Genomic DNA, 144,179 nt, shown 5'->3' with positions numbered 1-144,179 from the left:
AAAGCTCCGTAGGTTACGTTGCAACATAGATGTAGCAGAAGGGACGTATAACCTCCCGAGAAGAACACCACGATAAGCTTACTAATATTGAACCAATATTCTGGTCAATACATGGAAGAAGATTCCGTTATACCTACATCATCCCCACAAGAACCCCTTTGAGGGTTGGAATTATCACCTCAAAAAATAACTAAAGAAACAGTGGAGAATAGCCTTGAAAAAGTCGGGGGTTACATTCCCCAAAACGACGAAACACGTGTCGGCTGTGACGTCTCCTGAAATAAACAACAACCACCCTGAATAAAAGGAATGAGAATTTATTTTGTGTGCGAACTGTATGGTGGAAACACATGTATATATTTGTAACATGGTATACTAAACGTGTGCTAAGGAGTCTCAAGCATGGCTCAGTGAGTGCAGCCAGGTAAGAGATGGTGCAACCATTTGCATATCTCTTAAATTCTGTCTAGCTAAGTGGGACCTACGAGCGTCCGATACATCAGTGCATGGCTGTTACTCATGATAAGGGTGTAATATATATATATTTTTTCCCTAGTTTGTAGATCAGTAACGACTGAAGCACAGCTCAGAGATCTGCATTTTTTCTGGACAAAATGTGTTGAAATCACTTTCTAGAAAGGCTTACAATAATAGAGGCATAATCACCTATGGCTAAGAAGTCTTACCTTTGGTAACAATATATCTGTAAGAAACAGTAGTTAGTATTAGATTCCTTACCTTAAAATATCCCCAGGCGTCAGTCTGGATCCGGAAATTTTTGCGTAGCAGTACCCCAGCGCGTCGGTAGGTGTCGTCTGCGGCTCCGCGTCCGTCGTCAGCATGACGTCGTCGGAGTACTTAGACGCTGCCCTCGCGTGCTGTCAGTTCTTATACACAGCTTTTCCGCGCCAGAAACGCAGAGCCATGATAAAAATCAACACTGGTGCCATGAAACTAGGGCCCTGAAAAGGGATGACCTTAACCCTAGGTATCGGTTCGCAGACCAGGGAGGATGAGTGGGGCGGTAAGGAATCTAATACTAACTATTTTTTCTTACAGATATATCGTTACCGAAGGTAAGTATCTTGTGAAAACTGAAAGAAACAAGTTAGCATTAGATTCCTTACCTTAGAATAGATACCTCAGCAATACCAACCCCGGTGGTGAGTCTGCGAACCAATAATCACATCAGGAAGTCCTGGAGAACGGAACGGCCGAAAAAGCCATCTCTCCGGACTTGGCTGTCCAGGCAGTAGTGTCTTGCGAACGTGTGCAGCGAGGCCCACGTAGCTGCCTGACAGATGTCCTGCAAGGGGACTCCCCGACCCAGGGCAGTAGTAGCCGCCGTGGCCCAAGTGGAATGAGCACGCAGCACCACAGGAGGCTCCTTTTTAGAAAGAGAATAACAAGCCTTCATGCACAAGACGACCCATCGAGAAATGGTTTGTGCACCGCCCGACCTTTCTTAGCGCCCACGTAACTAACAAAGAGTTAGTCATCCATCCGGAACTGGCGTGTGCGATTCAGATACTATGAGAGCACCAGTGTCTGGGGAGGCATCCAGGCCACTGGCTTCCCCTAGTTCCTGTGTCCAGTCCTGAAATACTGGCACTCACGTGCCAGAGGGTCCTCAGACCCCTCCCAGTCTGCCTTGTCATCCATCTCCTGGAATTCAGGGGTAAAGGATGCACCCAGATCATCGAAGAATTCCTCTTCGGTCGGCGCCGAATGCGGCGTCGATCGAGTGGTGGACCAGGGACGGCGTCGTGCGGGGACGGCGTCAGGGGCGACAACCTAGGGGCCGGCGAGGTCCTAAGGTCGACCAGCGACGACCCGGAACCGGATCCAGCGGGGCCCTGCGGTGCCGGGACCGAAGTCGCAGACGGCGCCGAGGCCGAAGCACCCGGCCCACTTGGGCTTCCAGTCGGGGCCGCGGGCCCGAAAGCGTCACAGAACCCGACGGAGGAGTGAGCGACCTCATGGCCGTTGTGTTCTGCCCAGGGACCGGTGGGTAAGGAGCAGGCCGCGACGCCTGTGGCGGAGCTGCGTGGGTGGGGTCACCCGAACCCCCAGCCGCATCGCTCGCTGGGGGAGGGGGGGGGGGTCGGGTGAGTCAGAAGAGCGATGTCGCCTCTTCGGCTACTTGTGCCTCTATGCAAAGTTCAGCGAAATGGTATAAAAACTCTGAGAACACGCAGAAAGTCCGGGTACACGCAGAATTGCTTGTTCGCGATGCTTTTTTCCTGTTCGCGATCGCTGTTTGCGTGCTTGGGGAGAAACATCTCGCAAACACGCATTTTGCGAACGAGCAAACAATTCCGCGAAGCCGCAGAATGCAGAATTTTTGGCAATTTCGCTTTCTGTGCGGAACGCGAAATAACGCAAATGGAACGGAATTTACCACCCAGACCTAATTTGGAATAAAATTAGAGCGACAGGTAGTAGTACAGTATTGTGGGGTGGGGATTTTAATGTTATCCTGGATGATGACATGGACAGGAAAGGTGCTGCTCGATCATTACCCCCAGCTGCCAGCGCCGCCTTAAATGCCATAGTCTCAGATGGGGATTTCCTAGACATATGGCGTAGTAGACACCCCTTAGTGAAACAAGGCACATGTATTTCCGACCATCACAGTGCTTGGTCTCGTCTTGACGAACAAGTTACTTACCTTCGGTAACGATATATCTGTAAGAAACAGTAGTTAGTATTAGATTCCTTACTTTAGAATATCCCCAGGCGTCAGTCTGGATCCGGAAACTTTTGCGTAGCAGTACCCCTGCGCGTCGGTAGGCGTCGTCTGCAGGCGTCCCCTGCGGCTCCGCGTCCGTCGTTGGCGCCGTGCGCCGTGATGACGTCGCTGGAGTATATAGACGTCGCCTCCGCGCGCTGACGTCAGTTCTTTGCACACAGCCTTTCCGCGCCAGAACACGCAGAGCAATGTGAGAACCAATACTGGTGCCATTTGAAACTAGGGCCCTGAAAGGGATGTCCTTAACCCTAGGTATCAGTTCGCAGAACGGGGAGGATGGGTGGGGCGGTAAGGAATCTCATACTAACTACTGTTTCTTACAGATATATCGTTACCGAAGGTAAGTAACTTGTTCATCTGAAAAAAACAGGTTAGTATTAGATTCCTTACCTTAGAATAGATACCCCAGCAATACCAACCCCGGTGGTGGGTCTGCGAACCAATACAAACATACACCAGAAAGTCCTGGAGGACAGAACGGCCAAAGAAGCCATCCCTCCGGACTTGACTGTCCAGGCAGTAGTGCCTCGCAAAAGTGTGCAGCGAGGCCCACGTAGCCGCCTGGCAAATGTCCTGCAAGGGGACTCCCCGGCCCAGGGCAGTAGTAGCCGCCGTGGCCAGAGTGGAATGGGCCCTCAGCCCAACAGGATGCTCCTTCCGAGCCAAAGAGTAACACGCTTTGATGCATAGAACGACCCACCGAGAGATGGTCTGTTTATGCACCGCCCGTCCCTTCTTCGCACCCACGTAGCCAACAAACAGTTGGTCATCCACCCGGAACTGGCGTGCGCGATCCATATAAAATGAAAGCGCACGTTTTGGGTCCAGACGATGGAGCCGCTCTTCATCCTTTGAGGGATGCGGAGGCGGGAAGAAGGAGGGTAAGGTGATGGACTGCCCGATGTGAAAAGCAGAGACTACTTTGGGCAGGAAAGAAGGTCTAGTTCTCAGAACCACCTTGTCTGGATGAATGGACATGAAAGGAGGTTTGACAGAAAGAGCCTGGAGCTCACTCACTCTCCTGGCAGAGGTGATGGCAACCAGGAAGGCCGTCTTTAAAGTCAAGAGACGGAGAGGACAGGAATGAAGGGGCTCAAAAGGAGCACACATCAAGAAGGTTAGAACCAGGCTCAAGTCCCACTGAGGCATCACAAACGGAACAGGCGGATACATGCGTGTGATGCCCTTCAAGAATCTTGTTACAATAGGGGACTTGAACAAAGAAGGTTGATCAGGCAGCCACAGAAAAGCCGAAAGGGCAGAAAGGTAGCCCTTGATAGTGCCCAGAGCAGAGCCCTGCTGGGCAAGAGAGAGAAGAAAGAGGAGAACCTCGGAAAGAGGGACAGAAAGGGGATCCACAGCCTTTGCTGTGCACCATGCCACAAATTTGTTCCACTGGCAGGCGTATACCGACTTTGTGGAGGAACGCCTGGCTGCCAGAATCACATCACAGACTTCAGGAGGCAAGTCAAATGGCCTCAACTGTCGCCGCTCAATCTCCACGTATGGAGGTGGAGGCTGGACAGGTTTGGGTGGAGGACCGTCCCCTGCTGCTGCGACAGAAGGTCCTCCTGAAGAGGCAGGCGGATCGGGGGACCGACTGACATGCTGAGTAGCTCGGGATACCAGTACCTTCGAGCCCAGTCCGGAGGATGACTCGGGCCCGGTCGCGCCTGATCTTCAGCACTCTGGGCAGAAGTGGTATAGGCGGAAAGGCGTATAACAGACCGCAACTCCACTCGCGCCGAAAGGCGTCGCCGTGCGAGTGCCGTCTTGGAAACTCCAACGCGCAGAACTGATGACATTGCGCGTTCTCTTCTGTGGCGAATAGATCTAACCAAGGCTCTCCCCATCGCAGAAAGAGGCCTTGCGCCACGTCCGAGTTCAGACGCCATTCGTGATCCATCGAGCACCGACGGCTGAGTTTGTCCGCCCTGGCGTTCAGAGAACCTGCCAGGTGTTGAACCGCCAGAGTTACGCCCTGACGTTCCAGCCACTGCCAGAGGAGCAGAGCCTCCTGGCAAATGGTCCACGACCCCACCCCGCCCTGCTTGTTGCAGTACCACATGGCGGTGGTGTTGTCCGTGAACACCTGCACCACACTCCCGCTGACAAAGGGGAGGAATGCCTTCAGTGCCAAACGAATCGCCCGGAGCTCCAACAGGTTTATATGGAGCCGGGACTCCGCCGGAGACCAGATGCCTCTGATCTCTGCCTCTCCCAAGTGGCCTCCCCAGCCCTGGAGGGACGCGTCCATCACAACAACGTGCTCCGGTTGGGGAAGGGAGAGGGATCTGCCTCTGACCCAATCGCGGTCCATAAGCCACCACTGTAGTTGTCTCGCAGTGCCCTCCGAGATCAAGACATGGTCGGACAAGTTGCCCTGATGCTGGGCCTACTGAAACTTCAGGTCTCACTGCAGAGCCCGCAGCCGCCACCGGGCGTGATGCACCAGAAGAATGCAGGAAGCCATCAGCCCCAGCAGCCGCAGCGTCAACCTGACCGAAACCCGGGATAATGGCTGAAAGATGGGAATCAAAGCCTGTATATCCTGGACTCGCCGTTCCGGAGGATAGACCCGAAACTGCGCCGAGTCGAGAACCGCTCCAATGAAAAGGAGCTTTTGAGAGGGGCACAGGTGTGATTTCGGCACATTGATGGAGAACCCCAGCTCGTGCAGGAGGTCTGCCGTCATCTGAAGGTGGCGGACGACTGTCTGGGGCGAGCCCGCCTTCAACAACCAGTCGTCTAGATAGGGGAAGACTGAAACCCCTAATCTGCGCAGATGGGCTGCGACTACCGCCATCAACTTTGTGAACACCCGTGGGGCGCTGGTAAGGCCGAAGGGGAGCACGATAAACTGAAAGTGCTTGTGGCCTACCGTGAACCGCAGGTAACGCCGGTGGGCCGGCAGGACGGGGATGTGAAAATACGCACCCTGCAAGTCCAACGCTACCATCCAGTCTTGCGGGTCTAGAGCAGCCAAGACCTGAGCCAATGTCAACATCTTGAACTTCTCCTTCCGGAGGAAGCCGTTGACGTTCCTTAGGTCCAAGATCGGAGGTAGGCCCCCTTTGTCCTTCTTGGGTACCAGAAAGTAGTGGGAATAGCAACCACGTCCTACTTCTGGCCCAGGAACGCGCTCGATGGCCCCCTTGGCCAAGAGGGCAGTAAATTCCTCCCTCAGAAGTGCCAAGTGGTCCCCCGACACACGGTGGTTCTGCGGTGGCATGGCTGGAGGAGTGGTCTCGAAGGGGAGGGAGTAGCCCCTTCGGACGAGCTGCAGCACCCACCTGTCCGATGTTATTGTGCGCCAGTGGAAGAGGTGATGGTGAACCCTGCCCCCCACCGGCGTCACATGGGCCTGAAAGCACGGACTAGGAGGATTTAGTGGCAGATGCTGCGGGGGGAGGTGTGGCCTGACCTCGCCGCTGTCCCCGACCGCCACCACAGCGGTTTCCACGGCCGCCACCGCGTTGATAAGTCTGTTGCGGCGCGTGGCTGGCAGCACGTGTGGGACCGCCCCTTCCTTTGCCACGAAAGGAGCGAAACGAACCCGTTTACTGGCGCTGGGTCGAGAGACCCAAGGACTTGGCCGTGACCCTGGAGTCCTTGAAGGGCTCCAGCGCGTGGTCCGCTTTGTCGACAAACAGGCGACTGCCATCAAACGGCATGTCCATTAATGCATTCTGGACATCTGCGGAGAAGTTGGCGGATCTCAGCCAGGCGTGGCGACGAATCGCCACCATCGTGGACATCGCTCTGCCCAGCGAGTCGGTCGTATCAAGACCACACCTGATGGAGTATCTTGCTGCGTCTCGGCCTTCAATCATAGCCTTGCCGAGCTTAGCCCGTACCTCCGGCGGGCATTCAGGCAGCAGGTCCGCGACCGTATCCCACAGAGAGTGGGTGTAGCGGCCCAAGAGGCACGCGGTGTTGCAAGACCGCAGTCCCAGACTCAGGGACAAGAAGACCTTTTTGCCATACTGGTCGTACGTCTTTGATTCCCTGTCGGGCGGGGCCGACGGGAATGCGGTTTGGGAAGTGGAGGCCTGGATCACCAGACTCTCAGGGGTGGGATGGGTGGACAGAAACTTGGGGTCGTCCGAACACTGACGGTGGCGTCTGGCCACGTTCTTATCAACAGGCGAACCTGAAGCGGGCCTGGACCACGTGCCCAAAAGAACGTCAGTTAAGGCCTCGTTGAACGGCAGTAGTGGCTCGTGTGGGCATGACTGCGGTTTGAGGACCTCAGTGAGGATGTTAGTCCTCACGGCCGCGACGGGGAGCACAAGGTTTAGAGCCTTGGCAGCCCTCATCAACACCACTGAATACGCTGCCCCCTCCTCCGAAGCCACGGTAGGAGGCGAGACAAAGCCAGGGTCGGGGGAGTCATCCAGACCACTGGCGTCACCCAAGTCACCCGTCCGGTCCACGTCGTACTGACACTCGCGGGTCAGAGGGTCCTCAGACCCCTCCCACTCCTCTCCGTAATCTACATCTTCACCATATTCGGAATCAACAATGTAGACCGGCTCCTCGGGGTTCACAGGCCCCATCGGCGTCAGACTCGGCGTCGGACGACGCCGGTTCGACTCCGCGTCCGGAGTCGGAGAGGGAATTGGGCGGCGCCGCCCGGAGCCGGCGCCGGAGAACCGGCGCCAGGGGTTGCCCCGATGGAATCGGCGCCGGAGAGGCCGGTTGACCAGCCGGCGTCGACCCTGAGGGCCCCTGCGGCGCCGGAGCCATCGGCGGCGCCGGGGCCGGAGCACCCAACGGCGTCGGGGCAGGAGCACCCGAACCGCTAGGGCCCCCGGACGGGACCACAGGGCCCGAAGGCACCGTAGAACCCGTCGAGGAGACAGAGCCCTCATGGCCATGAGGAACGCCTCTATCTCCTCGGGCGACGCGCCTTGCCCAGGGACCGCAGGGTATGGAGCAGGCCGCGCCGGCGACTCACGCGGAGCCGCGGGGTTGGGGCCACCCGAACCCCCGGCCGCATCGCGGGGGAGTCGGGGGTACGATGACGACGCCCCGAGTTCTTGTGCTTCCAACCTGAGGAACCAGAGGAATGGTGACGACTCCCGGACCGCTCGTGACGGCTCCGCGACCGCTCCCTCGTTCGCTCCCTTGACCTCCGGCCGGACCGGGACCGCTCTCGACGCGGGGCCGACACCCGGAGCTCGAGCAGCTTGCGGGACCGCTCCCGTCTAGCTTTATTTGTCAAGGCCCGGCAATCGACGCAGGCGTCCACGTCGTGGTCGGGGCCCAGGCACCGGAGGCAGAGTCGGTGATGGTCCGTGACCGACATCGTACGGTCACAGTCGTCACAGTTCTTAAAACCGGGCGTCCTACCGGCACCGTAAGAAGAGTCAAAAAGATCAAAGATCAAAAAACTTGGTCAAAAGACCGGAGTACTGCACTTCTCGGATCTGCGCTAACTGGCGCGGAAAAAAGAAGAACTGACGTCAGCGCGCGGAGGCGGCGACTATATACTTCAGCGACGCCATCACGGCGCACGACGCCAACGACGGACGCGGAGCCGCAGGGGACGGCTGCAGATGACGCCTACAGACGCGCAGGGGTACTGCTACGCAAAAGTTTCCGGATCCAGACTGACGCCTGGGGATATTCTAAGGTAAGGAATCTAATACTAACCTGTTTCTTTCAGATTTCTGGTTAGTCTCCCTTGATATTGCTGCTTGGACCACCAACATTTTACATTTGCACTCTTATCAGATCACGCCCCCTGTTTATTAAAGCTGTCACTCCCGTGTTCGTTTCCCCGTGCTTTTTCCGCCGCATGCCCTACTTGAGGAAGCCTTTCAGAAGGAAATACGAACGGACATTACAGATAATTTTCCCCCCCAATACGGGCTCAGTAGCTACTGAAGCTTCACTTTGGGAGGCATTTAAAGTAGTTACTCTGGGTCAATGTATTGCCAGGCAGGCGGGAGTGTTAAAGGCTATCGGGGCACGATTGCATCTCTGAAAACCCATATAAGGGGCCTTGAGGAGCAATTTTATTCCAAAAATGAGCCCCGCACCGCGGCTCTCCAGAAATTTTAATTTTTGGACGTTACCGAAGAGGCTCAACGCAAAGTTACATTTTTGGAGAAACATGTTGAGGCACGGAGGTATGGGGAAGGCGATAGACTGGGCCGCACATTGGCTGGTATGATCCGACCCTCTCGGTCGACTGCATTCATTCACGAAATACAGACTCCACAGGGTGCCACTGTCAGAGGCCTAGTGGGTATTTTAGAGGAGTTCTCTAATTTTTATTCTCACTTACACAACACCACCCAGGAGACATGCCCTGAAGGGATGCAAGATTTTCTTGATTCATTAGCATTGGTCTGGTTTAACAACACTCATAGAGAGTATATGGACCTCCCGTTCACAGAGCAAGATGTGGCCCAGGTTATAAAAAGTTTACCGTTGGATAAGGCCCCTGGGCCCGATGGCCTGACTAAGTAATTTTATAAAACATATGCGGAGGAATTAGCACCTCAGCTGTTAGCAGTATATGAAGAAGTGTTGGAGATTGGAGTGTTACCTCAGTCAATGAGGGAAGCGATAATCATCACGCTCTTAAAATCGGGGAAGCCAGAAGCGGAACTAGATTCTTATCGGCCTCTATCAATGATAAATGTGGATAAGATCCTGTCCAAGCTAATTGCTAATAGGCTGCAGCCCCTGCTTCCCATCATCGCGCTTCCTGACCAGTCGGGGTTAATTCCCGGGAGGTCGACCTATCATAACTTGAGAACAATCTTCTCGGTATTGCATTATTTACATCCAGATGTGCAAGCCGCAGTTGTGTTTTTTGACGCAACCAAGGCTTTCGATTAGCTGGAATGGCCATATCTGTTTACAATTTTAGGGGGCATGGGGTTTAGTCCGCTCTTCATTAACCAAATTAGGCTGTTGTATACTCTACCCAGTGCTTGTGTTCGGGTGAATTGGTTACTTTGCGACTTCTTTCTTATTTTGCGAGGTGCGAGGCAAGGATGTCCCCTCTCTCCTTTACTCTTCGCGATTGCGATGGAGCCCTTGGCGGCCCGCATCCGACAACATCACACAGCCCACGGTATAGTGTTCAGCTCCCGGAGCCTTCTTATTTCCTTGTACGCAGATGATGTGACTTTATATATTATAAACCTAGAGGAGAACGTAGATCCCATCCTGATGGAGTTTATCCGTTTCGGTGGTCTAACTGGTATCTTCATCAACTGTGCCAAGTCGTTGATATTTCCACTGATGGATGGTACACCCCCGGAGTTGTCTGAGTTCTCCCTGAGATGAAAAGCGAAGGTGGTTAAATATTTGGGGGTTTGGATTAGTCGGGATACACAGGAGGTATGGAACTTAAATTACGGAAGGGCCATTACGTGGTTAGAGGAGAAGATTAAGTTATGGTCTGGGCTACCATTATCCCTTGCTGGCAGGTTAGCTCTGGCTAAAATGGTTATTTTACCGAAATTTTTGTATTTATTTGTTAATATAGAAATTCCTCTTACTGAGGAAATATAAATTTTATGGTCAAGTTGTGTTCCCTAGCTCGTACCCCACCGTCTCCATGTACCAGCTTAAAGTGCATGTAACTTCCCTCCTGTGTCAGCTATGAAGACGCAAATACATTTGCGTCCAACGTTAACATGTCCTCTTTCAGATCCACCCTGAATGGATTAAATAGTCCGTTCCTAAGTATGCTATGCCAACGTCTTTTTGTAGTGTACCTTACATGTTTTTCAGCTCTGGCAAGGTAGGCCCTGAATTTCTGCCATCGAGCCTCTTTTCTGGCTTCTGACTCTGAAAGCCTCAGCCCAGGCTGCCTCTGTACCCGTGAACTCTGACTTACTTCCAGCGCGGCCCACCGCGCTCAGCTCAGCCTGCTGCCTGCCAAGACTGACTATAACCTTCGAGTTATCTGTTCCGCTCCTCGAAAATGCATTCCTGCCTACTAGTTTCAGTAAACATTCCCCTCAGCTACAGGGCCAAAGGGCCGACCTGTCTCCGTGCAAGTAATTCACAGCCTCTGTTACCGTGCTCCCATGGAAGGCCCCATGCCCCCACGCTTCTCATGCAGACACTTAGGCGCTTATACACGCACTCACAGTCAGTATAGAATAGCTTCTGCCCCAGAGACCTTTCTGTCCAGATAATATGGTTCCCAAACATCAGATATCAGATATGATAGAAGTACAAGTTGATCTGACATGCCAGACTTCTGTCTCTTTCCGTCAGTGTAAATGTCAAGTCCCCTGCACCCTCCAGTTTCACGTCAATCACACGCCATGCAGCTGCGCGCGCATCCAAGCTTCCGATTTCTGCTGACATTGCAACATTTCTGTTTAGTGCCACCCCCTAGTGACACCTACCTGTGACGTTTCTAGCACACACCTCTAGTTCACGCCTAGTCCACGCCTTCTGATTACGTACTAGTAACACGTGGATACTGTTATCTTGTCTTCTCTCAGCTGTTACGCCTACTATACTGTTTTCTATGACATGAATTAAGTATATAAGCTATGTACTGTCAATAAAATGTAGCGCTCTATCCCTTCTTCCACCCCTGCGGTGGGAAGAACATGATATTCTGGTCTTGACCATTCCTTTTTGAGGAATAAAACCCCTAAGAACTCTAACACCACGGACTCTGGTTTTTTTCTTTCCGATTTGAGTTATTATTGATTAAGTACTTACCTGCATAGAAATTAAGACGGTAAATTATATATTTACATCATTTTGGCGCCCGAATAGGGACCCCTCCCCCACCTCACGCGCCGGTTGGTGCGTTGCAAGCTCTGTCCCCTGCCATCAGTTAGACGGAAACTACGCGTACCGGCAGGATTTCCTGCATCTCCCTCTGGCCCACGGAGGTGACGAAGACTGCGATCAGTACCCAGACGAGGCGGTGAGGAGTGCGGAGGATCCCGACCAGAGCCTAGCCGAAAGAAGCAAGGTCCGAGGTGTCAAGAGGCCCACCAGTTTTTCCGAAGTTTTCCGAAGTTTTCCGAAGTCGAGCCGAGTCGAGTCCAGTCCAGTCGAGTTTTCCGAGGCCTTCTGTTTCCGTGCTTCCCGGTGAGTACCATTGCTGGGACGTATCTAGACGGGTTTGGGTACACAAGTCCGGTCTGCACTGTTTTTAGACAGTGTATCTGTACTGTTTAGCAGTATATCTAGTATTCTGAAGTTCTGCACTGTTTTCCAGTGTATCTGTACTGTTTAGCAGTACATCTAGTATAGGGGGTAGTCATATATGTTTCAAAAATGTCTTTTCATGTGATTAATGTCGTGGTATGAATGTGACCGTTTTTAAATGTGCCTTATTGTGTTCTTGTATAGCTAGCTGTATTCAGTATTAAGTAGTAAGGAGTGAGCATTCAGTATTAAGTAAACAAGATGCCGTTTTTCGACAAATTAAAGCAGATAGGAACTAGGAAAGGGATACTAGAGGAAGCAATTCCTATCCCCCCTAGGGACACTCCAGGAAACTTCATGTACCACAAGCATGGCATAGATGCCATATTATATCTAGAGTTATGGGCCGACTATACTAAGCATCTAGACGAAAGACACAGATGGCCTGTTACCGGAACATGGGATGCCGAGTGCATCATGAAGGTAGAGGAAGTATTATGGAAAAAGAAAGCCAGACAATCTCAGAAAGACGCCATAGAGTTTTGGCGTAAGGAATCGCATAAGCGTGCTGAAAAAGCACTACGTAGAGAAGACAGACTTAAAGAATCAGAAAAGGCCCAAGAAAACGAGTTAGTTACCGAGGGGATCCGAGTAAAAACAGAGCAAGTAGACCGCGCACGAAATAACCTCGTGAACGGTATGTATCTCGCGGCTGAGGGTTCGCCTGAGGCCATTTCTGAAATACCGAAAAATCTACCGCCACCATTAGTTCCAACTAAAGTAATGCATAAGACTACTAAAGACATATTCCTGAATTCCTATCTAGAGGATGTAGCACCCGCTTACACCAATCTGCCTGTCCGCGCCCTGCCTAACGACAGGGACGGGGGTGGTAACCCGCCCCAAGATCAAATTCCGCCAGTACCACAACAGAAAGCTCCTGTTCCACCACCTCCACCACTTCCCGCACTTAAAGTTGATCTACCGAAACCACTTCTACCTGATCCTACTAAAAGACAAGTTCAAGTTCAGATACAGACTCCGTCGAGAGATGATGCCCAAGCTTCCGCCTCAGGGGGTGCGACCGGGGGTCTACACACCCCGCCATTGACACGCAGGTTACAGCTCAGGGACTTGCGGAGTCCTTTTACGTTCAAATCTCCCAGCCTTGATGTATTCAAGGAAAACCTTTCAGTTTGCAGATATGATCCGGTACCCGGTAAAGACAATGTAATGATGATGGCATCACTACGGTTAAGATCTGCTACTGATTTCCTGCTATGCTATGCAGGAATGAGGGAGCGCCTAGATAGAATATATGAGTTTGTTCAGACAGGGAAAGACCCTGACAGTATTCAGGAGGCCATGGAGAAACAGAAAGTTGACGTTCAAGCACAGATACTACGTTTTTTCATAAATTGCCTAATAAGAGAACGAGACAGGCCTGGGACAGATCAGAGTGAATTAGATGCACTAAACAAGTGGGGTCAAAATATATCTGAAGGAAAACACGATAGGGGAACTTGCATAGCCAGTATGTACAAGAAAATTAGAAAGGCAGTAATAGATATACACCAAAAAGAGAAAGAAAAGGCTTCCTCCGAGGAGGAAGAAGAGCTTGAAGAACCAGAAAAGACTACAGATACTATAGCGTATGTAGGTAAGGGAACTTACCTTAGGAAAGGTATCCGTCCGGAAAGCAAGAGACTTTTCCTCTCTGCCTTAACAAACCCGAATTCTTCTGAACATCAGTTCCAGGAGACTGATAAAAGACTCCGAGACCGAGTGGGGTACCACATACTCAATTCAATGGATGAACAAGAACTAGCCCGGTCAGCCATATTATGGGCTGAAAATCCGGATATGTATAATGATGATACATTAGCGCAGACATTTCTGAACCTCTCCCCAGACGAGCAGAAACTAGCAGGTGTATACATGATTCAGCACCTCCTCACGAAATACAGAAACCAACATTCTGATCCAGGTCCCTTACACGAAACATTAGAAGCACTACTCATGGATAGATGGAGAGGTCTCAGTACCAAATTAATACAAATAATTCTAGAACAACGACATAGATATAACACTTTCATAAGCTCTGAATATGTTCCCGCCCCGCCCCCAGAAAGGAAAACGTATCACATGCAATGCCTGAGTGGCATTGAAAGTCAGAACCCCTTACGAGAAGTGCACCCAGTTATGGGTGAGGACAATCTCTTGAAACGTGTATATGTACACACGCCACTGACCAAGTTAGAACTGTTAGAAATGAAGAAACTAGTCCCGAGCCATGATAAAGACCCTGCAGGTTTCCACAGAGAGCTTAAAGACATGTTACTGATGGGGGATTACACATATGATGATATCATGAAAATGTTAAAGGTGCTGCTGCCCACGGGCATCTACGAGAAACTAAAGGAAAAGGAATGGGAGGTGGGAGAGAAAAAGATTGTATGGGCAGAAATAGAAGACGAAGAGAATAAACGTGTCCCAGGGGTAGGCCTTGGGGACAAAACTAAAGCATTACCAGGTTTAATAGTACAGGTTCTGCCAAGATTATTGGCAACTAGAAAAGAAGACTGGGATGCAATCTCAGCATGTAAACAGAAACCCGACGGAGATACTAGTGACTTTTATTCAAGATTCGAGAAATGTTTTATTATTAATAGTGGTCTTAAACCAAGTAGCGAATCGTACCCGCATCTTTTTGTATCAAAGTTAGTTGAGAATTCCCTGTTAGCAGTCAAGAATCGTGTATACAAGGTTGAGAGTACATGGCAAGCAAATACGCCATCTCAGATGTTACAAATGTTACAATACCATCAGAATAGAATTAGAGAAGAACAGGATCAAGAACAGAAACGTATGAAAGACACGAAAATGAAAATGTTAGTAGCCCAGTCGGTCCATACCGACGGAAACAGAAAGGGTACGAACCAGACAGGTCACGTCGCAGGTCCCGTTAAAGGGACGTGCAATTATTGCAAGCAGCCAGGTCACTACGTACATGAATGTCCAGTTCTGAAACATAACATAGCAACAGGTAAAACTAAAGAGAGACCGCATCCACCTAGACAAGATCAGGTTCAGCAACAGACTTCACAGACTGTACAGCCCATGCAGAACACACAGCCTATGCATGCCTCATCTCATACAGCACAGACAGTAGCGGTACCACAGCCCACTGCCACTACTCAACAAGTTTCTCAACAGATGTACCAGTATGCCCAATCTGCTTACCCTGAGTATCAACGATACACATGAAACAGCCTAGAGAGGGAATTTGGCTTGCCTCTTATTGAAATTCCTGTAGATCAAGAAGGTCCTTATGTACACAGTCAAGTATTGGGAAAAGACAGAAAGTTTTTAATTGACACAGGGGCAAGCCGCACCACAATCAGTCATAATGAAGTCCCAGGGGCACCCCTCTCAGGCTCACAGAATGTTTCCCTTGGTTTTTCAGGACAGCCCATTGTAAATGAAGTATCGGAACCAGTACCCTTGGCTGTGGGGCCATTATCACGAGTTACAGACTTATTACTTACGAAATCATGTCCAGAAAATCTGTTAGGAATTAAAGCATTGAAGGCTCTAGGAGCTATAATCTGCTGTTCCCCGGAGGGAGTTAGACTCTTTCTACGGGATTTCAAGGGTCATTATGTGTTGCGAGAATTCGATGTCATATTGAAAAATTTACCAGATCACCTGTGGGCAAAAGGCCCAACTGATGTAGGTTGTATGCATATCACACCATACCGTGTTACACTCAAGACAGGAGTTGTACTACCACGAATCAGACAATACAAATTACCACCCGATGCTGTAGTGGCTTTACTGGAAATCATTGAAGAGCTCATAGCACAAGGAGTGGTCGTAGAGACCGACTCCAATATCTGTAATTCACCTATCATTCCAATTCTTAAACGTACTGACCCCAATGCACCGCCAGTATATCGGCTGGTGATTGATCTTCGAGAACTGAATAAATGTATTGTACCACAGTACCCTGTGGTCCCCGATATCTCTTCCCTATTGACTGCTATTGATTCAGAAGCAACGTTCTTTACTGTAATTGATCTCAAGAACGCTTTCTTCAGTGTACCTATTGATCCAGAGAACCAATATCTCTTCGGATTCAGTTTAAATGGACGAAGCTTCAAATTTTCCCGCGCACCTCAAGGATTCACAGAAAGCCCCAGCATCTATAGTCAAGCACTGAAAAGACAACTAGATTGTATTCAAATGCCAGTTAACACCGCTTTACTGCAATACGTCGATGATCTACTGATCACCGCACGAAGTGAGCCCGAATGTGAACAAGCATCACTGACAGTTCTACATTTTCTGGCAGACAAGGGACACAAGGTGTCTCCTTCGAAGCTACAATTCTGTGTTCAGCAAGTTGTGTACTTGGGTCACTTGCTGTCCAAAGTGGGGAGACAGCTCACTCCCGATCGCATTCAGTTAATTGTAAATATGCCACGACCCCAGACACAAAAGGAAGTGCGGGCCTTTATAGGCCTCACCTCGTACTGCAGACAATGGATTCCTCAATATGCATTTCTGGCTAAACCACTCATCCAGTTAATGACGCAGGAGGCAGCAACTTCGACTGCCCTCCCTTGGACTCAGGAACATACACAAGCCTTTGAGGAATTAAAGAAAGCATTATGTCAAGCACCAGTTTTAGCGACACCATGTTACAGCAAACCGTTTACACTTTTTGTTACAGAACGAGATGGTACAGCATTGTCTGTCCTCACTCAAGACCAAGCAGGTTCACATAAGCCGTGCGCTTATTTTTCAAGTACATTGGACTCAGTAGCCCAGGCACTCCCTGCGTGCTTAAAGTCAGTAGCAGCAACAGCGTTAGCAATAAGGCAGAGCGATCCAATTGTTTTAGGACATCAGTTGACAGTACAAGTTCCACACTCTGTAGAGGTTCTGTTAAACAGAACCCAGACTCAACACTTGACCATAGCACGACTGACAGGTTATGAATTAACGCTATTCCAGCCACACATAGAGATCAGACGCTGCAGCATTCTGAACCCCGCAACACTGTTACCTACAATTATGACAGATCCAGCCCCGCATGATTGTATAGAAATCATTAATGCAGTAACAAAGCCCCGACGAGACTTAACAGATGTTCCATTGACAAATCCAGACCTGACACTTTATGTGGATGGTTCATGTATGCGAACAAGTACAGGAGAATTAGTGGCCGCATATGCAGTGACCACTGAAACCGAAGTTAAAGAAACACATCGTATTGACACACTGTCCGCTCAAGCGGCAGAGCTTATTGCTCTGACCCGAGCCTGTATACTAGCCAAGAACAGAAATGTCAACATATACACTGATTCCCGTTATGCGTTCGGAGTTGTACACGACTTCGGCATGTTATGGCAAGAACGAGGTTTTCTGACCTCTCATGGTGCCAAGATCCAACACGGTCCCCTCATTCAAGCACTGTTAGAAGCAATACATCTGCCTTCAGGAATATCCGTCATGAAGTGTAAAGCACATACTAAAGTCACAGATTCTGTTTCCCAGGGTAACGACCTGGCAGACCAGACAGCAAAACATACAGCATTGACTCACACTCAGACAACTGACATGACCAAGACAATAGGACCGGCACATTGTATGACAGTCAGGGATCCCACACTAGATGTCATCGATATTCAGACACATGCTACCCCAGAAGAAATAAAGAAATGGATTGAACAAGGAGGGATCCAGACAGATCAAGGTTGGGTGACGAAGGGAAAATCTACATGGTTTCTCCCTGACTCTATGGTTCAAGTCATGATTAATACAGCACATAGTCCAGCACATCTAGGAGAAAAAGCGATGCTAGACAGTTTACAAAATCTTTGGAACAATAAACACTTACGAGCAGCAGCGAAACAGAAAGTGCGTACTTGCATGATCTGTTGTCAGTTCAATCCAGGTAAAAGCGTCCCTGTAGAGCAAGGTGGATTTCATCCTCCCGATCACCCTTTTGAAGTCCTCCAGATGGATTATATCCAGATGGACCGTTGTCGAGGTTTTACATATGTTCTCGTAATTGTTTGTGCTCTGTCCCGTTGGACCGAAGCATACCCAGTCCCAGATTACACTGCTCCGACCACTGCCAGGCAGTTGGTTCGTGAATTCTTCCCACGGTACGGCTTGCCTCGTGTCGTGTACTCAGATAACGGTCAGCCATTCTCATCCGAATTAATGAAAGAAGTTTCTTTATTGCTAGGATACCAGTGGAAATTCCATTGTGTCCGACATCCCGAAGCCGCAGGCCTTGTAGAGAGGCATAATCAGACATTAAAGACACGACTTGCTAAAATATGTAAAGAGAAAGGGGTCGACTGGATAGTCGCCCTGCCCGTGGCACTGTTCTATATGAGGATGGTTGCCCATTCGAGATCAGGACTATCCCCGTACGAAGTGGTCTTTGGTAGACCACCGAATATGTGGGGGAAGCCCATTCCGAAGAAAATTACTGATGTTGATTGTAATATGTTGACAGATTACCTTGCCTCCTTGATGTCTGCACTCCAATCATGTCGTTCACAGGTTGCCGCAGCCTTCCCTGACAACACTGATGTAAAGCCGCATGATGTCCGTCCAGGTGATCTGATCCTCATAAGGAACTTCGACCGGAAAAGTCCGTTGGAGCCCCGCTGGAAATCGCCGAAGACCGTTCTACTTACTACGAGGACAGCAGTGAAGGTTGAGGGCAGGAAGGGGTGGGTCCACATGAGCCATGTTAAGCTGTGTAATGAACTGAAATCCGACCCAGGCTCATCCACCCCTTCCAAAGACTGTATCGAGCCCAGTGACTTTAAAACTTCCGAACGAGAGAAAACTCCCCAAGAGGAGTACAGACTCAAGCTCCGATCTAGCAAGTCAGACAGTTTAATTGTTTAAGTCCTCCCCTAGGTGAATCGGTTAAATAGTTTTTGACATGTATCCCCTAGATCGAGATAGAGAGAGAGGGAGAGAATTCAAGAAACGTACATACTGCAAATCACTGCGTAGTCACTGTATAGTGACATTGTTAATAATGTTTTTTCTAAGTCTTCTGATAATAGTTGCAAGTATACTTCTCCCTATCTACTACCCTATTTTCAAGCGTGAACAATCTGCTTACAATGTCTCTGCTGAACACACTTTTAGCGAGTTACCTCCACATGAACTCTCCTACAGACTTGCGCTGCGCAACAACACATTCATTAGTATGCTGCATCATTCCCATCAGACTAACAATGCTACAGACTGCTGGATATGTGGCCGACTCCCTCCCTACCAGAATTACAAGGGAGCTCTGCCCCTCTTTCCGTACCCGTTCACTCACAATGGCTCCTGTGGTGCATGGTTTAAAATAATTAATTCCTTAGATCCTGATATTGCTGTTTTCGACGGGGGCTGGGTGTGGGGAAACTTGAACTTGGTCCTGCTCGACGTCTGTTACCCTGATAAGGAGGGACTCCCCACTAGAATAGGAACTGATCTAGAAAATGAAGTATATGGATTAGGTAATTACACAATTAGCCTTATGATTCTTACTGTTGAATCCGAAGCTGCACCAGTTCTACCCGTTATGTCAGTATTACCAGTCACTGGTGAATTATGTATCAGAAAGAAAGGTTCAGTACACTTAGGTCATAGTAAATGCACTACTGTGATCGAATTCAGTGATCATGGTAAATCGTCCTTTAAAGCTATCCGTCATTCCTATTTTGTTTGTGGTCATACCGCATACATACGCTTACCTCCAGATTGGGATGGTACCTGTTACATTGCATTTCTTCTGCCACCTGTTTTCCTAGCTCCTCCTGATTACCACAGAAATACAAACCTAGTAAAGAATAGACCCAGAAGAGATATCCCACTTGTCGACTACACAGAAACGGCATGGGAACAGTACACCGATTTTAACAAAGGATTCTTTTTCTTTTTAGGACCTGTTCAAAATAGTAAACTAATACGCAGATTAACTAGAACACTTGAAGCAGTAGTGAATGAAACTGCCTCCGCCCTAGGTAACTTAACCGAAGAGCAGTCCGCCATGCGGGTTGTTGTCCTTCAGAATCGTCTTGTTATTGACGTCATCTTGGCAGATAGAGGCGGAGCCTGTAAGGTCATCGGGTCAAGTTGCTGTGTTTTCATTCCACAAAACGCACCATCTGTATATCAAGATATTACACGTCTCCATAAAATTGCAAATCAGATACATCAGAATCCAGGCACCTGGACTTGGTCCGGTTGGTTCTGGACAACGTTAACCGCTTGGGGATGGAAGATCCTATCCTTCCTAGGCATTGGCCTAGTTCTAGTATTCAGTTGCTGCCTGTGCCTGCAGTGCGGGCCAGCGATTTGTGGACTGTGTGCCACATCTTGTATTGAACATTCCAGTTTTCTCTCAAAGCGTAAAAGAAAGAAAGAAGAGCAAATGATGTTACAAGAACAAACTGATCGATTCATGAGGATCGATATATCATGAAGGGTCCGTAGGGAACAAGGAGGGAATGAGGAAATATTAATTTTGGTCATGTTGTGTTCCCTAGCGCGTACCCCACCGTCTCCATGTACCAGCTTAAAGTGCATGTAACTTCCCTCCTGTGTCAGCTATGAAGACGCAAATACATTTGCGTCCAACGTTAACATGTCCTCTTTCAGATCCACCCTGAATGGATTAAATAGTCCGTTCCTAAGTATGCTATGCCAACGTCTTTTTGTAGTGTACCTTACATGTTTTTCAGCTCTGGCAAGGTAGGCCCTGAATTTCTGCCATCGAGCCTCTTTTCTGGCTTCTGACTCTGAAAGCCTCAGCCCAGGCTGCCTCTGTACCCGTGAACTCTGACTTACTTCCAGCGCGGCCCACCGCACTCAGCTCAGCCTGCTGCCTGCCAAGACTGACTATAACCTTCGAGTTATCTGTTCCGCTCCTCGAAAATGCATTCCTGCCTACTAGTTTCAGTAAACATTCCCCTCAGCTACAGGGCCAAAGGGCCGACCTGTCTCCGTGCAAGTAATTCACAGCCTCTGTTACCGTGCTCCCATGGAAGGCCCCATGCCCCCACGCTTCTCATGCAGACACTTAGGCGCTTATACACGCACTCACAGTCAGTATAGAATAGCTTCTGTCCCAGAGACCTTTCTGTCCAGATAATATGGTTCCCAAACATCAGATATCAGATATGATAGAAGTACAAGTTGATCTGACATGCCAGACTTCTGTCTCTTTCCGTCAGTGTAAATGTCAAGTCCCCTGCACCCTCCAGTTTCACGTCAATCACACGTCATGCAGCTGCGCGCGCATCCAAGCTTCCGATTTCTGCTGACATTGCAACATTTCTGTTTAGTGCCACCCCCTAGTGACACCTACCTGTGACGTTTCTAGCACACACCTCTAGTTCACGCCTAGTCCACGCCTTCTGATTACGTACTAGTAACACGTGGATACTGTTATCTTGTCTTCTCTCAGCTGTTACGCCTACTATACTGTTTTCTATGACATGAATTAAGTATATAAGCTATGTACTGTCAATAAAATGAGGCGCTCTATCCCTTCTTCCACCCCTGCGGTGGGAAGAACATGATATTCTGGTCTTGACCATTCCTTTTTGAGGAATAAAACCCCTAAGAACTCTAACACCACGGACTCTGGTTTTTTTCTTTCCGATTTGAGTTATTATTGATTAAGTACTTACCTGCATAGAAATTAAGACGGTAAATTATATAGAAGTGTTGGAGATTGGAGTGTTACCTCAGTCAATGAGGGAAGCGATAATCATCACGCTCATCACGCTCTTAAAATCGGGGAAGCCAGAAGCGGAACTAGATTCTTATCGGCCTCTATCAATGATAAATGTGGATAAGATCCTGTCCAAGCTAATTGCTAATAGGCTGCAGCCCCTACTTCCCATCATCGCGCTTCCTGACCAGTCGGGGTTAATTCCCGGGAGGTCGACCTATCATAACTTGAGAACAATCTTCTCGGTATTGCATTATTTACATCCAGATGTGCAAGCCGCAGTTGTGTTTTTTGACGCAACCAAGGCTTTCGATTAGCTGGAATGGCCATATCTGTTTACAATTTTAGGGGGCATGGGGTTTAGTCCGCTCTTCATTAACCAAATTAGGCTGTTGTATACTCTACCCAGTGCTTGTGTTCGGGTGAATTGGTTACTTTGCGACGTCTTTCTTATTTCCCGAGGTGCGAGGCAAGGATGTCCCCTCTCTCCTTTACTCTTCGCGATTGCGATGGAGCCCTTGGCGGCCCGCATCCGACAACATCACACAGCCCACGGTATAGTGTTCAGCTCCCGGAGCCTTCTTATTTCCTTGTACGCAGATGATGTGACTTTATATATTATAAACCTAGAGGAGAACGTAGATCCCATCCTGATGGAGTTTATCCGTTTCGGTGGTCTAACTGGTATCTTCATCAACTGTGCCAAGTCGTTGATATTTCCACTGATGGATGGTACACCCCCGGAGTTGTCTGAGTTCTCCCTGAGATGAAAAGCGAAGGTGGTTAAATATTTGGGGGTTTGGATTAGTCGGGATACACAGGAGGTATGGAACTTAAATTACGGAAGGGCCATTACGTGGTTAGAGGAGAAGATTAAGTTATGGTCTGGGCTACCATTATCCCTTGCTGGCAGGTTAGCTCTGGCTAAAATGGTTATTTTACCGAAATTTTTGTATTTATTTGTTAATATAGAAATTCCTCTTACTCAGCATTTTTTTTAACACCCTGAAGTCGCAACTGGTCTCCTTGGCGTGGGCTGGTGGACAAGCTAGAGGTTCTGGGGACCGGCTGATGCTCCCGCTGAAACAGGGCTGCTTAGGTGCCCCAGACATGCACCAATATGCATTATGCGCCCAAGCTCAATTCTTGCATTATTGGGACCACCCGACGCCCTTCCAGCCCCATGTAGCAGTAGAAACCGACGTGATGGCTCCCGTCCGCCATTTTACCAGAAGGCGCGCCACCCACGCGGAGATCGGGATGCATCTGGGACACTATGTTGGGCATGGGACGAGTTGCCTAAGAGAGCGGGTATCCCGGTGCTGTATGCCCCCGACATTCCTCTACCGCAGAACCCAATGCTGCCTTGTATTCAGGATGGGGTGAGTAGGACACTTGCACGCAAGATGAAGCTTCAGACTTTTGCTGATTTATACCCAGGAGACACATTCAGGCCCCCCCACAGCGGATGTGGGGCAGGCGGTGCCATTTGCTGAGCTCTTTTTATATCACAGTCTGCGTGCGGCTTGTCGTGCTCTTTGAGAGGGGTTCCCGCTGGCTCCGCCGCCCCTGCCCGCATTGGAGAACTTGTTGAAATCCCCGTCTCCTTGTAAACTCATCACACGACTGTATACACAAATGCAAAACACTGCCCCGTTGGTAACACCCAAGTCCCTAAAACACTGGAACAGTGAACTCTTGGCCCTGCTGACTGAGAATCAGTGGGATTCCTGTTGTGGGCAGCTAACGGAACTCTCTCCTAACTATAAGCTGTGATTGATTCAATTTAAATATCTATATAGAACCTATAGAACACCTGTGAGTCTCTATTGCATGGGCCTTAGGGCAGATGATGGCTGTGGCGCTGTAACTGCACCCCTGCCACGTTTTTACAGGCCCTCCCCAATGATGTGTTTGTAGACGTTTTTACATATGTCATGGGATCGCCCCAAGATTGCCGAATTCTGGTCCCTGATCTTCACCTCAGTGAATCAAATCCTTAATATGTCCATTTTCCCATCCCCCACCCTTGGTTTATTAGGGTGTGTTAAGTATACACCGCCTAAGCTGCGCCGCAATTTACATGCACTACTTTTGTTGTTTGCTAAACGGCAGGCTGCAACCCACTGGAGCAGAAGAAAGGTGCCCTCCATTACAGGATGGATTAATGATGTCACCTATGGCCACACACAGCTGAGCACATTTTGGGAACTTATGCCACCTACTTTTAGACCTCGGAACATATGAGAACCATTTCTGACCTGGACTCAGAGTCAGCAAGAATCTATCGGAGAGCCAACTGTGGGCAAAACTATTGACAGTGCCACTGTTATGGTGGGGTTTTACTTTCCACTTCTGTTAAGATTTTGTACCCCTTCCTTACCTTCTGTAAATTATGGGTTTCATAGATTCTATTGTTCTTTGTTGATCCTTATGCCTATTTAGACGTATGCTGAATATGTACTCCTGTATTGGTGGTGAGTTATCGGAGCATGTATTATTACAAAGCTACTGTGTATTTTATAGACTATGAACACTCCTGTACACTTTTGGTAAAATGCCGCCCTGCTGTTATATAAAGCAATTTGGGTGTTGGACAAATGTCAATGAAAATAACTTTTTTTTAAAAAATGTGTAGGAGATATGATTCCATGCACTGTAAAGCTCCTCAGTGCTTCCAGTACCAGTCTTCTAGAACCGGACAGCAAGCTAGGGCTGCTGCCGACCAGAGACATGTTTCTGCCCTCCTGCTGCTGCAAGCTCGGGCAGGGGAAGGCAGAGCAATAGATATCCTGTCATAGTCAGGTGTGACCACCTCCCAATATCAATCAAAATAGGGAGGAGGAATTTAATTGTCCATTCAATTCCCCAGTTCAGTATATGTAATCAACAGTGAATGGACACTTGTAACCATGTTACAAATAGATTTTATGGATCACCCTCATAAACGCTATGTATACTTTGCGGTTTATATCGTTTTTCCGCCCCACATATGCGTTATGGCATTATCATTGGGTGTTCCAAGTTTGTGCTGTATGCCAGCCTCAAGCCTGAGACAATCTCTGGTGTAGCGTGGTAGTGTCCAGAGATATAAGTGTACCCCCAAATGGGGAAGGATATATTCACATAAAACACACTTTTACCTGGTTTAAACTTTTATTGTCAAGAGTGAATTTTTGTAGTTAAAAAGAAAGGGTATAATAAAAGATCGTGTTAATGGATCTCTTTATATCACTTTAGAAAAGGTCGACATGTTTCTGTCCTTTTTTGCCCAGCCGGGTCTAAGGGACATTCGTCAGGACAAACACACAAGGTTAAAAATATATAATTCACATAATTTGTGTGGTATATAGTGGTTTTTTTACCACTCTGTCTCCACGTAGGTATGTTGTATCTGAAATGGATTGTTACCACGTTTCAACAGGAGTGCAGGACTCTCTGGTCCTAAGCCGCACTTCGGAACTGCTCCGTGTCTGGTGCTGGCTCTGCCCCAGGATGCGGATGACCACCTCCCAGATAGGGATTAGTCTATTGGAGCATGGTGACGGTGCTTGCCACCGACACAAAGACTGCTTCAAGGGCATATTTGGCTCTAAAGCAGAACTGGAAAAAGTACAATGGAGTAGCCTCCATGCTGTCCAGCCCCTCCTCTGGAAGGACAAAGCAAAACCAAAGGGGATGATGGACGGAGTGTTGAACATTGCAAGCACTCACCCCAGTCTACTGATCTGGGTTTAATCTATCATCATTCTTTAGCTCACTCTGCCACCACAGTTCAGACATGGCCATATGCAAATCAGTCTGACACTGTGCCTCATGGGAACAGTCCAGCCTGAACTGTCAAACCATGCCTTCCCTGGACCGGAAACAAGCATCCTGGGACCGGTTTCTGGCTAATCAGCCGTCATCAGCCAGGTTAGCTTGAATCCAGTGGAAAAGTGGGCAATGGACCCACGTCTGGGCATACCCTGCCAACTTAGATCAAACAAAGCAAAACCAAAGGGATGATGGATGGAGTGTTGAACATTGCAAGCACTCACCCCCGTCTACTGATCTAGATTTAATCCATCATCAATCTTTAGCTCACTCCACCACCCCAGTTCAGACATGGCCATATGCAAATCAGTCTGACCCTGTGCCTCATGGGAACAGTCCAGCCCGAACTGCCAAGCCATGTCTTCTCTGGACCGAAAACAAGCGTCCTGGGACTGGTGTCTGGGTAATCAGCCATCATCAGCCAGGCTAGCTTGAATCCAGTGGCAAAGTGAGCAAGGGACCCACGTCTGGGCATATCCTGCCAACTTAGGGCGAACAAAGCAAAACCAAAGGGGATGATGGGCGGATTGTTGAACATTGCAAGCACTCACCGCCAGTCAACTGATTTGGGTTTAATCCATCATCATTCTTTAGTTCACTCCGCCACCCCAGTTCAGACATGGCCATATGGGAGGAAGGGCTTACCTGTGAGTGGGTTCCTAGATTTGTCGCAGGACAAGAAAAAGATCTGAAACCACTTAATCTTTGACCATTTGGGCCCTCTGGACTTTGCTGGACTTCACCTTGGGCACTGAGAAGGCAACTGGGAAGACTCCTGCTCTCCTCATCCTGCAAGGCTGCTGCAACATCTGTTCCCGTGCTCCATACAGAAACCTTCCAAAACCTGTGCACCTCCAAGACACCTGCAGGAATCTCCCTTGAGGTGAAGGAGTCACTCCCTCGCATCTGCAGGCACCGCAACACAAATGACTGGTCTGCTGATCCTGGGCTCCTACGAACTCTGAAAGGCTCAGCAACAGAGGTCGTGGTTCTACAATTCTTTCGAGGCCTGCACTGTCTTCTCACCAAGTGTGAGTCCAGTATCCCTCATCGGAACCACGGGAACCGAACCCCTGTGCACCGCGTCGACTTGCCTTTGCCGAGGCTTTTCGACTCTCTTCACCAGAGAACTTCGGGTGCCAAGAAGCTACATATTCAAGCATCTACTGAAGCAAAGATCTTTGGCCTCACAGCATCCTTTGCAATGTGGGCCTGCATCTTTGGTAAGCTGCTCGAAGTCCATTTGCGACTTCTCTGCCTCCGTCCTGTGGGTCCTCTTGAGGGTCTTCTTTGGCTTCAGTGGGCTCCCATGCTTGCTCGGGGCCTACCCTGACTCTCCCGCTCATGGTGAGTCACTTGAACCTTGCTGGTCCTGACATTGCTTCCTTTTTGCCTACCACGTTGTTTGCGGTTGCCAAGGCTTGTTGGTGGTCTCGACAGACACGGACCCCTCAGCTCCTCGACATCCGGCGTGGGACAGCTCGTGAAATGTCCTGACAAGTGGCAGATTACAGGATGGAATATCATAAGGATCTTCAGCCCCATCATCCCACTGGTGTTACAGTTCTAAAGGGCCAGAGTCAGTTCCAAAGATATGATTGATCTTTTGCCTATAATCTTCTTCAACATGCCCTTGAATCTTTCTTGTGGATCTCTTTTGAGGAGTAGGCTGCACAGGCAAAGGAGGTAGTGCCGATGGGTTTGAGCGCAGCTTCAGCAGAGGTGGCAGTGCTGGCTACGGAGCTGATGTTGGGACCATGTAGTTGTGCACTGGTGTGAAGGCTGGTGGAGGAGCTGGTGCAAAGGGTCCCATGCTATATGGCACCATTAGTATGAACATGGAGAGAGGCTGAATGTTGTCATAGGCCAAAGAGGTGCGTTTAAAGGGTCTGAGGCCCTGGCAAAAACGCTGAAAACTACAATAGGTCACTCGGAACTCCGGGAAAGATGGTGTCAGCGCTGGGAAATCCGGTATCTGGGGTGCTGGTGCCAGTGGATCTGGCAAGAATGGAGCTGGTGCTGACTGAGTCGTAAAGTAAGAGCTAGCTCCAAAGTTGGGTTCGGCCGAGGTACAGAGGTGCCCAGGGCAGGGTTAGATGGCTCAGTTATTACTAACTACGCGTCAAGGATGGAAGACTTAACTCTGCGAGAGCGATTCTCATGTGTTCTATGCTTCTTTGAGTTACTCAGGAATGTGAGGAAGGAGATCTAGAACGAGGCATTGAACAACAACAAATCTGTTTGTCCTCAAGGGGCTATAAACAACTTGCCATCCCTCTCCTTGATGGCCTTCGAATGCCTACTGAGGCACAAGTCACATTAACGGGAATTATGGTCTGATCCCAAGTACCACAAGCATATGGAGTTTGGGCTTGTGATGCACATCTCTCCCTCGCAATTCCTCCAAAGCTTAAAGACTGAGCATTATGGAGTATAACTTCTTTCAGGAAAACGTATAACTATCTGGACAGAAAGAGCTCCAAGTCTGTGTTGTGTTGAAGGTGTAGATAAAAGAGATCTGACATTGTTGTACACGGGGTGGTTGTTATATGGCTTTGGTTAGTTCATCTGGTGCCACAGCAGCATCGATATGTAGCAAGCGCCCCTACCAGCAATGTGAGAGCTTTGAAGTTTCTGGATCCAGACTGACATCTGAGATAATTCTACAGGTGAGGAATGTATACATCAGAAATGTAACTTTCTACTTACTGGTATACCATGTTAGATGAATCCTGCTCGAAAAGATACATACCTACTAAATTTCGTGGAACTTGAATCACATCTTCAGCGAATTCAAGGTAACTTCTAGCCTTTTTCACAGCCTCGTGGTCCTAAAAATGAAAAATACAGGAAAAAAAAGAACAAAAATTTAGTAGTGCACTTTTTAACATATTTCAGTATTACCTTGAAAGGATTTGCAATGCCATACATGCTTTACTGTACCTCTCCATAGATATGAAATGTGCATGAATCTTCATCCAAATCTATTGCAGTAACACCTGGAACTTTTCTAGCTTGCTGAATAGTAGCACCGTGAGTTCCAATAGCCAAACCCATTAAGTCTTCTCGAACAACAAACTGTTCATGAAATCGCGAAGCCAGCTGCCGTGAGCTCTGAAAATAAATAGTCGAAGATATTTTTGTTCTGTCAATTACAAAAAAAAATACTTTAAACCATTTGCCTTTTTGTTCTCTCAGAACACACAATAAAAGAGGTATGTTTAGAACAAAATCACTTGTTCACAAAATTGCTGCATCTTCTAATCTAATACATAGTATTTTGCCAAAGTTAATGGGACACAAAGTTGAGACTAAGCCCGAATACAAGTTAAAATATATCTAGAAAGACACATTTTTTTACAGCTAGAACTTATGTAAGGTGTTAAACCCGACAGACCTTAGGGTGGTGGTTCCCCAAATATTATTCCTACTCACTTCCTGTTGTTGAAATTTGTTTTTGTTGGCTTTAAGACTCCTCTGCTCACCAGTGCTAAAGTGCTTGTGCTCACTACTTAAAACCTTTGCATACACCTGATTGGCACATATAATTTACTTATAAGTTCCTAGTAAATTGGTACATCATGTACCCTGGGCCTATAAATTAAATAATACTACTGGGTCTGCAGCACTTATTGCGTCGCCCACTTAAGTAGCCTTTTAAAACATATCTCAGACCTGCCATTGCAGCCTGTGTGCAGATTTAAACTGTCAACCCCACCTGGCAAAATAATCCTTTTGCCAGGCCTAAACCTCCCTTTTTAATGCAGGTTAGTCACTTAAGTTGTAGGCCCTAAACAGCTCATGGGCCAGGGTGCACTGTATTTAAAAGCTAGGGCGTGTGGTTTTAAGTTTTACATGTCCTGGAAATAAATAACTCCCAAATTTGTTTTACACTACTGTGAGGTCTACCTCACCCATAGAATAACATTGGGTTATCTTATTACATTTGATAAGATCTAACTTTTGACTGGGAACAAGTAAAAATATCATGTGTGGACTCAAATTAATCCTCTTAAATGGTAACGTCCGATTTTAGAATACAATTTTGAAAATGCCACCTTTAGAAAGTTAACACAAGGAGATGATGGATGGAACGCTGAAAGCTTTCTTTAGCTTCCAGGGCTCCGTCCATCATCTCCTTGAGCTCACTTTTAGAAAATCTGAATTTTCCCTACTATACACTGTGAGGCGTTCTAAGAGTTTCCAAATGCCGGAGCTGGTTACCTGCCCCCGCAATCAGGAATGCATATTGGGCTCAGAAGAGTGAACAATAGGACATGGGTGTAGCTGGGAAAGGCAGATCCCCTTTTACATTTCAACGGGCTGGCTCGATCACACTCACAACAGAACTTGACACCAGCCTATTGTCACCCTAGGCCACCTGGACCTGGGTAGGAGAAGGAAGTACATTTCCAAAATCAGGTGGGGGAGGGGAGTATAGCCTAGAGGTTTCCCTCAATTCAAAAGCTGGCACCAGATATAAATATTGGACCTTCTGACCAATTCTTCAGTTCACTCCTGCACCTGTGGACATTACAGAAGAAGGGCTTCTTTGTTCCCCAGAAGACTGCCCTGTTGCTTGAGGCCGGCTTTGAGCTTCAAATGTCTGCCCTGCTGCTACCACAGGACTGCCCTGCTGCTCGAGGCCTGCCTTTTTCCCCAGAGGAGACTGCCCCGCTCCTTGAGGCCTGCCTTGTTCCCCAGAAGATAGGCCTGCTGCTTGAGGCCTGTCTTGTTCTTTAGAGGGCTGCCCTACTGCTTCAGGCCAGTCCAGCTCTCTGAGAAGGAAGACTGTCCCTGCTTCCTTCGCCCCAGGTTGTCTGAGTGACTCCAAGTGTAAGTTGGCTGACCTCCTTCTCTGAGATACTTTGACACAAAAAGATCCAGGCGCCTTCCTGCAACTGCCCAGTTGACCTGCTGCAACCGGCCCTGCCGGACCTGCTTGAGCTATGATGGCCTCTGCGGCAAGATGTGCCTCCAAATGTCCTGGACCCCTAGATAGCCCCCTAGGTGGCATCAGCTGAGCTCCTTCTGTGAAACAGTTAAGTTTTAAACACTGCGCGCAGGACTTTGAGACAGTACCACTTTCAGTGAGACTAATCTGGTCTCTGTATCCGGCCCGCACGCCATCGCTATTGGCCTAAACTTGTGACTTTGTCATGATCAAGCACGATCAGATGCCAACAGTTAGCACTTCCTCTTACTTGGTGCTATTTTTGCTGAAACCTTTAAAAATGCATATCTCTGATTCTCCTGATTGTTTTTTCATCATTCTGGTCTCCTTTTATTTATTACATTTCACTCTAATTTCCAAATTGGCAACGGATATCTTTTGCATTGGGTTTCCATTTTATTACTGTTTGTGGGCTGCATACATATTTAGCATTGCGCCTCTAAGTTAAGCCTGGCTGCTTTTGTCCATTTTGTGCTATGCTACCAGATGGTTAAGCACAGGTTAATTTAGTGACTTTGCTGTTTCACCATGACAAGAATTGTGACTGTTTCTTGAGAAGGGTTTTTACCCTCCACCCCCCTGACACACCTCCCCACCCCCAATCAAAAACCCAATTTCTGAAAGAAGGTCGGCAGGGAGATTTTGATTTCTTGAAAATTAGAGAAAACTAGGATGGGTTTACATAAGCACTTTGTCTGTATCACATATAGTGCAAGGTTACTTACAACCCACAACCTAGATATTTTTTTTGATGATAACTTTATTGATTTTTGGAAAAACAAAGAAAAGAAAAAAAATTAGCACAAACAGCACAGTATACAAATTTGCACACATGACATAATTCAAATGGAGGGAGGGCACAATTATTTGTAAAGAACCACAATCAACTCCTGGAGAGAAAAGGTCTCCTTAATGGTGGGAGAGCGGGGAGTAACCTTTTCAATCCCTTCATGAAAATCCTTGACAACCACAACTTGGTGGAGTTTTCTTGTACGCTGTTATGGCTGCAAGGTTTAAAGAAGAAAACTGCAGTCCTGACTTTGCTAAATCGAGAAGATAAGGGAACACAGCTTCTTCTTAGCATTTGGTAGGATTAATTTTCTTTAACAGACACCAAATGCAAAACATCTTCGATCTGAATAAATAGAACGTTCTAAATTGAACACATCTGGCCCAATTCAAGATGTTCATACGACTTTCCATTGAATTCGGAAGCCAGGTTAACAAGCTCAGCAATGGAAGACTGAGAGGCAGAAAATAGTCCCCGAACCCTTTTAGAGCAGGTAATGCAAAAGTCCCAATAACTTTTGTTATCTGGGGTGTTGTTTGACGACACTCTCAAATGGGGCCCGCTCCTCGAGAGAAAAAGGGGGGAGGTTACCAGGGCGAATACTGCCATATTTAATTTTCCCTTTAAAATGGGCAATCGGCCAGTGGCGGCATTGCTGAAACTGTATCAGGCCAAAGGTGTAGCGATAGCCAGCTGCGGCAGCGAAATTTGGGGTTATGTCGCTTTGGGTGCACTGCAAATAGTGGAGCTTTTTTAAAACGTTCATTAGGGGTGCCTAACAGTACTTCAAATGCGGTGGTACATGGAGAACTGGGAGTGCAAGTTTTAAGTGATATATTGGCTCTACGTCCCATACTCTTTTGGCTAAACTGCTGGTTAAATAAGGAGTTAGTTCTTACCCATCAGATTCTTTCTGAAGTAATGCATCTAGATCATAGATTACCCATCCTGTGGATAAGGTGCATAAAAAATTGTTGTGAGGAGCTGGGGCGGCCGGATCTTTTTTACAAACCTGGCCGGATCTTTAAAGATGTTGCCTTTACAAAGAATTCTTTTCTTCTAGTAAGGTCTATGAGTAGAGAAGACCAAGAATTAGGCAAACAGAGTGTCCGAAATCATTTACTGTTAAAAACTGTTATGGCATTGAGCCCTATCTCACGTACCCCATCTCTACTCAAGAACGTTTTCTATTGACAAGATTCCGGTTAGACTTTTTACATTTGTTATTAGCAGTACCAAAAGGTAGCCACAGAGGCCTAGTGTTAGCACCCTGTGGGTGCCACTACAAGTCTCCGCAGGATCTGCTTCACTTAATGTTTTTCTGTAATTTTTATGTGGGACCATGTCAATATTTTTTATTTCCTCTTTTAAAAAAATTGAAATTCTCACAAGTCCGCCGAGTTCTCCTTTATCTGCAGCTGCTTCACCCTGAATGTATTTTATTTGTGATAGGATTTTCAAAAGCCGTTGTTAGGATTAGAAATAGTCTGCCAGATTGAATTGATCATGTACATTGCATTAGTTTAAAAAAAAAAATTGTATCTGTTGTGTGTACCGTGTAGAATCCTTTACAGTTTATTAATTCGTATAAATTATGCTGAGTCTTGTCGGGAGGATCTTCATGCTTGGTATACTCTTGTTGAACTGTTTTAATATGTTTTAACTATGTATCTTTTATGGTTTTAAAACTTAAAACCGAATAAAGTGTTTTGAAATTGAAATAGTCCCCGAACGTGATTAGGAGAGCTGGCCTGCAGGGCAGTCTCTTGTATGAATGTTCAGATAAATATAAAAGGGCATGGTAATACCTCTGCCACTGCCGCTCTGACGCTGTCAGAATCACTCTCATTCTGTCTTTCACTAGTTTGAGGATAATCAAAAGAATCAATAATATTGGAGAAAAAGTGTAAACAAACTTCGGACCAAAAGACCATTCCCCAGGCTTCCTGGCTCATAATACCTGGATGTGTAATTTGGGAATTTACTGTTGTCTATGTTTGTGAATAGGTCGACGACTGAAAGACCGCATTGGCAAACGATGTCTGGCAGGACTTTGTCATCTAGTACTCAAATGTGATTCTCTTGTATCATCCTATTTAAAGAATTCTCTTGAGTATTAAGGATTCCTTGTTGATGGACTACTGAGTGTGCAGGTTTCTCCTAATCAATCATCTGCACAGGTGCATTTCTGGAGGCACCTCTCTGGCTGTTGTGTCTTCTTGCTTGTTGAGATAATAAACTGTTGTGGTGTTGCCCGTCTGAACAAGCAAGGAAGACACTGTGAAGCCAGGTATAAAGAACTTCCACGTCAAATGAATCACCTTCAACTTCTGGAGGTTAATGTAGTAGGTTTTTTTCTGCGAATCACAAACCTTGGATAGCAACACCATCCACATGAGCTCCACAGCCCAGGAGACAAGAGCTAGGAATGATGGTTAGATACTGTGCTTCAGGCTGAAAATGGATACACTTCAGCATATGTGTTACCATGAGAGGAACTGAATTGTGGTTTGTGAAAGAGACAACGTATCCTGCCAATTGCCTGAGAGTTGACATAACTGGCCTTCCAGGCAATGGTGCAATGGCCTCATCGGCAGACGGGGGCTTGGAACTACAAAGATGCATGTTGGACAGGCCTCGTGGCATGCCCGACCCCTCCCCGCATGGCGGGTCTCGGACTACTACCACCCCTGTTCCCCGGACAAGAACTACACCTGCAGCCCGCTGGGTCAACCCCCAGCTCTTCCCCGACGGAGCCCAGGCTCGTAACCACAACATTCTCGGCTGGCCCGGGTCCCTTCCCGAACCACCGTCCCCGGCCCAGCCGCCATCTTGGACCCTCCACGACCAGGCCTCGTGTCGACCTCAGCCTCAGGCCCAGCCAGGCCCCGACATCGAGGCACCACCATCCACCCAGGGGGTAATGAGACCACTTGGCGAGTCAGTGGGAGAAGGAGTGTGGATGGCTCCCCTCCGCCTGGTTTTTGATCGCCCCCAGCCTCCCTGGGCACTGGCTCCACCCCCCTGCTGGGTGTCTGGACTCCCTCATCCCGGACCCCCCGACCTCCAAGTGCGAGGGTCCGGACATCAAAGGGCGCCAGACCTATAACTGGGGTAGCTCCAGAGCAGGAAGCCAGTTGTATCCTGGAGTCGAGAGACACCTAGACGAACTCATCCTTGGAGGCCTGCTGGCGCTGCCGCGGCTCCTCTTCGTGAACCATCCTTGAAGGCCTGCTGGCGCTGCCGCGGCTCATCCTCTTCGTAAACCATCCTTGAAGGCCTGCTGGCGCTGCCGCGGCTCATCCTCTTCGTGAACCATCCTTGAAGGCCTGCTGGCGCTGCCGCGGCTCATCCTGTTCGTAAACCATCCTTGAAGGCCTGCTGGCGCTGCCGCGGCTCATCCTCTTCGTGAACCATCTTTGAAGGCCTGCTGGCGCTGCTGCGCTCATCCTCTTCGTGAACCATCCTTGCAAGCCTGCTGGCGCTGGCGCGGCTTATCCTCGTGAACTATCCTTGAAGGCCTGCTGGCGCTGCCGCGGCCCCTACTTGAGAACCCTCCAGCTCGAGGATTGAGAGCTATATGCCTGTACCGGACCGGTACCGAGACTGTCCCGCTACCCCTTTACCCCCCAGAGACTAGAATTGAAGGAATCACCATATCCTGATCCTACTGTATCGTCCAGTATAACCTACTTAAGAAAACCTATAAAAGTGTGCAGAACCTATCTTTGTGTGGCGTCTATCTGTGGGGGGGGGGTAGTTGCTCGTCCGTACGATCTAAGGAGAGGGCCTCGCCAAGAGGCCTCTCCCCCTTGCTCGGCCGACCCTCAGGGTCCCCGTCTAACATTGGTGGCAGCGGCGGGATTCGAGCCAACGCATAATCGTACGGAGAGTAACTCACCCCACGACACACAGCAACAATGACGACAAAAGAGACCGGAACAACCGCAAAATTCCAGATGGAACGGCTAGAAGAATACAGCCACAAGGAATTAAAACCATTCTGCATGGACTTGGGCATCGCTACAACGGGACTGAGCACCAAAGATGACCTCAAGCACATCTTGGGAGTCTTGGGGGGAGACAGAAGCGTCCCCACCCCAAAACGAAAGCATCGAGACCACAGAAACAATTGCAACACCAGAAGAAGAAAGAAGAGCGGGCCTCCCTTCCGAGGAAGCCCGAGAACGGGAGAGGAGCCGGCTCCACGAGTTGGAACTGGCTCGACTCCGCTTAGATGAGGAACTAAAACTAGCAGAAAAAAAGATAGCCCTCGAACACTTACGGCTACGGGAAGAACGAGAAGAAGAAAAAAGCCAGAGGGAGCTGGAAGAGAAGAAACTAGCGTACGGACACGAGCGCAGTTTAAAAGAACTAGAGATTCGACGACAAAACCAGGACCTCGGGGTCCCCGAGAACCAGAGCTCCGCTCCCCCTGCGGACACCAAGGTCCACATTCCCAAAGACGTCGTCCGAGAGTACTACCGGAACGACGACATCCAGCAATGGTTCAAGGCCTACGAGGTAGCCATGATCTCCCACCGTATCCCGCGAAATGACTGGGGAGCCGGGTTGTGGGGTTGATTCGTCAACGAAGGAAGAGATGCCCTGCTACAACTCCCCGACGCAGAGATGACCTCCTACGAGCACATGAAAGCCGCCCTTCTCACTCGCTATGGGCTCACCCCCGAGATGTACCGGCAGCGATTTCGAGACTGTAAAAGAATCCCCGGTACCACCTGGGTGGAATATGTGAACTTTTTTATCCGGGCCTTAGAGGGGTGGATCAAAGGCAGCCAGGTCTCCACCTACGAACAATTATTCGATCTCATTGTGTGGGAGCACTTATCCAAAAATTGTTTCGTTGAACTAAGGCAGCATCTCCTCAAAAGCAAGCTGACCGAACCCCGGAAACTCTCCATCGAAGCGGATCGATGGGAGAGCACCCGGGTCCCCCGGAATTGGCCGGGCGAACAAAACAGAGCCTCCCAGGGGTCCCACCGTCCGCGAGGGGGAGGAGGAGGTCAGGGTCGGGGCAGGGACACCGTCACGGTGCCCACCACTAGCGACCCCCCGTCTCCGGCCGGAAGAGGAAGCCCTCCGACGTGACCGGGATTCCGATCCAACCTTGTCTGCCACAAATGCAAGCGGCCCGGCCATTACGCCAATGACCCCAACTGTCCGAGAAACCAGTCAGTCCAGGCCCCGGGTCCAATGAACCGCCAGATCACCGCCGTCGCCCTCGGAGAAGAGCAAGGCGGAGAAGAAGACGAAGAGTGCGAACACTACCAGACCGAGTGGGAACCTGCAGCCATGTCCCTGGTATGTCTAGGGGAAAGGGACATGGTCCCGCTGGGCCCCATCCCAGCCAACACGCAGAAGTACAGCCAGTGGGTCACCATTAATGGACACCGGGCCGAAGCCCTCCGCGACACGGGGGCCAGTGTGACCGCAGTCCGTTGCCATCTGGTGACCCCCGATCAGATCTTGCCCAACGTACTTTGTCCAGTACGGTCTGCGGACAACTCCGAAAGCCTGTGCCAGATGGCCCGCGTCCCCTTCGAGTGGGGGGGGAGTGTCGGGCATGCTGAAAGTGACCGTCCGAGACGATGCCCCCGTGGACTGCCTCCTGGAGAACGATCTCGAGAGCTCCCCCTGGGCCGCCGTTGAACAAAGAGAGCACCTGGGGATGCTTGGTCTCCCTGAATGGGTCTGTGCGACGACCCGATCCATGGCCACCCGCGCCATCCCATCCACTGAAGAACCCGAGTGGCCCGAACCTCCACCGCCTGTCGTCGCTGAAGAGACCACCCCTGAACCCGGTCCACCGGGGTCCGACAACGAAGAGCCTGACCCACTCCGAGACCTTCCGGAGCTGTCTCAGTGGCGCCAAGAAGGTGGCCCCACTCAGGAACAGTTCCGCCAGGAACAAAGAACGTGTTTCCTCCCTCGAGGGGCTCCGACAGCAAGCCATAGCCCAGAGCGCAGGGGATGCCTCGGGGGCCCACTGGAGCTATTGGGACAATGAGCTCCTATACAGTGAGCAGAAGATTGCCGAACTGGGGGCCAGCCGAGTGCTGGTGGTCCCCCTCCGATTCAGAGACTTCCTCTTAAACCTGGCACACGATGTGCCTCTCGCCGGGCACCTAGGGCAGGACAAGACTTACAGCCGCCTGGTGACCCATTCCTACTGGCCTAAAATGCGGAACGACGTGATAAACCACTGCCGGGCCTGCCCCACCTGCCAGGCCAGCGGGAAGAGCGGCCGGAAACTAAAAGTCCCCCTGCAACCCTTTCCCATCGTCACCACTCCCTTTGAAGGGGTGGGGATCGACATTGTTGGGCCCCTGGAGCCCCGGACAGCGCAAGGTCACTGGGTCATACTCGTCCTGGTGGACCATGCCACCCGCTATCCCGAGGCCATACCTCTCTGGACCGTGACAGCGCCCGTGGTGGGCCGAGCCCTGATGGGAATATTCTCGCGGGTGGGCTTCCCCCGAGAGGTCGTCAGTGATCGGGGCACGAACTTCATCTCCAGATACATGAAGTCCCTATGGCAACAGTGTGGGGTCACCTACAAATTTACGACCCCCTACCACCCGCAAGGAAACGGACTAGTGGAACGATTCAATCGCACCCTCAAGGGGATGATCATGGGCCTGGAAGAGCCCCTACGCCGCCAATGGGACGTGCTGCTACCCTGCCTCCTGTTTGCCTACCGGGAGGTCCCACAGAAGTCCCTGGGATTCAGCCCCTTCGAGCTCCTGTATGGGCACCCCATCCGGGGTCCCCTCAGCCTGGTCAAGGAAGGGTGGGAGGTGACCCCCCAGAAGACTCCTCCTGATGTGTACAAGTACCTCTTGACCCTCCGGAACCAGACTCGGCGGTTCAGGGAACTTGCCATGGCCAACCTCGAAGCCAGCCAAGAAGACATGAAACGATGGTACGATCAAAATGCCTCATCCATTGAGTTCGAGCCGGGACAACAGGTCTGGGTCATGTCCACGGTCGAACCTTGCGCCCTCTAGGACAAATGGACGGGACCCTTCAAGGTGGTGGAGCGCAAGGGCCCCGTCACCTACCTGGTGGACCTGGAATCCCCACGGAACCCCCTCCGGGTCCTCCATGCCAACCGGCTTAAGCCTCACTTTGTGCGCTCTGAACTTAGCCTCCTGATGGCTGCCGACAGTGGGGCTGAAGAGGACTCCGAGCCCCTCCCCGACCTCCTGAGAACACTCGAAAAAGACGGCTCCATGGAAGGAGTCCACCTCTCTTCTGCCCTGACCCCTGCACAACGCCAAGGCTGCCAAGACTTGCTACAGCAGTTTGCCGACCTGTTCTCCCTCACCCCTGGGGTCACCCCTGTCATGTGCTTATCTAGGTTCCTGATCGATACTGTGACCTTATGCCCCTATTCGGCTATAAAGCCCCTTTTTCCCTATATTGGCATAACCGTTCAAGTACGATTTTCTGAAAAGTCATCTCTGGCCTCACACGAGCAGAGCCACAGAGCCACATTCCAGCATGACTCTCTGCTACTTCCTTTGCGACCAATTAGTGCAATGACAGAGCAGCAGTCACTATCTGATATTCCTAGATAACACTCCGAGTTCTTCAACAAGATAAAAACTTAGCAAACCTGGAAATCCCCGCTTGCTATGTTTTGATTAGTAATGGAACTCTAATGAGCAACTGATAACTATCACTTCCTAGTGACATCTTTAATTGACGTCTTATGTCCAGCAAACTTGCGTCAAACCCGGCACCTGTCAGGTATAAATATTACCAACGTTGCCTTAAGCAATGAGCGAACATGTTGCTGATGCCAGCTGCCTGCATGACCCCGTGTTGGTAAAAACTAGCACTCTGTCGCTGCAGCCTGCTATCCTGTGGTGGTGAAGCTACTGATTACCATTATCGCCGCTACAGCGCGACCTATGGTGCAGTACGCTTGAGGAGCCGTGCAGCCGTCCTCTGCGAAGACATCCAGCCCAGCTGCCCGCGGACGCTCTCACCCCTCCTTCCTCGACGCGCTGAGAGAAGCCGGTGCATTTCTCGTGCAGAGAAATCCAGTCCCGGCGCTTCCAGTTTACCCTCGCAGGTGACTGGGATATCGAGAGAGACCCCTGAAGGAGATACCAATCCTCCATCATTCTATTCAGAGGTATGGTGTTGACTAAACCCTTAGACGAGAATTCTTGAAACAAACCTCGGCAAAACCAACTTAACTTAAGCTACTTACTTACTCCCCTTCTCACGTGTTAGGCTTAGGTCAGGCACACTGGGGTAGGCTTAGTTAGAAGCACCAGTTGAGTATGTTAGCCTAATGTATATATGACTGTATATATGTTTTATTACTTTTAAACCATTGTATGGCTAAGAAACCATATCAATGCTTTTACAGTTCTATTTCGCTATTCTTATCTTACTGTACGTACTTTTTATAATAACAGTTATTGCAATTGTGGCAATACATTTCTCTTGTATGAGAAGAAAGACTGTTCAATAAATGTTAACCCTTTATTGATAAACGCCCGTCTCTCTATTCTCTACATACCGTGAAAGTAAACTGCACTAGACTGACTGAGTGAAATCTATGTCTATTGTTTCACACGACCCTAGAGATCGACTCTTGATCTGAGGAGCAAAGTTGTCATGTTGCACGGTTGTTGGAAAGCTGAATCCCTTCTTGTCTGTGCCAAGGAAGCTGATCACTTCCTATGCAGAGAAGAAAGTTTCCAGTGACCTCTGAGCTAGTTGGTAACACAACCCAATTAAGTTTAGCATAGTCAGTGGAGGCCTGGAATATAAGCAGTTCCACGTCGATACTACTGTTTATGTTATTCCAATGCGCAGGGCCTAGTGGGAAACTAGGAACTACACTACATGGCGCCCTAACGTTTGGTAAGGCGATAAACTAACGTAAGACTTGTAGAGTAACTCAGTCGTGCATATTTCACACCCCTTTCTCCCGTAAATACTCCAATAGACGTCTGGAGTGGGTGAAAGGTTAAAATCCGCCCGACCTTAGTAGGAAGAGATTCCTATGTAAAGCTCTGGTTTATTCAACGTTGAAGGATACAGTGTTCCAAAATATTGTGCATCTAATCTTTGTCTCCTTGGAGACCTACTCTGCAAAAACTGCATTTATACAATGTCAGTAGAAAACAACGGCACCACTGGGGCCGCAGTAGATGCGACTCAGCAAGGTCCCGAATACACAGACCCGGGTGCTATTATCATCCCGGTCCAGTTAAGAAGATCTATAACTTTAAAACTTATAGAAAACGGACTGCCACCTCAAGGTGGTACAGTAATTTTCGTGATAGAGGCTCACGAGTATCGGCAGACAGAGGTATTCTATTCATGGATAAACTTTCCAGCGGTAAACGCTATAACACAAGAGTTTCACTATTACAAAATAGAGGAACCTCCGGGAGAGTACGCTCTTTTCGAGGAGGTTGAAATCCCACTTAAATTTCAAGAGCACCTGCTCTGGTTTAATGGCGCCCTAAAACACAATGATCACATAACCAGGCTCGGTCCACTAGGTAGACCAGGAGCCACGTGGCCGGTTCTAGCCAGCTACACACCACATCCTGACATTATAAAAATGTCTAGAGAAGAGCTGTTAGTACAGCTAAACACATTAATAAAAATACATAGGCAATTAGTCCAATATGTAATACGGACTGCAACAGTCCAGCCAGCTGTTAATTCACACCAGCTGACCCCTCATCAGGGGAACACAAATAAAATTACACCACAGAACATACAGTCATGTCTTGGTAAAACACCCGTAAAACGGGAACAAATTCCTTTCTGGTTAGCCCAGAAAATCACTCAAATAGAGGCAGTATTTCCTGATACTACCCCTATTGAGAAACACAGAATCTTGACCATCTGCCTTCCTATGGGAATCGCACCACACGTGGAGGACTGCGACACTTGGGGTACAGTCTTTGCTTCCATTTACACAAAAACACATGGTGTTCCGTCTATGGCGGTAATACCAGACGTGCTAAAACAGATTCAAAATGAATTCGGTCCAGAACCAGCTTTAAATCTAGGTATGAAATTACTGAAAGACTTCAAGCAGGTCACGGCTATATTATTAGCCAACGTAAAGGGAGAAGCAGCATCTGTGGCGATTCGCCAGAAGTTGAGGGAAACAGATATAAAAGATCCTGTTGAGCTTGCAAAAATCATAGAAAAATGCTATGAAGAATTAGGTAGAGACAGCTTGGGTGGGAAACCAGTTAAGCCCCAACTGCTCGAAAATCCAGAAAAATTATTTATTAAAAATAATTTAAACACTCCTAAAAAGAGCTGGGATGGAAATAAACAATCCACTCCCAAGGAAAAAGTTTTCCAGTCCAGAGGAAGGTCTCCTCGACGGAGGGAAAGAACTCCGACTCGAGAACGCCAGTCTCCCCAACGGGAGCCCTCTGAGAAAAGATATAACCTTAGAAATAGGGATAATCTAAAAAAACCTGATAGATATCAAAGTATTGATACACGTCCCTCTCGATCTTTTCCACAGAATTCGGAAAGAAGAGGACGGTCAGACCCAGGAGAGCACACCAAGTCCAAAGACAAGGAACCTGCTCAAAATAAGAAATCTCAATTTCCTAAAAAGAAGGTAGCCAGTATTAGAGTAATCAACCATGCCGAGAATACTGAGGACACAGTTGAAAAACGGGGAGTGGGCATTGACAATGTTGGACAGTGCAGCAGAAATCAGTATAGCGCGCAAGAACTTGATGAGTCATCTGGAGACAGTGGACACGAATGAATACATTCAGGTTGAAACTGCCGACACCAGACTTAGCGAGCCCCATAAAATATACGAAATAACATTGCGTATAGAGGGTGATAAGACTAGGAAAATTAAGGGTCTATTTTGGGATAACCTCTCAAAAGGCTATGATATTCTGTTAGCTGAAAAAGATTGGCCCCCGGAGTTTGTCAGGGAGTGCCCTCGTGGCGAAGAAGTGATTATGCCTGCCTTCTCGAATCACATTCCGATTCACAAAAAATACACATATGCAAGGAAATGGGCAGTAGCCCAGGCACCTGCATTGTATAAAAATCATGTAGGATGGGATGAGGATTCTCCGCCTCACAAAATCCAACTAAAAAGTGAACCAACTGCCCAACGGCAGTATCCCATTAAGCAAGAAGCTAAAAAACAGGTCAGGGAGATCTTAGATCAACTTGAGTACCAGGGGGTGATTGAAACATGCACCTCTCAAATGAACAATCCTTTGTTTCCTGTCTCCAAGCCAGACAATTCATATCGTCTAGTTTTGGACTACAGACATCTTAATACATGTTGCAAAACTTTTGCAGTACAAAACTCGCATAGTGCAGCCCTAATGAATAATATAGTTAGGAAAAAATACAAAACGACATTAGACATTTCTAATGGTTTCTTTTGTCAAAACATTGCACCAGAAAGCAGATACTTGACCGCTTTCTCCGCATTTGGGTCACAGAAAAAATTCTGTCGACTCCCACAGGGGTTCAAGAACAGCCCAGGACTATTCTCAGCTAGGGTAACAGAGTTACTACAAATCTATGATGATGAAGCATTATCTTACGTAGATGATATTTATCTCACAGACGATGACTTGGATACTCACTTGAAAAGGGTGAACACCATTATACTTGGGTTCGCAGCAGAGGGTTACAAATTCAACTTTAAAAAGTCCCGAATTGCCCATCTGACAGTACTATTTTTAGGGTACGAATTATCAAGTGAAGGGAAAAGCCTAGCGGACAACTTCTTAGAGAAGTGCGCTGTACTCCAAGCTCCAAAAACGCTGAAGAATTTACAATCAATACTAGGTTTTCTGAATTTCGGAAGAACTTACATTCTAAATTACGCAGAGAGGGTTAAACCTCTCTACGAACTAATAAAACCTGATTTAAAACAAATCAATTGGACTCAAAAACACACAGAAATTTTGAGATCACTGCAAACAGACATGTTAGCAAAAACAAAATTAGATACACGTGACAACACGATCGATCTTGTAATCCGAGTCATCCCAGGAAGATGCGGATTCACGTACCTAACCTCTAATGAGGGAGAAAAGGTACCAATTTCAATTAAGTCTCACTTGTACACACAAGCAGAAAAAACATTCAGTCGCACAGAAAAAACTGTGAACGCAGTACAAATTGCATTAGCAAATGAAAGAGAACTAGCACACGGCAAACGGATTAATATCCTTACAGCGGAATCCGCCTTCGAAGCGCTATTCAGCCCAGTAAACCTGCCTACAGTGTCACTGGATCCAAAATGGATACAGTGCATAGATTCTCTAGGAGCGGAAGACGTGAAATACTATTTTGCCCCGCAATTTGAAGAACTGAATGATTTGGAATATGAAGAAGAATATCCTCTGCCAATCGAAATCCTGCCTCTCCCACAATACGCATGTATAATCTATACAGATAGCTTTGTACAGCATTTTAATGTAGAGAGCAAATCCTACAATGCAGCATGTGCGATTATTAAAGGTCGTTGGCTGTGCGGTAAATTCAGACCGAAAGTAACAAAAACTGAATCTGTAAGAAACTGTTCGGTTCAGAGAACTGAAATCAGATCTTTAAAGATGGCGCTCGAAAATGCAGAACGCGAATTCCCCACACTTATCGTGTGCGATTCTCATTTTTGCGTCAATTCTTACAACAACAAACTGCAGAGTTGGATCGAAAACGACTACAAAGATGACACAGGTGCCACAATAAAGCATAAATTGCTTTGGGAACAAGTAGCTCTTTTACACAAAGAACTACAAAAGACTCACGTGATTCACGCACAGAGTCTTCAACGTGATGGCGTTCACGTTGCAGGGAATTCATTGGCTAATACAGCCACCACGGAAGCAACTAAACCGGCTTCCGTAGCCACAAAAAAAGTGTACAGATAAGTATATAGACGGGGAAACTATGCTAGCAGTAAAAACGACCGTAAAAGGCGACTGTGCAGCACTACCCGTAAACTATCCACTCAATTATGCATACATAATCGATGCAAACTCCGTTCCTTTTGCTCGAATCGCTGGAGTGGGGGATAGAGTAATTCCAAACAGGAGCAGGAGGGGCTTCCTCCTACTGGAAGCACACATGGGGTTGGGTCTGAAACACCAAACAATCAAAACTTCTCTGAAAGAATTGCAATCAGAGTACTGGTGGCCAGGAATGAGTATAGATATTCAATGTTTTGCTCAAAATTGTGAATACTGAAACAGAGATCGCAGTAATGAACAGGCCAGTGTAGTTTCAGGATCCCTTCTAGACAGCATAAGGCGGTCTATCTGCGCAATCAAAGAAGAGAAGCGCGTCCCAGTGTACAACGTTTAAGACGAAATGCACTTAAAAAATGAAATGAGGCCACCAGCACTCGGCTGACGCCTAGAACTGTTATAAAAGATTAGCGAGTCTTTATCGGCACATACGCAATTACCACGTTCCATTCTGACCAGGGTCCTGCCTTCAGCTCTCGAGCTTATAGGGAGGCCATGGCCAGCATGGGAATTGGGTTGCGGTATTCTTGTCCGTCGCATCCCGAAGGGAATAGTGTGGTAGAAAGAAAAAACCGTGACATAAAGCAATCTATAACAGCGAAGGTATTAGGTTCAGGCGCTGGGTGGGTCAAACATTTAATAAGTGTCCAGACTAGTCTTAACAACATGCCAAGAAATTCTCTAAAAGGTTTCAGCCCATACGAACTATTGTTCGGAATAAGAATGAACGTTCAGGACCTCGATAGTCAGATGTCAGTGGTACAAAAAGAAACAACGCAGTTTGAAGTAAAAGACCGTTTGGCTGTTTTACAGGAACTGAATGAAACAAGAAAATCATTAAGCAACATAAAGTTAAAGCAACAGCCAAGTACCACTGACGAGGCACCACCCGCAACAGCCCCAGCAAGGCCTGTCTGGATTCCAAAGATTGGGGATCTAGTCAGAGAAAAGATCGCGGTTAAGAAGGAATTTGGGCCTTCTTACAGAAAAGCAGTACCTGTCTTAGCAGTCACCGGAACAAGATCAGTTGTGCTACCGCCCCTTGCTGGTAAAAAGGAGAACAGAGTCGTGTCCATCGATCTGGTAAAACCACAAGCATGTGGCCTATAATCAACAGTAGGCCCAGTGGACTCCCAAGAAACAACAGAATACCCAAACTTGCAACAATCCAAGAGGTTCAAACTGAAAGACTAATCACATTCGATCAGCCTGCAGTGCACAATGAAGGACTATGCAATAATGCCATGGAACTCGTGCCTCTTGAAACACAGATTGAAACAGTTCGTCAAGAAACAACACCAGTCTACAATGATGTGGCATCAGAAAGTGCTACCGAGAGACAGATTGAAAGAACAATCCCATCAATTGACAGAACTGCCTCTGGTTATTTCATCAACTTCGACAACTTCTCTGAAGATTTAAATGACCCGGAAGTGATGCCAGAAACAAAAAAGTCTTTTAAAGAAAAAGCAACGGAACTCTTTCATCAACTGAAGGAAATCTACCTCATTTCCCCTTGGCTAGAGTTCTGGTTCGGTCTAGGTGTATTTTTCCTCCTGCTTTGGCTCATCATGGTACTGTGTTTGGGAAAATTCATTGAAGGAAAATATATTACAATGGACACAGCAAGTCAGAACATCAACCTAGTCCTGAAACCACACAGATCATCCCACGTGAAGAAAAGAGAACTGTCAACAGTAAATGTCACAGCAATTCCAATACCTGGTGGGGTAGTATGGGAGAAAACAGACTATGAGATCTATGGTCCGGTCGAAATCCTGAAGTATCCTCATCAACTAAAGGTTTCCTTAAGTGACTTTGTGACACCAAGTACATTCTCTGATGATTGGGACTTTAACAGTATTAATGACATGATGTCTGATTTAGTAATGTCAGCTAGATTCACAGATCATGATTATTTACAAGGTTCATCTAGTTATGAGCAGTTATTCTGTTACACCCACTATGGGGATCATTACTTGCATAAATCTGCACAGCCTAGAAATGTTTTTATGTATAATCAATGGGAACATTGTTCTACACCACCTAAAAGCAGTTCTAAAGCATTTTTTGAGAAATTCAAATACTTCTCAGGGTTTAACACCAGTGATGCAGAAACGTTTTATTATAAACTGTTAGATAAAACAGGCATGAAAACAATGCTGACAAATTCTAAATTGATATATTCAGAAGCATTTTATGACAAAATGATGACATTTGGTTTTGATTATTGGAAAAATAATATTGAAACGAAAACAATTTGGGGTACAAAAGATTGGCAGGTGCAAGGCATAGAAGCACTGTTTAGAACCTGCATGATACCAGAACAAATGTTATTTTTAAATGACACTGTACACCAAACATCTTGTCTTGGCCTAGCTAAGAACAAAGACCTTAAAACACCGTCTATACCAAAGCCAATAGCTGAGAATACAACTGCAGATAATGAGTTAGACGTGTCACACATTTTTACATTTCAACAGAACACATCCTGATTGGAAAAAGTGGTTAATCTGGCCTACAGACACAAATAGCTGTCAAGATAGGTTCCTGAATAAAACACAAGGGTTAAAAATGACCAGATTAGACCCAAGATACTCCCAGAGACAACATCCAGGGATTATAACCACATACAGTGTAGGGAAACTCTGCCTAGAATGGCTAACTACATCCACACTGGCTGAAATTAAGCAACACTTGTCTTTATTAAAAGATGGTGCTGATTTGCGCGATTTCATTCTTGGACCACGCAAACAGCGTCAAAAGCGTTTCATAGCGACCAGCATCTATGCTGCTTACAACGAGGCTTGGAAAGTAAAGCAAATTGAAACTGCTGAAAAAATACGAGAAATTGATCGTATTAATTTGGAAAAATCACTTTCTGTAGTAGACAATGGGTTAATGACTCTGTCTTCCAGAATATATTCATTGGACAATATTGTATCCTCTGCCTTTGATGTGATAGACAGAGATTTGCTAATGTTACAACATGGCCAGTCTCAATTACGCTCTATTATAGAACTAGGCTGGACGCTGCAAAATATTCGTTCAGGCTATGTGCCTTGGCGTCTGATAAACACAACGTCATTATTTTCCATTTTTAACCTTACTGATAAACAGATCAGTTTGGCACAGAAAGGAGCAGACTATACAATCTTGAGCATCGAGAAACTCGAGAGATTACCATTGACAATGTCAGAGAGTCCTGTCATTGAATGGATAATACACGGAATTATCACAATTCCGATAACAACTTTCCGATTTAAAAAGTGCCTTGAGTACATACCTGCTGGCCAGTATGAACAATTGGGTAAAGGATATGTAAAATCCATATGGAAATTACCATACACTCATTCTTGCTATAGTGACAGCGACAAAAATGTATTTCTTAGTGGTGAAAATTGTAAACACTCACTAAGCGGTATACTTTTGTGTCAGGGTATTAATTTACACGGAGCATGTGATGGCAATTCAAACAACCTTTCATGCCACCAGCTAGTCACACCTGCAACTCAGATAGAGCCCTTCTTTATGCAACTCGCAAACGGGAGTTACATTCTAAGAACGGATCACAGGTGCTGTGGCCTCGCGCCCGGAAAAAGTTATCTAGTACAAGTAACGTCCATGGTCAAATGTTGCATGCAAGCATTGTTCCCGAGCGGGCCTCCAGACATAGTGACTCCCCTCTGGCCTCGTCTGAATCTCTATTCTATACGAATTGATACATTAAGCAAAATGAAATCTGTGCTTTTACAGACAACAGTGCCTATAACGTCATCTAAAGAGACGTATGATCTTCTAGTCGCAAGGACGGCTACTGAAGTCCATGACCTTTTATCTACAAATTGCCCCGTGCATTTCGTACAAATGCTCGACCAACTCCTTAACATGTCTAGTGCTACAAGCATCCCAGGCATATTTAAGACAGTCTTTACAGGACTGCTGACACCCTTCCAGGCAATTTTGGGAATCTTTCCTAATTTTGTGCACTCCATCTTTGGTGGTATTCCACTATTTTTTGGACTCATCGCATGGATTCTATTTTTGACCCTCCTGCTACGTTATGGCAAGCCTCGGCTCAGACATAGCTCCCATGGGAATGGAAGAAACAATCCTAGCAATGCGCTACAGGGACAGGATAACTAACGTCCTCGGATTGGCCAGGCTGAGAGATCTAAACATGACCTGGTTCCTTTCATTCAGACCAATATGGCAAAATTGCATTTTACCTGTGCTACGGTGTATGCTTTGCGGCGATGAATGCGTGTTGGACATCTGTCTTTCACTTCCATCAGCAGTACCAATGGACGTCGATACTTTGCTAAGTCCAATAACGGCTCACGCATTGTGTTGTCCCCAGCGGCTACCAATCCTGATGACGGCATTCGTGGAGACTCCTGTACTACAGCCAAGTGGTAACAGTGGAGCGAGTGACAAAAGCAACATCATCCAGGTACAACGTTCTGTGAGCATTGCTGGTCCTGCCTTCGATGACAGCAATCATTCTCACTCCTGCCAAGTTACAGCGCTATCTAATTTGGTTGAACTATCACCTGAATTTGTAGACCAATTCTTTGCGAGCCTGTCTGATACGATGTTCTCACCCACAGAGAAACAATAACTTTTGAAAAGCTTTCCGACACACGGCGTTCCCATGAACTCTGAATTCGGCCTTCAGTTTTGATCAACATAAAACTGCCAGGAGCTTTGGTAAACTGATTTTTCTTTGAATTGGACAATTTTTCAAATATTGACCTTTTTTGGCACGAACAATTCTTTGCTTAACGTAAAAACTATTCTTAGAGAACAGAAGCTTCACACTTCTATTTCTAAACACATCTAGAGACGTAACAACATAACAGCAGCCTCTAGCACACATGTTATTACACTGCATTTTTATGTGATGATTTATCTCGCATTTCTTCTGTCAGAGATACTTCATGTGTAATTCTTTATGCATAATCGTTCATTGATTTCATATGCAATAATTTTTTGAATGATTACTATGCTTTTAAAACTACGTACAGTACCTAAATTCCATGTATTACAAGTACGCCTATTTCGAATGCATTTATGTATTTTGGGGTGGGCTATGTTACACAATGTTACACATGCATCTAATTGCTTAGTTTTAGTAATTTTGATGGACATGAATTCGTGGAGTGGGTGTCATGTGCTTATCTAGGTTCCTGATCGATACTGTGACCTTATGCCCCTATTCGGCTATAAAGCCCCTTTTTCCCTATATTGGCATAACCGTTCAAGTACGATTTTCTGAAAAGTCATCTCTGGCCTCACACGAGCAGAGCCACAGAGCCACATTCCAGCATGACTCTCTGCTACTTCCTTTGCGACCAATTAGTGCAATGACAGAGCAGCAGTCACTATCTGATATTCCTAGATAACACTCCGAGTTCTTCAACAAGATAAAAACTTAGCAAACCTGGAAATCCCCGCTTGCTATGCTATTAATTGACGTCTTATGTCCAGCAAACTTGCGTCAAACCCGGCACCTGTCAGGTATAAATATTACCAACGTTGCCTTAAGCAATGAGCGAACATGTTGCTGATGCCAGCTGCCTGCATGACCCCGTGTTGGTAAAAACTAGCACTCTGTCGCTGCAGCCTGCTATCCTGTGGTGGTGAAGCTACTGATTACCATTATCGCCGCTACAGCGCGACCTATGGTGCAGTACGCTTGAGGAGCCGTGCAGCTGTCCTCTGCGAAGACATCCAGCCCAGCTGCCCGCGGACGCTGTCACCCCTCCTTCCTCGACGCGCTGAGAGAAGCCGCTGCATTTCTCGTGCAGAGAAATCCAGTCCCGGCGCTTCCAGTTTACCCTCGCAGGTGACTGGGATATCGAGAGAGACCCCTGAAGGAGATACCAATCCTCCATCATTCTATTCAGAGGTATGGTGTTGACTAAACCCTTAGACGAGAATTCTTGAAACAAACCTCGGCAAAACCAACTTAACTTAAGCTACTTACTTACTCCCCTTCTCACGTGTTAGGCTTAGGTCAGGCACACTGGGGTAGGCTTAGTTAGAAGCACCAGTTGAGTATGTTAGCCTAATGTATATATGACTGTATATATGTTTTATTACTTTTAAACCATTGTATGGCTAAGGAACCATATCAATGCTTTTACAGTTCTATTTCGCTATTCTTATCTTACTGTACGTACTTTTTATAATAACAGTTATTGCAATTGTGGCAATACATTTCTCTTGTATGAGAAGAAAGACTGTTCAATAAATGTTAACCCTTTATTGATAAACGCCCGTCTCTCTATTCTCTACATACCGTGAAAGTAAACTGCACTAGACTGACTGAGTGAAATCTATGTCTATTGTTTCACACGACCCTAGAGATCGACTCTTGATCTGAGGAGCAAAGTTGTCATGTTGCACGGTTGTTGGAAAGCTGAATCCCTTCTTGTCTGTGCCAAGGAAGCTGATCACTTCCTATGCAGAGAAGAAAGTTTCCAGTGACCTCTGAGCTAGTTGGTAACACAACCCAATTAAGTTTAGCATAGTCAGTGGAGGCCTGGAATATAAGCAGTTCCACGTCGATACTACTGTTTATGTTATTCCAATGCGCAGGGCCTAGTGGGAAACTAGGAACTACACTACACCCCCTGGTGCCTCCACGATGTCGACACCGGGGATAGCCCCCCTTTCCGGCACAGGGCCTACAGTACGCGCCTGCATCCAGTCAGAAGTATCCAAGATGCTGGCCCTAGGAGTAATCGAGCCCTCCGACAGTCCCTGGGCCAGTCCAGTCGTGCTGGTCCCCAAGGCCGCTGCCCCGGGCGTCGCCCCAGAACTCAGATTTTGTGTGGACTACCGGGGCTTGAACGCCGTCACCCGCACAGACGCTCACCCCATCCCCCGAGCTGATGAACTGATCGACCGTCTGGGGGCCGCCCGATACCTGAGCATCTTTGACTTAACAGCGGGCTATTGGCAGATCGGCCTCACCCCAGGCGCCCAGGAGCGATCCGCCTTCTCCACCCCGGATGGCCACTACCACTTCAAAGTGATGCCCTTCGGGATGAAAAACGCCCCCGCCACCTTCCAGAGACTCGTGAACAAGGTATTGGCGGGGCTTGAGGAGATCAGCGCCGCCTATCTGGACGATATTGCCGTGTTGAGTCGCCACTGGGCCGAACACCTCCAACACCTCCGGGAAGTCCTGACCGCCCTCCGGTGGGCAGGACTAACAATCAAGGCCAGCAAGTGCCAAATCGGCCAAGGGTCCGTGACCTACCTGGGGCACCAGGTAGGAAGTGGCCAAGTGGCCCTTCTCCAACTCAAGATCGCTGCCATCCAGGCTTGGGAGCCCCCGGTCACCCAAACAGAGGTCCGAGCCTTCCTGGGGCTCACCGGATACTACCGGCGCTTCGTGAAGGACTATGGCAGCATTGTGGGGCCCCTCAGAGAACTCACATCCAAGAAAACCCCCCCGAAAGTACACTGGACCCCTGAGTGACAGGCCGCATTTGAGAACCTCAAGTCCGCCATGTGCACCGCCCCAGTGCTCCAAGTCCCCGACTACAGCCGGGAATTCATAGTACAGACGGATGCCTCTGATCATGGCGTTGGGGCCGTCCTCTCCCAAATCAACACAGAGGGAGTTGACCAGCCAGTGGCCTTCATCAGCTGACGCCTGCTGGCCCGAGAACAGCGCTGGAGCACCATAGAGCGAGAGGCCTTCGCCGTGGTGTGGGCCCTCAAGAAGCTCCGGCCCTATCTCTTCGGTACCCACTTCCGGGTGCAAACAGACCACCGACCTCTGCAATGGATGATGCAGATGCGGGGAGAGAATCCGAAGCTGTTACGTTGGTCCATCTCCCTGCAAGGGATGGACTTCACTGTGGAGCATCGCCCAGGCCAAGACCACGCCAATGCAGACGGCCTGTCCCGCTTCTTCCGCCTCGGCGAGGAGATTACCCAAGAGGATGGGTGACTCTCCCTGCCTTCAGCTGGGGGGGACGCATGTTGGACAGGCCTCGTGGCATGCCCGACCCCTCCCTGCATGGCGGGTCTCGGACTACTATCACCCCTGTTCCCCGGACAAGAACTACACATGCAGCCCGCTGGGTCAACCCCCAGCTCTTCCCCGACGGAGCCCAGGCTCGTAACCACAACATTCTCGGCTGGCCCGGGTCCCTTCCCGAACCACTGTCCCCTGCCCAGCCGCCATCTTGAACCCTCCACGACCAGGCCTCGTGGCCTCGGGTCGACCTCAGCCTCAGGCCCAGCCAGTCCCCGACATTGAGGCACCACCATCCACCCAGGGGGTAATGAGACCACTTGGCGAGTCAATGGGAGAAGGAGTGTCGATGGCTCCCCTCCGCCTGGTTTCGATCGCCCCCAGCCTCCCTGGGCGCTGGCTCCACCCCCCTGCTGGGTGTCTGGACTCCCTCATCCCGGACCCCCCGACCTCCAAGTGCGAGGGTCCGGACATCAAAGGGCGCCAGACCTATAACTGGGGTAGCTCCAGAGCAGGAAGCCAGTTGTATCCTGGAGTCGAGAGACACCTAGACGTTCTCATCCTTGGAGGCCGGCTGGCGCTGCCGCGGCTCATCCTCTTCGTAAACCATCCTTGAAGGCCTGCTGGCGCTACCGCGGCTCATCCTCTTCGTGAACCATCCTTGAAGGCCTGCTGGCGCTGCCGCGGCTCATCCTCTTCGTAAACCATCCTTGAAGGCCTGCTGGCGCTGCCGCGGCTCATCCTCTTCGTGAACCATCTTTGAAGGCCTGCTGGCGCTGCCGCGGCTCATCCTCTTCGTGAACCATCCTTGAAGGCCTGCTGGCGCTGCCGTGGCTCATCCTTGCAAGCCTGCTGGCGCTGCCGCGGCTTATCCTCGTGAACTATCCTTGAAGGCCTGCTGGCGCTGCCGCGGCCCCTACTTGAGAACCCTCCAGCTCAAGGATAGAGAGCTATACGCCTGTACCGGACCGGTACCGAGACTGTCCCGCTACCCCTTTACCCACCAGAGACTAGAATTGAAGGAATCACCGTATCCTGATCCTACTGTATCGTCCAGTATAAGCTACTTAAGAATACCTATAAAAGTGTGCAGAACCTATCTTTGTGTGGCGTCTATCTGTGTGGGGGGGGGGGGTAGTTGCTCGTCCGTACGATCTAAGGAGAGGGCCTCGCCAAGAGGCCTCTCCCCCTTGCTCGGCCGACCCTCAGGGTCCCCGTCTAACAATGCATGAAGCCATTGAACCCATAAGTGACCAAATCTGATGGGCGAACAGCGGTTCACATTTAGAAGACAATGGTATTTCATAGGGATAAAACACAATCTCACCTCCAAAGGATATACTCTTGATATTATTGTGTGTATGAGAGCCCCCAAGTAACTGATGGAGTGTTCTGGAGTCGCTGAAGACTTGTAAGGCCAAACTGGTGAAATATGACACAGGATTAAAAAGAGTAGGCGACTTAACAGTGCTAAAACAGCATCTCTACTGGATGAGGCTGTGGTCGACCCCCGAGCTTCTCCATTATAGGCTAGCCTTGGAGGACATCATGTGCCATAGAAACGCTCACCTTCTCCCCCGCCTAAAGCATGTCGAATTCCATCTACTTGACCTGGGCTTGAACGAAGTTTGGAGTAAAATATCATCAAAGGGGACAGATACAAAGAGTAAAGTTAAAGTGGCTTACTGGGATACGAAAATCAATAACCACCACCAAAAAGCGAGCTCTGGGGGGGTTGATAGAAGCTTTCTTGGCCTGTAAAGTTCTCCCTGTCAAGAAAGCATACATAGATCAGACTCAACCATCAATGGCGCTCACATTGTACATTAAGTTCAGACTGGGAACTTATTCTAATAATTTCACGCATAAATGGAAGTGTTGCCAAACTACTTCTCTAAACTGTGATACTTGCAAATACACCATTGAGAATGCTGAACATGACCTATTTTCTTGTCCTGCCTATGTCAGACCCAGGCAGAGACGTATCAAACCGCTGTGTACTCTCTGGGGTGTGAGGGCATAGTGGGTGGCTTACCGTTATTTGAAATGGGAAACCAGACAGGCAGTAGCATTGGGTTAGTCGATACCTCCATAAAGTGTGGCTAGAAATGAAAAAGCAGGGGGTGTTGTTTTAATTTAATATGTACTTGCCTTTATTATTGATTAGGTCTATTACACATATCTTATGATGTCTCTGAGTTGACGTGTTTTGGTTACTAAAGCACCATATTTTTTAATGGAAACGTGCTAAATGCTATATTTTGTTTTTAGACAAAGTTCCTTTTTACGGTCAATTACCTGTTTAATAATGAAGGACAGTGTTTGGGGACACTTCGCTTTTATCTGTTTGAGTTGATCTTTCGGTCTGTAAAAAGGGTTTTATGATTTCAACTATCTAAAAAAAAAAAACCTTATTTGGCAAATGTCAATAATTGTTCGTCTATGTTTGTACATGCTTTTATGGTTTCACGAACCAAAATAAAGAGGAACTGACTGACACTAAAGATGAACTGTGATAGCCATTTCAAACTTACATTGGGTTTCTTGAGGTGTCGAGGCCCTTAGAAGCCAGTTGTCTAGGTAAGGTTAGAAGCAGATTCTAATGTTCCAGAGGTGTGCTGCCACTACTGCCACAAACCACTACTGCCATGAACTTCAGAATAGTCTGAGAGCAGATTTTCAGGGCAAAAGGTAGGACTTCTCGATATTAATTGACATTGCCCACCAGAAATATCAAGAATATGGAATGCTTTCGAATGATGGGAAAGTAAAAGCACGAATCTTGGAGATCTATGACAAACATCCAATCCACCTGAAAAAGTTAGGACATCTTTGATGAAGTACCGATATGCAATCTCCATGAACTTGTCAGTTATCCTGAGGTCTTCAGAGTATTCCTGTGTTAGCTCTTTCTTCTGAACCGGAATATAGCAGGAGTAGACGCCCATCCCTGTCTGGTACATGGGGAGAGGGTTTATGGCATCTTTGATGAGGAGGGTGCTGATTTTTCCAAAAAAACAATCTAGGTAGCACTGAAAAGATTTATGTGGTGGACGGACGTAGGTGGCGACTTCTGGGTAAGGAATAGGCTCATATGAATATTTCAAATATATCGTATTTATTAGAGCCTAGTGACCCTAATACATATTACCTATAACCCCTAGTTTTAACTGACATACCATTCCTTGAAAACCTTCCACCCTTCAGAAGTAGAACTTCTGCCTTCACCATTCCAGGTGACATCATAGTCAGTGTCACCACATCCATCATCACATCTTTTCATTTTCCCCCTTCGGCAGAAAAAAAAATATTTCAACAATGTTCAATTAGTCGCTCAGGTCTTTTCAAAAGTCTTTCAGATTTTCTGTGCATCTGCTCATTTTGTTGACCCTTTGATTGTATATTTTCTTGTTCAATGCTTGTTTGGATTTGTTTTATAAAAAATTATTTATTTCTCGTTATTACTATGCTGTCATTTTCTGCTGTTAATGCCGTTCCTTGAACATTTGTTACTTCCATGGGTACAGGATAGAATCTACTTTGTGACTTCCTCACTTGCTGTTGCCGAACTAGCACCAGATCACTGATTTTGTTTTCATGGTTTTGACATTTTATTCAGTTTTCTGCATAGTATTTCATTTTCTCTTTTGCATCTTTATCTTTTTCCATTATTTCCTTATGATCTTTTGGCGGATTTGCTGGCTGTTGTGGTAGACGAGTTTGCCTTGACTGACCAAACATTAGATCTGGAGGGCATTTTCCAGTTGATATGTGTGGATTATTCCTCTTATCTCAGAAAACTTGGCATAATGTTTGGTTTATCAATATTTGTGAAAGTTTTGGTCTTTGCACTGCATTTTTAATAGTGGCCATCAGCCTTTCCATCATTCCATTAGCTTGAGGCCACATTGGAGTTATCCTTCTATGTGCTATACCTAGATAGATCATAAACGATTGAAAATCACTTCCATTGAATAGAGGTCCATTGTCTGCTTTTAACGTGTTAAGTATTCCCCAAGTGGAGAATATTTCACCCAGTACTGAAGTATTGCGGACGCAGAAGTTGACAATACCATTTTCACAATAGGGAATTGAGAATATTCATCGATTATTGCTAGTAAGTAAGGCCCAAGTCCAATGGTGCATAAAATGTGGCTGCTATATTGGACCATATAGCGTCTGGTAATTCAAACATCTGAAATTCCTCCATTCCGCTTTCCTTAGAGGTACATTGACACATGTAACAAACCTGAACAACTTCTTCTACTTGTTTGTCTAGTCTGGGAACCCATAACGTCACTCTTGAGACATTTTTTGTGGCAGAGATGCCTTGATGACTTTCCTGTGCCAAGTCACTCACACATCATTGTAGGCTTGTTGGAATTATTTTGTTTCCGCTGATTATTATTCCAGAGGAAGTCACAGACAATTCAGAATATATGTTCTTAAAGGCTAATATATAATGTTTTTTTTAGAATTGATTGAAATCAGCTTCCGTAATTCATTAATATCCAAATTTTTTCATGTATAATTCTCTTCACTTCTTGAAGAGTGTCATCTTTTAGTGTTTCTTCAATTAATTCATACTCTTTGAAAATTCCTGGTACTGCCGATCTGACTATAAAGCATATATATTCCTCTGCCTCCAATTGTTGCTCCATCCCGGTTTTAGATGGTCATCTAGAAAAATAATCTGTGGGATTGTACTCTTTTCCTGGTTTATTGGGGATTCTAAAGTCATAATCAATCAGTCTCATCCCCCATCTTTCAATCCTTGATGGCATCTTTGGTTTTGGGTTTCCAAAAATAGAAATCAGAGCTTGAAGATCGGTGAACATTATTAACGATTTGCCATACATAAAGTCATGAAAATGTTCACGCAACCCTGTTCGGGTTGAGTGTATCTTTGTTGTACTTCAGACAAGCTCTTGCTAGCATGAGAGACTGCGTACCTAGGAGTTTCCCTCCCAGGTTTATGTTGTACCAAAATTGCACCCAGCCCTACAGGCCTGGCATCTACTGCGAGCTCTGTACACAAATGTGAATCAAAGTATTTCAGGTGTGCTACGGTTGATAATTTGGACTTTATTCCTTTAAATGCTTGTTACATTCATTACTCCAATTAAATCTTTGTCCTTTCCTTGTTAGTTCTCTAAACCGTGAGCTTACAGTTGCAAATTTTTTAACAGATCGAGCACAATAACTAGCCATTTCTAGAAATGCCTGTAATTCTGCATTCAGAGCTGTTATTTTGATAAGATCTGGTCTCATTCCTTTAGCTGAAAATATATGTCCAAAAAAAGTCAACTCACTTATTTATTTCACATTTTTTTAGATTTAGTGTCAACCCAGGTTTTTTAAGCTGTTTGCACATTCCATCTAAAGCCTGACCATGTTCATCCTAGGTATTTCCAAATACTAAAATATTGTCACTGTAGTTCATTCTGTTTTGCACTGGCCTTATGACATTCTTGATGATCTCTTGTTAGAAATCAGCAGCTGATCATATACCAAAATGTAATAATTTCTATCTAAATAGTCCTAAAGGAGTAGAGAATGTCGTGATATACCTTGATTGGTTATCAATTTCCAACTGATAATATCCTTTGCATAAATTAAGTTTATAAAAAACACAGCCCCATTTATATTATTAATCATATCATTTGAATGAGGACATGGATACTGTTCTCTTTCAATAGCTGTGTAGGGAATTCTCACATCAACATAGATTCTGATTTCTTCAGCGTCCTTTTTCGTAATGATTACAATGGGCAAAACCCAAGGTGTTGGCCTGGTTACTTCTTCAATTATATCTTGTTCAAGTAGTAATTTTATCTCTTTCCCTACTTTTGCTTGCATGTGAACTGGGACCCTTCTATGTATTTGAGCCACTGGTTTTACTGGTTCATTTATGTGAAGGGTAATCGCTTTGTCTTTTAATTTAGCTAGTCCATCACATAATTCTGAATATTTCCTCAGAACTGGGTGATCTGCTGAGATATTACAATTCATTGCTATCAGACCAATGAGGTGAGCTGTAACAGTGCCTAACAGACATGGTACTGGAACTTAACTTTTAAATACATGTATGTCTTCTTTGCTCATCACATTTCTATCCTGCAGTGTTTCTTTAAATTTTACTAAGCATAAAACAGAATGCTTAGCCCCCACAACCCCCCCAAATGAACAACACTAACATTCGATGGGCTCAAAGGGCGTTGTTCCATCATTTTTATACATTCAGTTATACACGTTATGTTGCACGTTGCTCCACTATCTAAAATAAATGCAACCTTTTGAAGACCAACCATTTAATCCATGGATTTGGTTTTCTTTCTATTTTCTCTCTTGATCATATTAAGTTGTTGAAATTCCCTCTCTTCTTCTATCATGTAAAGTCTTTCCGACTGTTCGACTTCTCCTTTCAAGTCTTCTTCAACTCCTTCCATGTGTCTTACATACCTTGTGTATCCAAATCTTTTCTTTGTATCCAAAGCGGCTTGCTTCCAGTTTTCCCTTTTCATTCAAATCTCCTTTTTTTTCTTTCTTAAACCTGCATATACTTGCGAAATGATTGTACCTTCCACATTTTTTGCATTGTTGTCCCATTGCTGGACTTGTTTGCTGATGCAAGAACTGAAATCCACACCTGTAGCACAATCTTCTTTCTCTGGTATGTTTCCACCTTTTCTCCAACATTTACTTTACTTGACATTTGCCTAATTGTTTCTATCGCTTTGATTCTCCTTTCTTCCATATTTGTAGCATGCTTCTAAGCCTGCATTTCTGTTTTTGCCATGCGTCCAATTTCTTGGAGGTCATATGTTTTGTCCAGAAGCTTCTTCCTCAACTGTATTGAGTTATAACCTTGTATTACTCCCAGTCGTATTGCCTCCTCATGACTAAATTTGTTGAATTCACAGAATGTCACCAACTTTTTAATCTGGTGACACAGTCATCCACTGTCTCGCTTTCTTGTTGACAGACCATATTAAAATGCTAATCTAGGTTTCTTTGAGGATCAAACTTGGCATTTAAACACTTCTTAAGCCCTTCATACGTATTTCTTTCTTCTTCTGGAAATGTAATTATATGATCTTCAACATCATCTCCTACAAGATTGAGTAGTAAGTCTTTCGCCTGTTCGTCATTATATTTTTTACAAGTTGCTTTTAAAAAAATGAATGCTCAAATCTCCTTCTCCATTACTCCCATCTCTGTGTAACATTTTCTTGTTCAGATAAATTAAAAGGTAGAGCATTCTAAGAATTGTGATTGAAACTTTTCTATTAACATCCTCTTCATTATATATTTCTTAACTCATGTTTACTGTAACTTCCCTACTTGCAACTTCCTCTGACATGACTACTATATATGTATATTGACTCTCTCTTTATTTGACCATTTCAATCTTTCTATTTTTTTATTTACTGTCCTTTTCTACTTTAGTATCGATCCTCTTTTTTCCTTTTTTTTGCTTTACTTTCCAGTTGTGCCTGACTCTAAAATGACTGCCATCGTTTGTTCATAAATGGTTGTGTAATATTTTATTTTCTTAATCCCCATCTTTTGTGATTTCTAGTACCATTTATTTAATATTACGTTTTTCATTTCTTTGTCTTCTTCTTCCATAACTTGTTTACGTGTTTGCCGCCTGACTTTAAAATGGCACTCGAGTATTCTTTTGCGTGTGCACTATGCAACAGTTTTTTCCCAATACAGGCCATGTCTGCCACTAACCGTTCATTGTCTTTTCCTCTCGTGTGTGTAGCAATTTTCTTCCTGACAGCCACGCTTCACCTCCTGCGAGCGTTCACCCCTTGCACAGCCTCCTGCAGCCTTTCGGCACAACTGGCCAGAATCAGTCTCCCTTGCTTCTTGAACTTCAACAGCCAGTAAGTTCTTGTTGCATGTTTCTTTCGCTTGTCGCCATTATTAGGAAAAGGCTCACATGACTACTTGGAATACATCGTATTTATTGGAGCCTAAAGACCCCAATAAATATTACCCATAACCCCTACTCTTAACTGGCATACTGTTCCTTGAAAACCTTCCACTCGTCTCAAGTAGAACTTCTGCCCTTACCATTCCAGGTGACTTCATCATTAGTGTCACCACATTCATCATCACATCATTTCATCCCCCCCCCCCCCCCCCCCCCCCCCCCTTGGAAGAGAAAACATATTTCAAAAATGTTCAATTAATCGCTCAGGTCTTTTCTAAAGTCAGATATTCTGTGCATCTGCTCATTTTGGTGACCCTTTGATTGTATATTTTCTTGTTCAATGCTTGGTTTGATTTTTCTAAAAAATTATTTATTTCTCGTTATCACTCTGCTTTCATTTTCTGCTGTTACCTGTGTTCATTGAACGTTTGTTACTTCCATGGATACAGAATGGAATCTTCTTTGTGATTTCCTCAATTGCTGTTGCCGAACTAGCACCAGATCACTGATGTGGTATTTATGGTTTTGACATTTTATTCCGTTTTCTGCATAGTATTTCATTTTCTCTTTTGCATCTTTATCTTTGTCCATTATTTCCTTATGATCTGTAGGCGAATTTGCTGGCAGTTGTGGTAGACTAGTTTGCCTTGACTAACCCAACATTAGATCTGAAGGGCATTTTCCAGTTGATTTGTGTGGAGTATTCCTGTAATCTCGCAAAACTTGGCATAATGCTTGGCTTATCGATATTTGTGAAAGTTTTGCTCTTTGCACGACCTTTATAATAGTGGCCATCAACCTTTCCACCATCCCATTAGCTTGAGGCCAATAGAATTCCTACCCTTATTATTCCAGGTGACATCACAGTCAGTGTCACCGCATCCATCATCACATCATTACATTCAGATTCACTGAATAGCCATTCTCTACAACAGGCTTCTCCAACGAGTTCGTCGTGAGCTACTGGTAGCTCTCCAGCTAACTGTAAGTATCTTTCCTGTGTGCAGCCCAGCCTTCTAAATTAAAAACTTATACTTAGTTGAATTAATATCAGTATACCAAAATTGGTTAGTGCATATTCAAGAAACAAATGTGTATTTCCAGAACTCGTATACAGATGTTTGGATAAAAAAAATGTTAACTTCTAAAATGTATTTAAAAGAGACATTTTAGTGATAAATCATGTTGAGTTGGTGAGACTTATCATTATTATTATTATTATTATTATTATTATTATTATTATTATTATTATTACCTTGGTGTCAGGGGCACTGAAACTGTAGCGGTTATGTAAAGGCATTCTACACTGACATACTTTTTTTTATACTAGCACCAGTGAGTGACGCAATGAGGTGACCATTATTGGTAGTCTTGCATTTGAAGGTTACTAATGTAATCTTGTCTGATGCGGTCACTATCACAGCGCTAATATTAGTAGCTAAGGAAAACTGTCATTGGACAGAAGTATCTTTTATTACAGAAAAGGTTGGAGACACCCTGCTCTTCAATATTCAACACACATGTATATGTCGTAACCTTTTTCTATGCTATGAGATTATGCTAATGCTTCCTCTTACCATAATACCGAACAGAAAAGGGCGATACAGGAGTCACTGTTTGGAGGGCTTTCCTTCAACTGCTGATATTTGCTGCAGCCTTCCGTTTGTTGCTTTATGCTGCTGAAGGTTTTTTTTGGATGTTGTTGATGGTACTGCTAGGGCCATTGATGGATTTGAACCATCTGATATTGGAACACCATCTGTCATAAGGCTTAAAGGACTATCTTTGTCATTCTTATGCTTCTCTAATTCAACTGCTTTTAACGTTTCCAAATCAGCTTTAATGCACCGCAATCTCTATCCATATGAGCTCCAAACAAAGGGGTTTCAAAGAAAGGAAGGTTTAAAATCCTTTTCTGAGCCTCCAGCTTTAAATCTGTGACACAGAGCCTTGAAAATCAGCATATATCCAGATAATGTCAATAGCCCTGGGTAGCTAGGTCAGCAGCACTTATGACCTGGATAGATACCATTATACCCTCTAACAGTAATTCTGATGTAAATGTAAATGTAAATGTGTTTGTATTGATATAGCGCCTTCTACCCAGCGGCCTCGTAGTGCTGTATTCATACCGCTGTGGAACCCTTCCTGGCTTTCCTGTGAGATGTCCACTCCAGGGCACCCCCAATGTGAAGACAGGCATCCAAACGCTGCTGGGGCCGTTGTGGAGATTAAGCAAGCTATTGCCCAGAGTCACAGAGTGGGACCCATGATTAGACTAGGCACCGAGGCGAGAATTATCAGGTCCGGGGAGATTGAGTCCAAGAGCCGCCGAGGCGGGAATTGAACCCTGATCCCGGGCCAGACCTCTGCATCAGGGTCTGCCGCTCTAACCATTAAGCCACGCTTCTCAACTGATAGGTTCGGTCTATCTTCTTGAGTGACTTTATCTTGAAATCGCTGTAGAATATCCAACAGAGACCTACTATACCATTCAAAAAGAGCAGCAGCACTGGCTGTTTTCATACAGTGGCACCTGTATTGCAGAACTTCCTGCCAATCGAATCCATCTTCTTACTTTCCTTCTCATGCAGAACTGTTGAGGCTGGCAACACACGATGATGTGAGAGAGTCAAAGAGGATCCAGAATTAAAGGCTTTTACTTCTTTTGCAAACGTAAATATGCAGAGTTGGATGAAGCTGGAGATGGGAATAATTCCATTGCAGGCTCAAGAAGTCCTGGAACGACAGCAGCAATGGCAAGGCAGAAGATTGAGGATGTAACAACTCAAAGAAGACTGAAGCCTGAGGATGGACCATCCCAATTGGCATATTAAATCTGTAGGCCATTCTAACAAAACTCTCATTAAAGTCGTCAACAGTGGAATTCCTGGCTGGTGGTGAATCCATAAGAATCAGAAAGAAGCAAAGAGGCGAAGAAGACTTAGTAGAGTTAAGTACTCTGAGAGGATCTTTAGGGCCATGAAGGTTTTTACTGAAAAGTTGATCATGACCGATGAGTAGATCTAGAACGGTGTCTACACTGATGATGTGCAGGAGTCAGATAAGAAATGTGATATATGTTCCTACTTCCAGAATGTCTCCTCAAAGATCTAGACCTTGTTCTAGAAGGTCTAAGTCGCTAAGCTCATAACAACGGAAACCCAGCAGGTGGCAGAGGGGCAATCAGAGGAGGCTGAGCCTGTTTAGGTAGTGTTGATGAAGGAGGCCCTATGGGCTGAATAGCATGAGTTGGCACGGGCGGAACATTTGGTTCTGATAGTCCTAGATGAGGTTCTTGGGACTCTGCATCTCTAGGCGATGCAGAAGACAAATTAACCGCTGGTGAGTTTTCAATAGTCTGAGTTTTCAGACTGCAGAACTCTTCTCTTTTTCTACTTTATGGATGTAGTAAGCACAAAAGTGGAAAGATGTACCATGAGATAAATCTGTTGATAGCATTGCCCTAGACGTCAAGCAAGTTGTCACAGACCCTGACATCAATTGAGGATGCCTTTTTCTCTTGATGTGGGATTTCACCCTGGATCCCTCCTATCCCCATGAAGGGTTCTTAGAGATGGTGGAAGAAACAGAAGTAGAAAAAAATCCCTATCCGTGTCCCTCAGGTCTTCTGGGTGCCTCTTCATGTCTAAGCTGCTCTACCGGAAGGCCATGAAGTTTTATCTTCTTCCTGTCTTTCAAAGTTCTTCCTGACATGTTCTTGCAGAACTCACAGGATTGATGACAATAAGAGGAGGTACACAATACAGACAGCACATGAATGAGTTTGAGCCCCACCCACCACAGCTAGGGCATTTCTACTAAAAGGGATGACATTTTGTGAAATAAATAATTTTCTGTCAAGAAATAGATAAAATATGCTTCTAGTCTTAAAAGACTTTGTGCAAAAAAAAACTCAAAAAAAGTTGAGCTCATTGCTCTAGGATTTTTTCAGCAGGAGCGCCTCGATACCCTATGTGGTTGGATACCCTTTCGGGTGATTAGTGTGCTATACAAATCAATATAACATAGCAGGAGTTCAAATACAAAACTGGCTCAACTGCTATCTACAGACCATGATGGGATACTGGAAGTGATCTGTGTGGCTAAAAGGGGCAACAAAATGTTCTCCCAACCATTTCAGACTTCTGTCTCTAAGGCTACAGTATTCCAATTTGTGTCACCGTTCCTTTAAAAAGGTTCAAGTCACTAGCTTTTTTTTTTTCTTTAGTGACTTTGCATATACATTTTAAAAACAGTTACCTTTCCTTAAAGTAAATACTTGAAAATTAGACAATAAAGCCCGTTATATGCTGTTTTTTAAATTCACAAACAGAAATTACTTTAAAAAAGTACAAGTATGAATTTTTATGTCATATATGTTTTATAAAAAGGAATTCTCAAAATCATGCATAGGAGTAAAAATGATGATGCCCTGGAGCAGATATAAATAGTTTCCATGTTATCTCCCATAGGAAGCTATGCCCTTGCAAAAACTGAAAACGCTGAGCTGAATTATACCAAACTTGCCACATAAGTATAACTAGGAGGTGGTGTCGGTAGGCTTTAAACACATAATTACGGAAGAATAGTGAGGTATGGAGACTATAAATGAAATTCAGTAGATGCTTAGAATATTAAACACATTCAAAGTTTTTTCCATTTCATGCAGATCCGTTAAGGGGGTTACAGTGAGAGGGAGGGTTCACTACGTTATTAATTTGCTAATAGCTTTGAAACAGTCGGACAAATCCACACACTATTTAGCGAACATTCATCATGTTTGGTTTATGTCTACATGTCTGATTTCATTAAGTCCATCAAAGGTGGGAGAATCAAAAATTGCTTACTTGCTAATAACTTTGGTGCTGCTTCATGCATCTACAAGAAACATTCCAATCAAACAGCTTTGGTACGTAGGCTTTGGTACATCTGTCTTAGGGGGACAAAATATAAAGGGCTAAGAGGAAAAACTGAGGAGTTTCTATGTTTACTATTCAAAGAAACTTTCCTATCCACTCCTGAAAAATGCTGAAAGGAACGGCATAAAACCCAGCATAAAACTAGGACTGCACTCAGATGGGTGACTTCGCTTGGTTTGATGTATATCTGAGCTATTTGCATTAAAAATGGTGTTGGGTGAGCCCTCAGACCATTCTCTTATGTGCATGGCTGAAGGAGTTCCACAGTGGAGTATGGCATTGTTTTATTTTCATATTATGTTGATTTGTATTGTACATATGTTTTTACTGCTTAGAATGGTTCATCTCTATGATTCTGGATGGTGCCATTCAGAGGAAGACTTGGAATGAGGAGATGAAAGAGGATGCAACTTTGACTGGTGTTCGCAGGATGATGGAGGGTGCCATTAGTTGAGAAATTTTGTTCCACTTGGTGTACGTCCTTATTTGAAGATTGTGGATCAATTATCTGTTACAGATGATGGGGTGTTAATGCGGAATGATACGTTTGTACCGCCGCAGGGTTTGCAGGCCAGAATATTTGGTTTAGCACATCAAGGTCATTTGGGTCAGACAATGACCATAAGGAGATTGGAAAAAATGTATTGGTGGCCTGCTATGTATCAGCAGGCGAAAGAGTGGGCAGAAAAGTGTGTGGAGTGCAAGGAGTCTGAGAAGAGGTTAAGGGTTGGCATTGGTTCGACAAATGAGCCACAGCATGTTTCTGTTGCTGAAAAGGTTTGGGAAAAGGTTTGTCTAGATTTCGTTGGGCCATTTTTATTTTTGAGAGAGAGTGAGAGGTTTGCTGTTGTTTTGGTGGATGCAAAATCAAAAGGAAGGATTTCCGGAGGTTTTGTTGACTGATAATGGCACGCAATTAACCTCAACAGAGATGAAGCGTTTCCTAGATTCTGTCGGAATAAAACATGCTTGTTGTTCCCTATATAACTCACAAGGGAACGGACTCGTGGAGCGCATTGACAGAATGGTTAAGGGTACCATGCAATTAGCTAACGTTTCTGGTCTGCCTGTACTTGAGTCAGTGAGCGAGATGCTGTGGGCGTATCGCACAACAGTGAATAATGAGTTAGGTAAAAGTCCATTTGGAATGATGCGGGGAAGGGAGGCTGGCACTAAGTTACTTCCTTCATGGATGCGGGAAAAACCAAGAGGGGCATATTCACAGTCTGGAAGGTCAAGCGTGGAAGACAAGCGTTATATTAAGGTTGATGATTGGGTAAAAGTGAAGCCTGGTGGACATAGCAATTTTGTAAACAAGTTTAGGGGACCTTTTAAGGTGAAAACTGTGAGCAGCAATTGGGTCAGATTAACAAATGGTCAAGTTTGTAATCTAAGGCGGGTTGCATTATATCAAAGGGGAGATTGCAAATATGTGGAAAATTTGGAAGGCAAGTATGATAAGGAACAATGTTCTCCTTGGATGTTGATGAAGTATGTAGAGTTTGGTAAGGAACAGGAGGTTGATTCTTCCTCCTTCGGAGATATAAATGGATCTGATGAACAAGGTACGCCTGCAAGGGAGGGAGATGGGTTGGATGTTTCACATGTTTTGAGGGATGCTAGTGAAAGAAGGTTACCTGCTTATCTGAGTGATTATGTTTCTTGATTACTTTCTTTTTGAGTTTTAGTTATTTTAGCTAGTTTTCCTTCGTTTCATTTTCTTTTCTTGTTTTATTGTAAAGGGGGGAGATGTGTTATTTTTCCATATTATGTTGATTTGTATTGTACATATGTTTTACTGCTTAGAATGGTTCATCTCTATGATGCTCCAGACATTCTAACGTGATGTCATCTCTGTGGCATTATTATCAGTTGTACAGCTGTGTCTGGCAAGAAGATGTGTAGGATCTTTCTCTGAAGAATAAACCTACTTGAAGCTATATTTGTGTACCTGATTTTATATCGTAACAGGCATGCGCTGAAATGTGTGCAGTGTCTAGCGGAAGGGCAGATCCTGTGGCAAACGTTTTCTGCACAAAGCCGAAGACCATGCACAGCAGCTGTTTGGTGCAACAAAAAAATATGCACTACAATAAAAAGAATTTAAAATTCAGCTGTAAAATGTTTATTAAGTGGTAGTTCTGATTTCTTTAACTCATAGCATATGAAAGCACTTTTAGAAAAGAACCTTTAAACTACAAAATGAAAAAGGAGTTAAAGTACAGTTATCAATTATAACTTAAAACCACTTCGAAACTCTCCCGTTATAGCTCGGCATGCAAATTGTAATCTAAAATAGTTATAATTTATAAATAAAGTGGTAACCAATAAACAACTCTTTGTGACATAATTTTAAATTACTACGGAATTGTTATTCTTAAAGTCAGACGTCTCCTCGTGGATGGCTGTAGTTAGGAAATGAGGATATAGAGCTAATGTGAACACCATTAAAATGTATGCATGCTCTGTTGTAATGTCAGGGCAATGCCCTAGAGTGGATTTTATATTCAACAGAGATTACAACTATTAAATGAAGTCGGAGAACAGTTTCTTCAAATCCTGTTTTAGCTTCTGATGTTGCATGTAACAAGTAGAACACTGTCTTAGTAGAATGCTGGAAATGGATGAACCAATACTTATTCATAGATAATTCACAAGAACATATTACATTTTCATCAGCAAACCTCTCAAATCAGGCTTCATTATATTTTATTTTTGCTTAGTTGCTGGCGTTGAACTTACTGCTACTGTAAACCCTCTGGCTACTTAATGATTTAGACTTTTATATAACGGTCTAGGAAGATATAGTAACTTCAGTTTTAAAGAGATCATCTATTATTGGGCCAACATGTGAAAGTCACCAATGCTTTTTGGTTTACAAATTTTCAAGATACCTACCTCTAGCTGTTTACTTGCTTCTTCGTTCCTCAACATCAGAGACAACTTGGTACGAAGACTTCGAAAGTGCATATCACTCAGCATGCTTGCTCTTTTTATTGTAACTTCATTGGTAGACTAAAAGAAATTACAATGTTAAAGTACAATTTCAACAATTGAATGAGTACAAAGAGGGCTATTAGAACATGCAATAATCATGGAACACTAAGACGATACTGTATGGAAGTCCTACAGAGTAGTGGGAACAGTTTAACTGCACACCTGTACGCCAAAGAAAGAGAGGATGTTGGGTGATAGTACACTCAGAAGAAATTACATCTACCTCCAATAAAGCTGCTGCTTTTGCTCTCAATGTGAGTTCAGATTCAAATACCATCTTAAGAGTGGCCAGGAGACAGAGATCCTAGATTTACATACTTACAATAAGCAAGCAAAGGATATCAGGAAAAGAAAAGCAATAATCTATAAGGATGACATGAATAACTACTGGTCAAAAGTTATCAATCTTTACCCCTTAAAAATGAGAGGCTGGGACTTGCAGGGAGAACATGCCTCTACAAAGCTTTTGTGTTTTTGATGCTGGTGAAACAGAAGCAGTGGATTAGTGGAGCCCTCTAAAGGAACCTGATTTTGGTCAACCAAATTTAGTGTTTCTGCTTACTCTAGCAACACGCTATATCCATGCAGCGGTACTTTTAAACTGTTGGTCGAACGATGTGCAATAAATCAAAAAAACATGGGACCTGGCCATAGCGGTGATGTGTCAAAGGGTCCTCAATTAGATTATCTTGCAGATAGAAGGCACTCTCTATCAAAGCTTCACCTTAGAACCAGATAAAACATTATTGCATGCAGTAATAATATTTATTATGATTCCATGGTCCTACCAAAAAGGTAATCTGTTGCCAATTCAATCATAAAAGTATTATGGAAAGAGTCTAAACCGTATTAGACAATTGTTGGACCTGCGATGGGCAAGCCCAGCACAAAGGGGGGTAGCTTGGCCGCTGGGAGAAAACTCCGGGTGTGTACCTGTGGTGCACACTGAATTATTATGGGGTACAAAACAAGCACGGCTCGTAATCCCACCCGCTGAGCACCAATTTTATGTTGGACCTGAGATGGGCAAGCCCAGCGCAAAGGGGGGTAGCTTGGCTCAAGTGACAAGGCAAGTGAAGGCTTTAGTGTTAAGCCGGCTCTGACCCAATAATAACTCCCTGCGCAGTCACACCAAAAAGAAGGACACCACACCACTGCTGTAGAAAAATACGATTCCTTTATGTAAAAGTTCTCTGTTGTAAATAGGGTTCAGTTGGGAAAGCACATTCACCTTTCTTTAGTCACAAATCTCTGGGATTCAGTTACTGAAATAAATACTGTAAATAGATCTTCAGGAATAAATAGCAAGATAAATAGAATAAATATCAGGAATAAAAATCACAAATAAATATCACTTTTATATAGCAGAATAAATACTGGTTCATTTAAATAAATAACCACATGTTCATTCTGGTATCGCTGCCACCAATTAAATGTTTTAGGAAGATTACACTTGCAATACGTTTCAGCTTGGAAAGATAACTCTTACAGTTCACGTTGGTTTCAAGGATAATGAGTACGGGCTTCCCTAGGCACAAAATAAGCTTTCGACTCTTTAGGGTTCACTCAGGGAGTAATGCACGTGTATCTAAAATGCAAGGAAACACAGTGAATACAGCATTTGCACTCCTTGCCACCGGGATGAGATCTCTGCTTGCCGGTGGAATCTATGCGCGCCTACAGGCTTTGACACCGCTAGCACACAGGCGGCACCAGTTCAAAGTCTTTAGACTGACGAACGGGCTGCCGGAGGGGTCACACAACCTTCGCGCTCAGTCAAATGAATGCCGGTTCACAGTTCCTTCACAACGCTGCACCCCACCTGAAGAAACGGGCCCACCTCGGCTGCAATCGGTAAGCGATTCAGTCAGGGCACAGCACTTCTCACGCCAGCGACAGGGTTTTCAGGGGCTCCACGGTCCTCCCTCCGACTTCCTCATACGGGGTGGATCCGCCCACAGCTACAGCTTCCGGCTCACTGGGGAAGGGGCAGAGACGCTAGTCTCGCCCAATGAAGGCCGGCCTTTCGCCGGCCTTTTGCCGCCCGGCGCACCACCTCACCTTCAGTCCGCACAGGAAGCGCTCTACGGCGGTGGGGCTCGGAGACGTCCAAGCTCCCCCCTGGAGGCGTCTGTCGCGAAGGGGGCACTTCTGAAGATCGCGGTCGCGGCGAACTTGCTCTCGCCTCGCGACACGCAGTATCAGTCACGATATCACCACCGGGGGGGCGGGGAGGCACTACAAGTATGGCCACAGTCTTTGGGGCAATGAGGCACTTGCTGGGCAGGCGCTGTAGGCGCAAGGTCACCACTCACGCAGCTGACTGGAACACCAGTCAGAAACAACGCCAGCAACCTTTGCTACTCTACTGCCTACGCTACCAGCCACCTCAGGGGGTCAACAGGGCAGGTGTCAATCTGGTGTCAAGTCTGGAATCTCCTTCTTCTTTTCTTCTTTCTAAAATGGCCGCCAGGGACTGGGCCTTTTATAGCCAGTGCCCTGGGGTGCTGGCACAAGCCAGAAGGTTCTAGAACCTTCTCTGGCTGTGACAATGCCTTGGCACTTTTGAGGTATATCTTGGTCACTAGCAGCCACCGTACTGTGGCTCTAGAGCAGCCATTTTGTGTATCTGAGGAAAACAAAGGGATTCCTATCAGGAATGTGCGTCAAACAAAGGGCGCCAAAACCTCAAAAGGCCAGAGTTCAGGGAGGCTACAATGGGAGTCACTCACATGAGGGAAAAGGGTGTCCACCATTTTAGGGCCACTCATACAGGTTGACAACCCCAGTTTGTAATGCCACAGGTTCCGCCAGGCACCTTGTGAGCAACTGGGCGTCAAGGAACATCTAGCCCCATGAAACAGCACATAAAAAGTCCTGGCAGACAAAGAAAAACAACAAATTTTGGGAGGTACGGGGGAACAAAAGAAATCATAGTGGTGAGGGGACTCTCAGAAGCAGACGGGTCTAACACGCGTCCCCCACAGCTGAAAGTGGGGAGAGCTACCCAACCCCTTGGGAGTTCTCAACACTAAGGCGGAAATACCTGGAGAGACCATCTGCATTGGCGTGGTCAACTCCAGGCCGGTGTTCCACTCGAAAGTCCATTCCCTGTAGGGAGATAGACCACGTCAACAGTTTGGGGTTTTCCCCCTTCATTTGCATGAGCCAACGAAGGGGTCGGTGGTCTGTCTGAACAAGGAAGTGTGAACCAAACAAGTATGGTCGCAGCTTCTTCAGTGCCCAGACCACCGCAAAGGCTTCCCGCTCAATGGTACTCCAACTCTGTTCCCGGGGAAGCAGTCTCCGTGACTGAAAGACCACGGGTTGATCCAGACCCTCTTCATTGAGTTGCGATAGCACCACCCCAATGCCAATGTCAGATGCATCTGTCTGGACAATGAATTCCTTCGTGAAATCTGGAGTCTTCAGGACTGGAGCTTTACACAATGCTTGTTTCAGAGTGTCGAAGGCTCGCTGACAAGCCTCCGTCCAGATGACTCTCCTGGGTTGCTTCTTGGCCGTGAGTTCTGTAAGGGGTGCCACGATAGTGCCATACCCCTTCACGAACCGTCTGTAGTAACCTGTGAAGCCCAGGAAGGCTCGGACCTCAGTCTGGGTCTTGGGGGGGGGGGGGTTCCAGGCCATGATTGCCTCAATCTTCGCCTGAAGGGGCTGCACCGTTTCCCTGCCCACCAAGTGGCCTAAGTACACTACCGACCCCTGTCCAATATGACATTTGCTGGCCTTGATCGTCAAGCCAGCCCGTTCCAGGGCCTGGAGAACGGCTTGCAAGTGCTGCAAGTGATCCTCCCAACTGCTACTGAAGACAGCTATGTCATCCAAGTAAGCAGCAGAGAATGACTCTATCCCGGTGAGGATCGTGTTCACCAGCCGCTGAAAAGTGGCAGGAGCGTTCTTGAGCCCGAAGGGCATGACGCAGAACTGGTAGTGTCATCAGGCGTGGAGAAGGCTGACCTTTCCTTGGCTCCATCAGTCATGGGAATCTGCCAGTACCCTGCAGTGAGGTCAATGGTACTGAGATATTGGGCAGCTCCCAACCGGTCAATCAGTTCATCCGCCCGAGGGATCGGATGAGCATCGGTCTTGGTTACCGAATTTAGTCCTCGGTAGTCCACACAGAATCGCAATTCTGGTGTGGCGCCAGGTGGGGCAGCTTTGGGAACCAAAACCACTGGGCTAGACCAAGGGCTACTTGAAGGTTCGATGACTCCTAGCTCCAGCATCTTAGCTACTTCGCTTCGGATGCTGGCCTTCACCTTGTCAGACAGCCGGTAAGACTTTGACTTCACAGGTGGGCTGTCCCCTGTGTTCACGTCATGGGTACACAGGTGGGTCTTACCCGGGACAAGGGAGAACAGAGGAGCGAAAGACCCCAAGACCTGGCGACATTCCTCCTGCTGCTCAGGAGTCGGGAATGGCAAGAGTTTCACTCCCTTCACTGACCCATCCTTTTCTTGAGACGCGAAGAGGTCGGGGAGAGGCTCAGTTTCCTCTTCCTCCGATCCATCAGTCACCATAACCAGCATGACTTCGGGCCTCTCGTAGTGGGGCTTGAGGCGATTGGCGTGTAACGCCCGATGCGGATGCCGAGGGGTCTTTACGTCCACCAGATAGGTAGTCTTGTCCATCTTCTCCAACACCTCATAGGGGCCTGTCCAACGGTCCTGGAGGGCACTCAGCTCTCCAGGCTCCATCACCCACACCTTCTGGCCAGGCTCCAACTCCACTGGGTGAGCATTGTGGTCATACCGCGCTTTCATGACTGCCTGACTGGCTTCCAAGTTGTCAGAAGCTTGCTTCCACAACTTAGCCATTTGGCTTTGGAAGGCCAGCATGTAGCTCACCACATCCGGGGGAACTTTCCGGGGAGACTTTTCCCAGGAGTCCCTCACCAGGCTGAGAGGTCCGCGTACAGGGTGCCCGTACAAAAGCTCGAAGGGGCTGAAGCCCACTCCCTTCTGTGGCACTACCCTGTAGGAAAAGAGCAAACAGGGTAGGAGGAAGTCCCATTTCCTCCGCAGGCTTTCGGGTAGACTTCTGATCATAGCCTTCAAGGTTTGGTTGAACCTTTCCACGAGACCATTGGTCTGTGGGTGATAAGGAGTGGTGAACAGGTAGGTCACTCCACACTCCTTCCACATTGCCCGCATATATGCTGACATGAAGTTGGTCCCCCTGTCAGACACAACTTCTTTGGGGAATCCCACTCGGGTAAAGATCCCCATCAGGGCCTTTGCCACTACTGGTGCAGTAATGGTTCTCAGAGGAACTGCCTCTGGATACCTTGTGGCTTGATCCACCAGTACCAGGATAAACCTGTGACCGGATGATGTCGGTGGATCTAGGGGCCCAGCAATGTCGATGCCCACCCTTTCAAAGGGGGTTCCAACGACGGGAAGTGGTTCCAGGGGAGCCTTCAGCTTCATCCCTGTTTTCCCACTGGCTTGGCATGACACGCACGACCGACAGTATGTGTCGGACGCCACCCTCATTCGAGGCCAATAAAAGTGGGGGACAAGCCGGGCAAAGGTCTTGTCCTGACCCAAGTGTCCTGCCAAGGGAATCTCGTGAGCCAACTCGAATAGGAAGGCTCGGTAACACTGTGGGACTACCAGGGCACGTGACAACCCGTGCACTGGCGCCCTGGGCTCACTGTATAGGAGACCATCCTCCCAGTAAACACGATAGTTCCCAGACTCGTTACCTGCTGCCTGGGCTTCAGCCTGTTGCCTCAGACCCTCGAGGGTGGGACATTCCCTCTGTCCCTTGCTCAGTTCCTCCCTGGATGGTCCTTCCTCCACTCGCCACTCAGCGGGGACAGGCAAATCCTCCAACGGAACCATGTCCTCCTCCGCGGACTCCGGGTCCACCTCCGCAGGTGGCCTATCCGTCTCAAGGGGCACGGACATCGAGGCAGGCTCTTCCTAACCTCGAGATGCTCCCTCATCAGCAGCTGGGTGGGCCATTGTTCCAGGCTCCAACCCACGCGACTTCTCCTCCCGAGCAGCCGCAGACCTGATACTCACACAGGCCCAATCAGGTGTACCCAGCATCTCAGAATGAGTCCGGTATTCCACTGCCTTCCAAGCATTGTGCTCCATATCATTACCCAGCAGACAATCGACTGGCACGGCGGGGCTTATGGCAACTCGAAGTGAAACTGCAACCCCTCCCTACTCAAAGGGAACCTCGGCCACAGGATAGTGGCCCATTCTGCCGTCAGCCATTGCGGCTGGATGAAGTACGCCTGGAATCACCTGCTCTGAGGACACCAGATGACTCCTTACCATAGTCATACTGGCTCCTGTATCTCTCAGAGCTTCCCCTCTATGGCCATTGATGGTGACCCATTGCCCATACTTGGTAGTATTTGAGGGCACCTGGATCTTTGGAACCATCTCCCGATCACCCAGGGACACTAAGGTGACACCCACCCACTCCCTCCCTTTAACTAAGGGCATCTCCTCCCCGAGCGCTACACTAGCGACTCCTGGGGCCTTTCTTCCAGCGGGAGGGAGTGGTCTCTTTGGGCATTTCACGTCTCCCTTATAATGTCTAACACCACCGCACTCAAAGCAATGGACAACCCTTGGCTGCTGACTCTGGCCAGGATTACGGTTCTTCTGCGGGTTAGCCTTAGAATTAGAAAATAAACTTTTCCCCTTAAAGTTATTTTGGGGGCCTTTGGAGAACTCCAGTTTCTTGTTATCTCCCCCCTCTTTCATCTGGGTAGCGCCCTGTCCGGACTTCTGAGAATCTCCTCCCGTCCCCTTCGTTGACACTCTGGTACTTGCCCAAATGTCCGCCTCCTCAGCAAGCTTACGGGGGCAAGTAAGTTTGCTGTCTACCAGGTGTTGCCTCAGCTCGGGAAGACATTTCTCGAGTAGATGTTCCTTGAGTATTAGGTCGTACAACCCTCGATAGTCCTCCACCTCGCTACCTTGGACCCACCCATCCAGGGCTTTCTTGGCATAATCCAGGAAGTCAACCCAATTCTGTGAGCTCAGTTTGTGGCTGCCCCTAAACCTTTGCCGGTATTTCTCTGGGGTCAACCCAAACTTCCTGATGAGCGCCACCTTCATGGCGGGGTAATCTACCTGCTCCTCCTGGTCTAGGGCCAATAGGGCATCCCTACCTGTCGGAGGCATGTACCGGTACATTCCACCACCCCAATGCTTCTCATGGATCCCATGGGCTCTTAAAGAGACCTCATAGGCTGCCAGCCACTTGGCTATGTCGTCTCTAGCGGTATAACTGGCGACCACGTCATTTGGTAAATGGGGCCTGGGCTCCCTGGCAAATCCCTTGACTCGACACCCTCCGGAGTGATGTTATGGGCCTTGAGGTCGAGTTCTCGTAGCTTGAACTCGTGTTCCATCCTCCTCCCTTCCATCTCCAGCTAGGCCAACTCCCACCTTAACTGTCTTTCCTCTCTCCTGTCGGCTAACTCGGTCTCTGACAACCCTCTCGATGACACGCTGCTGCCCTCCCGTGAGGCTACCTTGGGGCTGATTGACATTTCACCCACCCCCGGGGGATATTCCGCAGTCCCCTCAATGACAGTACCTCTGTCTGACTCCTCCTCCTCCACCGTTCCCTCCGTGTGTGCTTCCACCCAGGCTCGCAGACTATTACGGAGCTCCTCCCTTTTGGCCCCTCGCCTAACGAACACTCCCCTTTCCTGACAGAAATCCTTGAGCTGTGCCACAGTATAGGTCTCCAGCTCTGACATTTCGAATTCCACCTGGTCAGTGAAAAGTGTGGACAACCACCCCGAAGTAGGTTACAAGGATAGGAAACTGAGGGTCACCTCCACCAACCTCCAGAAAAGAATTTAGAAAAAGCAAAATGTTGGATTAGAGGGCCGCTGGGAGAAAACTCCGGGTGTGTACCTGTGGTGCACACTGAATTATTATGGGGTAGAAAACAAGCACGGCTCGTAATCCCACCCGCTGAGCACCAATTTTATGTTGGACCTGCGATGGGCAAGCCCAGCGCAAAGGGGGGTAGCTTGGCTCAAGTAACAAGGCAAGTGAAGGCTTTAGTGTTAAGCCGGCTCTGACCCAATAATAACTCCCTGCGCAGTCACACCAAAAAGAAGGACACCACACCACTGCTGTAGAAAAATACGATTCCTTTATGTAAAAGTTCTCTGTTGTAAATAGGGTTCAGTTGGGAAAGCACATTCACATTTCTTTTTTTATTTTTATTTTTTTTATTTTTGAAAACCTTTATTAGTGCATCCAAGGAAGTACAAATACGGGCCCACAACCCTGAGGCCGGCCACGAAAACTGTTAAGGCACAAGTGCGAGCAATACGGTGACGCAATAGCATATTAATATAAGCAAGCAAATATTCAGCAGTTACACTGGAGATCACGTGCTATCACGCCTAAGGAGCAATGAAGGTTAATTTTTAAAAAAAATTTCCTTGTTGTAGCAACCATTAAAGTCCAGACTGTTTCATTTGAATTGAAAATAGAAACTATAAACTAAAAGAGCAGGGTTCACGTAGGCATGACACATCAGTAGCGACCGAGGCACACACAGCCCAGCACCCCAATCAGCAACACCTACACAGACCCAAGGTAGAAAAGAAAAGAGGAGATAAAATAAAGAAGAAAAAACAAGGCACCATAGAAACAGAAAAGAAAATAAAAACTCATCCCCCAACCCCCACCTTACACGCATGCAAAGGCTACGGCCTACCCCCCCAGCAGTGTGTCTGTCGCCCAATAAACCCGAAATATAGAATAAGAAGTGAGAGAAAGAAAAAGGAAGTACCATATCACATGAGATATAGGGAGCAAGAAAAGACCAATCTAATCTAAAACTCCCATGAAACCCCAACCCGGAGGAGGGCCATCCCCAAACAACCAGTATAACCAACAGGAGTGTAAGCGGCCATCACTTCCCCGACCCCTAAATCGACCATATCCAACGTCCGACTACCCCACCAGTCCATCACAGTCCCATGAATGTAAATACCGGTAGATAAGGCAAGAGAAGGGCGGACTCAGCCCTGGCCCCTTCGATCCATTGAGTCAGCAAATTGCAACAGCGGCGCAGTCACGTAGAGCAGGAAAAGCACCCGGCATGACCGCCTCGAGAGAGAGCAAAGTCCATGAAATGCCATCCAAAGCAGGGCAGTGTGATCCACCAGAGTACAGTCTGGGCAGGCATACAGCAACAGTCCGCCAAGAGTAGCCAAATCACTATCAGTTAAAATGCCCAAGGTAAACGGAGTCATCACGTCATCAGTTCCCGCTGGCGTTGGTAGATCTGGCGCTGGACGACGAACCTCAGGTGTCCGCACAAGTACAGAAAGCACGGTGTCCTCCATAGCTTCATCAGGCAGTTCAGCGGCGATGTTAAGCGCCATCACTTGTGACCCCTCATTGAGTCCCCAGAAAGGCTGCAAATGGCCGCCTATCATCAGACTAGGCGATAAGCTACGCTCACAGCCGCCCGCCCGGTCGGCAGAGGAGAGTAGGGGGACAACAGCGTCCAGTCGGCGCTCCAGGTCACGGACGTTGTAGCGCCAAACAGCTCGTAGATCAGCCAAAGCTGCCAGGATGTCGTCGAGACTCAAGGGCATTTTAAGACAGGATGGAATGCCAGTCCCCTGCCCACGATAGTCACAGGCGTATGTCAACCCTAGATACCAGCCTTCGGTAGCCATTGTTGGGCGCCGAGTACCAGAGCAGCTTTCAGGCAGGCAGGGCAGGGGCGCAGGAATCAGGGCAACAAACTCCGATGCAGCGTCTCGCACGGGGACAACACAGTGACGGTCCAGCCAGGCGCCACGTGTGATCGTCAGTCACTTAGATCAAATGGCCCCCTTTATTACGTTGAAAGCGAGAAAGCGCATAGCAGCTTCCAAAAAGGGAGATGCATTTGTTGCACCGACGGGTGTAAAGCCACGTAACAGAGAGATTGTGAAAAGATGCTGTTGCGCTGTTACTGAGGATCTCGGCAGTCTGCCGCGTCTCTCCGGCGGTTCCAGTATCCCCCGTAATGGCCGACGTTGTTGTTTCCCAGTCAGACGCAGCCGAGAACAAAGGACCGGACCCATGCAGCAGTCGACAGCAGGAGTTCAGGGCATTCCGTCACTCCCGGTGCAGGATAAACGACGGGGGGCACATCATCGGACTCAGCGTCGCCTCCCCAACCCGGTACCGCACAGCAGACACGATTCAAAGGGCAGGAGAAGAAGCGGTACGGGAGGGAAGCGGACGGGTCGGCGGAGGCGAAGGCTCAGGCGGCCATCGCTGTTGCCGGCTAGGCTCCTCCCACATTCACATTTCTTTAGTCACAAATCTCTGGGATTCTGTTACTGAAATAAATACTGTAAATAGATCTTCAGGAATAAATAGCAAGATAAATAGAATAAATATCAGGAATAAATATCACAAATAAATATCACTTTTATATAGCAGAATAAATACTGGTTCATTTAAATAAATAACCACATGTTCATTCTGGTATCGCTGCCACAAATTAAATGCTTTAGGATGATTACACTTGCAATACGTTTCAGCTTGGAAAGATAACTCTTACAGTTCATGTTGGTTTCAAGGATAATGAGTACGGGCTTCCATAGGCACAATATAAGCTTTAGACTCTTTAGGGTTCACTCAGGAAATAATGCGTGTGTATCTAAAAGGCAAGGAAACACAGTGAATACAGCATTTGCACTCCGCTGCCACCGGGATGAGATCTCTGCTTGCTGGTGGAATCTATGCGCGCCTACAGGCTTTGACACCTCTAGCACACAGACGGCACCAGTTCAAAGTCTTTAGACTGTCGAACGGGCTGCCGGAGGGGTCACACAACCTTCGCGCTCAGTCAAATGAATGCCGGTTCACAGTTCCTTCACAACGCTGCACCCACCTGAAGAAACAGGCCCACCTCGCATCGGCTGCAATCGGTAAGCGATTCAGTCCGGGCACAGCACTTCTCACGCCAGCGACAGGGTTTTCAGGGGCTCTACGGTCCTCCCTCCGACTTCCTCATACGGGGTAGATCCCGCCCACAGCTACAGCTTCCGGCTCACTGGGGAAGGGGCAGAGACGCTAGTCTCACCCAATGAAGTCCGAGCTCCCCCCTGGAGGCGCCTGTCGCGAAGGGGGCACTTCTGAAGATCGCGGTCGCGGCGAACTTGCTCTCGCCTCGCGACACGCAGTATCAGTCACGATATCACCACCGGGGGGGCGGGGAGGCACTACAAGTATGGCCACAGTCTTTGGGCCATGAGGCACTTGCTGGGCAGGCGCTGTAGGCGCAAGGTCACCACTCACGCAGCTGACTGGAACGCCAGTCAGAAACAACGCCAGCAACCTTTGCTACTCTAGTGCCTACGCTACCAGCCACCTCAGGAGGTCAACAGGGCAGGTGTCAATCTGGTGTCAAGTCTGGAATCTCCTTCTTTTCTTCTTTCTAAAATGGCTGCCAGGGACTGGGCCTTTCATAGCCAGTGCCCTGGGGTGCTGGCACGAGCCAGAAGGTTCTAGAACCTTCTCTGGCTGTGACAATGCCTTGGCACTTATGAGGTATATCTTGGTCACTAGCAGCCACCGTACTGTGGCTCTAGAGCAGCCATTTTGTGTATCTGAGGAAAACAAAGGGATTCCTATCAGGAATGTGCGTCAAACAAAGGGCGCCAAAACCTCAAAAGGCCAGAGTTCAGGGAGGCTCCAATGGGAGTCACTCACATGAGGGAAAAGGATGTCCATCATTTTAGGGCCACTCATACAGGTTGACAACCCCAGTTTGTAATGCCACAGGTTCCGCCAGGCACCTTGTGAGCAACTGGGCGTCAAGGAACATCTAGCCCCATGAAACAGCACATAAAAAGTCCTGGCAGACAAAGAAAAACGACAAATTTTGGGAGGTACGGGGGAACAAAAGAAATCATACTAGTGAGGGGACTCTCAGAAGCAGACGGGTCTAACAACAATGAACACACAGCCAGATTACTTCTAAAAGAAGGGACATTTTTATTAAATCTGACCGATCCCTCAAAGCTTTAGGGATCAAGTACATAGCTGGAAATACTCAGCATTTATGAGGAGTAATAAAGACATAATATGGAAAAATGTACACATAATAAGAATGCTTTTCAGCATGGCATAACAATATGAATCTTGATTGCATTTATAATAAAAAAAAGTTTTGAAAAGTACTGAAAGCTTTTGAAAAGGGCGAGTGTTTCTAAGGTTCTCTCTACTAGGACAAAATAAAAATGTAAAAAACAAAACCACTGTCATCAAACTGAATTTGAAATACATTTCATAGTTATTCAACAACATTACTTTTGTTTTAACAGTTGTATTGTTTTGAACAATTATGTAGCATATCTATCGGTGTACATGCTAAGAGCTTTTTATTACAATCATATTATACAGTCAAAGAGCGTGAGTCAATCACAAATAGTACTAACAGTAACAACAGGCATATGTAAACGTAATCAACCGAGTGTGATGACTCGAGGTCACACATTGAAGAGAACAGAGGAGCTAAGCAATAATTACTCTTCAATGGACTGTGGAACAGAATCGTCCCCTACCTACTTTGAGCGAAGGCATAGCATGAGCTCCCTGGTCTCTGAACCTGACCCTACCGCGTCCCTGGCAACGCGGACTCCACCCCTTTCTCCTCCCTTGCAAGTACCTATGGAAACAAACGAAAGACCGGAATCACCTTGTTAAGACTCCAGAAGTCCCTTCCTTGATACCGACCCGGAAAAGCAGAGAGAAGAGCGTTCAAGGCAGCGGACTCGTGGCAGTAGACAGCGTGCGGAGAACCTGAGGCGGAGAGCGGCGGTAGCGTGTTCGAAGGAGAAGAGAAGACCGGAGGCGAACACGAGGACATCTGGACCGAAGACTGGTGGAGTCCCCAAGAGGTGGCTGGAGAGCGGCCGCAACTCGCGGGAGAGTTGCGGCGGGGCATGTGAGTACCCCGTCTCCTGGCTCCCAGGTTGATTTGTATATTGGTGTACATAGAGTGTCCCCTCACTTTGTAGAGCACTATTCGCACTGTATATATTGTATAACCACGTCACGAACCCAGTAGTATAGAGAACCCCACACCTACCCCTCACCAATTCCACCCTCTTCCTTCCCGCTCTTTCATATTCCAATTCCTACCCTTACCTTACCGTCCCGTCCCTCACGCTCGCTTTACCCTCCACAACCCCCTGGTGTTGGTGACAGTACTCAGGCAGTCCTACATTCGAGGACTAATCGCCCTGTTATTTCTCTCTCCTTTATATACCTCCGAGGACCACCAGGACCTACCTGGAAAAGAAGGATCTACTCCAGAGACGTCCAGCCTAGCTGAGTCCTTCACGGACCTTCCCCCTCCCGACGACTCTACTCCAAGGAACATTCCCTTCATTCCAACCCTCTGCTTCTTTACCTTCCAAACCCCTGACTTCCTGAAAAACAATAAACTAAGCTACGTCATAGCTCACTATATTCCGGCCTCCACGCCTGTTATTCCGGTCTGCCCGAACCACTAGCCCACATGGACATAATGGAGCAACAGTAGAATAATACAATGCGCTAAAGTTGCCTTATTATACCCTTCTAACCAGAAAGCATCACAGAGCCATTGAAAATTACCAAAGTAGTATTGTGGTAGTTTGGGAGTTAAAGATTCCAGAAAAATTATATTCCTGCCACTGGAGTGTCTAGAGAGTCCATGTGTCACCTTTAGCTTGTAGGGTTACAACCATGGAATCCAACATATTTATGCCCATTTCAGCCCATCGCCTCTTCATCTCTCCTCTGCGGAACAAGAAGCATGTTTCAATATGCCTCTGGCCATGTGAGCAACTCTTTACAACAGGCTTGGCCGCATGGGGCCTGTGGCAGCTTTCAACGCATGATTATCTGCCTCTTGGCCAGAATCAACGGCAAGTCAGCAAACCTGTCTTCCATCCTTGCTAACTAACTTTTAGTTTAAATAGGCCTAAATCAATTTCCCTGATTACGTCAAAAACCAACAGGCAAAAAGCTGTGAGGTGCGGCAGTGCCAGAACATATGTGCCAAGTCTGCCGACAGTAATTGACATTTTGGACATTCAATCAATGTGCCAGGGTAAATTATGTGCGATGTAACACTTTTACATTGGATGAACCGAAACCAAGCATTCCTCGACACCTTAAATGGATATTCCATGAGTGTCACCCTCGCATTTCCTTAGGTGTCAACTGCCTACGCATGCCTCAACATTCAACTAAAGGAGTTATGTCAACCTTCGTCTGTTGTAACAAACAACTATAGAGTGCCATCATTTTCCTACCCACTGAGCCTTGAGTAAACATGGAGTGGAGAAGTATTGTGTACAAGACTCGGCACTCTCGCAACCCGATATGGCCATCACCTGCCTGGATAGAGCACTCTGTGTGTGTCTTATGCAGGGCAACCCTTCAACTCTTGTGTCTACAGATAAAGTGTAAAAGTAACCTACTAAAGTCTTTGAAAACACAAATAATCATCATCAGTGGTAGGGGGCGTTGAAAAAATAAAGGAACAGGGGCAATGGCACCATCTTCAACAAACGCGCAGTCCCCAGGATCTGGGGGGGCGTCTCCAATTTGCACTCAATTGTCCTTTTTAAATACATTTATTCAAAAAGTTCAGTAGTTTTTCAAGAATTCTTTATTCTTTCATTATCGTTTTTTATCCTTTATCCTTTGTTTACTTCCTTCTTTTAAAAAGATCCATTTAGAATGATCAAATTCATATTTTCAAAATAAAAATACGCCCAATGCATTGAGAGCATTACCCTTCATCAAGGGCTTCAATCCTGAATACAAAGAAGAAACTTGAGATCAGTCCAAGACGGTGCTGAATTGTAATTCCTGTAATTAATACACTAGTGTGTAGTGCAAGTGATTTATAGTATCCGTTGTCATGAAAATTTAAAAATGAGCAACCTCGTATGGTGTCTAATCTAATATATGAATTAACCGGATTTGTTTTGTGGATTCATGCTGCTGCAAAAAAGTTAATTTGTAGCATTTCAAAGTGGTGTTAGAACCATTTTTTATCCGTACAGATATTTCGTGAATGTTATTGGTGAAAATGGAAATGAAATGTGATCATAACATGTACTGTAAAAGGTTAATTGTGCCCGTGCTGTGATACGCGAGGCGTAAAACAGGGTACCGATGTTTTGGGTGATTTTTCCAAAAACTTAAAAAACTGGTAACGGTACCCCTGACAAGAAGAACCGTATGTTAAAGGTTTAAACAAAAGTTATAATACCCGTATTCAACAAACTCATGCTGTTGCATTACTTGCCATGCATTATGAGTGCGAGTAAAACACAAGTGACAAACTTACTAAAATGGCAGAGAAAGATTGTATTAAAATATCCGTGTATTCAATTTCCAAGGATTAACCTGAAAATTGCATTCATATCTGTTATCAATGAGTAAAAAATGATAAGTGACAAACAAACAAAACTTAAGCCCAATATTAGTGCAATCATCTCACAATTTATTTTCAGGATTATCATCCTTGATAAAAGAGAGCGCATTCTTGTTGAGTGTTTCTTTTATCTTTAGTCACTTAGTAGTTTCGTTGATAAGAATGTTGGAATAATCCTCGTTTCATTTTTACACACATAGCCGTTTCGATGCATGACGTACGTTCAAAGTTCCGGAGCAAGCACATTTGTATCCGGTTGATTTCATACACGTTAGAACATTTGCACAACGGTATCGCAGAAATCGGTGGTTGTAATGGCATGCTCCAGACGGGTTGAGTTTAGCAAGCACTAATATTGGTCCTAAATTTTGTTAGTTTGTCACTTATCATTTTTTACTCATTGATAACAGATATGAATGCAATTTTCAGGTTAATCTTTGGATATTGAATACACGGATATTGGAGTACAACCTTTCACGGCCACTTTAGTAAGTTTTACTCACACTCATAATGCATGGCAAGTAATGTAACAGCACGAGTTTGTTGAATACGGGTAATATAATGTTTCTTTAAACCTTTGACACACGGTTCTTCTTATCTGAGGATACCGTTAACAGTTTTTTAAGTTCTTGGAAAAATCACCAAAAATATCGGTACCCTGTTTTATGCCTCGCGTTTCACAGCACGGACGCAATTAACCTTTCACAGTAAGTGTTATGATCACATTACATTTTCACCGATAACATTCACGAAATGTCTGTGCGGATAGAAAACGGTTTTAACACCACTTTGGAATGCTACAAATTAACAACTTTTTTGCAGCAGCATAAATTCACAAAACAAATCAGGTTAATTCATATAAAATGAGACACCATAAGATGTGGCTCATTTCTAATTTTGCCTGACCACGGATACTATAAATCACTTGCTCTACACACTAGTGTATTAATTACAGGAATCACAATTTAGTACCCACTAGGACTGAGCTCAAGTTACTTCTATGTTTTCAGGTTAAAAGGCCCTTATGAAGGGTAATACCCGAAATGCATTGGCCGGATTTTCATTTTCAATATAGGAATTTGATCATTCTAAATGGATGTTATTAAAAGAAGGAAGTAAACAAAGGATAAAGGATAAACAACAACAATGAAAGAATAAAGAATTGTTGAAAAACTTCACAACTTTTTGAAAAACTTTATTTAAAAAGGACAATTGAGTGCAAATTGGAGACACCCCCCAGAACCTAGGGACAGCGCATCCTCATGCTCAGGAGGATTTACCAATCAGCACCAGTCAAAAAGATTGAACATTATTCACCCAATTTACCATCAATTTACCAGTGAGTGCGTGAGTCTAATTCCTATACGGATCAAATACCATCTTCAACAAAGGCAGTTTACCAGTCTCAAAGGCAGTTAACACAGCCAGTCTACACTTCGCAGAAAAGGGCAATTTTAAACAAAACAGGACAGACAGACCAACATGCACCCCAAATTGCTTTCAACTGTGTTCTACCTTTGGGAAATACCCGAATGCCGAAGTATCTAGTGGACCTCTCGTTCTAGAGGCAGATCATCTTCGGCCAACAGTGTTCTCACCTTTAGGGGAAAGGCACAACTCTTCCATATTACCAAGGAGGCCAGACTGATTCCCAAAATTCCTCAAGTGATTTAAAAGTACCAGGAGGTTGTTGGTCAGATTACGTAGATAAATCTCCACCTAGAGAGAAAGGATATGGGTACACCCTTGTGCATGTATTCCCCATTGAGATTTCCTACTTGGAGAGAGAATGCCATGGGCGTCAAATCTGGTGTAAGTAAGAGAGGGGTACCCTGCTCAACCTTGAAGGATTCCAACACAGCCTGATCTGCACCGAACCTTGCCTTAGGTACAACAAACCAACCCATCCTCTGAAAATCCAGCTAAAACCCATTTTCCCAATACCAACTGCATGAAGTTTCATTCAAGCAGATGAAAGACATTTTCCATATTTATCACAGCGACACTTCAACACCCTTGCCCAAAAGGAGAACATTTATAAAATAAAAAAGCCTTCAAATAATGGGCGATGTATTCCTGCCTGGAATATAGCCTGACTGATCAGAAAGAATAATATCCCGGATTCAAAATGGTCTAACGTCGAATGGATCCCATGCTGGCATCAACAGGGATATGATTCTGTTCTCAGCCATAGAGGGCGCTACGCTCTAGCATCAGTGGGGGCTCAACACATCCATGTAGTTAGTTTAGAGCGCATACAGCATCCCTTCAACATTAGGGGTCTTCCCCATGATGAGACCCTCATGGCAAGTGCCATTTCTTCAATTACTATGGTAATGTCCAAAGCTTGACGTGACCAAGTGATAGCAGTTTTAACTGGACATCTTGAATATAGTGCTGCTTTTTCCCTAGTTCACGCTCTCCAGTCTGTTAGTAGGGTGAAGTAGTGTGGCTCACTGGTTAGAGGCGGCAGACCCGAGAGCAGAGGACGGCCCGGGACCAGGGTTCGATTACCGGCGCGGCAGGTTTCTGGACCAGGGTCAGCGGACTCGATAATTCTCTCGCCTCGGTGCCCACTCTGATCAGCGATCACACTCGGCAACTCTGGGCATTAGCTTGCCTCATCTTCACTAACGGCCCCACCAGACCGCCGGGGATGCCTGGTCTCACCCTGGAGATACCCATTAAGGGACCATCTCTCAGGGAAGCCAGGAAGGGTTTCGCAGCGGTCGAAGCGCCTTGGGACCCTACGGGTAAGTAGTGCGCTATATAAATGCCAATACATTTACATACATTAGTAGAGGGGAAAAAGAGTAGGGGTGGGCAGAATTTGCGTAATCGTGTTACGCAAAACTCTGCGAAACGGTAAAAAATCTCCGCGAACACCCGGAATTGTTTGTTCGCAATGCTTTTTTACTGTTCGCAATCACTGTTTGCATGCTCGGGGGGAAATATCTCGCGAACACGCATTTGAGAACGCAAACAAGCAAAAAATTGCACGACGTCGTGGAGCGCAGAATTTTGGGCAATTTCGCGTTCTCCGCGAAATGAAAAATTACCCAAATTCCGCGAGCGGAACGGAATTTACCGCCCAGGCCTAAAAAAGAGTAACTGTGTATTACCTCAGTTAATTGCAATTTACATGTTGACCACTGTGCTATCCCACACTCAGATGTCAGCAATTGGGGAATACCTGCTCTCCGCTCAATATGGCAAGCAACCTGCCCACCCTATTTCACTCTTGCTGTGACCTTTAGTGATGAATGAATTATAATGGTTTGAGCCAAGTCTACTCCCTATACTTCTTCCTTACCCGAGTTATCAAAGGGCACCTAGAGGGTTCATCAACTGCCTCCCACTCCAGTGTCTTAAGCTCAACTTCGAGTTTGTGTACAGTTTGTTACAAATCTTTCCTCATATCACGTCTTAACCAGGCAACACCCCCTAACAGTAACTTTGAAGGTGTCCCACTCAACAAGCACATTTCCTGTGGAGCCCTTGTTAGCTTCAAACTACTGAGCCAATCTTGTTCGAAGCGAGTGCCTATAAAAAGTGTCAAACAGGGCCGCCGGCCGGAGATGCTACAATGGTATGCTAACCTGCAGACTCCACCTCAGTGTCAACTTCAGTGGGTTGCTATCTGATAGCTTTACCAAGGACCTTAGCGTGTATTATCTCCCCCTGCAAGCATGGGTGATACAGGAATTAATTAATTCTGGTGTGACGCATGTGTACGTGGGAGTAAAAAAAGAACTCTACCTCAGTCAGGTGCACTGTATGCCAACAGACCGGTAATGTCTAGTTGTCAAGTTACTTCCTGAATCCGGTTGCTAACAGGACGGCCTGAGCACCTGGGAGTACAGGCGGATAACTATCCATGTCCGCTGAAGGGTCACAAATAAAATCGACTCCCCAGTTACCCAAAGAGTAAAGAATTCAACCTCATTACACAGAGCCCTCGCCACCAAGTAAATAAAATTCAACTGCACCACATTTGGGTGTATACATTCACAGGTCTTTTCAGATGACCCCCAGGGGGGCTTTCTAAATCAGCTTAGGAGGAACAGGTCGTGCCATACAAGTGGTGGCTCCACCTTTGCATCTACCCATCTCTTTCCCATCCAAGTGGGTCTCCTGTAAGTAAACATGTTATGAATACATTCTGTGTCCTTTGATCGGACTTACCATACCATGGACATTCCAAGTTAGAAAATTTACATTTTGGTCCATCATTGCAAGTACACCCCATTAATGGAAGATGGAGTCCATGTCGCATCTATAAGAAGGGTAGGCTAGACCCCCAACTATCTTGTACATGCGATCCACTGCATTGTATGAGCCAATGAGCAGTCAATCCTCTAGCAAAAGGAAGAAATTGCCAAACATGATCAACAACAAACTATTAACAATAGTCCAAACTTTTTCCCACCTAGAGCCCAGGGAAAAACATACTGCTACCCCCCACAACCTGTACTCACCAAAATGATGAGCTGAAAGTTTTCAGAATCATAAATCACTGAAAATGCTCCAACTGCTTTTTTGAAGTCCTTGTGTGCAGATTCTTTGGCACACCTAGCAAAACAGCAAACAGGTTTTGAGATTGTTTGTAGAACATTTTATTAAATTCTTTACATTTCTACAATGACAAATCAATATTGTTGGGCTATCAATGTTAAACGGTTATAGAATAAAAGTGCATGGACAGTATTTATTTACATTTCACTAGTACTGTAAACTTTCCAGAATGTATAATATATATATATATATATATATATACCGGGGCGCAGCGAGGCAAATTTGAGGAAATTTTCAGGCAGATTCCTCAACCGGCGCCAAAGTTATTCACAATAGAGTGTTGAGATTTTCTATTGAAAATAATCCTAACTATAACTACCTACTGGCGACCGCCAGTAGGTAATGAACAAACAATCCAGCTCTCATAAACACATCCATGGACGAGTGCACGGACACGAGGTAATCAAGATGTGGCAAAAATGTATTTTCTCAGGTCCACCCTCAACCCCTGAGATAAGAGATACGCGTTTCGGCTTTCAAGAAGCCTTTATCAATCTGTTTGGCGCCATAATTTACACAATATATATATAGCCCTTCCCACTTGTGGTAAGTATAGACATAGAAAACACACTTAGCAGTGTGCTTAAACACTGTCCACCCACTGCAATAACATCATGCTCTCTGCAATGGAGTATCAGCACTGAAGGAGTTTAAAACAAGAACATATACAATGATTGCGCAATGCAAATCTATATCAACTCCACACTTAGAAACTTTTCATAGAAAAACAGTCAATGTTTTTTTTCTCCAGAGTTTTATATAGTGCGAACTTGACCCGAATCGGGTATAAGAGTGCAACATAGAACTGGTTGCATTACACGAGGACACATTCATTTTTGTTAGGCATGGGGAGATTAAGTGATTTGACCAGATTCACAAAATGTTCAGCGTCAATGCCTAGACTCGAATCCAGTTCCCCAGATTCGAGGTTGACCGCCCTAGACGTTAGGCCAACTCCTCTCCACTAATGTTATCCTAAGGAGGAAATTAGTGTTATTGGTTTAAAGGTAAGTACTTTGTTGTGGGAGCTGGTGTTCTGGGGTTAGACTAAGGGGTCCGGCAGCGTCAAAGAAGGATGCACTCTTGTTACACCCTCACGGGCACTAGGGCGGTCAGGAGCAGAGTGCTGAGGCCCAATGCTATCCAAAGGAGAATAGGGAGCCTCAGATTAGTGGCTGCTAACGAGCAGGCCACTGGGTTGTGGGAGCAAAGCTCATGGACTCAAGCTCAGGGCAAATAGGGGTTTAGGCCAGCACAAAAGATGCACCCTCAGAAGCACTGGGGCGGTCGGGTACAGAGTGCTGTTTTGGCGTCCGACACCTGTAGCTTTTAATGGGGAGTCTCTGGTTTGCAATATCGCTGTAGGCTCAGGGACAAAGGTCTTCTGGGTGCTACCACCACTTGGAGAGGTAAGTTGGGATCTTGGGGGTTGGTTAGGCACAGTCGGTTAGGCCACCCAACGACTTAGGGCATCAGGTGAGGGATGCCTTTTAGGGTCGGATCATCTTACCAGCTCCTGGTTGCGGTTGGGGGGACCTTCCGGTTTGAGGCTGCAGACGTGGCTGGAGGCAGTTTAGGGGTCACTGAATCTTGGGTCACGATCGCCGAGGGGACCTCCATTTGGTGTTGGGCCACTCAAACTCGGGCCATGGGTGTCGGGTACAGAGTGGTGTAGACCCGGGGATCCGTGCGGAACTGGAGTCTGTTTCCCATGAGCACCAGATGTGTTCAAAGCAACAGAGTCTTTGGGATTGAAGCCAGGTCCTCCAGGTTTGCCGAGGTTGCTGGCTGCAAGACACACCGGGATTTCCCTGGAGCAGGTTCGAGATGGGGACAGGCCAGTAGGGCTGGGGCCAAGTCAGTGGGTGTGATTCCTCTTGTTAGCTTTGGCACGGCTGCTCGGTCCTTCTTTTCTTCTTGCAGGTTCTTGTCTAAGGAAGCAAGGTTCAGGGGTGCCCCTAAATACTAGATTTAGGGGCGTTACAGGTAGGTAAAAAGGTTGGGATCAAGGGGTCCATCCAGTGGGAGGGGGGCATAAGCCTTTCCCTGGTTGACTTAGTCCCCCCCATCTTCAAGATGGCGGGACTGAGAGTTGTGCTTCACCTCGCCTTCCCCACCTGCGGGGTGGAGTTGGCAGAGGTGGTCACACCTCTCTTCCTTCCTGTTTTTCCCACTGGTTCTCCCGCCCAAAGTGGGGGTCAGAACCAGTGGGGACCAGTTGCTGAAAGCAGCAAGTGGCCTGGGGAAGCTTACAAAGGCGGCAAGCCTTGAAGCTTCCCCTTAGTGGACCTTGACCATCCTGGGGGAGGAGGGTAGGCACCTCACCCCAGGATAAGCATCGGTTCAGGCCCCAGAGAGCAGCAGGCTCTCGACCCAGTGGTCCAGAAACACGTCTGTTGGTGGCAGCTGAAAGCAGCCACTGAGCCTGGACACTATTGGTAGGTCGTTTTCCAGGGGGCATCTCTAAGATGCCCTCTGTGTGTATTTTTCATTAAATCCCAGTGTGGGTTTAATGTGCTGAGACGTTTGATACCAAACTTCTTAGTTTTCAGTGTAGCCATTATGGTGCTGTGGAGTTTGTAATGACAAACTCCCAGCACTGCACTTACTATGTCTAAGAATGGACTTCAACACTGTAGGGGTAGAAGGCTCATGCACCTGTACCCTCACCACTGGCATAGTGCACCCAGCTAGAGGGGTGACTGATCTATGCCAGGGCAGTGGGTTGTAGGCATGGCACAGAGGGATGTGTGCCATGTTGACTCTTCACTTTGTTCTGCACCAAAACACGCAGCCTGCAATGGCAGTGTGTGAGTGTAGTGATACAGGGCCTCTTAGCATGGCACAATAAAGGCTGCCGCCATGAGGCATCTTATCTTCTCTGGTCACAGTGCCATGGGTACCTGTGGTACAATTTACCAGGGACTGACCTGTGGCCAGAGATGCCAATTCAGTTTTGTTTTCAATGCAGTTTTAGGCAAAGAACAGAGGCTCTGGGCACCTGATTGGCAGGAGCACCAGGCACACTAAGTCAAAGCACATCAGCAGTTCAGCAGAAAGTGGGGGCAACCATGCAGAAAGACAGCACTTTCTCACCCCCCCCCTCCTTTTCCCTCTCCCCAAACAAAAGAGGATGAGACTAACCTTTCCTTAGAGTCTCTTCATTTTCTAAGTGGAAGAACCTGGAAACTCCATCTGCATTGCCATGGGCAGTCCCATGTTTGTGTTCTACTACAAAGTCCATTCCCTGTAGGGAGATGGACTAAGATTTTCACCTTTCATCCGCATTAGCCATCTGAGAGGTCTGTGATCAGTTTGAACTAGTGAGTACCAAACAAGTATGGTCTCAGCTTCTTCAGGGACCAAACCACAGCAAAGGCCTCCCTCTGAATGGCACTCCAACGCTGCTCCTTGGGGAAAAGCCTTCAGCATATAAAAGCAACAGGTTGGCCCTGGCCTTCACCATAGTTCTGGGATAGGACCGCTTCTATCACTAGCTTAGAGGTATCAGCCTGCACAATGAAGTGCTTGGCATAGTCTGAAGCTTTGAGAATTGGTGCTGAACACATTGCCTCTTTCAGGGTGTCAAAAGCCTTTTGACAACTAACTGTCTAGTTTACCTTTTTGGGCATCTTCTTGGAGGCAAGTTCTGTGAGGGGAGCCACAATGGACCTGTATCCCTTCACAAACCTACTGTAATACCCAATTAAGCCAAGGAATACCCTGACTTGGGTCTGGGTTGTTAGAGCTGCCCATTTCAGGATAGCCTGGATCTTGGGTTGTAAGGATTGTATTTGGCCTCCATCAACAAGGTGGCCCGGGTACACCACAGTTCCCTTCCATATCTGGCATTTGGATGCCTTGATAGTTAGGCCTGCAGTTTGAAGGCCTTCCCAAGGTGGATCAGGTGACCCTGTCAGGTGAAACTAAAGACAGAAATATTATCTAGACTAGCAGTCCGTCCCAACGTTGTCCGGGCCCTTACATGCCACATACCGCGTCAATGTCCGCTCCCGCCCGTCCCGACGTTGTCCGGGCACTTGCACGCCACACACCGTGTCAGTGTCCGCTCCCGCCGAAGCTAGACGCACACAAACACGTGGGGCACTTACACGTCACACACCGCGTCAGTGTCCGTTCCCGCCGACGCCCCTACGTGCTAGAATGCTATCCTGACGCCGATGCTGCAGGCGTGAGTATCAGACCGCACACGCCCACAGCTCTAAACGACACGCCCAAAACGCTATTCACGCGCTGCATAATGGCTTTTCACACACCCACCTCTGAGCTGGTGCCACTCCTACGGACTACTTTGCCCCACAATGTTTTTTCCCCTTACAAAGTATATGTTGGGCTGCTGTATAGCCTATGTCCATCTGCTGCAACTCCCCTTTACAATGCTGTATTGGGTGTTGTGATTGGTGCTGTACTTCTTGAGCTTACCTGCCTCAAACGTTTCAGCTCTCTCTTTATAATAGTAGTATAGATATCGTTAAAGGATTCCAACCCAGCAAGAACTTGATTCACCAACCTCTGGAAGGTGGCAGGGGCATTCTTTAAACCAAAGGGCATAACAGTAAACTGATAATGCTGATCAGGTGTGGAGAATGCGGTCTGTTTTGCTCCTGGTGCAATCCCAATCTGCCAGAATCCTGTAGTTAAGTCAAAGGTACTTTGAAAATGTGGCTGCACCTAGTTTGTCTATCAGTTTATCTGCTCTTGCAATAGGGTGAGCATCTGTCTTGGTGACAGAGTTGAGCCCTCTATAGTCCACACAGAACCACCTCATTTCTCTTCTTCCAACCTGTGGATGAAGTTTGGGGACAAGAACCACTGGGCTGGGGATTTGCTTACAATCAGTCTTCTGTTGGGCAGAGAGGGTGTCTGAATAGACAACTCCATCCAATGACCCATCTTTTGGGCTGTATGAGAGGAGGTCAGGGAGAGGTTCACTCTGTCTCCTGATCCTCATCAGTCACCATCAGCATGGTGATGTCAGCCCTATCATGGATAAGCTTAAGGTGGTTCACATGGATCATGCTTTTGGGTGTCCTGCTTGTGCCCAGGTCAACCAAGTAGGTGACCTCACTTTTCTTTTCTAGGTAAGGGTCACTCCATCTGTCATGGAGAGCCCTTGGTGCCACTGGCTCCAAATCCCACACCTTCTGCCCAGGTTGAAATTCTACCAGTGCAGCTTTTTGTCATACCAATGCTTCTGAAGCTCCTGGCTGGCCTCAAGATGTTTGGATGCAGGTTCCATGTACTCAGCCATTCTGGACCTTAGGCCAAGCACATATTCCACATTTCTTTTTTGGGCTCTTGGAGAGGCTTCTCCAAACCCTCTTTTACAAGACAGAGTGGTCCCCTCACAGGATGGCCAAACAGAAGTTCAAAGAGGGAAACTTTACTCCCTTCTGTGGCACCTCTCTGTAAGCTAAAAGCAAGCATGGTAAGAGGACATCCCATCTCTTTTGAGTTTTTCAGGGATCCCCATAATCATGCCATTCAATGTCTTGTTGAATCTCTCAACAAAGCTAATGGTTACAAAGAACTACTATTCCCTTGGGGTTCTTTCCTGGAGTTATTATGCCCGACTTTATGTCAAACTAGACACCTTCAAGGTATAAATATGCCTTCACTCGCTCTAGGAAGACACGGTGGTTCGGAGAAGTTTGACTATCTACTTGCCCGACGCAGCTCGCTACAGCAAGTGCCGAAGGAAGTCGACCCTCCAGCTGACGCACTGATCGAGAGGCTGCCTTTCTCTCGGCGAGAATCCAGCTCCAGTGTTGCCAAGCTCCCCTTGTGGGGTGTTGGGAAATTGAGCCCCCAGACTGCGATACCAGACCTCCTTCATTCTAAACTAAAGGTATGGAGCTGATAAAACCTAGAGAAATCTTGGATAGATTCTTAGCAAAGAAAAACTAAACCTATGCTACACCACACTTACTTCTTCCAGCGTACTAGACTTAGGTTAGGTACATTGGGGTAGGCGTATTTTAGAAGCACCAGTTGAGTACTTTTAGCCATTGTTATTTATGTATGTATTTATATATGGTTTAGAAACCATATAATGCTCTTACAGTATTATTTTATAATATTGTTTTCGCTGTACGCATTATACTTTGTAATCTGCATTACAATTGTAGCAGTTCACTTTACTAGCATGAGAAAGAAGACTGTTCAATAAAACCTTTTATTGAAAACGCCTATATCTCCATTTCTCTGCACCTCTGTAGAAACGAAGCATGAACGAGTGACTGAGTGAAATACTTATCTATTGTTTCCGCAACACTAGAGATATATTTGTTATTCTTGGGAAACAAAGTTGTCATGTTTATGCGGTTATCAGAAACTAATCCCTTCTTGTAAATTCGAGAAAGTTTCTAGTGACCTCTGAGCTAGTTGGCATTCACTATTCAGTTTAATATAGTGAATAGAGACCTAGTCGGCCTCAGTCCTACGTCTAATCTATAGGATATATTATTCCAATGCACAGAGCCTATTGGGAATATAGGAACTACACTACACTCTTTCTACATGTGTTTTTGGTAAGCAAACATGAAGTTGGAACCTCTGTCTGAAACCACCTCCTTAGGAAACCATACCCTGGTGAAGACACCAATGAGGGTTTAGATACTGCAGGAGCTGTAGTAGTCTTAAGGGGAGTTGCCTCAGGATACCTAGTGGCATGATCCACTACCACTTGTATGAATTTGTTTCCTGATGCTGTGGGAGGTTCAAGTGGACCCACTATATCCGCACCTACCCTTTAAAAGGGAACCCCAACCACTGGTAGTGGTATCAAGGGGGCCTCTGGGTGTCCACCTGTCTTGCCACTGGCTTGACAGGTAACACAGAAGCTGAGAAACGTATTTACTCTCTGAGACATCTGGGGCCAGTAAAGTGGCTAAATAGCCTTTCCCAGGTTTTGGTTTGGCCCAGATGCCCAGCTAGGGGTGATGTCATGAGCTAGAGTAAGGAGGAACTATCAGTACTTCTGAGACACTCCCACTCTCCTAGTGGCTGCAGTGTTGGTGTCTCTGGCCTCAGTGTACAGTAGCCTCTCTTCCCAATAGTCTCAGTGGGTACCACTGACATCTACTTTTTCCTGTGCAGCAGCTTGCTGCCTCAGGCTTTCAAGAGTTGGACAGTCCTGCTGTCCAAGGCACAGCTCCCCCCTAGAGGGTCCCACTGGGCTTAAGAGTTCAACCCGGTAAGGGCTCAGTTCCCTCTGGTGTGTCAAAGTCCTCTTCCTGAGGAGAGGGGTCCTGATCCTTTTGCTGTACAGACACTGGCTTCCCAGTCTTCTTACGTTTCTTCTTGGAAGAATGGGCCATATTTCCAGGCTCCAACACTTTTTTACCCTGTCTAATGCTCTGTGCTCTGGTTTTTACACACACCATATCTCAGGGATATCCAGCATTGCTGGCTGCATGGGTTTTCAGTTTAACCTCAGCCCATGCTGAGGTTTTCAGGTCATTGCCAAGCAGACATGCAGCTGGTAGCTTTGGAGAGACCACTACAGGTTTCAGGCCAGTAACCCCCCCTCCAATCTAATGTCACCATAGCCATTGCATGGTTAGTGGTAACATGGTTAGCATTTGTGGCTGGGTAAGTTCCCCCAATCAAGTATTGCTCAAGGGAAACCAGTGTATCTCTAATCATAGTGACACTGGCACATGTATCCCTCAGAGCTTCTATCCTAGTTCCATTTATCCAAGGGGATTGCAAATACTTCTTTAAGTTGGGGGGCCACACAGCTAGAGGCAAACTCAACTTCCCCTTATGAAACTAGAACTGCTTCAGTGTGCAACCCGATGTGCTCTTGGCACACTGTTGATCCCATCTGGAGACTGGCTACACTGGAGTAGCTGTATTAGGACTAGGGGCTTCTTGTAAGGGCAAGTAGCATCTCCAGTTAAGTGTCCCAACTTTCTACAGTTGTTACAACAGGTCATTAAAGGATCAAAGTTCTTTCCCCTGTACCTATTATTGTACTTGGAAGAGTTTTGGGACCCACCCCCCTTTGCAGGTTTTTGGGGCCCTTTTGAAGACTCACACTTCTTGGGTATTCTCATCACCTTTCCCCTGTGGAGGTTTTATAACCCTTTTCTTTTGGTCACCCCCAGTGGTTGTTTTTGTCACCCTTGCCTGGACCCAGTGGTCTGCCTTCTTTCCCAATTTTCGGGGAGAAATTAGCCCTAGGTTTACCAAATGCTGATTTAACTTTTCATTAGTGCAATTACTTAAAATATGTTCTTTCATAAAAAAAATTGCAAAGTCCATTGAAATCATGCACATTGTGTCCAGTTAACCAACCATCTAGTGCTTTAACTGAGTAGTCTCTGAAGTCAATCCAGGATTGATTTTGTGTTTAATGAGCCCCCATGAATCTAATTCTATATTCATCAGTTGTGAGTCAACATCCCTCAATCAGAGTTCTCTGTATGAGATCACAAGACCCAGCATCTGACTCAGAAAGGGTCAGGGGTCGGTCTCTGCAATTACCAGAGAACAGTTCCCAAAGGAGTGCCCCCAATGTGACTTCTTCACTTTTCTCAATTCACAAGTCCTGTCGAAGGCTGTGAACCATTTTGTGATATCATCACTCTCTTCATATTTAGGGACAATCCATTTGGGGATTTTGGGATCATAAGATTGCTCCTTATCCCTATTGAGTAAATTACTGCCACCATTGATGGGTGCTAGGCCCATCTCTGCTCTCTCTCTCTCTCTCTAGAGCCAGCAACCTGGTCTCTAGATCAAGTATTTTGGTCAACCTCGCTAAAAGGCTGTCTTCCTCATTGAGTCTGTCCTCAATGTCCTCAGTGGTACCTGATCGACCCGTTTGGGAACTAGATACTGAGAGGTTGATTCTTGGAGTCAGGGGCACTCGGGCCCTTTTCTCCCTATGAAGTGGAGGGGTGTGACCTACCTGGTCATCCCCTTCCTCTTTTACCTCATCTGATTGGTCTTCACCATTTTCAGATGGGGTGTTCTTAGCATACCCAGCCAACAGCTCCTGGTGCTTTTGTTTGGTGGGATGGGACCCCATGGCTAAGTTTTACATTTTACATAGGGACCTTACCTCCTTGAAAGACAAGTGAAGGCAAGGGGTGAGGTCAAGCTCCTCAATCAGGTCCTCTATGGAATTGTGGTTATTTTCACTAACAGCTGAGTTCTTGTTTTGAGACATTGTTAAAAAAGATTTCTAACCCTAGCTAAAGTGACTTTTTATTTTTCTAAAATTCTACAGGGACTTAACCAAGGCCCTAGCAAGACTTAGTCATTTTGCAAAAATGCCAACTTGGAAATTCAGAATTCTAAAAACAATTTAAGAGTTCTGTTGTGTGATCAGGTGGTAACCAAGTAGTCCAACAAATGCAAAGTTGTATATCCCACCACTGATCCACCAATGTAGGAAGCTGGCTCTGTATATGCTATACCAAAGTGAGGTACAGTGTGGACAGAGTCCAGTGGAACCCAAAAGGTAGGAAGAGGTAAAGTAGTTAGCACCTCACTCTCTATTTGTGGTAGTGTAGTCGAGCAGTAACGCTTTATCAGAGGACAGTTTTAAGCATTTGTTGTACGCACTCAGTCAGCAAATGAATTCACACACTCAAAGACTGAACTTCAGAGCAATTGTTTTAGTATTGGGTTAAACATCAAAATGTAAAACCTGTCAACTGTTTGAGAACTCTCAATATTTACACCAATTAATAGATGAACGCAACAACACGTCAATAAAGAACACATATGCTAACAAAAAACTATATATACAGTATCCTCAGCGATCTAATAAGTAATATTAATGGCAACAGGATATATTTATTGTCTCTGCAGTTGTAATCAATATAATTTGTGATGGCATCTGTCGGTCTCTTATATATCAAAGGTCATGAAGTTTTGCACTACCGGAACCATAACTTTGTTAAACTTGACTTTTCTTTCCCCCAAAGAATATTAATGGTGTTTTCAAAAAGGAACATGAGTGGTTGGAGGCGGAGCCATCAACCACGCCTCTCGTCCTGGACTACGGAGGTTAAACACTGCACCTAACCACGAGTTCAGTCTCTGCTTTGCATGGCTAAAGGCACTGCAAAATGGGGGTTGGAACCAGGGCCTTGTTTGTGACCAGACTTTGCAACCAACTACTAGCAAACCCAATACTTACCCACAGGGTTGATAATGTATTTCTTTTTTTATGTCGGGATTCATGAATTTCATGAAACACTTGAATTCTGAAATCTATGTATTCACTGGAACTTACAAGTTCAGGAAAATTGTGCCTATTTCCAAATACAAAATTGTATCCACATGGTTCTGGATGGCAGAAAAATGCACATCATAATAAGTGTATTCTGATTATTTATCCACCACCCTTTCATGATATATACTCCCCTCTCTGCTGCTTCGAGCCGGTCATCAGGCCCTTTCCCCTTTTCTCTTGTTACCTTTTTTTCCCTAGGTAGGGGAATTAGCAAATGTTTGCCTAATTTGGGAATTTCAAGATTGTGGGAAAAATAATTAAGCTACTGATCTGCATATCACAGTCTTGAAAAATGAACATTCACATGACAGCACTTTCAAGCTTGCAACTATATAGGTCAAGGTATCTTGTAATATTAACTTCATGCCAACATTTTTGAAAAGCTAATATCAGGAAAAAAATTTATTAACGGAATAGCACCAAATCGAAACAAGCATTAGCAAAGCCAAAGTCTTGATTTGCCATTGCTTGTTGATTGCCAGTAGTGGTTTTACCAATGCAGTACAAGCATTGGCCAAGCTAATGGTGGCATCAACCATCTTGGAATTTTTTTTATACTTCAGAGAAAGCGAATACATTGTGTGTAGATGCAATGTGTCATACAATTTGGAGGCATAAATAATAACATTCAGCCATCTTGGAATATCATTGTATATAGTTCAAAGATGGCACCCAATTGCACAGTGATATAACGTGGAACCCATCTTAGATCCATACAAAAAAACCTTCCCAGATGTCTAGCCAAAGTACCTGACTTAACAATGCTTGTAGAATAGCATCACAAGCATTCTCAAGGTAAATAGCTGTGGCTGCTATGTTGGAATGTTATATTTCTATACTTCAAAGATGGCAGTCACTGTCATGTGCAGAGCAGTTTTCCTAGTATAGAGCCCCTAATCTCATTCATGTATGCATATATTCATTATAAATGCAAGGCTTAGCTTATTATTTCCATGCTTGCATTCATTATTTTATAAACTATCATTATTTGGTATAGGATGATAGTGCATGAATGTTATGTATAAGAATCCCAGATTTATGGTAAAAAAATGTCAACATCTCAATGTATTTTCTTATATTTATGTTTTGCTCATTTTATCTGTATGCATATTTATTTTGTATTTAGTGTAAAAATGAAAAAAGCAATGTGTGTATTTCCACGTGTATTTAACCAGTAAATGTATACTGATGTTTGAATGCCCAGTGAGTTTTATCGTATTCACACAATAATGCAGTCATCTGAAAAAGATTCTACTGCACGTGGTGAAGACCGATAGAGCCATGGTGACACCAAATGGAAGGACTTTGAACTGATAAGAAAAGCTACTAACCATGAAGCGTAGGTAGTGCCAGTGGGTGGGATAAGTCGAAATGTGAAAATAGGCATACTAGTTGTCTAATTGAAACAGAGGCATAACACCCTGCAGGGTTACCATGTGGAAGTAATTGAAGATGTATGAGTTCAAGAGCCAGAAGTCTAGGAAGGGCATGAGGGAGCTGTCCTTCTTGGGGATAAGGAAGCAGAGGGCATAAACCATTTTGACCCACTGATAAGTAGGTACTAGTTCTATGGCCCCTTTTTGAAGGAGTGTGTGTACCTCTTCTGTTTGTTTTAGTATAGGATGGAATGTTGGGAAGGGGTGTGAGACGTTCTAAGCAGTAGTCGTGGCATACTACTGTTAAGACCTACATGTCTGATATGATTTCTTACCAAAGAGAAAAGAAATCCTGCAGACTTCCCCAAACAGGTACTATGTGATCGGGAAGGGGGCAAGGGAGCAGAGAGATTCAGTGTTTAGAGGTGCAGCCCCCTTTGCTGGAACCTCCCTTGCCCCTGTTGATGTTGCCCCTGTAAGCACCCTTAATGTAATCTCTTTGTGTCTATTGATGGTAACGCTTCTGCTGCTTGTGGTAGGAAGGGATAGGATCTGGGAGGTGTCCTTGGAACTGGCCCTCTACTAGTGCCTCCAGTGCTGACGAGGCCACACAGAGGCTACCGGGATGATCTTACAGGGCTCAGCCTTCATCTTCCTGAAGACCTTTGGAAGGAGGGGATTTGGTGTAAAGGCATAGGCAAATATGCTGAACCACGCAATCGAAAGGGCATTTCCCCATGACCCCTGATGAGGTTGGCAATTTGCAAAGAACTGGCATTTGGTGTTGTGGCGGATCGCAAAGAGATCCAGGTTCGGTTTGCCCCACTGGAGAACAATGTGATCTAGTGTGCACTTGTCCAATTCCCACTTGTGGCAGGAAGACTTGAATCTGCTTAAGGTGTCTGCTACGGTATTCAGTTCACTGGTACATGTTCTGCCGTTAGGTACATCGTATGGCGGGACGCACCATTGCCAGATTAGCTGGGACAGTAAGAAAGATCTGGTATCCCTTTGTTTCTTTATGTAGTGCATCGTTGTTGTACTGTCTGTTCGCACAAGCACTGCCGATTTCTGAATCCTGGGAAGGAAGGCCTGTAGCACGAGATATACTGCTTCTAATTTGAGAAGATTGGTGTGTATGTCGAGATGTGAAGGAGGCCATTTGTAACCGACCTGAAGGTCCTTAAGGTAAGCTCCCCAGCCATCCAGGGAGGCATCAGTCATAATTACCAGTGGGAATGGCTGAGGAAGAAAGGGGAGACCTGCAGAGAGATTTATAGAGTAAGTCCACCAGTCGAACGGCTTGATGTGAGTGCAGTGAGGTGAATGATGTCTTGGAATGTCTCTGCTCCTGAGGCCATTAGTCGTCCAATTCTTCCTGAAGTGGAGGCATGTGGCGGCAGCTGTACAGTATGGGTTGGATGCAAGAGGACACCATGACTAGGAGAGACTTGTAGAGGTGAACTGAAAGTGACCTTTTTTGTACTAGGCAAGCACGAGATATCACTTTCCGTTGTCTATTGATAGTAGGAAATACCATGTTGAGGTCGGTGTCTAGTATGGCTCCTAGGAAGATTATCCTCCGCTACTGCTGGCGGACTGACTTGCCCTGGTTGAGAGTGAGTCCTAGCTCTCTGAAGCGTAAGCAAGCCTTGGTGGATGCCTTTACAGACTGGTTTCTATGAGTGTTCACCAACAAGTCATCAAGATATGGGAAGACTTGATGTTGCTGCTGTCTGAGGTAAGCGGTGATGGGTGCCAGGCATTTTGTAAAAATGCGCCGGGCAGATCTGAGATCCAATGGGAACACAGGAACTGTAAGTAGCTGCTGGTTGTAGTGAATCTGAGGAACTTTCTGTGTTTGGAATGAATGGGTACATGAAAGTAGGCGTCTTGGAGGTAAAGAAAGAATATGCAATTTCCTTGAGGAGCTGCAATGTCCTAGAGCATAATCATGCAAAATTATGGTTTCTTGAGATATTTGTTGAGATCCCTCAAATTGAAAATGGGTTTCCACTGTCATGACTTCCTGCGGATTAAGAAGAAACAGGAGTAGAAACCTTTACTTCTATGGGAACAAGAAACTTATCTTCCCCTTTTGCAGAATAGTTTTGACCTGAATTTGAGGATGGGTAAATTCTTTTGGATGTATGAATGAGGTGGTGTTGAGGGAGGGGTCTGTATACATTTCAAAAGTTGTCCGAATTGCACTAGGTCTGGGACCCATTGATCTGTAGTGATCTGTCTCCAACACTGTTGGTGTTGGTAATTCTTGCTGGAACCTTGGGTGGAAGAAAAAAGGGAGTAGCTAGCGCCTGACTTAAGTCATTGTCAAGATTGAGGTCATTGCCCTGTCGTCTGGACCTTCCTCTGAGAGGAGGGTGGTGATATCCAGCTGACGGTGCTTGTCGCTGCCGATACTGAGAGCGGAATTGTTTATTATTGGAGGAATATGTTGGATAACGATATTGCTGATACCTTCGATGAAAGGAAGACAGGCCTCTTCCCCGGGCACCACAAAAGAACACCTTTTTATACTGTAAAGCTCCCAATGATTTGAAAGTATCAGTTTCCGTTTACATAGCTTGTAGAGTCTCATCAACATGCTTTCCAAACAAAGACCTCACCATTGTAAGGTAAATCTAGTATATTTGTCTGAACTTCCGGCCCAAAATTGGTCCTATTGAGCCATCTCTGATGGCGTAGAACTGCTGCACACGAAAGCTGATGAAACCCTGTGGAGTCAATATCCCTGGTGCAGCCTATTATCTTCGAGGAGGAATGCTGACCTTCCAGCAACACTTTTTTTGCTTCTTCTCTAACATGCTCAGGAAGCTGGTCCAATTATGCAGCTATATCAGTTGTCAGTCATAGCGGCCAAGGAGGGCTAGAGAATTTGCTGTCCTTACTGTGAGGGCTGACATGGATGAAAAGCATTTGCTGATGTTATTCAGACGTCTACCATCTTTATCTGGAGGTGCTGCAAGAGCGTGGCAGGATTCCGTGATCTTCATTGCACTGCCTGGGAGATGACTAAGTCCAATTTGGTTGGCCCCGAGGAAGGCTGGGGTATCTTCCGGGGCCTTATAGTTTTTGTCCAGCTTGGCAAGTCTGGTTGGTACTGTTGCCGGGTTGCACATGATCGTTAGGGTTTGACTCCACACATAATCAATGATGGGTATAGCCTTTACTGTTTTTGAAAGGGCTCTTTAAAATCATACAGGAAAGAGTCCTGTTATGTGGCAGGCATAAGAAGGTCAAAGCTAGTGGCTGCTCTCTCCAAGAGGCTGTGAAAAACCTCTATGCCCTACGGAGGTGAGTCAACAATAGGAGGTTATGGAGAAGCTGGTGCCAGCAGGACATAGTCATCCCATTCATCAAGGTGGTCTTGCAGCTCACCTTCTTCTCTCTCTTCATCAGATGAGTTTGGATCTCACAAAGGCATTTCTAGTGGAGAGTGGTGCACTTTTCTAAGAAGAGGTAGAGTCTCTGGCTGAGGAGAGAGCAGATGAGAAGACACAGGAGCTATGGAGACTGGAGTATGTTGCACAGGAGTAAGCACTGGAGGGAAGCGTGTCTTGTAGTTGGTTAACACAGCCTGCAAATCCATCAAGAAAGTGGACGGTACACATACCATTTCTTTTTGGTATTGCTGAGGGTCCTGTGAGTAAAAGTCTGTCTCATAATATTACCCTTCCTCATAGTCCTGGCATTTTACATGAACCTCAGAAGGACTCTGCTCTGCACCGTAACGATTGTCCTTCTCAGAGTCATCATCATACAGGAGATGAGATGGAAGTAGTGAGGGTAACTTACTCTGGGAGGTAAGGGATGGAGTTATCCGATTATGTTTCTTAAACTTTTGTGTGTGGCTCATCGGCAAGGTCCTCAACAAGGAAAAAGGCAACTCTGGAATGGTCGTCGCTCGGTTAGAACAGGTGTCTCCAACCAGTTGATTGCAAGCTACCAGTAACTCCCAGGAACCTTCAGAGTAGCTCACAGCCTCGAGTTCATTTTTGAATAAGCACAAGGTCATTATTTTCCTTTTAAAGGTAGGAGAAGGCTGTGTTTATTTTACATTATTATAATCAGGCTGCATATAGAAGGGCCTGGTAATGATCAGTGGAGGCAGATATAAGATCCATGCAAAAAGAACAACTGATGGACAGAAAGCTGAACAATGTCAAGCATTCACCCCAGTTCATAGAACTGGGCCTAAATCCATCGTTTTATTTGCTCCCTATGCCATTCCAGTTAAAACCCAGCCATTTACAAATCAGTCTTGACCCTGCTCCCCATAGAAACAGTCCAGCCCGAACTGAGGGGACAGGTTCTCCCTGGACCGGAAAGAAGCACCCTGAGACCGGTTTTTGGGGTAAAAGAACAATGGATTTAACCCAGATCTGTTAACTGGGGATGAGTGGTTGAAAAGTTTTAGCACTCCATCAGTCATCTTGATGTTTTTGCTATGTTCGACCTAAGAGGCCATGGGTATGCCCAGACGTGAGTTCCATGCTTGCTGTGCAAATGGATTCAAGCTAGCCTGGCTGATGAGGGGTGATACCTCAAAACAGATCCCAGGAAGATTGTTTCCGGTCCAGGGAGGACCTGGCCTGGCAGTATGGACTGGACTGTTACCAGGAAGAGCAGGGTCAAGACTGATTTGCATATGACTGGGTTCAAACTAGGGTGGCATAATGAACCAAAAAACAATGAATTCAACCCTGATCTGTTGCCTGAGGAGTGTTTGAAAAGTTTCAGCACTCCATCATCTTGTTGTGTTTGCTAGATTTATGACCCAGGCTGGGGCACAGAGGTGAAGCAGTGAGGTATTTCACTCTCCTTGTCAAGTCAATATTGGAGCTATGAACAAAATATTGTTTCTGAATGACTTTAAATGGGAGAAAATTAAAATGAAGTTACCATTAATGAATTTTTTTACTTTTCATTTAAATTTGTCCCCCATTTCAAATTGTCACATTTACAAACAGCAGGCCTCTTGCTCCCAGAAGCCAGTAGATACTGTCCCATAAGTGTAAATGAAAAATAAAGCAATTTTTTTAAATGAGAGATATGTAAAGTGCAGAATGTTTTTACATATTATGAACCTTTTTGCAGCACCTTTTTCTGCACTTTAAATTTCTCCAATTTAGAACACAATTATTGTATGTTTGTGCTATACATATAACAGGGCCACATATGGCGAAATGTATGGCCAGTGCTGAAACTACATACAACACAGACTCTCAGTCACCAATACAAATATATTGCATTGATACGCACTCATGTTCATACATCTCCAAAGACCACGCTCTCACTGACACACAAGCAGTCCTGTCATAGTGCCTCTAGTAAAATTATTCTGTTCAAACTATAGTGTATGACCCCATGGACATTAAGCACTAGGCAAAGTCAGTGAAGCTGGGCGTGGGGGGTCTGGTAACAATTCACAAGTTGTTTAGCCTTCAAGAGCTCATGATTATTTTCAGTGATCACAAGTATTTCTTTCTACAGAAAAGGCTGGAGACCCCTGGGTTACAATCTGTGGACAGGAGATCACTCATGTTCAGAGATGCCGTCATTGAATGCTGAATCGTCGACGATAGGAGCTCCGTCGATGGCGGGTCTGCTGTTGATGACAGAGTCAACGATGGCAAAAAGTTCATAGTTGACGGCACTACTGCTGCAGCCGTCAATGAAAGAGTAGTCGAGGTTGGCGCCGCCGCTGTGGACACCATTGTGGTGGTGACTGTATATGACACTGAAGATGCTAAGGAAGGCATTGTGGATATCTTCGTCGATGGAGATGCAGCCGACAAGCCATCCGGTGGCAGTGCTGACCACATTTCTTTTAAAGACATGCTGTATCACATCACAAGTGGAAGTGCAGCAAAAAAGAGAAAGGGTGACTGAGTGTTAGTTGCACTGGGGTGTGAGGGTAATCTAAATTCCCAATCTGTAAAGCTCAAAGGATAAGGCTATGGTCACCCACCATGAACCAAAATGGGTATGAAAATTCACAACCACATTTGTCAAGAAAAAAAGAATATATCCTGAGCTAAGCAAAAACAACAATAAGAGTTCTTAAATGAATCCAAGAGGTAAATATTCTTCATATCTTCTTTTATTATTGAGGTTCTTCTTCAGAGCACACACTAGCCTCCAACACGTGTTTCGTCTTGGTGAGTTAAACCATAGACTTCTTCAGGGCTAGAACAGTGTAATATACATAATCAAAAATCTGATTTATGTGATACATCTGAGATATAACATCATTATTCATAATAAATTACAAACCAAGTTACCCAATTAAACACAACAAAGTAGCTGAAACAGACATCTTCCCAAGTGAGTTTGGTTGTTATTCCTAAACCCACATGCATACTAGAGTGCTTGCAGCGTCCAAACAGTAGTGCTTGGCAAAAGTGTGTCTGCTGGACCAAGTTGCTGCTCTGCAGATTTGTTGAACAGGAACACCAGCAAAGAGAGCAGTAGAGGAAGAGACCGCCCTCGTAGAGTGTGCTCTTGGAGTTGCCTGCAAAGGTCTTCCAGCTTGTTGATGGCAGAAGTCAATAGCAGCAGAAATCCAACAAGCTATGGACTGTTTGGAGACTGCCTGTCCTTGCCATATTTTTCCATAGGCAATAAACAATTGGTCTGTCTTACGAATGGTAGAGGTCCTTTGCAAATAGAACTTGAGACATCTTCTGATGTCAAGGGTATGCAAAGTCCTTTCCGCAGGGGATTGCAGATTAGGAAAAAATGTCTTTAAGATGACAGGTTCGTTGAGGTGAAAGTCCGAAGGCACCTTCGGCATAAAACTGGGATTCGTGCGTAGCACCACAGAATTGGAAGAGAACTGCAGAAAAGGTGAATTTATTGTGAAAGCTTGAATGTCACTGACTCTTCTAGTTGAAGTCAAGGCAAGTAGTAGAGACACCTTCCAGGATAAAAATTTGAAATCCACTCTATGAATAGGCTCAAAGGGGTGCCGCATGAGCTGCGCTAGTACCACATTGAGATGCCAGGATGGAGGCGGATGACGAACAGGAGGAAACATTCGAAATAGCCCTTTAAAGAATTGTTGTATTATCCTTGTGGAGTAAAGAGAATTGGAACCATCTTGTCGGAACATTAAAATGGCCGCCAAAAGCACCTTTAAAGTGGAATGAGAAAGGCCTGATCTTGCTAAATGTAAGAAGAACGGAAATATCTGCTCAGGTGTTGCGTGAATCGGGTGAATATTGTCAGATTGACACCATATGCAGAATCTTTTACATTTATGTCTGTATGTCTTTATCGTGGCAGGTGCTCGAGCATTAGCCAGAACTTCTTTGCAATCTGCAGGGATATTTAGATGAGCGAAATCACGGTGCTCAGGAGCCAGGCCGCTAATTTCAGAGATGCAGGGTCCGGGTGGCAAATTTGCCCGTTCTGAATGGACAGGAGGTTCGGTATTGGTCGAAACTGAATGGGATCGCATTCTGATAGGAGGAGAAGTTCCGTGAACCAGAACTGGCGAGGCCACCTGGGAGCAATGAGAATTAGGCGACAAGGTTCTCTCATCATTTTCCGGAGAACTCTGGGAGGCAACGGTATCGGAGGAAAAGCGTAAGCATATATTTGCGACCATTTCATCGAAAACGCTTTCCCCTGAGATTTCTTGTGTGGAAGCCAGCTTGCAAAGAATAGGCATTTGCTGTTCTGTTTGGTGGCAAAGAGGTCTAGATCGGGATGACCCCACTCCTGAAAAACTTGATCCACTGTCGGGTGATGTAGTTCCCATTCATGAGTGGATACTGTGGACCTGCTGAGGGAAATCGCTAGTGAATTGGAAACTCCTGGTAGGTGAACTGCTGAAAGATTGATCCTGTGCGGTATTGCCGAGTCCCAGATTTCTGGGGCTTTTTGAGAGAGAAGTGCAGATCTTGTGCCTTCTTGTTTGTTCAAGTAATGCATACTTGTAGTATTGTCTGTCCGAATCAGTACTGTGGCTCCTAGAATGACTGCTGGAAATGATCCTAGGACCAAGAAGATGGCTTGTAGTTCCAGAAGGTTGATGTGCCACTTCCATTCTTGAGGGCTCCATTTTACGCTGACCGTCAGCCCTTGAAGATGTGCTCCCCAACCCTCGAGGGACGCATCTGTGGTGATTGTAAAATTTGGCGCTTCTTGTGCAGTGAGCTAAAAAACGGTGTTGGATCTAGCCCTGATCTCTTGACTGGGTGAGAGATTTCTGCTTAATTCAGAGACTCTGTCCCTCACCACCCCTTGTTGTAAATATGCTTCTTGTAGGAATGCGCATCACTTGCTTACATTCCTTTTCTGAGTCCACCAGAGGAAGGCTTCTCGCATCCGAGGAGTGACTGAACGAGATCATCGAACGACCCTGAAACTTGTAACCATTGGTGGTTGAGTTCTTCATGTTAGGGTCTCATCCTGAGGCGACAGTTGGGTATTAAGGGGATGCAAGAAGAGACCATTCCTAAGAAGGACTTGAACAGCCGGATTAAAACTGACTTTTTTGATCTCAACTTGTGAGCTAGTTTGCAAATTTTTTGTTGCCTTTCGTTTGAGACAAAGGCCTGGGTTAGTTATGTGTCCAATATTGCCCCTAAAAATGTTCGTTTTTGCGAAGGAACCAGATAGGACTTGTTGGGGTTGATAAAGAGACCCAGCGACTGAAATAGGGACAGACATCGCTGGACATGGGTGTCTGTGTCCGAAAAAAAATTCGCCTTGATAAGGCAGTCGTTCAAAATAAGAAAATATCTGAATGCCTTCCAGACGGAGGTGTGCCACTACTGTTGCTAAAAACCTTTGTAAACACCTGGGGTGCCGACCGTAGTCCGAAGGGAAGGACTTTGAACTGGAAGTCCCTGCCAGCCACTCTGAACCGCAAGTACTTTCTGTGTCTGGGAAGGATCAGAACATGAAAGTACGCATCTTGAAGATCAAGGGTGGCCATGTGATCCCCTGCCGACAGAAGTTGAAGGATTTCTTGAAGCGTCAACACTCAAAAGGACAATTTCCTTAGGTATTTGTGGAGGGAGCGAAGATCGAGAATGGGACGCCATTCTCCCGATTTTTTCCTAATTAGGAAAAATCATGAACAAAATCCTGTTCCTCTCTGTAACGGAGGGACTCTCTCGATCGCTCCTTTTTGTATCATCAGATTTATCTGGGAAAACAGCTCTTTGAGATGAGCTGGAGGTGGGCCTTTTGGGGGGAAATTTGGAGGAAAGTTTTCGAATTCTAGAGCATGGCCTCTGGCCATGATGTTCAAGACCCACTTGTCCGATGTTATTGAGGACCAGTTTGAGTAAAATTGTGAGATTCTTCCTCCAACCTTTACATGAGACTGCGGTAGAAGCGGTGGCGGTTCTCATTGTTTCTATTTTTAATCTCTTCCGCGGTAGGAAGGCTTCCTTTTATTTTGTGAATAGGCAGTGTTACGTTGTCCATGTGACTGCTGTCTTTGTGACTGGTTATTTCCTTGATATGATTGATAAGATTTCTGTTGGCTGTAGCTCCCTCGATTGGAGAACGATCCACATCCTTTCGCACCTCGAAAAGACAGCTTACGAAATTGTAAAGTACAGAGAGATCTGGCCGTCTCGGCGTCCTTCTTGATGGTTTGTAGGGCTTCTTCTTCAAAGTGTTGGCCGAACAACGCCTCTCCATCAATGGCAGGTCAATTATCTTAGCCTGAACCTCCTGGCGAAAAGATGTAGCCTTCAACCACCCTTGTCTACGCAGAACGGCAGCACCCGCTAGCTGTCTGAAACCTGTGAATGCGACATCCACGGCCGAATCTATAATCTCCGCAGAGATACGTTCCCCTTCCAGTAAGATCTTTAGAGCTTCAGCTTTTGAAAGTACTGGTAACATGTTGATATATGGTGAGATGTCCGACCACATTTGCCAGTCGTACCAACCCAAGATGGCTAATGCATTAGCTGCACGGACTGTTGTCGCTGCCATGGTGGAAACTCTTTTCCCAAATGAGTCTAACCGTCTGCCATCCCTGTCAGGTGGGGCTGTGATCGGGGAAGAAGGATTCCTAGCCCGTCTTTGAGCAGCTTGTACACTTACAGAGTCAGCCTTCAGGTGACCTATGAGGCATGCTGGTGAATTGTCTGGCGCTTTATACTTCTTGTCCAGCCGGGGCAAAACTGGAGGGACAGACGCAGGAGTTGTCATTACCTTCAATCCCTCCTTCCAGATAAAATCTTTAATTGGAATTGTTTGTATCTACCTCCGTGGCTGATCCTTAAAATCGTACAAGAAGCATTCGTCCTTCTTTGTTTCCATGGGAAGAAGGAATCTTTGAGTTGCCCTTTCCACGAGGAGGTGGAAGCCTCCGATATCCGCCAGAGGAGAATCCGTGGGAACGGGAGTTGAAGGAGATGGAGTTTGGATTTGGTATTCATCCCACTCCGACATAAGAGATATTTCATCTACTTCACTTTCCTCTCTTTCATCATCCGATGAATTTGCATCAGGAGAATTCTGCGATGGTACCAGGGTAGGAGGCCTAGGAGACCTGAATGCTGAGGTGGAACCTTGAGGGACAGGTGTCGGTGGAACGGACTCTGACGATTCAGAAGGAGGGAATAGACGGTAGTAATCGTCTAGCATATGTTGGAGATTGTTCAGTAAAGCTAGAGGCATTAGAGCTGAAGGTATAGTATCCGGAGGTGGGACCACAGGCTCAGGGGAAGGTTGTTCATCCTGATCATCTTCCTGATACTTTATAAACAATTCTGAAGGGCTTCTAGATGGTCCGAGTCGGTCATCCACCTCAAAGTCCTCATCACTTTCTTCTGAATCCAGTAATTGTTCAGGAACCTGAAGAGGTACCTTATTTGGAGAAATATGCAATGGAGACAGTTGCTACAGCGTAGAAACATGTCTCTCCAACAAAGAAGGTGTTGTCGTAGACGGCGTAGATATCATAGCCGTAGACGCTGACCAGACCTGCAGCTCCGTACAGGATGACAATTTCTGCGTTGACGCGAGGGCCGTTGATGGGGTCGTCGTCGGTGGAATTGTAACCAAAGGTAAAACCGTCGACGATGAAGTTTCTGTCGACGACGTGGTCTTCATCGACGAGGAGGTCTTCGTCGACGATACGGCCGTCGACGACGATTTAATTGTCGACGACGAGCCCGCCGTCAACGAGGAAGCCGCCGACGAAGCAGCCTTCGAAGATGAGGTGGTCGTTGACCAGGCAGTCGTCGACGAGATTCTTCAGCCTTCGTAGTCGAAGGGGCGCCGCCGAAAGGCACTGTCTCTCTCGTCGACGAGATGGGTTTTGCAGACACGGAGAACAGTGTCGACGGGGATGAAGCCGAAGACATATTCATTTGAGGCCTCTGGGACGAGAAGGTCACTGTCGATGTAGACGTAGCGTGGACGTTAATCTTCATCAACGAAGGAGTCATCGACGATGGGGTTTTTTTCTGAGAGGAAATCTTCTCAGAAGTCAGCTTTGAAGGTAGAGATTTTGCAGACTTTGTCGGGGCGTGGAAGGCAGAGGCTTGACTTTAGAGGGTGGAGTAGACTTTTTAGAGGTGGAAGGCACTTCAGAACCCTTAGAGGGTTGTTGTTTCCGCAACACCTTAGCCCCAGGAAAAGATGAAACCTCTTCAGCAGCCTTCTTCCTAGAGGACAAGGATGACCCAGAGGCAATACTTCCCACCTCAGAAACTAGATTATCTTGATCCTTAATCTTCTGTAGCCACAGAAGTAGCCATCCCTCTCTGTCTCTAAGGGTTTTCTGAGGGAAGGTCCTGCATATCTTGCAGTCTCTCACCTGGTGATCTGGGTACAGGCAGTAAATGCATTTCTTGTGGGGGTCTTCAGAGAAAAGCCAGAGCTTACCACAAGACTCACAAGGTCTGAATAAAGATTTCTTTGAAGAAGACATCCTAAGTGCAAAAAATTCCTGAAGAATTGAGAAATACTGATCAGAGCTCAGGGAGACTTCCTTCACATGACGTGCAGTAGAAAATCTGAGAGCCTGAGCCTCTGGGGAGAACATTCTGGTGGGTGCTGTCACCTGATTGGCTGCAGTTTGGACTATGTATAATGACTATGATAGTCATAGATGTGGAACTTTTTCTTTGTAGCTTTGGGATACTTTACTTCCTGGTTTCATGCTTCCAAGGGTTTTTGGTTATTATGTGCATAGTTATCGTTTTTCTATGTACTGTGGGACTCCCACTCAAACGATGGGGAATGATTCAGGCATGTGAATCTATGAAAGACACCCCAATACTGGAGTAACTGTAAAGCCTTTGTATCAATGTGCTTTACTGAACTGTATATCTTTAACATTAGTAGTTGACACAGTGATAGCTCTTTTAAAAGGTTAATGGGAAGTTTTTAAAAGTTGAACCTGAACATTTTGTGCATGACCTGTGTCTAATTATTTACTGTTGTGTCACTTCGGTTTTTAAGCAACACAAAACATCCTGGGACCATTTTCAATGAAGTGGGACTTGTAATATGTACCCTAAATATTGATTGCGAGCTATATTGATATGTGTAAATATATGTTTTGTTATTTCAGCAATTAAAAAATATGCTGAAAATCATCATCTAGTTGTGGCTACTGTTTATTCATCCTAAGAGGATATATTTTTAATTTAAATTTTTTATTTTCAGCATATGGCAGCCACGTCTAGGTAGTGGCCTTTTTTAATTCTTTTTAATTTTTGTGGACTAGCAATTAAAAAACTAAAAATCTCTTACACTACCTTCCTAAGATCAAAGACTTGCTGTGCCAGTGTTTGCTTACTGTAGATATATTTCCTCAGGTTAATTAACTAATGCTTAGGAATAAAGAGTAAAGAGAACCCGGTAAGCAGTGTTAATATATCAAACTTACTGTGAATAAAAAAAGAAGATGGATAAGGTACCACATCTAATAAATTGTTGAAGCAGCAGATAGGGAGGCTAGAAGAGCAAATGTGGAGAAACCTGAAACATTTGTATAAAACCTTTTTCAGTTAAATGTTGACATTCAGCTGCGTGGCTAGAGCTTCCAAGGAGAAATGTGAAATATTGACACTACTGACTACTGAAAAAATCCAGAATGATTAGACAAAATTCTTCTGTTCGGTACTCAAAACAAAATAAGTCTTTTCAAAGAATTTGTTACAGGCGGCATGACAAACCATATGAACAGTCAATTAGAGGAGCCAGTATTCTTGTAATTTAATTTAGGCCTATGCTGCCACTCTTTAGTTGGATGAGGAAGAGTGAAGAAAGATGTGAGAGTAATAGACTGGCCAATATAAAAGGTACATATTATCTTGAGTAGGAAGGAAGAGCAGGTACAAAGGATCAACTTACCTGGGTGGAAAACCATGAAATCGAAAAGGCCTAGGGTTTTTAAGCCTATGAACTGAATTATTAGCATTGTCTTCAGAGTGATAGTTCATATCGGACAACAGTACAAGAACAGGAATGGAGATGTTTTACAAATCAACAATCAGCAATTTGCGAAAGATGCCCGCCTGGTAGGAGCTGCCTGAAGGAGCTGCCCGTGCTTGGGATCCCTTAACTGGGTATATCCCTGTTAGCAGCAGCCAGCAATCGTGTTCCGGAATATTAGTAACAGAAGCAACGTTTGTGGATTGAATTTGGGATGTTTTGTGCAGCACCGTTGTGACCCGCCAGCACCATAGCAGAGGAGCCCTGCAGCGACGGAGAGCTGAGGAAGGCTTGGGCTGCAGAGCAACGTTCTGACCGGCCCGCACCACGGCACAGGAGTCCAAGTGGCATCGGAGGGCTGAGAGTGGCCTGGGACGTCGGTAGCTGCTACCCGACAACATCAACAAGCGAGCTGAGGAAGGCTTGGGCTGCAGAGCAACGTTCTGACAGGCCCGCACCACGGCACAGGAGTCCAAGTGGCATCGGAGGGCTGAGAGTGGCCTGGGACGTCGGTAGCTGCTACCCGACAACATCAACAAGCGGGCATCGGGATCGGGACCAAAGCGGAACGAAGACCGTACCCCTCCCCCACTCCCGAACGGAGGCAGAGGCTGGCTGGTACCTCGGAACCGAAGGCAACAACAACGGACAACAGACCACCCGAACGGAAGCAGAGGCTGGCTGGTACTCGGGACCGAAGGTAACAACAACGGACCCCCCCCCCCCCCCACCCCACGGCAGTGAAGGACGCTGGCTGCAGCACCGGGATCAGCGCGGGACGATACAACGAGGACAACGGAACCCCACCCTCAGCGGATCTTCGCTAGCGGACAACAGGCACCAGGAGGATCAGAGCGGGGCGATCACCGGACCTCGCCCCCACTCACCCACTCATTCACGTCCTGAAACAGGGACCCCTCCCGACGGCAGCAAAAGGCGCTGGAGCGGAGGCAAAGCACCGGGACGAGGCCATAACAACAACACAACCCCCCCCCCTCCCGCCCACCCGCCCGCTCGCTCCGCAGCACAGGAACCCTAGCGGACTTGAGGGCTGAGAGGGGACTGGGACGATGGTTGTTGGCAGACACAGTGTTGGCACATTCTCTCACAGCGGACCCGTGAGAGCTACGCACTGCTGAAAGTCAAAAAAGGTATTTAATACATTCGCCGGCACTCACTCGCAAAGCTCTATTGTCCAAAATGGCGGGGGTCTAAAATAACGAAGGCAATAAATCACCGCCTGGGCCCACGAGGCTCCTTCAAGATAAGACCCCATCACAGCAGCAACCTTGAGACCGGGCTAGCATGAAAGTGAAACTCCCTTCCCTGCTCACAAAGCAATAGCAATAAACAGAGGACTAATGTCTCCTTCCCTTTTGTGGTGGCCATCTTTGTCCAGTCTCTCTCTAGGGTCGCCATCTTGGACTAGTCATTGGTTGCTGAGCTATTGATTAATTCTCTAACTGAACTGACACTAAGAACTCACCCACCCAACTACCGTACTTGGGTGCGCACATGTCTGTATCATGGAACTTCTTCTTATCGGCTACACAATTTACACAGCTGGGCGTATTTCACGTTGGATTTAGATAGCCTGCTCTTTCGCAGTGTTATTTATTATTATATTCCTGATTGTATCCAGCACATTTCACTTTTCCTGCATTGGATTTAGATATTATGTTGGATTTAGATAATCTGCTCTTTCACAGTGTTATTTATTTATTATTACACTACTGTGCACTCACTAGTGTCACTTTAGGCCCACGCAACTGTTTAGGACAGTGCACCCTTCCCTCCTACACCCTCCCTCCTAAAACCTACCTAGACTGTCCTATGCAACGACTACTACCTCAAATACCTGGCAGCTCACTAGTAGCACTTACCATTAGCTCACTATGATTGTCTGCATTGGTACTCTGCGTATAGCATTACTGTGCACTCACTAGTGCTCTCACTAGTGTCACCTTAGGCCCACGCAGCTGTTTAGGACAGTGCACCCTTCCCTCCTACACCCTTCCCTCCTACACCCTCCCTCCTAAAACCTACCTAGACTGCCCTCCCATCATGGAACCCGTCGGCAAACACACATATAGAATCAACTACCCACCCTCACTTACTAAAAAAGCCGCTAAACGTTTTAAACACAACTTCCTGAGGTCCCACCCTGAAACTCCTTGTGCAGACACCTACTTCTCACCAGTCAATGGTTCACTGAACATTGATATTATCTTCCACACCACACGCAGAGCCCAATGGAGAAACACGTTCCGCACCTTACTCACCGTCTCCACCTCCAGGAATTTCGCGCATGGCCTAAAACTCACCATCACTCCATCCCAACTCTTCCCGGGCAGAACAACCATCACTATATACAATAACGGGATCATCCTAATGCAATCCACTGACAAGAACCTGGAACTACTAGACAACATGTTCCCCAAGTTCAAACAACACCTCGCCAGTCATCGGACCCCCACTCATAGCACCCGCAGGCCTATCACCCCTGAAGTCACCCCCAATCAACCCCAAAACGACACGCACCTTCCCCCCACCCCCGGCACCTCAGACATTCACCCACCTAATGTAGCTACCTTGCACTCCACAGCTACAGACATAGATCCTTCAGCTGCACATTCCAGCGGCACCCCCTTCCCCCCTACAACCTCACCTTGTCATCCTCTCATACCACACCCATCCCTGACACCACAGCCTCAAGCCACATTCATTCTAACCTAGCCCAGCCTCGAAACGACATGCACCTCTCCTTTACTCCCGACACCCTAGTCACTCACCCACTTACCGTATCTACCTCACTCCCGTCGAGCACAGACATAGATCACTCCCCCTCCTACACCAACCACCTCACCCCTTCCCATCACACGCCAGCCCTCACCCACTTTCCCACCCCTAATACCACAGCTCCCACCCAAAACGACATGCATCACCCCTTTACTCCCGGCACCTTAGTCATTCACCCACCTACCGTAGTTACCCCTCATCCCTCAAACACAGACATAGATCTCTCTCCCGCTTACAACAACCACCCCACCCCTTCCCCCTACTCAACAGCCCTCATCCACGTTCCTCTCATCCCCGTTCCTCTCACCCCTGATACCACAACTCACACCCACAACCCGCCTAACATAGATCAACATCAGACCGTCACACACAAAGGCAAACCCCACTATTTATCCCCCCCCATTCTCAGCCCCCACTTCCTCCCATTAACTAATCACACAGAACACACCACCTCCATCAACTCAACTCCACCCTCTCAAAAAAGAACCATCTACAATCCCGCTACCCTCCCCAGTCTCACCCCCCACTACCCAACCTCCACCCCCTCCACCACTAATAAACGCCCATCCTCCACCTTGCACTCTACGCCTACCACCAATACTCTCATCCACGCCACCAACCTCTCCCCTATGTCATCCACGCCCGACCCTCCCATCCCCACCTCCAACACATTTCCCACAATAGACCACATTACGGCCTCCCTCCTCCAGCTCAAAGAAGACATGTACATCTTCAAACAACAACTACTCTGTCTATCACACTCCAATCACCCCTCACCCAACACCCTCCACCAGATCAAACAAGACATTCACAGCATCAAACAAATACTCAGCACACACCCCAGACACCACTCACGCGCCTCCACCATCACCTCCCCTCCCAAATGGTCCTCCAACCGGGCGGCGAACTCTCGCACTCGACTCCTACCGCATTGGACCTCAATCCCTGTTCACAATCGCGAAAATCGCCCCCATCGCTCCTGCAACCCTCTCTCAGACCTAGACACAACCACCCTCCTCCGCTCCTATGACTCAGGTCCCCATAGCATCACACCCGACACTCTCACTGCCATTCCCACGATTCACTCCAATCCCCTTAGACCCCCCACACTGAACAACAGAATCGCTATCCATAGTAACCTGAGTAATGTCCCCCTCGCTCTAGAACACCCTTCTGCCATCGACACACCCCGTCTCAAATGCACTCTGCTCAACTGCAGATCAGCCGCTAGACACAGCCGCTATTGCCGATCTCATCCTAAAATTGGATCTTGACTTAATCATCATTACTGAAACATGGCTAACAGAATCTTCTACACCTATAATGGACATTCTGGTTCCCCCCAACTACCACATCACTAGACTTGATAGGTCTGGCAATAAAAAAGGTGGCGGAATCGCATGTATATACAGGAGCAACCTCTCTGTCTTGAAAGTAACTTCCCCTTCCATACCCTCCCCAACGTCTTGTGAATACATCTGCCTCGATATTGTCAGTGAGGGCAAACAGATCTGCACTCTGCACGGCGTTTACCACCCACCCGGTGACAACCTTACCTTCTCCCAACAAATCATGGACATGATCTCAACCAACTCCGGGCGACAACTCACACAAATATACCTTGGTGACTTCAACCTCCGCTGGAACGATCACAATGATGCGGTGGTAAAAGGTCTGAAGAATTTCCTTAACGCCCTTGACCTCACCCAAATTTGCAACAGTCCAACACACGATAAAGGCTCTATCCTTGACCTTATCATCTCCAAAGAGGACTCTATCCAACTCGAATCTATCCAACCCTGTGACTGGTCAGATCATCATATTGTCACATTCTTCATCAATGAAAAAGTTAAATTTAACCCTGTTCAATCCGCCAGGCCCAAAGTCTGGAAAAGAGACATGAAAAAACTAAACTCAAACTCGCTGCCCCCCAACAGCTGCAACTTACTACTTCCTCCTGCTGGCGTTAAGGACGTCCAATCCTTGACTGATCACTATCTTAACACTATACCCTCAATAATTAACGAAGTCGCACCCTTGCAGCTAAAAAAAGCCCCCGCAAAAATCTCCAACCCCTGGTACGACGGGAGTCTCAATGACGATAGACGCGCAATGCGAATGGCAGAGCGCACCTGGAGATCAGCTCCCGCTGCACTGAACCTAAAAAACCTGAAGAAAAAGAGAAATGCCTACTTCAGGAAAATAAAACGATCAAAATCAGACTTCTTCAGTCGTCAGCTCGACCAAGCCAAAAATCGTCCGAGAAAGCTGTTTGAGCTTATCCGAACACAATCCAAAGAACAACCCCAACCTCTCAACACCATGCGCGAAGCTCCCTCCTGCGAAGACTTCGCCTCTTTCTTTAACCAAAAAACTGACAACATAAAGAATGATCTCCTCATGGACGCAAGCCTCTTCCCCAAACCCCACCACACAGCACCCACTAAACCAAAAAACAATGCCTCCTGGTCAACCTTTGTCACCTACACAGAAGAAGAAATTGGCAAACTGCTCAGCACTCTGAAACCATCCAATCACCTCACGGACCCCCTTCCTGCTAACGCTGTCAAAGTCCTTACCCCGTCGCTCCTTCCACTCTGGACCAAAATCATTAACAGCTCACTTCAACAAGGGATCATTCCCGACTCCCTCAAAGTCGGACAAGTCACACCTTTGCTAAAGAAACCTACAGCCGACCCCTCTGACCTAAACAACTACCGTCCCATTACCAACATTCCGACTCTTGCCAAACTGCTGGAAAAATGCGCACAAATACAATTGACTAAACACATTACTCAGTTTGATCTCCTCAACTCTCATCAATCAGGCTTCCGAGCAAATCACAGTACTGAAACTGCTATGACTCACATAATCGACGACGCCCTCCAAATCCTAGATCATAACGACACCTGCCTCCTCATCCTCCTTGATCTCTCCTCCGCATTTGACACCGTCAAACATGAGAACTTACTCGAACTATTAAACACAAGAATGGGCCTATCTGGAACTGTGCTCAAATGGTTTACGTCCTTTCTGCATAACAGGTCGCAGAAATTCAAGAGCAACAACTTGATGTCCGCGCCAAGACCTGTATCGCTAGGCGTACCACAAGGATCCTCCCTATCCCCAACTTTGTTCAACTTAGTTATGGAACCTCTAACCACTTTGCTGCAAGAATCCAATGTACACTTCCACATGTATGCTGATGACACCCAACTTTATCTCAAACTACAATCACCCAAAGACATCACGCTCTTGAACTCAACGATCAGAAGCACTCAATCTTGGCTGGCCGCTAATCATCTCAAATTCAATGCCCTTAAAACAGAGTTCCTTCTGATCTCACCACCCGCGAAGATCACTACCGCACAAATGTGGCTTAAAGACCTCACAGCACTTAATGTTCAACCCACCATTGTGGACTCAGCAAAATCTTTGGGCATAACACTTGACACCAATCTCAGCATGCAGGAACACATCAACAAAGCAACTAAGGGAGCGAACTACCAAATCAACACCCTTAGGAAACTTAAACCTTTCCTTCCAGCCAAAGACTTCCAAACTGCGGTACAATCACTAGTCATACCTCGAATAGAATACGGCAGCACCGCACTCTGCGGTCTCCCCCTAGCTACTACGGCACCCTTAAGAGCCTCTTTAAACGCCGCAGCGAGACTTATCACTGGATCAAAAAAACACTCACACATTTCCCCTGACTTCAAATCCCTGAACTGGCTGCCGTTTGAAGCCAGAATACACCTGAAAATCGCTTGTTTGACGCACAAGGCTATCCACCTGAGCTCACCTAGATACCTCGCACAGAAGCTGACGATTTCTGGAGGCACCAGAAACACTAGAGGTACAAACAATCTTTTGCTAAAGCCTAAAAGATTCCGCAAGGAAAAAACCTATAAACGTTCCTTCTCGGGAATGGCTCCCAGGATTTGGAATTCGCTTCCCCCTGAAACCAGGCTGATCACATCCTCCATACTTTTCAAGAAAGAAGTAAAAGCGATCCTCATGGCTAAATACACTTGAACCACTACTGGAGATAAAACTACAAAGACTCGTTACTCATCTGTACTAATTGTTCGAACCCTTTGTATTTTTATTTTGACTCTGAATTTGATTTACTTCACTGTGTTATGATATAACTTCAATGTACTTCTAACATGATTGATGTATCTGCATATACATGCTCCCCTTCTCTGTAAAGCGCTCTGATATCTGCGAAGATCTTGTTCGCGCTATATAAAACTTTCAAAATAAATAAAATAAATAAACAAAAAAATCAAATCCCACTAAGGAACAACGAATGGAGTGAGAGGAAACAAATCAATTAGCCTTTTAGAAAACGTGCTACTAGTCGACATCTATAAAGGATAGCTGGCCAGAAAGACTCATATAGTAAGAAAAGCCAAATACTGTTTAACAGTATCTACTCAACACAAGGACGGAGTGCAGAAACTATTCAGACACTCACCCTCAGTCACAGCTCTGGGTTAATTTATCATCGTTCTTTAGCTCAGTTCAGACCCAGCCAAATTCCTATCAGACTCGATCCTGTACCTCATGGGAACAGTCCAGCCCAAACATCCAAGCCAGATCTTCCCTTGACCGGAAGCAATCATCCTGGGATCAATTTACGGGTAAAACCACCTCATCAGCCAGGTTAGCTTGAATCCAGTGGCAGGAGCAAGAATATTCAGTGTGGTACACAGGAACATATTAATCAACATCCATATTACAGGGTTGAAAGTTATGTGCCTTCAAGTTATGAGCTTTTTTGTGGCAGTCATCTTTATCAGAGATGGCACAGGCCTCAGAGTCTGACTTAAACAGTTCTTCCATTCAGGCAACTTTCTGGTCCATGGAAAGATGCCCTCCCCATGGCATATCATGTGACTCCTTCTTTTACCATTTGGATAATTTCAGCTCCCTTCAAAGTCATGCCAGAAATGCCTCAGACAGGGCATCTGTGTCAGCACTGAAGTGGGTGCCAATAGAATGGATAACAATTGCTTACCTTTGACTTCTTGATGGATTTCAGGTGCATCAATGAAACTGAGTTGCGTGGTCCGAGCCCAGACCCTACTTGCAGATAACCTGTCAATTGACATGGCAAATTTCTTGAGGTATTTGTTACGGGGATTAACCCTGAAATCTTCAAGGAACACATCTGATCAAAGCAGAGGAAATCCACTGGTGAAGAACAGAAAGAGCTCTGATCCCATGTTGATGAGATACAGATGAAAAGAAATTGATACCAACGTGCCGCAAGACACTTAATATACTCCGCTCTCATCATATACCATGGGTGGAGTCAAGGATGAAACTGCCTGGTTCTCCCTGGCGACGCCAGAGAGCTATTGCTGTTGAACTTTCTGCACCAGTCAAGAATCTGGAGGACTACTCCTATGTTGAGGAATCTACAGGGATATGCAACCATCACAGGAGACATTTGACCTAAGCAGAGGAATTCCACTGGTGAAGAACAAAGAGAGCTCCAAACCTACATTGACGAGATGCAAATGAATAGTAACTGGCATCAACGTGCTAAAGGGTATCTAATATACTCGCTGTTATTACATCCCATGGGTGGAGTCAAGGATGAAGCTGCATGACAAAGCTATTGCTGTGGACGTTTATGGAGGGGTGCGGCATCTGAAGGAATATTGTCAAGTTGATGAATATGCAGAAATATGTACCCATCAGATCAAGAACTACACACCAGTGCACATCATATATAGTCCCTTTTATCCTTTGTGCAATTTAGCACTCTTTGTCCATCAATGTTCTTTATCAAAAGCAAACTTTTTCATTTCCAGTAGACATATTGTGTTGTTAGTTCAGATTTCATTTTTTGTCGACATGCTTTGTTGAAGGACAGAAAAAATACTACGGAAAGATTGAACTTATCATGGCTCCCTGAAGAACTGTAGTGTGGAGGATCAGCACATAGACATGTTATATATTTGAACATTGGAAACTATTTATCATCTGGGTCTTATATTGAGTTATGATTGATTTTCTTAAAGCGGCGCCAACAAAAGATTAATATCCATCACGTTCGCGAAATAGCCTTGAGGAAGCCCGAATAGGGCAAAACGCGCATCAGCTGTGGATCATTGGTGTTTAATAAATAAAATCTGAACTGACAACACAATATGGCTACTGGAAATGACAAAGTTTGCTTTTGATACAGAACATTGATGGACAAAGAGTGCTGGTGTGTAGTTCTTGGTATTGTGACTTGCAGCAACAGATGCTATGGGCAGGAGGTCTTTGTGGATGCTCTAAGTGGATGCGCATCAAAACACCATAGTTGCACTCAGTATTAAATGTGTTGAGCTTAATTCGTGGACAAAGTGGACTTAATAAGAGAACGTAAATTGATGTGCAGATCATTGTATAGCAAATCCACCTTTCTTTGTATTTTGTATGTACCCATCAGATATTCTAGTCAGAATGCATCCCAGACTCAACTTCTCATAATTAAAAGGACGGTATCAAGAGCGCCAGAAGACTCTTGCAGCGGGGGACACACTGAACTTGGGGCTGTGCTGAGGCCTGAGTGCCTGTTTCTGCTTGCCTTCGCTGGGGTGGGACTCGTTCCCCCAGCAACCACCACTGCTACCTTTAAGGGAGGAGGAGCATCCCCAATGCTACAAGAGTGGCAGCAGACTCCCCCAGTGCGGGGCGCGCTGTGCTTGGGGCTGTGAAGAGACCCGATTGCTCGTTTCTGCTTGCCTTCGCTGGGGTGGGACTCGGTCCCCCAGCAACCACCACAGCTGTCTGTAAGAGAGGAGGAGCCTCCCTGATGCTACAAGAGCGCCAGCAGACTCCCACAGCGCAGGACATGCATGGGCGTGCCCGGGCACAGCGCGTCAGTCTGTGCCCATCAGTGACTGGATGAGGCCGGGCTGGGACACATTCCTGGATTTGCTCCACCCGAACTAAGGCAGTGTTGGAGTTTAATTTTACAGATTCCCCATTGGACTGACAAGGTGAACTCAGGTAACAAGATTTGTTATGGGGAAAAGGAAACTTAACGGGAACAATGGGGGCTCTGAATAATGAAATAAAACATACCGAGGATAAACTTAAGGCAAACTTAAAAGTAACTTTAAAAGCAGCTGCCATAACAGTAGAGTCACCTGCTACTATGGTTCCAACCGCAAATGAAGGCGATCACTAGTAACAGACTCCATCTTAGTGCAAACATCGAGGGAATGCTCCCCACTCTGCCCCAATAGAAGTTCCATCACCAGGGGCCAGCGCAGTATCCCCCCCCCCCCAAAAGAAAAAACAGAAGCAAAAAGGTTCATGAACTGGCAATTCAAAGTTCCTTCTCCAGCAAACGGGCATTAAGGTGGGAAAGCGACAGTCCAGGGCTATGCCCAGAAAGAATGTCTGTAATGGGGATGTGCAGGGAGGACATAAATCAGCGATAATAACCCTTAGAGACATTAAGGATACAATGGTTGCTTTATATATGGAGTATGTCCTCCATGATTCTATCAATGTCTAATCGACTGACCTCGGTTGAGACTCTGGTACAGTCTTACACAGGAGTACTGGACCAGTTCATGAAGGGTGTTTTTATAACAAGGAAGACTTAAATCGAATAGAAACAGAGATGAAGAGGGGTTGAACTAGAGGGGTGCTTGACAAGCATAGGTACCAGATCTAATGTTGGCCATGAGAGCCACAAGGCGAATGTAAATATAAATAAATTTAACAAATATTTACCAGCCCCGAAATAACAGAAGATATGGGAAACAGCTCCCCTTCCACAAGGACAATAGACCTGCCGCCTGATTGTATACCACATGTGGTTGCCCTTGTAGGAGTCCCCCAATTACCCAGAGAAAAGGAAGAACAAGGTATAGTTTCTTACCTGTAACTCCAGTTCTGTAGTAGGGGTATCTCTGTTATAGTCCTAATCGAGTGAATAGTCCCGCCCATGTGCGCGGACCCCGGAGCAATCAAAAATAATCTCTTAAGCTGTCTTCTTTGCAGTCCTGCATAGACACTTAAGAGAAAATCAAAGACAAATAATGCAGCCTATAAAAACAAGGCTACACTGGCCAGTACTTCAACTTAAAGTGAAAAGGATAGCCAAAAACAATCTAATTTTACACATATTGCCAAGTTTCACCCATAGAGAAACTTCCCTTCACCAAAATCCTTGAAATGAGATAGAGGAAGGGTTGGACAGACAAGCCCCAATAGACTGCCATTATGTGTCTGGAAAACGGATACTGTGCCTTTAAGGAACTCTCCAGAGACCCTCGGTATCCCAGGATGCACAGCCAAAGTCCTTTTACTTTCAGTTCTTTTTGAAGGTGTATAAGCAAGGCCTGTAGCATACAGTACATTATCATTTTCTACACCGGGGAGGAGGGCGGGCGCTTATGACTAGAACGGAGATACCCCTACTAAAGAAATGGAGTTACAGGTAAGAAACTACTCCTTCTGTAGTAGGGGATCTCTGTGTATAGTCATAATCTAGTGAATAGAATGGCAAGCCCATCCCAAAAACAATCCGGCGGTGAGGGAAAAAGACAACACCACTACTGTGCAAACAGATTTCTCAACTAAGCCTGCCAAACCTGAGCATCTGCCCTGGCATCAGAGTCCAGACAGTAGTGCTTAGCAAAGGTATGGACCGACTTCCAAGTGGCAGACCTGCAGATATCTGCAATGGGAACATTACGTAGCAAAGCCATTGTCGCTGCTTTGTTCCTGGTGTAATGAGTCTTAGGCCTACCCCCTAAGGTCTTGTTAGCTTTCTGATAACATAACTGGATACAGGACACAATCCACCTCGAGATGGACTATTTTGAAGTGGCAAGACCAGTCCTGACCAACCCATAATTCACAAACAATTGGTCTGACCTACGAATGTCCTTGGTCTTATCCAAGTAGAATTTCAACACCCTTCTGACATCCAGGGAATGTAGAGACCTTTCCCCTGTAGTGGAAGGATTTTGGAAAAACGTAGGTAAAGTTATAGTCTCATTGACATGGAAATCAGAAATCACCTTAGGAAGGAACTTAGGGTGAGTACGCATCACAACCTTAGCAGCATGAAATACAGTATAAGGTTCCTGACAACACAATGCCTGAATTTCACTCACCCTGCGGGCCGATGTAATGGCCACGAGGAAACCGACTTCCACGATAAGTGCTGCAGTGAAGCCTTATGAATAGGTTCAAAAGGTTCCTTCATTAACCTGGACAGCACCACATTCAGCTCCCATGAAGGCGAAGGACGCCGAACAGGAGGAAACACTTTCTTCAATCCTTCCAAAAATCTTTATTCACAGGGATCTGGAAGAAGGATGTCTGTGAAGGGCATTTCCTGTACGCAGTTAATGTTGCGAGGTGACCCTTATTAGAATGAAAATTAAGGCCAGACTGAGCCGAATGCAAAAGGTATGGAAGAATGACATCTTCCTTGCAGGTCGTCGGATCAAACTTCTAGGAAGTGCACCAGATGCAGAACCTCTTCCACTTGTAGGCATAGGAAGTCCTAGTGGAAGGTCACTTAGCCTCCTTGGGTATATCCATGCAATCGTCAGGCAGATTCACGTGTCCATATTGCACTATCTCAGGAGCCATGCCGCCAAACTCAACGATGAGGTTGGGGTGCACCATCTGCCCCCGAACTTCGTTTGAAGGTCCGGCCGACACGGCAGCCTCAGGTGGGGTAGGAGAGACCTGTGAAGCAGGTCCGTGAACCACCACTGTCTGGGCCACTACGGAGCAATCAGGATCATCCGAGCTCTGGACTGAGACAGCTTGATGAGTACCGCCGGAATCAGGGGAATGGGTGGAAAAGCGTAAAGAAAGCTGTTCGACCAGCTGATCCATAGTGCGGATCACTGACATAATATCGAATACAAAAATATAGGCATTTAAAATATCGACTTCAAAATATCGACTACAAAAATATCGAAGTCCTATCTACAAACAGGTAAGTACAAAAATATCGAATCAAAAATATCGTTTAACAATAATATAGTTAGTCAAAATATCGAATTTTTAATATTAAAAATAATTAACAAAAACATACTTAAAAATACTTAAATAACCTTAAAATGATAAAATAATTAATTTAAGTTAAAAAATAAAACAATTTTATTTTTTAAAACATATATATATATATATATATATATATATATATATATATATATATATATATATACATATACATATATATATATATATATATATATATTCACATGATATTAATTAAAAAAACATAATATATTTACCGTAGGATAGCGTAGGGGTAAACATTACTATTCCCACTAAAGAGAGTGCAACAGTAGGGAAAGCCGTTGGATAGCGTAGGGGTAAAAATTACTATTCCCACTCCAATGAGTGCAACAGTAGGGAAAGTATTGGATAGCGTAGGGATAAAAATTACTATTCCCACTCCAGTGAGTGCAACAGTAGGGAAAGCGTTGGATAGCGTAGGGGTAAAAATTACTATTCTCACTCCAGTGAGTGCAACAGTAGGGAAAGTAAATACTTCATATATTATTTAAAAAAAGATATATATTAATATCTATAAAAAATGTATTAAAAGTAATTACCAATTTCATATAATAAAATAATCAATCAAAAATACAAATTAAAATTAATCATTACAATTAGCTACCTATTAATACAAATTAATTACAAATTAACAATTAACTAATTAGCAATCAAAATTAATTAACAATTAATTCAAAATAAATACCAATAAATACATTTACATATTTAATTAATTATAATTAAATTACTTCCTACCCTATTCCCCTATAAACCCACAACCCGATACAGAAATAAATTACGCAAAAATTAAATAACATAAAATTCATTAATTAAAATAAATGATAACATAAACACACTTTTCACATATATACTAACATAAAAAATACTATTAAAAATTCGAGATTAGTAAAAAATCGATAATTTTAATAACCTTCATTATATACTTCGATATTTTGACTTTCTATATTTTTAAAATTCGATATTACATTACTTACCTTAAAAACTATATTTTTGATGACTATATTCTGTCCATTCATTTTGTCCATTCTATATTTTAAAGTCGATATTTTGTCCATTCGATATTTTCTACTCAATATTTTGTCTGTTTACCCCATAGTGCGTGTCCCGGAGTCACCGGTTGGTAATACCTGGAGGCGAAGTCTCAGCATTTTCTGTTTTCGGCGGTGGCGAACAGATCTACGTCTGGATTACCCCACCTGTCGAAGATGTTTCCTAGCACTTTGTCGTTTAGAACCCATTCGTGGTTTTCTTGCACAAGCCTGCTGAGTGCGTCCACCTGAGCATTCTGCACGCCCGGCAGATGAGTAGCCGTTATCGTCAGTCCTCTGGCTAGCAGCCAGTACCAGATCGCCTGCGCTTCTTGTGACAGTGTGCGCAATCTCGAGCCCCCCTGCTTGTACAGATAATACATAGTGGTCGGATTGTCCGTCTGCACAAGCAAGGAGTTGGTCTGGAAGGACGGATGTAAGGCCTTCAGCGCCAAGTGAACAGCTCTGAGTTCCAGGAAATTGATGTGATACGTGGATTCCGCCGGGGACCACGTTCCCTGATCTGTAGATGTCTGAATGCGCTCCCAGAGAAGCATCTGTGACGATAGTCTGAATGGGAATGTCCTTGTGGAATGGAACCCCTTTGAGGAGATTCTCTGCTGAGCACCACCACCTCAGGGACTGTTGAGCGTGAAGGGACAGCCGGATCCTGTCGTCCCAGCTTCCCCGCTTCTGGTCCCACTGATCCTCCAGACATTCCAGCAGCGGCCTCATGTGGAGGTGTGCGTGTGGCGTGAGGAAGATGCAAGAGGCCATCGACCCCAGTAGAGACGATACAGTCATCACTGTTGTAGATGGAACAGCTATGAGAGCCTGAGCCTTCCGAAGGATCGATAAGCGTCGCTCCTCCGAAGGAGACACGCTTGCTGAAAGAGTATCGATGAAGGCTCCCAAGACCTGCAGGCACTGGACACGAGTCGGAACAGACTTAGACATGTTTATGTGCAACCCCAGCGGGTTCAACAGAACGACCGTCCTGTTGAAGTGCAATTGCGCATCCTGGAAGGTGGAGGCTTTGATAAGCCAGTCGTCCAGATACGGGTAGACAAACACTTTGTTCTTTCTCAGGTGCGCTGCCACCATGCCATGCGCTTTGAAAAAGTCATGGGTGCAGACTTCAGTCCAAACGGTAGTACGGTGTACTGATAGTTATTGGCGCCGACTAGAAAGCGCAGGAACTTACGGTGTTTCCGTGCAATGGGCACATGGAAACACGCATCCTGTACATCTATTGCGCAAAGCCAGTCTCCTCTTTGTAGCTGAGGATAAATCTGGTGCAAAGATAACATGCAAAATTTCTCCCTGCAAATCCATTTGTTTGCTTGTCGTAAATCCAGAATGGGCCTAAACTTGTTCTTGTCCTTCTTGCGCACCAGGAAAAACCGTGAGTAAAGGCCCTTTACCCTCTGAGACAAAGGGACGTCTTCTATCGCATTTTTTCTTAACAGGGTATCGGCCTCTGCTTGGAGCACGCGCAGCTGGAACTGCGAGCAAACCGGTGGAATTGCTGGAGGAGGACTGACAAAACGAAGACTGTATCCATTGCAAACAATTATCAGCAGCCACTTGTCCTGAGTAATTTTTCTCCACTCTGCCAGGTAATTTTGTATGCTTCCCCCCACCAGAGCGGGTAACGGATGAGGGGGAAGTAGCATCTCAGGGCTTACACCCAGCCAGGCCCTTGTTCGCCGAGGAGGACTGCTGGGAGCCTCTGCCCCTCTGACGCTTCTTGAAAGGCTGCCGCTGGTACTGCTACTGCTGTTGTTGCTGCTGCCCAGCTTGACGACCTTTTCCTCGCTTCTGGTAACCATATCTCCTCTGGAACGGATGGAACGACTTCCGTTGTTCCTTTGGTTTCTCCAAACCAACGGCCTTTAATGTCTCTATTTCCACCTTCATGCAGGTCATCTCCTCATCCGCATGCGTCCCAAAGAGAGTCGATCCAGAGAACGGCAAATTTACGACTCTCTGCTGCGCCTCCGATTTGAGAGAGGTCAGACGCAAACAGGAATGGCGTCTTATGCCATGGCAATAACCATGAGCCGCCAGGAGAAAGGCATCCACCGCAGAGCTGATGACTTGATTGGAGACCATCATGCCCTCGTTCAGTATCTCCTGGAAATCTTCCCTCCTATCCCTTGGGAGGAGCTCGAGAAACTGTTGCAGAGACTCCCACAAAGCGCTGTCATATCGACCCAAGAGCGTCGAGGCACTCGCCGCTTTCATTGATGTTGCAGCCGTACCACAAACCTTCTGTTTGGCTGAATCCATCCTACAGCTCCACTTGTCTGGAGGCACCGTAGAAGACGGAGCAGTAGCATGCGGTTTCTTGGCTGCTGTCACGATGACAGAATCCGGTACAGGATCTGACCTCAAGAACGCCGGATCAGAATCCGGGGGCCTGTACTTCTTTTGCAGCCTAATTGGAGCAAACTTCACCGAAGCCGGGGTCAGAAACAGCTCCATGGCTGGTTCCTTCCTTCCTGGCACCAAAGGCAACAACGGGCGAGAAAGATGCTGTTTGTGCAAAGTCTCAAAGATCACAGAGGTAGATGGTGTGGGTACCGTCACTGTGATCCCTAACTTTGCTGCCCCCCTCAGCAGCACCTCCTGAAACGTCACAATGTCATCCACAGGTGATACCCTCGTAGGAGGGGAATCTGATAATGTTGGAGAAAACCTCCGGTCACTCGAGGAGCCCGTGTACCGGGATTGTGACATGTCTCTCCGATGGCGGTGACGAGACCTTGTGGAGGAGCGGTGGCTACTGCGAGTGCGATCCCTTCCTCTAGACCTTGATGTAGATCTCCTGGGCTTCGCCGGAGCCGCCGGTCTTAGAGGAGGCGGAAGCGGAGGATTCAGAGCCGGAACCTCAGGTCGAGGTTGTGGAGGCCGGGGAGGCGATGGAAAAGGAGGCACGGGCGGTGTCTGAGGCGGTGGAAGCGGAAGGAGGAGGAGGAGAAGGAGAAGGAGAAGGAGGAATCGTCGCTGGAAGAGGAGGAAGCCGCGGAGGAGGCATCCACGGAGGCAGCGAAGGAGGTGGGCCTAGAAGGTGAGTAGGTCCGTGAATACTCCGATTCCGATGACCTCACCACTCTCCTCTTCTTCTGAGCAGGCCTCAAAGAAGATGTTATGTTATGTTATGTTAAAATGGGACTTTTATAGCGCAACGGCTACTCCAAAGGAGTGTCCCGGCGCTTTGAGCTCCAGACCATGGAAAAGAGCAAGAAACATAACAGTAACAGAACGGGGCCCAAAGGAGGGGAAAAATTATCCAGCAAACAACCAGGTTTTCAAGTCTTTCCTGAAGACAAGCAGATTTGAGGTGTTTCGCAGGGACAACGGTAACGAGTTCCATAGCTGAGGAGCAAGGAAGCTAAAAGACCGGCCGCCTAGCCGAGCCTTTTTAATGCGTGGTACCCGAGCCAAAGCCAAGGCTTCTGACCTGAGGGATCGTGCAGGTCGATAGAAGTCCAGCCTCCTCTGGAGATACTTGGCGCCATTGCCATGCAAGGCCTTATGGGCAAGAGTCATGGCCTTAAACAGTATCCTCTTCCGCACCGGAAGCCAGTGGAGGGATGCAAGGAGATTAGAGGCGCTAGTGCGGCGATGAAGGCCAAAAATGGCACGCGCAGCAGCGTTCTGGGTGACCTGCAGACGTTGGAGGAGATATTCAGGCAAGCCCAGATATAGGACATTGGCATAGTCCAATCTGGACCCTATAAGGGCCTGAACAGTGATCCTCCGATGTTGCTCCGAAAGAAGGGGAAAAAACTTGCGTAACATTCTGAGAATCCCAAAGCATGTTCCCGTAAGAGTGGAAACCTGGGATTTGAGCGAAAGCTCGTTGTCAATTTTAACTCCCAGGTTCTTAGCCCACTTAGAGGACTGTGTGGGAGGGAACATGTCAGCAGGCCACCATCCTTGCCAATCTGGTTCTGATGGGCATCCGAAGAATAGTATTTCGGATTTGTCCGAGTTGCACTTAAGGCTGTTGTGTGAAAACCAGCTAAAAACAGCCCCAAGGCACTCACGGATCCTTTCTCCATCGAACTCTTCGCTCTTGCGACAGGTGAAAAGGAGCGGAGTGTCGTCAGCATAAGAGACGATCCGGGCCCCATAGGACTCCGCCAATGTCGCCAGAGGGGTCATAAGGATGTTAAATAGAGTGGGGCTCAAAATAGAGCCCTGAGGCACTCCGACTCCCAATGGCGGCATCTCAGCGGATCCGGGTGGGACCCAGACCGTCTGGCGGCGGTTGGCCAGAAAGGAAGAAAACCAGTTGAGCACCGTCCCCCCTAGCCCGATGTCACGGAGCCTGGTGAGGAGATCCTCATGGGGGACGGTGTCAAACACCGCCGACAGGTCTAGCATAACTAACATCACCCTGCCTCCCATGTCCAGCACCTCTTTTACGATCTCCGAGACTTCCAAGAGCGCCGTCTCGGTTCTTAAGTTGGAGCGAAAGCCCGATTGGGATTCATGAAGTAAATCATTAGACTCCAGGAAGTTGGAAAGCACGCTGTGCACGTGTTTCTCCAAGATCTTGGTCAGTGCTGGAAGGAGCGAGATTGGCCTGTAGTTGGAGGGTGCCTCTGGGTCAAGATTGGGCTTCTTAATCAGAGGGATGACCATGGCTTGCTTCCAGGTCTGGGGCAGAAAGCCCTCGCTCAGGGATAAATTAAGGATGGGATTGGCTATGGGGTTGATGGCATCTGCCATTTTTGCCAGAAATTTTGCCGGGCACGGATCTAATGGTGAGCCCGACTTGAGGTTCCTCATCAAGGCTAAAGATGTGGCAACCGAGAGGGGAGGAAAATCAAGCAGAGCTGGGCCTGAGGGAGACAGAGAAGCTGTCTCGATCGGCATCGCAGACACATCATCTGGGGCTCTCAGCGGAAAGGAAACCTGGATTTGCCTAATTTTGGTGGTAAAGAAATTGGCAATAGTGTTAGCCCAGGTCTCCGCTGGAGCACCCTGAGTGGAGATGGACCGGGGGCTAATGAATTCGCGCACGATTGAGAAGATCTCCTTGCAGGAATTGGCAGCATCGTCAATCCTTTTGGCAAGATACCGTTTCTTGCTCTGAAGGACTAGTTCATGGTATGACTTCATCATGGTTTTATACCGTTGTTTGGCCTCGGGCTCATACTGGACTCTCCAAGCCCGCTCCGCCACTTTACATTGCCTACGTAAAGAAGATAAAGAAGATGTTCTGGAGGCAGACCTCTTTTTGGCGGAGCGCTGGCGCCGCCACGACAGGGAACTTGCCGATGAAGACGACAGACTGACCACTGAGGTCGGGGTCACTGTCCTGGACCTTGAACGTCTCCTCGATTTTTCCTTCCTCGACGTCGACCCTTTCGACTTTCTACTTCTTGATGTCGATCTTCTAGACGTCAACACACTCCTCGACGTCGAATGTCTTCTCTTCAACGTCGACTTGCCTCTTCTTGACGTCGACCGTCGTGTCGACGTTGAAGGCGAACGGCGGTACAGCCTCGACTGCGAACGCCGTCGCCTCCTTGACTCATCTCGACGTCGATGGTGTGTCGACGCCGGTGAAGTCCTCGAGGTCTCGACGTCCTGCCCCTCGACGTCGAGCGGCGACGCCGCTTGGACCCAGAGCCCTGGGTCGACGGAGAGCAGATGGTGGTCATACCTCTCGACGCCGACGTCGAGGCTATCGACGTCGACCGGGATCTGTGCTTTTTCTGCGCCTTTTCTTGACTGGGGAACCCCCAGAGGCCAAAGCACGGGCAGAGGATGATGATAAAGTCCCTCCATGCCCAGAAGTCCCACCTGGTTCTTCATGTCTCCTCTGCTCCAGGCTTTGGAGACGAATTTTCTCCCTGTCACGCAGGGTCCTCCTGGAGAAAGAGTGACGGATATCACAGGATTCAGGGACATGGGTGGAAGGGAGACAGAGTATGCGTACTCTGTGGGGTCAGATTTCGCCTTCTTCCTACCACACTCAGGGCACTTGTCGAATAAAGCTGGCATTTTCGACAGAAAGAGGTGGTAAAACTGGTTAAAAAACACAGCAAATGGAAGAGGAAGACCCCAGACTTCGAGTGAAACACTCAAAACACTGGAAAAGTGCCAGAAATTGAAGAAATACCCAAAAAGGGAGAGCTCAATGCTCCAGGGTCCGGAAAAAAGAACTGAAAGTAAAAGGACTTTGGCTGTGCATCCTGGGATACTGAGGGTCTCTGGAGAGTTCCTTAAAGGCACAGTATCCGTTTTCCAGACACATAATGGCAGCATATGGGGGCTTGTCTGTCCAACCCTTCCTCTATATCATTTCAAGGATTTTGGTGAAGGGAAGTTTATCTATGGGTGAAACTTGGCAATATGTGTAAAATTAGATTGTTTTTGGCTATCCTTTACACTTTAAGTTGAAGTACTGGCCAGTGTAGCCTTGTTTTTATAGGCTGCATTATTTGTCTTTGATTTTCTCTTAAGTGTCTATGCAGGACTGCAAAGAAGAGAGCTTAACCCCTTAAGTGCTGCGCACGCTCACCGGCCGACAGCACCACTACCTCCGCAGTGCTGCCGTCGGCCGTTGAACGTTCAAACTGCACCTGCGCAATGGAACGTCCAGCACTGGAGCTGGACGTTCCATAGCAGTTATGAGGTTAAGAGATTATTTTTGATTTCTCCAGGGTCCACGCACATGGGTGGGACTGTTCACTAGATTATGACTATACACAAAGATCCCCTACTACAGAAATGAGGGTCCGGGATAGGGGAAAGGGGTGGATTGAAGGGAGTTAGTGAATTGTCTAACATCAAAATAATAGTAAGACGAGTGAGCTGGGGCGGTAGAGGAAAGAAAACTATTGCAAGTGATTGCGAACTTTCGCACGCCTGCTCTATCTGAGAGGGTCCTGCACGTATGTAGATCAACTGGTCTGTCAACTAATAATATCATATCACAAACATTTCGTGACAAAATGCGCTCAGCTGTGAGGCACTAGCCACAGAAGACCCAAACCCCTCAGCACAAGAATCCTTTCCAGTTCGAGTACCGGATCTGGGAGTACAGCAAAAGGAAACAGTTATCATAAAACAATGTATCTACTCGTATTTGCATCCCTTTCTAGAAAATATTTATACTCTTGTGCAGAGTATGCAGAGATGTCCGGATCACAATCTTTTGCCACAAGATATTTATTAAATGGTGTTTAGATACATTAAGCACTGCAAGTACCACTGACGAAAGTTATTTTCAGAAAAATTTGCATCTGCAAGAACACCACTCCTCAAATCCGATAAACTGAATGCGGGAACTGGTTTTAAAATGCTGGTACACAGGAGACACATGGCTAACAAAAAAGTTAAAGTTGAAAAAAGAAATTTAGATTGAGCAGGACAAACACGTGCTACGCAGATTTGCGTTTACTTTACCTTGAACGGGGAAGAGAGTTTGATTTCTTGGGAGGGTGAAAAGGGTATGCGAGTGGTTTTACTTTGTATTGTGCTAAAATGGTACAATTCCTTCTGTACCTTGAGAACGTTCAGACCGCATGGAGGGAAGAGCCTCGGAGTTACAAGTACATAATGCAATATAACCTTTATATGATGTGAATAAGGTACTTGCAAAAGAAGAGTATCTCATGAAAGGGGCAAGATACATTTGGGTTGAAAGGCAGAACACATACAACAAATATGTATGTAACATGTTTGATACATTTGGCTTTTTACGCCAAGCTTAATGACAGCACAAAGATGAAATGGACAGCAGTGGAACTAGAATGATTAAGTACTGGGGTTAAGAAATGTAAAGCTATTTCCTGTGCTAAATGGAGAGTGAGTTTAAAAACAACTTATGACAATCAATGGCTCGTCCTCCTACGTCTATAAAAATACTTGTATGTATTTACAATCCATGAAAAATAAACTTACATTTGCCTCAAATCTTCTGGAACATCCAATTTAATCTTGTGAAACGTGTTTTTTGCTGCAGGTTTACTGGGATTCACTGCTCGTAAACGCTCAACTGTGACAATTTCATTGTATGTGGCATCACAGGCTGCATATTCTATTACATAAAACTGATAAAAACAAAATCAATATAAATCACCGTTGGTCAATATGAATGCTTAAGTATTCAGTATAAATGATAGTGTGCTTGGACTGGAAGGAAAATAACAGACAAAAAATAACGTGTGTCTTTAATAATGAAAGAAATAACGAACTTCAAAGACTAGTAATTGTAGAACTTTGTAAAAAAAAGTTGCAAATAAAGGCAAGAAAGTTAACAACTAGAGGAAAAGGGATAGTAGTAATATAACAAAAATAAAAGTTATATATTCCTACCTCACCCTTTATCATTCTGACTTTAGCCAGCCACCAGCAACACGGCTCTTTTTCATTTGCTCTGGAGTAAACCTAGACAGAATTATTGATGGTAAATAATTTTCATTAAACATTTCCACTTGGAAGGACACATCACTTATTACCAAAACAATATTAACTAGCCGGAACTAGCCATTATGTTCTGTAGAAAGCAATAGCAAGGCAGTTCCAAATAATTTTAGTTGAACCCTTGAGCTGATTGATATTTGAACCATCATTAGATAATGTAACAAAATCAAACATTCATTTTATATTAAAAGCAAATGTTTAGCGAAGGGTCTGGTAAACGTACCAAAATCAGAGAGGCGTTAAGAAACTCAGAATTTAACTTTTGTTGCCACGCACCTTTATTGATTACTTTGCCTGGCTGTGGTTTGGCAGTAATTGATTGTTGTAATTTACCAACATAATTATTTGAGTATAGTGAATCATCAAAGAAGAGTGACGGAGCAGAACGCTGAAGAATAGAGATACTGCTATAACGGAAGTCTGAGAAAGATCAGCACTTTATTGCACTGCAACTCAGTGCATATCAATATTCCCTACAGCCGAAAATGCATGTTTTCTTGTTTCTCTGGGACAATAACTGCCTCTTTCTCGTGATAATACAATGATAAACTTGGGCTTTGTGTTGTTCATTCCCTAGTCCCTATATATGTTTGAGGTACTGCCAAGCCATTCTCTTTAAACTTGTAATACTTTTTAAGGGGGGTGGCAAAACTGCTTGCGGATTGAACGCAACACCTATTAAATCTTTGTTGTCCAATGTATCAGCAATTCGTCATCCAACCACATCGACAGCACAATTATAAGAGTTATTACATCCTCTACTAACTTTTTTGATAGTGGTTTGGAAAATCAAAACTCAAGAAGCTTTCATTCGCTGAAAGGATGCTAGTCACAATAAGGTAGTTAGCCCCAAAGCTGTAATGGAAGAAACATAGTTATGCTATGCTATGTGTATTTGTATAGTGTTCAACTCACCTGATAAGGTATTCGGGCCCTGAAGCGCAAGCTGTATGCATTGAGCCAGGGTTAGGGTTAGGTGAAGAGCCAGGTCTTCAGTTTTTTATTGAATTTAAGAACTGAGGAGGAAGCTCTGACGTGATGGGGCATGTCGTTTCAGGATTTAGGGGTGATGCAGAAGGCTTGACTGCCAGATCTGGTTCTGTATATGCAGAAGGGATTGAGAGAGAATGAGGTCTCTGGCTGAGCGGAGGTGTTCGGTTGGTTTGGGAATTTGTACGTGATTGTTGAGGCACATGGGGGTCCATGCTGTGTAAGGCTTTTGTACGTGTGCCGTGATGAGTTTGAAGAGTGCTTTTTTGTGGATTCTAAGCCATTAGAGCTCTTTGAGGTGCAGGATTATGTGAATGCAAGGTGTGCGGTAGAGCATGAGCCTGGCCATCTCATTTGTTTATGGTCTAGTGTCTTCTGTTTAAGTGAAGTGTTGATTTCCAGCTTAGCTTGCTAGTGATGAGGGCTTTGGTGACAGTTTTGCGAGTGCAGGTGCGGAGTAATTTGAAAATCTTCTTGAGCATCTTAAGTTTGTGGAAGCAGCAGAATGAGACTGCGTTCACTTAACCGGTCATGGCTTCCATGGTTGTAGTGTAGGGTGTTTGAAACGATGGTCAGGAGCGATGTGAGGGTTGGTGGGTCCGGTTGGGGCTTGAAATGTTTGTAAATGCTGGTGATTTTATTGCTGAAGAATAGGGACAGCTGGGTGCAAAGATCTTGATAAGTGGTTATGCTTGTGGAGCTTGTTGCCAAAGTGGGGAAGTCTTTCACTATAGCAAAGTTAGCACTGGCTGCTGAAATTAGTGGGTCGTCTGGACCGTGGAAGATGAGGGTGCTGGTCAGGGTGTAGTTGGTAGTGATGCGGAGGATGAAAGTCAAGTGTTCCATGCAGCTTATGGTCCTATAGAAGGTGGTGGAGCATTGGATGGATTCTTTGAAGATGATGGTGATTATGCCTCCGGGTCTGCTTGTCCTATTTTGTCTTGCAATCTTATATCCAGTAGGATTGACGTGGAGGTGACGAGGGCAGATGAGGGCGTCAACCAGGTTTTGCTCAGGAAGAGCAGGTCTGGTGAGTGGTTGAGTAGCCTTTCTTAAATGTCGGTGGCATGTTTAGAGACAGTGCAAGTGCTGAGAAGAACAAGTTACTTACCTTTGGTAACGCTTTTTCTGGTGGATACAGTATCTGCCTGTGGACTCCTCACCTTATGAATATCCCCTGCACCAGCATTCAACTGAATTTTTCCCTCGCTCTCCACGCCGACGCAATGCCACGCCTCCTCTCGTGACTCCGCATGACGTCACCGGAGCCATAAGAGAGCCTCGTCGGCGTGATGGCGTCAGTTCTACCCATTTTTTCCGTGCCTCTGAGGCGAACAGGTGGACTGACAACAGATTTAAAGTATACACAGCACACAATATTCAAACAGATACACAGTGTAAAATCAAAAGGAAAGCCCAAGAATAAAAGCATTTTCTATAAATGTCCCAGATAGATAGAAGATACAGTGTAGAACAACATGTCAAACAAAGTAACTTTTAGGGTATACAAGGATTGACAACGAGGAGGAGGATGGGTGAGTGAGGAATCCACAGGCAGATACTGTATCCACCTGAAAAGAGTTACTAAAGGTAAGTAACTTGTTCTTCTGATGGATACATCTGCCTGTGGATTCCTCACCTTATGAATAGATTCCCACTGCATTCCCAGTCCTGGAGGAGGGTGTCCACCCTTCTATACCAAAAAGTCCTGCAGGACAGAGCGCGCTAAGAGGCCCTCCCTCCTCATTCTGGAGTCAAAGCATTAATGCTTTGCGAAAGTGTGGAGAGAGGCCCAAGTCGCTGCCTTACGAATGTCCATTACAGGTACACCTTTGGCCAAAGCAGAAGTTGACGAATTGGCTCTGGTAAAATGAGCCCTAATACATTGAGGAGGCTCCTTACCAGCCAAGGCGTAGCAGATCTTGATGCACAAGATGATCCACCTGGATAGAGTGCGCTTGTGCTCAACCTTGCCCTTTATGCGTCCAATGAAACCCACAAAGAGTTGATCGTCCACTCGCAAGTTCTTAGTCCTGTCAAAATAAAAGCTCACCGCTCTTTTAGGATGCAAGCGGTGAAGTCTCTCTTCCTCCTTGGAAGGTTGAGGGGGAGGATAGAACACAGGAAGAGTATTGGACTGCCCTAGATGGAAGGGAGTAACCACCTTGGGCAGGAAAGCAGCCCTGGTCTTAAGCACCATTCTTTCAGCATGTATGGTTAAAAACAGGGGTTTTGAACTGAGAGCCTGAAGCTCCCTCACCATCCTTGCTGAGGTAATAGCCAAAAGAAAGACCGTTTTAAAAGACAAAAGCCTCATAGGGCAACTATGTAAGGGTTCAAACGGGGAACCTATTAAGAAAATTAAAACAAGATTCAAATCCCATTGAGGCATAACAAAAGGAGTAGGCAGAAACCAATTATTAAGGCCCTTAATAAACTTCAAAACAATGGGAGATTTAAATAAAGACGGCTGATCCGGCAAACAAAGAAACACTGATGAAGCCGACAAATATCCCTTAACAGTGGCCACAGCACACCCCTGCTGAGCCAAGAAAACTGAAAACTGAAGAACATCTGACAAGTGGGCCTTTAAAGGATCAATGGATCTCTCACCAGACCTCCCACGCACCACGCATTCCGTTCTACCACCTAACTTGACAACAGATGAGTGGAACAGTCTTACTCCAGCTACTTTCCGTCCTCGTCCATGCTGGCTGTGATTCTGAGGCAGTGTACAGTGGCAGCCGGTGCACTGTATAAGAGCAGCATAGGATAGCGGCAGAGCCAGAGCTCTAAGCGCCTTAATGTAAGCAAGAAGTATGGGCCGTCCATGCCCCCAGCTGGTTAGAAAGGCGGGCATCATTTGGGTGCAAGGCAAATGTTGGTCCTGGCCCTCACTGCAGGGTTACCCTGCATTTCTGCCTTCCTTTGCTGGACCCATTTTAGTTGGCTTTTAGCACTCTCTGCACTTGTTCATACTAACTAATGGTACAGTGCTTGTGCTATCGCCCTAAAGCATTGCACATGTCCTACCTCTGAATGGTACATTTAATGTACTTGTAAGTCCCTTATATTTGGTACCTCATGTAACAGAAAGGGGATCTCTCCTGGCGAGATGTTATTCTAAGAATCCTACTAGTCTAGGAACACACGCTAACATAAATCTGCAAAAAATTAGGTTGCAAACATTGGTGCATACCCTGTTCTCTGCATCCAATCGGATTTCAGCAAAACTTGGAAGTAGGTAGACTTCCTAGTGTCTCGCGTCTTCACAGTAGGTCACAAAATCGCATCCTTGAAAAGATACTTCAAAAACATCTTGCGGTCAGTCAGTCTTTCCTAGAAATGAAGTTTCCTGACATCTCCTCTTTTCCTAGTGAGAAACTCCGTGTCAGTTGTCTTACACATCTCAACTGCCTATTCGCTAACTAACGAAAAGCTTCTGGAAAGTTACAGCATCTGCAGCGGAAGACAAACATATCGTGTGCAAAACAGTTCAATGTGTGAAAACAGCCCTTTCAATCCTAATACATACATCAATGTTAATATGGCATCAGTAGTTACTGACTTAAGTTTGATTATTATTTATTTTGTTTGCAGTGCCGAAGTAGGATTTCCTACTATTTGCATTAATTATGCACATCTTAATTAGCATAAACCTTTGCACTTTCCATTTAAGTGCCTTATTTGTGTGAAAATTAGGACATTGCTGCCTTACATCAATCATGCACACTGCTGGTGGACGGGCGGGGTTTATGTAGACTTTTTTTTAAATTTTTTTGTATTTTTAATTTAAGCTTGATGCAGTCGATCTGTCATCTCGGGGTGTATCTTTAATATCATATGACCATTCCTACCTTTGTACGTGGAAAACATGCAGAACAATAGATCAATGCGTAGCAGGATGTTCATTAGCCTGACTGGTTTCACTGCACAATATGTAAGATATTAAAAAAAAATAAGTATATCATCTTGGTATGAGTGGAGGATTGCAGGGGCGAACCGTGTCAGTCAGCACCAAAGTCAGTATATGTTTCCATTAGACCACATGTTGTTGCAGTGACTGCTTCCCGTTTATTGGCTTCCCGTTAGTGCGCATATTGCAATGTAAACACTGTCAAGCTCTTTTTCCATTGTTCTTTATATGTTATGCTTAAATAAACATTGTTCTTTAAATGTAAACACTGTCATGTTATTCGATGCTCGCTTCCCATTTGAAGTCAATTCGATGTCATCGTTAACGATCTATTAGCTAATGCGATGCACTTGCATGCGTCCTGATGACAAGCGACGTGATGACGGGCACGATGTAATCGCCGCGTTGTAATGTCAGCGCGATGCGATGTATCCGATGTAAGGTGTGCTTCCCCTCTAGCCACCAAATCAGCAGTATCCAGGCCGGATTGAATAACCTGTCTAGCTGCAGCTTAAGCATCTGACAGAACCTCCATAAAATTTCCCCGCTCCTCATTAGGCAACTTGGATGCCAATTGCTTTGCCAAATCCATCAAAGCCCAACAAACAGGTAGCATTGCTAGATTTTAGACCATTGTAGATGAAGAAAATACCTTTTTAGCTGACTGCTCCAGCTTTTTAGGGTCCCTGTAGGTCGGAGCCTGAGAAAAAGCGACTGTAGATTGTTTAGAACAGGACGCCTGTACCACCAAACACTCTGGAGAAGGATGAGAAGAAAGAAAAAGTGGATCTCCTGGAGCGGTCCTATATCTTCTAGCCACAGATTTAGACACAGCAGGAGAAGAGTGGTTTACACCACACTTCGAGGATAGGTTGCGTTAAGGCTTCATTAAAGGGCAACAAGGGCTCAACTGTTGAAGAAGGCGAATGTAAGACTTCTGTGAGCAAATTCGGCCTATACTCAGCAGTAGGTAATTGTAAGTCCAAAAGCTCCCCAGCCTTTCTTATGACAGCATGATCAGGAGCTACCTCTTGAGGTGGAGAGGCCCTTGTGGAAGAAAGCTCACTCTCAGGGGAGGTGTCCAGTCAACTTGCCTCCTGAATACCTTCTAAATCATCCACTGATTCATCTATCTCACCCTTGTCAACCTCCTGCCTCTGATACAGCTCTTCCTCCAGCAGTCTTTGTGCCTCTCTCTTAGAGCGAAATCCTGGTTGCGGTGTCGGCGGCACCACACTTGGTGCCAACAGCTCCGGAGCTGGTGTTGAAGGAGGATCCGAAGGTGAAAACGGCGCTATACGAGGCCGAGAGGAAGGCCCACCTGACAGCGAGGGGGACTCCATAAACGGCGTGGAAACCCTCAGAGCCGGACACAGCCATGACGGGGCCGTCGGCATGAAAGGCACGAAGGGAGCCTGGGCAAAGTGCCAAGGCACGCTTAAGTTGAAGGCCAACGGACCCACGGGACCCGAAGATTCTCCGGAAGGAAAGGCTGCCTTAGGAAATATTCCATACATTGCATTTAAAAAATGCATCGGATCCCAACCTGGAGTAGGAAACTGTGGATATGGATTTGAGCCAACATCCACACGAGGAACATCCGGCGTCGGAACAACCCAATCCACCAGAGCCACAGGATCAATATCGTGCAGAGGATAAAGATCATCCTGGACTGGCAATCCCTCAGAATCCGGCGAACCCCTTGGGCCGGAGACTGCACTGTAGTGCCTTTTGACAAAGGAGATCTCTCCGGAGTCACTCGTGTAGAAGGCAAAGGAGACAGAAGTTCTTTCAGACGACGTTGAGGAGCCTGTGAAGGCGACCTCGAAGCCTAACCCTTCGAAGAACTGCGCTGAGACCCATGTCTCCTCTTCTTCTTGTGTTTCATCGACTTCGACGAATGCGAAGCCAACGACTTTGACTTCGACGAATGCGAACCGACGACTTTGACTTCGACGGAGCTCTCTTCCTTCCTTCTTCGCCTTAGCCATAAACAGTTTGGCCTACTGTTCCTTAAGAGCCTTTGGGTTCATCTTCCTGCAACTGGAACAGTCCTCCACGTCATGATCCGACGTCAAACACCATAAGCAATCTTCATGGGGGTCAGTGATGGACATGTGACCCCAACACTCCCTATTGTTATTGTTAAATGTATTTGTAGCGCGTGCAGCTACTCCAGAGAGAGTCCCTGCACGAAACCTGAAATAAATCATAATTCTAGTAATTAAAACAGGAAAGTTTTCAGCTTTTTTTCGAAGATTCGGGAGTCTTGAATACTATGTATAGCCAACGGCAATGCGTTCCAACCAAGCGCCGCCTTTCGAACAAGGGAGCAGCCGCCCAGCCTTTGACAGATAAAACGGGGGATCTGAACCAACTATCGGGAGGCGGAACGCAACTGTCATGAAGGTAAATAAAAAGAGAACCTCTTCTGCAAGTAGCTGGGTGTACGACTGTACAGGGCTGAATGGGAAATTGACAAGACTTTATATTTAATCCGCACCTCCATCGGAAGCCAATGTAGGGAGTGCAAATGAGGGCGCACACCACTCCTTCTAGGGAGATATAGGAGGAGAGGGCCGCAGAATTTTGCACCACCTGGAGCTTCCTCACCAAGTAGCCGGGCGACCCTGCATACAGTGCATTAGCATAGTCCAGGCTAGAAGAAATAAACACCCGGACCACAGTTTCCCTGGCATCCTTTGGGAGAAGAGGTAGAAACTTCCTCAAGGTTTTCAGAATTCCAAAACAGGACCCCACCAATTTCTTGATTTGGGTAGCAAAGGTTAGGTTCTGCTCAAACCAAACGACCAGATTTTTAAAAGCAGTTTCCGACATACAGGGTAGGGGAAACACAGCTAGCTGTAATAACTCTATAAAGTTAGGCGGAAATTTAGCATAAAGAAGTATTTCGGATTTCTCCTCATTATACTTCAGTTGGGCCTGAGCCAACCAACGAAATATTGAAAGCAGGCAGTGCTGGGCAGAGCAGACCTCTGCATCGTCACCCTTCCAGGTGAAGAGTAGCTGAGTGTCGTCCACATAGGCAATCACCTTAGCCCCAAGCTCCTCCGCTAAATATATGAGCGGGGTAACATAGATGTTAAAGAGCAAGAGGCTAAGGGATGAACCCTAAGGACCACCTGTAAGTACTGGCTGGGATGCTAAAACACAGGGTGGAAGCCAGAACTGCTGCGGCTGGTCGGACAAAAAAAAGAGGTGAGCCAACCTAAGGCGGAACCGGCAATTGCAATCTCAGAAAGGCGAGCAAGAAGGAGGGAGTGAGGCACTGTGTCGAATGCCGCAGAGAGGGCCAGCGTAATCAAGGCTGCCCTCCCGCCAGCATCCAGACACTCTCGTATGGCTTCCGAAACCTCGTTCAGCGCAGTCTCTGTACTATTGGCTGCTCGAAAACCAGACTGCGTATGGTGCAGCAGGCCAGCATCTTCAACAAAGACCGTAAGTTGTCTCGTAACCACCTTCTCACATACTTATACCAAACTTGGCAGAAGCGAGAATGGGCAGTAATTTCCCGGGGACAAAGGGTCAAGTGAAGTCTTTTTAGGAGAGGAAGAATCATAGCCTGCTTCAAGTGACAGGCACCCGCCCCTCTGACAAGAACATGTTAACTATATTGTTGTACTCATGATTAATGATATCAGCAGCTGAGGCT

General features: G+C 46.3%; 1 protein-coding gene across 1 annotated transcript; it reads right to left on the bottom strand.

The window, feature by feature from the left end:
• Window positions 1-25,193: 25,193 nt before the first annotated feature.
• Window positions 25,194-135,575, bottom strand: LOC147663554 (fragile X messenger ribonucleoprotein 1 homolog). The gene is made up of 7 exons (XM_086950363.1): window positions 135,493-135,575; window positions 135,079-135,227; window positions 88,066-88,159; window positions 68,024-68,140; window positions 28,425-28,595; window positions 28,234-28,312; window positions 25,194-25,315 (listed from the first exon to the last, which is right to left on the bottom strand). The coding sequence occupies exons 1-7, from the start codon at window positions 135,505-135,507 to the stop codon at window positions 25,194-25,196; spliced, it is 747 nt and encodes a 248-aa protein (XP_086806489.1). The 5' UTR covers window positions 135,508-135,575.
• Window positions 135,576-144,179: the final 8,604 nt, after the last annotated feature.

Source organism: Lissotriton vulgaris, unplaced genomic scaffold (assembly GCF_964263255.1).
Source record: "Lissotriton vulgaris unplaced genomic scaffold, aLisVul1.2 SCAFFOLD_3794, whole genome shotgun sequence".
NCBI lineage: Eukaryota > Metazoa > Chordata > Amphibia > Caudata > Salamandridae > Lissotriton > Lissotriton vulgaris.
The sequence above is the reverse complement of the archived record's forward strand: the minus strand, read 5'-3'. Positions and strand labels throughout refer to the sequence as shown.

What these genes read in the sequence shown, in the direction of transcription:
- LOC147663554 (XM_086950363.1), bottom strand. An exon ending in CCAGAAGATTTGAGGCAAAT is followed by an intron (nt 88,160 to 135,078) that starts GTAAGTTTATTT and finishes CTGTTTTGCTAG; the next exon opens with GTGTGCCAAAGAATCTGCAC. An exon ending in AAGCAAGTAAACAGCTAGAG is followed by an intron (nt 28,596 to 68,023) that starts GTAGGTATCTTG and finishes ATTTATTTTCAG; the next exon opens with AGCTCACGGCAGCTGGCTTC.